The sequence below is a fragment of the Lithobates pipiens genome, unplaced genomic scaffold, assembly GCF_037356315.1.
Source record: "Lithobates pipiens isolate NorthernLeopardFrog02 unplaced genomic scaffold, aLitPip1_a1.2 Scaffold_19, whole genome shotgun sequence".
NCBI classification, from domain to species: Eukaryota; Metazoa; Chordata; class Amphibia; order Anura; family Ranidae; genus Lithobates; species Lithobates pipiens.
Window position 1 is genome coordinate 424469120 of NW_027507764.1, and position 144179 is coordinate 424613298.

At 42.6% G+C, this 144179-nt stretch overlaps 1 protein-coding gene across 4 annotated transcripts; it reads right to left on the reverse strand.

Annotated features, from left to right (window-relative positions):
• Positions 1–41296: 41296 nt before the first annotated feature.
• Positions 41297–118240, reverse strand: SS18 (SS18 subunit of BAF chromatin remodeling complex). 4 transcript variants are annotated; one of them, XM_077492595.1, is made up of 12 exons: positions 117922–118240; positions 107067–107143; positions 96281–96365; positions 84748–84901; positions 78653–78874; positions 76214–76381; positions 73224–73328; positions 64897–64989; positions 60883–61005; positions 52857–52990; positions 52666–52733; positions 41297–41811 (listed from the first exon to the last, which is right to left on the reverse strand). In XM_077492595.1, the coding sequence occupies exons 1-11, from the start codon at positions 117988–117990 to the stop codon at positions 52668–52670; spliced, it is 1296 nt and encodes a 431-aa protein (XP_077348721.1). In that variant the 5' UTR covers positions 117991–118240; the 3' UTR covers positions 41297–41811; positions 52666–52667. The 4 variants fall into 4 exon arrangements, with proteins under 4 accessions (XP_077348721.1, XP_077348722.1, XP_077348723.1 ...); XM_077492596.1 differs by lacking the exon at positions 52666–52733 and having other exon boundaries at positions 117922–118234; XM_077492597.1 differs by lacking the exon at positions 64897–64989 and having other exon boundaries at positions 117922–118223.
• Positions 118241–144179: the final 25939 nt, after the last annotated feature.

Consider the following 144179-nt stretch of genomic DNA (forward strand, 5'->3'; position numbering starts at 1 on the left):
GAAGCACAAATTTACATTCTGCAATAATATATAAAGATAATAGGAGAACAAAATGTTAAACGGTACCATTTGAAAGTATTCAGGCAAGCCCTTGTGCTACATGCTTTGGTGAATTCATACATAAATCTGACGACAAAAGAGGTAGGTATAGTGGTTTTGCAAAGTCAGCAGAGAGAGGATCGGTATCGGTGGACTTAGCGGTTGGGGGGAGAGAGGATTCCAAGCACTATGCATGAATTTATGGACAAAAATAACATATTTACCCATTTTAGGGGGTGTTTAGGGTAAAGCACTACAATGGAGCTGACAAAATACATTGTTAGTGACTAGGCAAGGTGTGTATGGGCCCAGGATAGCTTGCTGGGGAGGTTAGTGAAGGCGAATATACATGAAGGACAAAAAAGGAGCATTAAAATCTTCCAGCATGCATGAGGACAAAGAGGACATTCACAGCATATTACAATTATGGTAATTAGGGAATGATGAAATAAATCCAATACATTAGCAAACATTAAATACATAGAATGTGATGTTAAAGGATAGAACTTACCTTAATATAGTCCTTTTGCCAGACCTGTATGATAGCAGAACATATCTCTGGAATAATGATTCCCAGAGCCTGGGGGGGAGATGCCTGTCAAGAACTTGATTTCCTGCAGACTTCTCCCCATCATCAAGTACCGCAAGGTGGTGACTAGCCTTTGTTCCAGAGTGATGGCTTGCCGCATACAGGTGTCCTGCTTGGTAATATAGGGGGACAGCAAAGCCAACAGACGGTGAAAAACAGGGTCCGTCATCCGGAGATAATTCCTGAAATCATCAGGATTATTCTCCTGGATCTCCCACAATGAAGGCATGTATGTGCGAGAATTGGTCATGCTGGATCAACCAATTCTTGGTTCATGAACTCCTCCTCGCCCTGTTCATGGACTGGGCTGGGTCAAAGTAAGAACCCCCACACCAAGCCCCTGCATAGCACGAACTCTATGATGAGTACGTAAACGCAACATGGCTTCAAAATGGTTGGCTGGACAGAACGAACTAACAGAATGCACAGAAAATCAGAAAGTCCGGAGAAGAGCGAGCTGAAAATCAGAAACGAGCGGACAAGAATGCATTGAAAAAACAGATACGAACTGACTACACACACTGAAAAACAGATACGAACCCACAAGCACAAACTGAAGAGCAGTAACGAACTGAAAAGCACGAGGCTGAAAAGTGCGAATTGTCTCTCACCAAACTTCTCCTAACAAGAGATTAGCAGAAGGAGCTCAAAGGGTGGCACACTGGCTATTGAACTTCTTTTTTTTTTAGTGCCGTCATACGTGTTGTACGTCAGCACACTCTTGCCGATCTGAATTTCTGACAACATTTGTGTGACTGTGTATGCAAGACAAGTTTCAGCCAACATTCGTCTCAAAAAAATCCACGGTTTGGTTGTCAGGAATTCCGATCGTCTGTAAGCGGCATTAGAGTGGAGACTGCAAGCCAGGCCTTCTTATCCAACATCAATGCCTGACCTCACAAATGCGCTTCTGAAATAATGGTCAAACATTCCCATAGACACACTCCTAAACCTTGTGGACAGCTTTTCCAGAAGAGTTGAAGCTGTTATAGCTGCAAAGGGTGGGTCGACTTAAAGCGGGAGTCCCGCAAAAAAATTTTTTTTTTAAAGTCAGCAGCTACAAATACTGCAGCTGCTGACTTTTAAAATAAGGACACTCACCTGTCCCAGGGTCCATCGATGTCAGCACCCGAGGCCAAACCATCCCTCGGATGCTGCCACCACCATCTTCGGTAAGGTAGAAAACAAGATAAGGTCTGGTGTCACCGGTAACACACCTCCATCCCTGTAATATGCAACAAAAGAAAAGAGAATTTCGCCCTGCGACTTTAGATGAGGTGAGCACCACTAAGCCAATAAAAGTAACAAGAGTAAGTACAGTATACGTTTTTATTCAGTAAAGGTATTACAAGCATTATTTTCATCAAAGAAAGTCACTTAGTACAAGGTACATACAACTGGATTGAATAAAAATGGTAGTAGTGGTACAATTGTGTATGAACAGTCGCATAACATAACATACAAACATCAGGTGTACCCGACATGTTTCACGAGTCGCAGCTCACTTTTCAGGGGTAGATGTGTATGAATTGTACCTTGCCTTCAAACAGCGGCAGCAAGTGTATCGCCAGGGAGCTGAGGAGGCAGAGCCAGAAGAAACCCCACACAGGGCAGATTGGAGGGAAGGCATCGCATGGAAGGAAAATGTGTATCCCTATTGATCTCACTATGTCCATGGTAAGTATTTACTGTAAACATAAAGGTGTATGTCAGATAATCTGGAGTAATAGGTAAAATACAAGAGTAGTAACATGGACAATTCTATATATAATATATAAGACTAGAGCCATGAATGGCATGGGCAAAGGACTAAGGGAAATGTGGTGAAGAAACATCAGAGAATGGCATGAGTGGAAATAAAGAAGGTGAGCAAAAAGAAATAAAGTGCAAACTTCATTTCTTTTTCATTTCTTTTTGCTCACCTTCTTTATTTCCAATTTTTCTTCTGGCTTTGCCTCCTCAGCTACCTGGCGATACACTTGCTGCCACTGTTTGAAGGCTTCACATACGTTGGCTCGGCTATGTGTAGTGGTGAGTATGGGGCCTCTATTTATTAGGCCCCTCTTACCCTCTGCCTTAAAATACCAAGTATTTGCCATATACCAAACTGTATCCTTTCACCTTAGGTACAATTGATACACATCTACCCCTGAAGAGCGAGCTGGGATACGCAAAACATGTCTGGTACACCTGATGTTTGTATGTTATGTTATGCGACTGTTCATACACAATTGTACTACTACCATTTTTATTCAATCCAGTTATATGTACCTTGTACTAAGTGACTTTCTTTGATGACAATAATGCTTTTAATACTTTTACTGAATAAAAACGTATACTGTACTTACTCTTGTTACTTTTATTGGCTTAGTGGTGCTCACCTCATCTAAAGTCCCAGGGCGAAATTCTCTTTTCTTCGGTAAGGTAATCAGCAATTGAAGCCTTGCGGCTTCACTTCCCAGTTCCCTACTGCACATGCGCGAGTCAAGTAGTGCAATCCGAATGGTCCCTGCTGTCTCTGGGACCCGTGTTTGTCCCAGCAGACAGTGCAGCCAGACAGGAAGAGGCATAGACTCCCATGGGAAAGGTATCTGCACCCCCTCCCCCCTGAAAGGTGCCAAATGTGACACTGGAGGGGGGGGGGGGGTTCCGAAGAGGTTCAATTTTTGTGTGAACCTCCGCTTTAATATGCAACCCTATGGACTAAGACCAGGATACCATTAAAGTTCATGTGCATTTAACGGCAGGCTTACCAATACTTTTGACAATATGGTGTATATATATTTTTTTGCATCTTCAGTCCTAGTGATGTTGGTCACTGAAACATAACATCTCTCCAGTGGGGACACATGCAGAGAGTGTGAGGAAGGGTTGGAACCCATGTCATCTTTTGCTTTTTATGTTGTGACCCTTCATTTTTTTTTAAGACATAATGTATACAGTTATACTTTATGTTCCCTGGTCATTAGTGAACTGAGAATTTTACAGGAAATGGTGACTTGGTGTACTCAAGCAATGCCTAGTTAAACAGTAAAAGCCTTCGGTTGGTGGGACGCATTAAATATATGGATTTTTATCAACCTTGACTGCAATGTACCTTTGTTTCAATCTTCAACAGGCATTTGTGCAAGGCAGTGCATTTAGGGAAACAAATATGCCTCCTTGCTGTTCTTATTAATCATTGCTTTTTTGCAGTTTTTAAATACATACGCAGCTCATTTTGAACTGGTGACATATGCATAAAAATTTCATCATTATTTGAAATGATTGATAATAGCCTCAGAAAAGTTTATTTTCATGTAATTCATACAATCACTATTGAGTAAATGTTGATTGCTTGCCCTACATTATTGCATATGAGGAAGCTATGATTATTATTCTCTGTTCACTTCCATGAACACCCACTTAAACAGCTACAGTGAAGAATCTTTCTTAAGTGACACACATCTGGTTGTGTTAGCTGCCTCAGTCCCCGTTTGCACATCATGGTTCAATTAGACAAACTCCTGCATTCCTAATGGAACAGAGAACCATACGTCCGATACACCTAAAAGTATGTCAGGTGCTGAAGATTCAGTAACCAATGTAGCTCTACGAAAAGAGCTGCAGCATGGGTACTGAGACAGATAAGTATTAAAATGTTACTAAATACACAACAGTAAAATCTGTCTGTATATGCAGTAAAGCATGCTCGTTATACTCACTGTGGAACATAAAAGGCTGTCTTCTCTTATCCTCCCCTCATTACACAATCCCCAATCCATCTCCTGATAAGACAGAGCCTTTGGAGTTACTCTGCACATGCACAGTTTGGTGTGTATAGCTAGAGATATTTTTTTCTTGGGAGGGACCATGTGATCAGCATAGGGCCAATCAGCACTGTCCAGACAGCCTGATAGGACAGTCAGAGGATAATAAAAACTCCTCCTACAAGCTTTAACCAGACTGATAGAAGTCACAAGACTGCTGTATACTGTTGATGATAAAAGGTATTTAGCTGTTTATATTTACAAAAATAATTGCATTTCCATGTTCTGTGTACTGTGGGAGACCGGGTATAGTGAATGCAGAGTCCTGAGTTTAGTAACATTTTAACTCTTTTTTTATATTTTTCTTTGTAAGGAGACCTTTTTTCTAGTTAATAATTTAGTAACCGAGTCTCTTTAGCCTGTTAGAACATTATATGTGCCTGATTGCTAGCATGGTAGAATGAAACAGGGCACCATAAACAATTATATAAATCATTGTTTGTATGGGAATTAAGCTGAAAATAAGAAGGAAGAGGATGGGATAATCAGTGGAGGCCATTGTCTAGACTGTAGATCCCACCTGCTAAACTCAAACAGGGATCCCAAACAATCCCAACCACGACACTACCTGCCTGGAGTTTGCATGTTGTCCCGGTGCCTGTGTGGGTTTCCTCCGGGTACTCTGGTTTCCTCCCACACTCCAAAGACATGCAGGTAGGTTAATTGGCTTCTGTCCAAAATTGGCCCTAGTATATGAATGGGGACGTTGGATTTTGGGCTCCTTGAGGGTAGGGACCAATGTGAGTGTGCAATGTACAGGGATAGGGGTAGACACTCACTCAGGTTGAACTGGATGGACTGGTGTCTTTATTCAACCTTACTAACTATGAAACTAGGGATGTTGTATGACATGTCGAGAGTCAGAGGCAAAAACAGCACTTAGTCCGTTTGTCAATGTAACCTGGATTCCAAGCTTCATATAGTGTAGTACCAAATTAGAAAAATTAACAGAAGTTGTGGCATGAAAATCTTTTTGTCCACCATCTATTTTCCCACACAAAACTGCCACCACCACCACCAGGGGCGTATCATGAAATCAGTGGGCCTGTGTGCAAGATTATAAGTGGGCCCTAGGCATCAATAAATAAAAAAAATGTGGTGCATGTAGCGCACAGTAGTGAACAGAGGGCATGGTTTAAATCTTGCTAAATATTGGGAGTGATTTAGAGGGGTGTGGTTAAATAGAGTCTGAGATTACTTACATAGTGTAGAATGCCGTAATGTTAAATAGGAAAAGTACAGTGCAGAGTGTACGGTGGTGAGTAGTATGTTCAGGAGAGAGGTGTGGAGTGGATGGTGTCAGTCCTTTTTATTTGTATTATTTTATTTTTTTATTCATTTTTATCATTCTTTTTTTTTTTTTATATATATATAATTTTTTTTATTTTATTTTTTCTGAATACTGTGGGGAGGGGGGGTAAGTGGATGGGTGGTCAGTGTTTGTACTCTCCCTCCCTCCCCCCCCCCCCACTGCCCCCGATCATCCCCCACTGTCAACCAGGGACGGATCATCCATGGGTGCAGTCTGGGTCACAGTGGGTCCCCCTTGAGGTCTGTGTCAGTGGACACCCTGCACCTATGGATGGTACACCACTAACCACCACCACTTCCACAGAAAGCTGATTTTCAGTGGGTTATTCTTCAGCACAGTCACGTTCTGGAGTTTTAATTTCCTTTTAATTCATTAACTATAACTCACATAGATTTAGATACAGAGCTTTCCCATACAACAGTGGTATCACAGATAGTGAGTAGACCACAATGAAAGTAAACTTGGATGTAGAATAAGGGTGCTCTGATAGGAAGAGGTTGGGCAGTTATTCAAAGGCTTAGTAATGTATGACTGATAATTACTGATAATAATAACATGTCTACATCAAGAAACTAAAGGGTTTTTGATTGTTGGATTAATATCTATGCAAACGTCTATTACGTGGCTGTCTATTTTGAAGGAACCTGTGTCCATCACACTAAAATGTGAAACAAAGGTTATTCAGTCACGTTGCTTTAATTGAAATTAAAGTGGTTGTAAAGGCTCAAGGTTTTTAAGGTTTTATGCATGAAGGTAATAAACTGTGTGCAGCAGCCCTCCCAGCCCCTGTGTACATGAGAGCAGCGGCTCTCCCAGGTCTCTTCCTCCTCATTGGCTAAGACAGAAGTAGGAGCCATTGGCTCCCACTACTGTCAATCACAGCCAGTGAGCCAATGAAGAGAGAGCCGGGGCAGGGCTGAGCTGCGCTCTGTGTGTAACTAGACACACAGAGCAGTGGTTTGGGTGCGAGCCTGCTTGGTGCCCCCATAGCAAGCTGCTTGCTGTGGGGGCACTTGGCATGAGGGAGAGTCCAGAAGTGCCGATGGGAGACCAGAGAATCAGAGGATTGGGGCTGCTCTGTGCAAAACCACTGCCCAGAGCAGGCAAGTATAACATTTATGGGTTTTTTTTAAAGAAAAAAATTGCTTTTAATATCACTTTAAAACTACAAATAAAATGAACCCAGAATGACTGCAAAGTACTTGGAAAAATGAGTCTGCGTTGGACTACCCCATAAATCTTTAACTTGTACCAAATAAAAAAAAGTTACTTACCCATAATAATTTTAAAAAGAGATTTTATCATTTATCATGCAGTATATACATTTAGTATATGAAGTATGCAATGTACTGTATATAATACACAGAGTAAACAGTTAAACCAACTGCAAAGTAGAAATAAAATACTCATTGACAACTTTGTCAGTAACATGCTATTTTCCGGTGTTTGGGCACCAAGCTTCACATATTTGTGGGAGGACAATGATGATGACCATTAATTTGCTATGTCCGAGAATCCATACTCGAGAAAATTACAAAATAGAAAACAATTTTTATATTGCAAAACATAACCATGGAAAAAAAAATCAGTGACAGCTACAGGGTGTAAGTTAACAACGGGTTTGAAATGCTATTAACATAGCAGAAGGAAAAAATAGATGAAATGAACTGTGGAATGAAGCAAAAGATATCATCCTGAAAACAGCATGATGCACCTGGGACTAGGAAATGGCACGAAAAAGCAGGAATTATGACAAATAAGCTGTTGGACTTTATGAAAAAGGGCTGGGAAGCCGTATGACTGCTGCTGCAATACAATAACCTTGATTGAGGTACATAACAGTTGGTGAGATGACAAACCATTATGCAGATTCTCAGTTTTATAGACAAGAACAGAAAAAAAAAATCCAAGTTTAAAGAAGTACTCTGAACAAAACAAAAACTTTTTTTACAGTTTCCAAATCATTAGCTGTTTAGCCCAAATACAACCTGGATGTGGAAATATAAAGGAACTTAGGGGATGTGACTTTTCTTAAAGTAAACTTACACTCACCGGCCACTTTATTAGGTACACCTTGCTATTCAAGGGTTGGACTCCCTTTTGCCTTCAGAACTGCCTTAATTTTTTGTGGCACAGATTCAACAAGGTGTTAGAAACATTCCTCAGAGATTTTGGTCCATATTGACATGGTAGCATCATGCAGTTGCAGCAGATTTGTCGGCTGCATATCCACAATGCAAATCTCCTGTTCCACTTCATCCCAAAGGTGCTCAATTGGATGGAGATCTGGTGACTGTGGAGGCCATTGGAGTAAAGTGAACTCATGGTCATGTTCAAGAAACCAGTTTGAGATGATTTGAGCTTTGTGACATGGTGCATTACCCTGCTGGAAGTAGCCATTAGAAGATGGGTGCAATCTAGTCATAAAGGGATGGAAATGGTCAGCAACAATACTCTTCATTACATTTAAACAATGCTCAGTTGGTACTAAGGGGCCCAAAGAGTGTTAAGAAAATATATACCCCCCCCCCCCCCCCCCACACACACACACACACACACACACACCACCACCACCAGCCTGATACAAGGCAGGATGGATCCATGCTTTCATGTTGTTTATGCCAAATTCTGTGGGGAAATATTTGCTGAAAAGGTACCGGGCAAGGCTGTGTAGTGAACAGTGCTAAAAAGAGGAGGAAGGCAAGAATTCAGGACAACTGCACTGTGTTCATATAAAGTACACTGCTTCACATGTTAGGACAGCCTTGGATCATTCATGTGTCCTTCACCTCTCCCTGAGTCCTGATCCTCTCTATTTCCAAACCAGTTGTTGCCTATAATTTTCCTTTTACATTTTCCCACTTGTGTGCTTATGTAAAGATCTTCCATAGGCAGGTCCAACCTTCATTTGATATCAGAACAGTTACAAACTGCAGGGAAGATTTTGTAAGGCTGTCAAGAGAGCAAATATCCTCTTTGAACTGTTCCACACCAATTCATGATGGAAGTGCCATAGTTTGTCTGCACCATACTGGTAATAACAACAATCAAGAAAATTATTCCCATTATGGCACTTGATAAAGTACAGTTTGATTGTATTGTGTATGTTCCTGTAACCTGTTTAAGTTTGTGTCAATAAAGTAATGACTCTGAATCTCACTGGTGTCAGTAGTCTTCAGCTTAATTAGCTGGTAATTTATCTTCATCATTAAGACTGAATATCCACACAATTATACACATTATCAGTCATTATCATTTCTCCCCAAACAATCTGATATTTACCTAACCCACTGTTATTTTCTTAATTGCTGAAATAATTGTCAGTTACAGTCATGCATATCTTGTTTGCATGATACAAATCTAGTAGATATTTACTTCTAAATATTTGTGTACTGTATATATTTAAAGGCTTATACCTCGTACACACGATCCGAAAATTGGACGACAGATCGTCCAACGTTTTTCGCTTACTAGTCGCAAGTAGAAATTGAATAGGTTACTAAAGTCACGAACAATCTCGTACGACAGAAAAAAAAATCGTAAGTGATGTCATGTGTTGTAATGTACTTGTATTGTATTTTTAACAACTGTACTGACCAGACCAAAATAGTACGATCTGGTATCGTACGAGGAAAATTTGCATGCTTGTCCGAACTAATAATATCGGATGAATTGTCATGATCAGCTCTCAAAAGCTCTGTACTAACGATCCGATTATCGTACGATCGTGTAGAAAGTGTGTACGGGCCATTACTCAAACGTTGCAAGGAGCATAGCGCAGCAGGTCACATCAGAAAATCAACTATACTCCTTGTATTACTTTCTGAATACTGCCAAACCTTATATACTGTACATATAGCAGAAACATTAACGATGATTAAATAATTGCCTGATGGTGATATTTACTTTGAATTCATACCTTTTAATATATATATATATATATATATATATATATATATATAAAAGAGAAACCAAGAAAAACATATTTCGAAACAACCTTTAGACGTAGACAAATAAGAAGTTAAATGTAAATACCAACTTTTTCTGAGACTCTTCCTTGACCACACCCCTCCTGTCAGCCCATCACACTAATGCCTTGTACACACGGTCGGAAATTCCGATGGAAAAGGTCCAATCAGATTATATTGTCGGAAAATCCGATCGTGTGTGGGCTCTATTGGACTTTTTCCATCGGAAATTCCGATGGAAAAAATTTGAGAGCATGATCTCAAATTTTCCGACAAAAAAAATCCGATCTGATTTTTTAAGATCATTTGTAGAAAATTCTGATCGGACAAAGTGCCACGCATCCTCATATTAAATTACGACAAAGCTATTGGCTAGTAGCTTCAACGTAGTCCCGTTGTAACGAACGAACGATCAGATTTTCCGACAACTTTGTCCGAATGTGTGTATGCAACACCAGTTTAGGACAAAATCTGTCAGAAAAAAATCAGACTGATTTTGCTGTCGGAATGTCCGACCGTGTGTACAAGGCATTAGGGACCAACAAGAAAGGCTCAGGAGATGGTGGTAGTGGGAGAACTGAGCTGGATTTTTACAGTAAAATTCTAAACGATCAATATATCTCCAGCTGATTACATCTGTAGACCTACTGACCATTTTGATGTGCAGTTTTACTTAAGGTAATCCTAGCTTATGCATTTTTTATCATACGTTTTAATCATACCCCCAGGTTTGTTACAGTTTCTTAACAGGGTGTATCTCTATTTTACAGGAGAACATGGCAAAAATTATATTGTAAGACCATCAACCATATCCTTCCACTATGTCGTTCACAACTTTTTTGTACCCAAATAAAAATGTTCAAATTTCACTTCCTGACAAAGAAGTACTTTTATAGAGTTGTATGGAGTTGGCAAAATACTCATACAGGCACATGGGGGACATTGTACACTATTAAATATTTTTGTTGTTTTAACTAGGTGACATTATATTACTGATGTTATATTCCCTGTTTTGTTTGTTTGCTTTACCTTGTAATGACATGCTCTAATGTTGTGGCTGTAGGTGGCAAAGAACTGACCCGGGCGAGGATAGCTCTGGCTCCCTGGACAAGTAAGAGAGGGCACTCTTTATGCCTGGAGGAAAAGAGATTTAACTTACACATACAGAAAGGCTTCTTCACAGTAAGAGCTGTGAAAATGTGTAACAGACTCCCTCAAGAGCCGATCTGACCAGTTTAGTGGATTGTTTTAAAAAATGCACAAAATATAATTGCATATGAATATTTAGAGGTAATAACAGTAGTTGTTCCAGGGAAAATCCAATTGCTTCATGAAGGATCAGGAAGGATTGTTTTTCCCCCACTGGGATGAATTAGATAATGCTTAATTGTTTTTTTTTTCCCTTCATTTGGATCAACGGTGGGTATAGGATTGTGTATATGGACGTTTTCTAATTTTTTTAATTAATTGAACTAGATGGATTAGTGCCTTTCCTCAACCTATGTAACCATGTAACTGTGGTAACTGTCTTTTTATTAAAAAGTCAGCAGCTGCAGTATTATTATACAGGACTTATTTAGCGCCAACAGTTTACGCAGAGCTTTACAGTATAAAAGGGAGAAAATACAGTTACAATACAATAAAATATAAGAGGATTAAGAGGGCCCTGCTCAGAAGAAGTTACAATCTAATAGGGTGGGACAGGTCGTACAAAAGGTTGTAACTGTAGGGAATGAGCTAATGGAAGTGGTAAAAGATTAGTTGGAGGCGTGATAGGCTTCCATGAAGAGATGCGTTTTCAGGGATTGTCTGAAGGCAGCTAGAGTAGGATATAGCCAGACAGATTGAAGTAGAGAGTTCCAGGGGATGGGAGAGGCTCTGGAGAAATCCTGGAGACGAGCATGGGAGGAAGAGACAAGGGAGTAGGAAGTCTTGAGAGGAGCGTGAGGATGGTTTGGGTGATATTTGAAGACAAGATTGGTGATGTAGCTTGGGGCAGAGTTGTAAATGGCTTTGTATGTTGTATGTATGTGTGAATGGTTTGTATGTTGTGTGCAGTATGTGTAGCTGCCGACTTCTTTTTTTTAAACAGACAGAAGATCATTTTTAAACTAGATCTGTTCTTTAAGAAATATCTAGGACGCATTTGCTGATGTCTTTTTCTGAAAATTCTAGTTTTCTGATTGCTGTTCTGATCTAAAGGCCTCTAAATCACTGACCCAGAACAAGTTTGCAGATCAGGTGTTTTGACTATAGTCTGATTTTACTTGCTGCATCCTTGTTCCAAATCAGTGAGAGGGTCAGATGGAGCATTATCAGAAGGAGGTCAGCAATGGCTTCCCCTGAATTTCTCCCAGCACAGATATCCATTATAAAGACTGCATGAACATGAAAGAAAATATTTTATATAATATATATTTACAGATTTAAACTTATGCATCAAAGTTATACCTATGTAAGACAAAATAAAATAAAAATGTTCAAAATATAATATAATAAAAAAAGCCCAAGATACCCAAGGTTCCTTTTTTCTGCCACAAAGAGGAACATGCTTTATCTACAGCAGCTGAAAAAATATTGTGTGTTCTATTTTCACAAATGTGTGAACATTCACAACAAGCTTTTTGTGTATGTTTGAACTTTGGCAAAAAAAAAAAAGTCAGGCAGTATAACCCCTCCTACTCCCATCATGCTTTAGTTTTATGCAACAGCAATAGGGGGGATGATTATAAAATGTGGTGGGGTGTGTGTCCCCATATGGACTCCAATTAAAGGATTTAACAGTAAATCAAAAATCTTGTTTTCTTAATCATTCATTGATCAGCTCCGGACCACCCACCGCACTTACCGTATATACTCGAGTATAAGCCGAGATTTTCAGCCTCTTTTTTGAGGCTGAAAGTGCCCCCCTCGGCTTATACTCGAGTCATCGCCGTCTGACTGCTCGATCAGCGTATCGAGCAGACAGACGGCGGACATACTACAATTTGAAAGCCGCGCCTCCTTCTCCGCCTCCGCCTGTGATAGGCGGAACACTGAATTTCCCAGCAGCCTGTGTTCCGCCTATCACGGACATCGTCTCATCCTCGTCCGTAGTACGAGGATGAGACGATATCGGTGATAGGCGGAACACAGGCTGCTGGGAAATTCAGTGTTCCGCCTATCACAGGCGGAGGCGGAGGCGGGGCTTTTGAATTTTAGAATGGCCGCCGAGGCGATCCTGGCAAGGCACGGGACGGAGGCAAGGCAAGGCACGGCACGGGACGGGACGGAGGCAAGGCACGACACGACACGGGACGGAGGCAAGGAGGCAAGGCACGGCACGGGACGGAGGCAAGGAGGCAAGGCACGGCACGGGACGGAGGCAAGGAGGCAAGGCACGGGACGGAGGCTCGGGACACAGGTAGGCTGGACACACACACACACACACACACACACACACACGGACACACACACACAGGGATGGATGGATGGAGACACACACACACAGGGATGGATGGATGGATGGAGACACACACACACAGGGATGGATGGATGGAGACACACACACACAGGGATGGATGGATGGAGACACACACACACAGAGATGGATGGATGGATGGACACACACACACACAGGGATGGATGGACACACACACACACAGGGATGGATGGATGGATGGACACACACACACACAGGGATGGACGGACACACAGGGACGGACACACACACAGGGATGGACAGGCATATCTCACCCTCGGCTTATACACGAGTCAATAAGTTTGCCAGTTTTTTTGGGGGTAAATTGGGGGCCTCGGCTTATATTCGGGTCGGCCTATACTCGAGTATATACGGTATACTTCAGCAGGGCAGCCCTGCTGCGCTGGATCACATACATGTACTTGATGCTGCATTTCCACCCCAGTTGTGCTGTCATTCTTTACAAAGGTCAATGATTTTTGGCTTGGACCTGCTGATCAGCTGTACTGAGTTACAGATCAACCTGTGTCCATGTTTTGTAAACACAGACAGGGGAGCTTCTCCTTTTTGGTTCTAGAGAAAGAAATGAGCAGACCTGTGTGCACCAGTTGTATTACAAACACCTAATTAGGCACATTTAACACTTTGCTCACCCTACAGTTCACCCTTTCACTGCCTGTCACAGCATCATTAGTACAGTGCACAGATTTTTTTTTTTTACTGATCACTGTTTTAGTGTCACAGGCGACATCAGATAGCGCCAGTATCAGTTAGTGTCCCTTGCAGATAGCGCCAGATTTCCCACCACACTATCGCCATGCACATTTAACCCCAGTATCTTTGATTAGATCAGAACTATACTAGTGTCCCCAAAAATGCAGTGTTAAGAGGATCAGCCTTGTTCGCTACCAGCACTTGCATTTAGCCTCTCCACCAATAAATGCAGTGTCAGTATAATTTCTGATCACTGTCACATTTGATACATACACCAGACTGCAGTGTTAACAAAATCAGACCTGGTATCTGCTAGCACCAGCAGGTACATTTTATTTGTAGCAGTTAAAGTAGTCCCTGACAGCCGGGTGCTCTATTTTCCAAGAAACGCAATAGGTACTTGTAAATTTAGTGATCAAAATGTCCAAAGAAAGGTACACTAGTGAAGTGGCCTACAGGATTCTGAGTATGTCAGATGAGAGCAAAGGGGAGTCCTCACTGTCAGAATCAGGCTCAGAGTATAAACCTGTAAGACGCAGTGACACTCTGACAGGTAGGTCAGACAATGGAGAAGAGGTCCCTGCTAAAGTTTGCTGAGGTGCTAGAAATTCACAATTATTCTCACATGCAGCAGAGTACTAGTACCTTTTGGTGGACTGGCAGGCACCAGTGGCCTAGCACACCCTGAACTTTTAGACACCAGCACTTTATTATCTCATGGTGACATGGCGAGTCCCAGAAGTGCAGTCCAAGCTGGTGAGGTGCCTAGCAGTAGAATTCAAGCACCAGCCCATACAGCCTATAAGCTTGCAAATCCTGATTGGCAGCCCCCAGATTCAGCAGTACCCATTATTCCCTCATCCACAACCCTACCCAGAATTCAGGTGGAAATTTACCAACTGCCCTTGTTTTTTTTTTAGCTGTTTTTCACGGAAGGCTGGTATCAATTGATTGTGGACCAAAGCAATCTTTATGCACAACAATACATCACTGGCAACCCAATTTCAAATCTTGCCAGACCATTTGAGTAGAAATGTATTACAGTTTCCAAGTTACATTTACAGTGTGTTGCAGCTACTGTGAGGTACATGTAAAAAAAAGTGTGGAAAAACTATCCATTGGATGTCTGCAACTCATGAAAGGTGTCTCAGATGACAGCCTAAAAGCAACCACAAGGGGATAGTGGGGACACACAAGTCTTCACCACTTCAACAGGCATAAACCCAAGGGAGTCTTCAGGGACAGGCTTTTCTTTAGATGGCTATATTACAGCCTTGGACAGGTAAGGCGCTTTGTGGCTAACCAACTCCGTACACTTAGTGTCTAGAAATTAGGTGAAAGCAGGCAGACTTGGTGGTAGAGGACTAGTACAGGGCCACTTTTATACATAAATACATGCATACAAAGGAGGTTGGCATTAAAATGCCTGACTCAGCTTACCCCACTGAACTTAAATTGCTTAGTTTCCAAAATTGAATCTTCAGTGAGTTGAAAGTGGATGAAAAATATGCAATCATTAATTAAACAGAATAGATAGCAACTACAAACAATTATTCCTGTCTATATGAGTATTCTTGCCATATTAATACAGATCAATATATAATGCCATAACAAGACACATTTTTAGGTCATATGGGATATTATAATCCAGTCAATGACCTAAATCATATAAATATATGTGAGTTATAAATCTAATTTCAGATTTCCTCTAAAGAGACAGTCATTTGATTAAGCCAAGTTTTAATTGTCAGAACTTCAGTTACCTTAATAACAGCCCACACTTTCCACACCTTTATGCCAACTCATGCCAACAATCATCCCATCCCTGGCTCCTCCAGGTCCTTTCAACCCTTATGGGGTTAAGTTATTCTTCCGACTCTCCACCGCAGGAATAAGATCATTTTTGTCACCACCAATTAAAAACTTTTATGAATTAGAACTGTTATAAAACAATTAAGCCTCGTGAATGCAAGTGTCTCAGGGAGGGAAATCCTAGAGGAAATTCTTCTTATTAAAACTGTAATTTTAATTTCCATTAAATGGAGAGTAAGCCTTAAACAGACGATAGGTTGACAAATTATCCCTTAATGTCAGGTGAGCTTATTTGAAATGAGGTAATATATCTGCATCATTCTAGAACTGGTACATCCACATCTCATCCCACTAATTAATCTAATTCAGTCATCTTGATTACCACCTCATAGACTTCATTTTTCAGGGAAAAAAGTCTTTTGTAGCAGCCCACATGCCATGCTTATTACTGCGCGGTAAAGGCTAATTAGACGCTATATTAAAAGAACTCCAAAGAAAATACAAATTACTTCTTTGTACAGTTTGTAAATTATATATGGGAAGGTATTAGGGGAGGACTTGTCCCATTAATTTGTTCTGATGATCAACTATCTGTTTAAGTGATCTCATTACTGGTGTACTATGCTTATGAACACTTGTACTTGTCTACTGATATGCTCATTTGGTGTGTGTGTTCAGATAACACTGTGGAACTACTGTATATTGGACTAATACAGACCACAGGCAAAAAACTAAATAAATTGTTATTACAATGATGCACTCAATTACACATAAATAAAATTATATCCATTAAATTTATTTTTACAACAACCACTACTGTTCATATAATTTTTCATAAAGGTATGTAGACATTAAAGTGTTCCACAGAATTGACTCTTTTTGGCAGGAAAAAAGTTGACTGATCAATCAAATCAGGGACAGTTGTTATGTATGACTCTTCTTTCAGTTATATGTTTTTGTGAATATTATTCCAACACAGTGATGATCAAACACATTAGCTGCGTGAGTTTACATATTCTATATTACATATAATTCTGAACAAACTATTAACAAACATTTTAATTGTTCCATCATATTTTCTCTTTTTGTTTAGATAGCAGTGCTAAAATGACCCTTCTGAAGGAGCTTACCTGTAAATGCTCTCTATCTATAGATATCCTGTTTTCATGTGTGACAGGGCTGGATCACCAGCAAGGTTCTTAGAACCTCGTGGGCGTCCAGGGCCATGAAAAAACACCCAGCTTGCCTTCATAGCAAGCAATTGAGGTGGTTGTAAACCAGGAGTATTGAATAAAATTTTAATCAATTTTCCCAGCAGAATCCCCCCACCCCCCTTTTACATCACAGTCGCCCCTTTACAACATTGACCTCAGGCCCAGATCATATCACAGCCCCTCTTCAAATCACAGCCCCACCCCATCATCTCTCCTACTTTACATAAGTGTCATCACAGTCCTCCTTTTACATCAGCACCCTTAGACCCTTTCACATTACAACCCCTCTTTACTGGTTCTACCTTACACAGTATGGTAGCGGGCGTAAGACGGAGCAGGTCTGGATGAAAGGTGAGAGCAGCCCAATTTTTCTTGTTGACAAGCAGGTGATTGGTTGCTAGGACATGGGGCAGTGAAAGCAAGGGGGGGGGGGGGTTATGTGGTGGAGCTACATGGGAGGAGCAATAAGTGGAGAGAAATGCCCAGACTGCTGCATGGTGTGGTGGTTCAGATAGGACTATTACCATTTAGTGATGCCTGGTGTAAAGCCGCTGATCACTTCTTCCTGAAGGCAAAAAGCACTCCCTTTGCTGACACCAGCAGTTACCTGGCTTTTCTAAGAGCCCAGGAACACTGCATATGGGTTCAAGATGGATAGTGAGAGGTTACTGGTGAGCTCTTGTTCACTGATCCCCTAGTCTTAGGCTGTAACTCAGAAGTGCTATGCTGGGTTAACTGCAGAGAGGGGTCTTTCTGTTTTAAATCTGCATTGGCTGGAGGCAGAGATGGCATTAGAGATCTATTAGATCTTCATAAAGAACACCTGTCTCTATCTCAGTCCCTCAGAAGGAGTGCTCGCAGCATGGCCACGAGGCACGCTGTGGCTCGATCCTGTAATCATTCTGATCACAGGATCCAGCTGAGCAGAGATCGGGATATGGGGGCTGTGATTGGCCCTCCCAATCACCTGACGGTTGTGTCCAATCACAGCCGTCACAATGCAAACAGAGACGCATGTCTCTGTGACAGGTGCCCCTGCGGAGCTCATTGAGAGCTCAGTGCTGAGGGAAAGAGAGGGAATCTGCACATATGTGACAGCTCTCTATGTGAGGATGATTTCACACAAAGAGCTGTTACAGATCACCATACAAAAGTACACCAAGCACCACTTATATACCCCTGTCCCTATACACATTTATTGTCCCAATAAAAGAAACTGTCTGTCCTCCATCACTGCCAACACCAAATAAACACTGATTTGGGTTATTTTTACCAAAGGAATGTAGCAACATGATTTTTGGTCAAAATTTATCAAGAGAAATTACTTATTTGCAAAAATTTATAACAGAAATTTTTGGGAAAATTTTTGTTCTTTTTTTTTATTTGTAGCGTAAAAAATAAAAACCCCAGTGGTGATTAAATAACACCAAAAAAAAGCTCTATTTGTGTGAAAAAAAATGATAAAAATTTGTGCAGTCTTACATGACCGCGCAAATGTCATTCAAAGTGTGACAGAGCTGAAAGCTGAAAATTGGTCTGGGAAGGAAGGGGGTGAAAGTGCCCGGTATTGAAGTGGTTAATAGAGGTTGTCCAGCCAAATACAACAAAGTATGGGGCTGATGGTTGCAGGAGTCTAAAACTTGCACATGATGACAGCTAAACAACTTGAAATAAACATACAGAAGAGTGTCTGTTTGAATATCATTTATTAATGTTTGTACCCTTGAAATGCACTCACACAGTAAAGTGACTCATAGTATACAATGTACCCACAGGAACATAGAGACGTGTATGTATTAGTTACCAAACATATATGTTTGTAAACATAAAGTGTATGTACTAAATGATTAATAAAAACTTTTGCCTTTGGCACCAATTACAACCTTAAGTATTTTTGAGTATGATGCTACAAGCTTGGCACACCTATTTTTGGTCAGTTTCTCCTATTCTTCTTTGCAGGACCTCTCAAGCTCCATCAGCTTGGATGGGGAACATCGGTGCACAGCCATTTTGAGATCTCTCCAGATATGTTCTATTAAATTCAAGTCTGGGCTCTGGCTGGGCCACTCAAGTACATTCACAGAGTTGTCCCTGTCAGGGCTGGCTTAGCCCTTCCTCCTCTGGGCTGGCCGCTCAGCTGTCGGCTAATTGCCAGCTCTCTTCTCTTTCCACAATTACCAGCTGTTCCCGATGATGCTCATCTGATCTGCCTATTTAAAGCCTTCCAGCTCACTTTTTTCTTTGCCTTCGCGTTGGTCACATCACAAGGAACCATCTCCTGCTGTGTATTTCAAGACTGGCTTGCTGACATCCCTCCTGGCTTCTTATCCTGCTTGCAGTTGCTCTCCTTGGATCCCTGACTTCTGGCCTGGCTGATTACCCGATATGGTTAATGAACTTTGGACTGGCTGACTACCCGATCTGGCTACTGGACTCTGGATATGCTTGACTACGCTTTTTTCTATTTACCTTTTTATTTTTATTAATAAACAAGTGTGATTTGATTGTACTTCTGTCTCAGTCTGTTTCATGGTTTCTGACAGTCCCGTAGCCTCTACTTTGTTATCTTGGCTGTGTGCTTAGGGTCATTATCCTGTTGGAAGATGAACCTTCGTCCCAGTCTGAGGTCCTGAGCACTCTGTAGCAGGTTTCAAGGATGTCTCTGTACATTGCTGCATTCATCTTTCCCTTGATCCTGATTAGTCTCACAGTTTCTGCCTCTGAAAAACATCCACACAGCACCATGCTTCACTGCAGGGATAGCATTGGCCAGGTGATGAGCGGTGCCTGGTTTCCTCCAGACATGCGCTTAACATTCAGGCCAAAAAGTTCAATCTTTATTTCATAAAACCAGAGAATTTTGTTTCTCATGGTCTGAGAGTCCTTCAGATGCCTTTTGCAAAACTCCAGGTGGGCGGTCATGTGCCTTTTACTGAGGAGTGGCTTCTGTCTGGCCCCTTACCATACAGGCCTGATAGGTGGAGTGCTGCAGAGATGGTTGTTCTTCTGGAAGGTTCCCCTCTCTCCACAGAAAAACTCTGGAGCTCTGTCAGAGTGACCATTGGGTTATTGGTCACCTTTCTGACTAAGGCCCTTCTCCCCTGATCGGTCAGTTTGGTCAGACGGCCCACTCTAGGAAGAGTCCTGGTGGTTCCAAACTTCTTCCATTTAGGGATGATTGAGGCCACTGTACTCATTGGGACCGTCAATGCTGCAGACATTTTTCTGTACACTTCCCCAGATCTGTGTCTCCATACAATCCTGTCTCAGAGGTCTACAGACAATTCCTTGCACTTCATTGCTTGGTTTGTGCTTTGACATGCACTGTTAACTGTGGGACCTTATACAGACAGGTGTGTGCCTTTCTAAGTCATGTCCAATGAACTGAATTTACCACAAGTGGACTCCAATCAAATTGTAGAAACATCTCAAGGACTATCAGTGGAAACAGGGTGCACTTGAGTTCCATTTTGATCGTCATGGCAAAGGCTGTAAATACTTATGTACAGCGAGGCAAAAAAGTATTTGATCCCCTGTTGATTTTGTACATTTGCCCACTGACAAAGAAATGAACAGTCTATAATTTTAATGGTAGGTTTATTTTAACACAGAGTGACATAATAACAGCAAAAATATCCAGAAAAACGCATTTCAAAAAAGTTCTGAATTGATTTGCATTTTATTGAGTGAAATAAGTATTTGATTCCCTATCAATCAGCAAGATTTCTAGCTCCCGGGTATCTTCTATACAAGTAACAAGCTGAGATTAGGAGCACTCTGGTAAATTACCTAAGCTGGAATTGGGTTTTAGTGCTTGTTCACATTGGGGGGTGGGTGATAAAATCAGGTGGCTGAATAAGGGCATACAGCTGCTCAGGGCTTACACAATGCTTTGGTTGTAGCCCTGGCTGCGCTAAAACCATCCTACAACCGCATGCAATGCACAATGGTGCAGAATTATCAGAGTTAGAAACCAGCAATGAGGAGGCCACATATCCCTCTGACAGATGACATGCCTTCTGAAAAGTGATCCATTGTGAAACATTTTCAGTGGATTAGCTGTTAGCTTCAGGGCCCTAAAGTGGCCCTGTCTCAATGGATTTGAAATTAAACAAGGACAGCATGTAAAGCAAGTTGCTGTATACTTACCTTTACAGTGATTTAGGTGTTAAAATTTACACCATTTTGTTAATCCGCATCAGTTGTAGGTTTCCTGCAGCTGTGAGTTTTTTAAATACCTGCTCTCCTACCTTCTGCCAGCTTGTATGTTCCATAGGGATGTGCGATTCACTAGGAGAAACCACAGCACACAGTGAGGGGTGAAACTATTATTTTGACACTTCCAGAAGTGAAACTATAAATAGCATGATAACAATAACAGTGCCACACTATTTTTCCTACAACAGAAAATACGTTTGCAGCTGTTGACATTTTGCATGTTTTTTCTTTTTTTTAATTGCTTAGTAGGATTCATTTTTAATAGCGTAACAATCATATATAATCTTGCTCATATGGAAATGGCAATCACACAACTTTTTTAATCGCTTAGCTAACAATCACCCATGTGAGTCCAAGCCTTACTTTACAAAGTGAGCAGTTTCTATTTCTTTAGTAAATCAACCTCATAGAATCATATGTAATTAAGAAAATTAGGAAATCAGAGGCAAAATTGTTAATGGAAACTACAGCACCATGCAGGCCACTGGCCTCCTTTTATGCATTTCACTGATTAAAGCCAAAACCAAATCTATTGTCCAATGTTTCTAACATAAAACTAAATCCTGTGAGGGTATGAACCCCTAATGGATATGTTGGCAGGTGTTAGTGCACGTTAATCGTGGTACCTTCTGCAGTGATGTAATGGGTAGAGATAATGCCCCATTATTTGCCTTCTGCGGGTGAAGCCCAGGGCACTTAGGGTATGGAAGTAGGACATCCCTGATCTACAAGAGGTAATGTGAGGACGCCAAGGAAAGGAGCCCTCTGTGGGGCTGAACTGCCAGGGTGGTGAGTTAGTACACTTGGGTGCAGACAGAGAAATCTTGAGCCCCTCTAGATCCTCTCCTTGTGTGTTCCATGGTTTGGTTTAGAGCACCTCTGAGCCTATGGAAGATCTCCCTTTTGTGACAGGTCACAGGAAGGTACATCTGGTTGAGCAACACCTGTGGTAAGACACTGTAACATCTGAGGAAAATTGCTGTAACTGTTTTGTAAAACACTGAAAGTGCTGCATTTGTGGGACCACTGTATGGGAAATCATCAGAACGAGGGAAGTGTTCTGCACTGTGGACTGCCATCAGTGAGTCAATTGTGTTGCAGTGACATTGTGTTGGACGGACGGTATGCAGTAAAGCATCAAAAAGCCTTTTGGAGGTAAATTATTATATATATTTATTTTTATTATTTGTTTCCATCAAAAAATGCAATATAACAATATAATGAAGGGTTATATTCAAACAGTACAAATTTTACAATAGGACTTATATTAGAGGCCATAGCAATAGATATAAAAATGCTCTTACAGCGTATTGCAAAATATATAACCAATTCAGGGACTGTGTGTCGTAATACAAAAACAGAAAACCTGTAGGACCATATAATATTCAGAGACAGGGTGAAATAAAGAGGAGGAGAAAAGAATAAGTAAAGAATGAAAAAAGGCCTAAGGAGGCCTGAGAAGGGAGAGAAAGATAGAGCTTGAGCGCCCCCCAAGAACAGATAATAAAAATGTATCTCGTAAAGAGAATTTCTTTTTATAAAAAAATATAAAAAATATATAAATATAAAAATGATTTTGTTAGAATTTGAAAAAGAACGATAACAGACAGATCATATCAAATCTTTAAGTGTGGTAGAGGTGGAGAAGTCAAGCCAAACATACCATAAGACCTTGAATTTCTCGAAAGTATCATTATTCAGCACAAACAGACCCAAAGAGATAATGGAGGGGGCTTATCCGTTTTTCAAAACAGAGGAATCAGCTGTCATGTTGCAGAGAGGAAGACACATACCAGGCTACGTTTCTGGGACGCTACTGAACCCAGCAGCATGGACAGGAGTGCCATCTTTGGGGTAGGTGACAGCACTCCTGATACATTTTATTGTAGATGGTAAAAACCAAATCCCCCTGCACTCCCACCAAATATGCAAATAGTTCCCCTCCATCGTACCACATCTCCAACAAGTGGCCGGTACAGAAGGGAATATCCTATGCAATGAGAGGGGGTCCTTGTACCATTGGGAGAGGAGTTTATGATTCTTTTCTTGTGCATAACAAGAAATTGTGGATTTGTGAGTAAAATGAAATGAAGTCCGCCAATCAGCAGTCATAAGCTCCCTCCCCAAGGCCACAGAACATGCTATGTTATACGGAGGAAGTCCATTGTGCATCAACACATGAAGTAATTTATAAATTGAAGAGAGTAGATGTCTGGGCGTCTCAGAGAGGCAACACAGTCGTTCGTACTCAGTCAGGGAGTGGTGTATTTGAGTGGAAGCAATGTTCCATACAGAAGGTAGACAGGTGGTTGGCAGTGAGCCAGTCACTGCCACTCGGGGGGGAACAACTGGATGCCCAGTATTGGTATGAACAAAAGATTGCGCTACCGGCCAAGCCGATCGTGTCAACCCCCCCATCTTGAGAGTTCCCACTCCCTGAGGGAACATAGGGTTGTCAAATAATGATGTTAAAGGGGACGATTCTGAGGACAAGAGACCCTGAAGACCTTTTTTATACCACAAATATATGGCAGCAAGGGTCAGAGGGGGCGAGTATTGAAGCCTATGAAGGTCTCGCTTGTAACCCCAGAGAAGAGACCTAAGGTCAACAGAAGAAAGATCCTGTTCAACCATCATAGAGGCCTTGGAAAAGGGTTGGGGGAACCATTCCAAAACACGTGCCAGGAATGTAAATCTATGGTATAATTAAAAGTCCAGAAGTCATACCTCTGAAGCTTTGAGAAAGTGAGCAGTTTATAGCAAATAAGCCTCTATTCCAAATAAATAGTGTGGACAATGAACGCAAAGAGATAAAAAAAACTGTTTTGGTACTAGGATAGGGACTGTCTGGAAGAGGTAAAGCAGATTTGGGAGAGTGTTGAAAAGCCTATTGGACTGGACATTCCTTTATTCTGTAAAAACAATTTAGCAACCGGGGTAACTGGCGCTACCTATTTAGCACGAACAGGTGTTAATTCTCAATACTGAGGAAGATGTATTTTTAAAGGAAAAAGTCAGAAAAATGCCAGCAAGTCCAGTAAAACCGGCCTATTTCACACCTAATAGTTTTCATATATCGAATTACAACTAAATAAAGATAATTACTCCTTACGGAAGGCAATAAATCCTTTAGAACCCACTCATTTCAGTCCAAACCAAGAAAGAACACAAAAACAGCTTCTGCCAAAATCGTATGCAGTCGCACAGATTACCTAATGCGACTCAGATATAGCCGTGGTAAGTGTAATTGTTAATAACCTTATTTTGAAGACTCAATATAATCCCGAAAAAAAACCTACATATATCCTGTAGAACAAAAACTAAATAACAAAAGATAGTGCTTAGTGCGACTTTACCTTAAAGTCGCATCAGTGCTAAACGTGTAATTATACCAACATTCTATAAGATAATATTTGTGAAAATACAACTCAATTAATATATGTGAAAATGAGTCTGAAAATACAAATTCTATTAAAGGAATCTATATATATATATATATATATATATATAGAAGTGCATCAAAAAGTGCGAGTGGAAAAACAAAAAAGTATGTAAAGAAACACCAAATTAATAACACAGCTCGTACCCAAAATCACAAGGCCTAAACAATGTATATGTATATATAAATAAAAATATATAATATATAATAATGACCCTAAAAAAAAGGAATTAATAAAGAATACAGAAATAAAAATAAAAATAAAAATAACAATAAAAGTGAATTGGACACTATACCTTCACTTTTATTGTTATTTTTATTTCTGTATTCTTTATTAATTCCTTTTTTTAGGGTCATTATTATATATTATATATTTTTATTTATATATATATATAATGTTTTTTTTCACAGGTGATTTTTTAGTACATATACATTGTTTAGGCCTTGTGATTTTGGGTACGAGCTGTGTTATTAATTTGGTGTTTCTTTACATACTTTTTTGTTTTTCCACTTGCACTTTTTGATGCACTTCTATATATATATAGATTCCTTTAATAGAATTTGTATTTTCAGACTCATTTTCACATATATTAATTGAGTTGTATTTTCACAAATATTATCTTATAGAATGTTGGTATAATTACACGTTTAGCACTGATGCGACTTTAAGGTAAAGTCGCACTAAGCACTATCTTTCGTTATTTAGTTTTTGTTCTACAGGATATATGTAGGGTTTTTTTCGGGATTATATTGAGTCTTCAAAATAAGGTTATTAACAATTACACTTACCACGGCTATATCTGAGTCGCATTAGGTAATCTGTGCGACTGCATACGATTTTGGCAGAAGCTGTTTTTGTGTTCTTTCTTAGTTTGGACTGAAATGAGTGGGTTCTAAAGGATTTATTGCCTTCCGTAAGGAGTAATTATCTTTATTTAGTTGTAATTCGATATATGAAAACTATTAGGTGTGAAATAGGCCGGTTTTACTGGACTTGCTGGCATTTTTCTGACTTTTTCCTTTAAAAATACATCTTCCTCAGTATTGAGAATTAACATCTGTTCGTGCTAAATAGGTAGCGCCAGTTACCCCGGTTGCTAAAATTGTTTTTATTGTTGGAAGAAACCCCAATTGGGGATTTTCTTTTTGTGGGGGGGCTGCAACCTATAATTATATATAATTATATATATATATATATATATTTTTTTTTTTCCTGAGCCTACTGCCCCCTCTGTTTATCTATCCAACACCTAGGGTTGATTAGCGCGGTTTATTCTATTTTCAATAAAATTCCTTTATTCTGTGTTATACAATGGTCTCTATATCCGTACAGAGCTGTTCTTATTTACAAAATAAAATAGTGAAACAGTTCTAATAAACTTCTTCTTGGTGTCATGTGGTTTGTGTTCATCCTGTGCAGTTTCCTCCAGTTAAGTTGTGCTCTCACCTGGATTGACTAGGGCTGAAAAGTGTCAATGTGTGTGTATCCTTGATATTTGAAATAAAGTCCTTGATATTTGAAATAAAATTTTTATGAGTATGACATATCAAGTTACCAACTTTTCATTTGAAAACATGGCCCTACACAGGCGTACGGTATTGTACACCCCATGTAAACGAGACCTTAGAAATTGAGTTATACTGCCTCAATCAGAAGCTTTGGACACTGGCAAACAAAAAACATAAGGCCAGCCCTGTATAACCCTCAAATAGTGACTCGTGTAAAAAGATGTTGTGGTTAGTACAATAATCTTACTTTCCTTATCATACATTGAGGGACAAAGGAAGTTAGTAATTCTTAGACAACTGGGATGCCGAAAAGCAGTCCAACTGAGGGATGGGTAATAACCTACCGAAAGATTCAACATTCGTGAGAAAAATTCCACCAGGATGAGAAAAAGGATAAAGGGATAAATCTCACCAAGAGCAGATTCCAGCTAAGTTAGCAGAACTGACTGACCCAAAGAATCATTTTTTTATGTTGTTAAAATTCCATATTTTTCCACATAGAAGAACAGTATTTAAACAGTCCACAATTTCACATTTACATGAAGATGTGTAACCAACTGTGAGGAAAACAAGGACACAAATATCCAGGCACAAAGGTAGGCATATCCATAAGTGCCAAAAACGCAAAGAAAAGAAGGAACGCACTGCCTTAGTGCTACACCTTCTGACACATCAAAATGCAAAAAGCTTATTAAAATACTCATAACAGAAATAAAATCACAGGCATATCAGCATACCCAGGTACAAAGTCGCTTTGCATCTTCAGATTGGATATACGAATGAAGACCTCTCAAACACCTACAAAGAAATGTAGTAGGTGCAAATCTTCTGACTTGTTTAAAGGGCCAGGCCCTCTTCCTCAGACCTGCTTGCATGCTTGCTTGCCTGTAAATATCTTACAGCATCTCAAAAAAGTGAGTACACCCCTCACATTTTTGTAAATATTTTAATATATCTTTTCATGTGACAACACTGAAGAAATTACACACTTTGTGAGTGTACAACTTGTATAACGGTGTAAATTTGCTGTCCCCTCAAAATTACTCAACACAGCCATTAATGTCTAAACCACTGGCAACAAACGTGAGTAATGGGTAGTGATGGGAGTAAAAATGTCCAAATTGGGCCCAAATAGCCATTTTCCCTCCCCAGTGTCATGTAACTCATTAGTGTTACAAGGTCTCAAATGTGAATAGGGAACTGGTATGGCAAATTTGGTGTTATCCCTCTCACTCTCTCATACTGGTCACTGGAAGTTCAACATGGCACCTCATGGCAAATAACTCTCTAAGGATCTGAAAAAAAAAAATTGTTGCTCTACATAAAGATGGCCTAGTCTATAGGAAGATTGTCAAGACCCTGAAACTGAGCTGCAGCACAGTTTAACAGTGGTTTACCAGGATAGCTTCCACTCAGAACAGGCCTCGCCATGGTCGACCAAAGAAGTTGAGTGCACGTGCTCAGCGTCATATCCAGAGATAGTTTTTGGGAAATAGACATATGAGCGCTGCCTGCAATGCTGCAGAGGTTGAAGGGGAGGGGGGTCAGCTTGTCAGTGCTCCGAGCATACGCCGCACACTGCATCAAATTGGTCTGCATGGCTGTTGTCTCAGAAGCAAGCCTCTTCTAAAGGTGATTTACAAGAAAGCCCACAAAAATTTTCTGAAGACAAGCAGACTAAGGGCATGGATTACTGGAACCATGTCCTGTGGTCTGATGAGACCAAGATAAATGTATTTGGTTCAGATGGTGTCAAGTGTGTGTGGAGGAGTACAAAGTCAAGTGTGTCTTGCCTACAGTCAAGCATGGTGGTGGGGGGCGTGTGATGGTCTGGGGATGCATGAGTGCTGCAGGCACTGGGGAGCTACATAAATGCCAACATGTACTGTGATATACTGAACCAGAGCATGATCCCCTCCCTTAGTATAAGTACCCCAAACACATCTCCAAGATGACCACTGCCTTGCTAAAAAAGCTGAGGGTGAAGTTGATGGACTGGCCAAGCATGTCTCCAGACCTAAACCCCACTAAGCATCTGTGGGACATCCTCAAATGGAAGGTGGAGGAGCGCAAGGTCTCTAACATACACCAGCACTGTGATGTTGTCATGGAGGGGAGGAAGAGGACTCCAGTGGCAACCTGTGAAGCTCTGGTGAACTTCATACCCAAGAGGGTTAAGGCACTGTTATACAAGCTGTACACTCACTACTTTACATTGTAGCAAAGTGCCATTTTTTCAGTGTTGTCACATGAAAAGTTTTATTAAATATTTACAAAAATGTAAGGGGTGTACTTACTTTTGTGAGATACTATATGTAATATATATATATATGAAAATTAATCAATTCTGATCTACTGACGGTCTATCATTTCTTAAAGGGTTGGACAGTACAAATACCCTTAAATGACCACTTTTTTGGGAAGTAGATAGTCCAAAGTATTTGGCGAGTTTTTTTTGCGTAATTTTTTGTCAAATTTTCTGGAACAAGTGCAGTACAGCATCATACAAATAACTGGGTTGGCAGTGATCAGGGACACTGACAGGCGACAGTATGTAAAAAATAAAATGAAAATAATAATATATATATTTTTCTTTTTGTGTTTTAATACACTGTGATCAGAGCAATACAGTGTTACCATAGTAACATTGTACTTCTCTGGGGAAGTGATCAGGACCGGTTGTTTTTTTTCACATTATGATTGCTTATACCAGTAAATTTCACTGGTATAAGCAACCATTTTTACTGAATAAAACTGACTCATTCAGTCTGTATTGTTGTCATTAGCTGTGATTGGTCACAGTTAATCACAAGGTACAGATTGGCTGTGATTGCCCTGTCTATACCATGTGATCACTGTGACCAAAGCTAGCAACATAATTGTACACAATGAATGGCATGAATCAAAGCCATTCATTGTATACAATTGTCATGTGATCTGCTGTGATTGGTCACAGGGCTGGTACACCGATCAGTGACAGATCACGCCAAGGTGCGGCTCAGGAGGACATCACATTACATCCACCCCGAACGGAAAAGGTCCTGTCCAGCCATCATTTGACAATAGACTGGGCAGGAAAATGGTTAAGGATTATGTGAAGCCATTTATTATCACAGTTGTTTGACTCCTTTTTAAATCATGATAACAGAAATCACCTAAATGGCCATGATCAAAGGTTTACATACCCTGGAATATTTGGCCTTGGTACAGACACATAAGGTGACGCACAGATTAAAATGGCAATTAAAGTTTAATTTACCACATTTGTGGCTTTTTAAATTGCAGTTCATGTCTGTGTATAAACAATCAATGTGTTTGTTAGCTCTCACATGGATGCACTGAGCAGGCTAGATACTAAGCCGTTGGGAACAGAAAAGGACTGTCAAAAGACCTGCGTAATAAGGTATTGGAACTTTATAAAGATGGAAAAGGATATTAAAAAAAATATCCAAATCCTTGAATATGCCAGTACTGTTCAATAACTTGGAAGTGGAAAATTCGACGATCTCATGGTACCAAGGCAGGGTCAGGTAGACCAAGAAAGATTGTAGCCACAACTGCCAGAAGGATTGTTCGGAATACAAAGAAAAATCCACAGGTAAAATCATGAGACATAGGCTGCTCTGGAAAAAGACAGTGTGGTTGTTTCAAGGAGCAAAATATGAAAAAAAAAAAAATAAGCTGCATGGTCGAGTTGCTAGAAAGAAGCCTTTACTGTGCCAATTCCACAAAAAAGCCTGACAACAATATGCCTGACAACACCTTGACATTCCTCACAGGTTCTGGCACAAGGTAATTGTTTTTTCATTGTTTCATGTAAAATAAAACTGACAGTTTAAATATGGTTTTGTTACTTTGTACATGCCTAAAAAGTCCCACTTTGTGTACTTTACCAATATGTCATCTCTAAGGGATGTTGGCATGACACGACACATCACCTTTGAGTCCATGTAATGAATGCATCTGTCACCAACTATGAAAATTGCCCACAATTGTTCCATTCATATTACAATTACAAGCAACAGTTATGCCAGATAACTCAGACTGGAACTGAGGTAGAAAATACGGAAAAAACGGATAGCTGATACTCAAATCCCAAAAAGTAAAAACATCATCTGCTTGTTAGACAGTATGTTTGTTGATATGAATGACTGGAGTGTCTGCAGAAGGCTAAGGCCCTCTGTCATTCAATTTAATTTTATAACCCTGCAATCTTCAGTTCATCGGAGTTTGGATACGGGCTCCAAAGCTTTGCTGAGGATACGCCAGGCCCGCTAGCTGCGGTGTAGTGACTAGTCTGCTTCTTGATTGAAGTCACCTAAGAGAAAAACATTTATGGTGTAAAGAGCACCTTGAATGAATAAAATAAAATAGTAAAATATAGTTAGTATTTTCCTTAGCAGCACTGAGGAAAAGGCATCCGATCTTCTAGGATGCCAGCGAAAGTGAGGCATAAGTTAGAGGTGGGGTTATACAGCTGGCCTAATGTTTTTTGTTTGCCAGTGTCCAAACCTCCTGAACGTGGCACTATAACCCAAATAGCTAGGAATTACTATCATTATGTGTTGCTCAATGGGTAACAAAATATAGTTATCTGCATGGTTACATATGCTAACAATTCCACTTTATGTACTTAACAATATGTGGATTCTAAAGGATGTTGGCATGACACAGTACATCATCTCTGATACACCCCTTTTCATATTACAATTACAAGCGATAGACAGTTATATCGGGTTACTCAGACTGGAACTGAGGTAGATGACCTATCTGCTAGCTGATGGTAAAATACCAAAAAGCAAAAACTATCATCAGTAGCAGTCAGTATCAGATTGATTTACTAAAGCTGGAGAGTGCAAAATCTGGTGCAGCTCTGTATAGAAACCAACTTCCAGGTTTTTTTTTATTTTTTTGTCAAAGGCTAAAGTGATTGTAAAGCCTTGTTTTTTATTTATTTATTTATTTTTTAAATAACATCCATGTGATACTTACCTGTGCGGTTTTTCACAGAGCTGCCTGGATCCTCCTCTTTTCGGGTCCCTCGTTGCTGCTCCTTGCCCCTTTCCTGTCAAGTGCCCCCACAGCCAGCATTATGCTATAGTGGCATCCGAGCTGAGTAACAGCTATATCTGTCCATTCAGACATGGAGCCCCGGCCCTACCCCCTCTTCCCCGATTGGCTAACTGACTTTGATTGACAGCCGCAGGAGCCAATGGCCAATCAGGAGGAGTGTCCCGGACAGCTAAGACACTTGTGGACATCACTGAAGAGAGATGGGGCTCAGGTAAGTAATTAGGGGGTGCTGGGGAGGCTGCTACATACAGAAGTTTTTTTTATCTTACTGCATAGAATGCAGTAAGATTAAAAAAAAAACCTTCTGCCTTTACAACTCCTTTAACTGAACAAGTTGAAGTTATAGGCCGATTGGCTACCATGCAGAGCTGCACCAGATTTTGCACTCTCCAGTTTTAGTAACTCAACCCCTATGTTTGTTGATGTGAATGAATGGAGTGTCGACAGAGGGCTAAGACCCTCTGTCATTTACTTTAATTTCATATGGAAAAAGCTCCTTCACAAGGGCTTGGAGGAGACTACTGTTGGTGGATAGGAGCAGTGAAGGAGAGATGGTGCAGATCATCCTTGCAAAGACCCGGGAGAGGACTATCCACAAGCTTTGGAGACTTTGATGCTGAGAGACACAAAGTCAAATGTATCTGGTAAGTGACACTGAGCACAGAGCATTGCATGCAGCACTAAGAAGCCAGACCAGTTGCACTGAAACCCATTGTCTGTATTTGGAATACCTTAACGTGCTTTTTTGCAGCACTTTAGACACAAGTCACTTTGCAAGAAGCATTTTCTATGAAATTTGTTCAGGAAAACATTCATGCTCTTAAACGGACAGCACTTTGGGAAATTTAACCTTGCTGAGGATACACCAAGCATGATAGCTGCTATATAGAGACTAGCTCAAGCAGGTTTTCTTGATTGAATCACCTACGAAAAAAAAAATTATGGTTTACAGAGAACCTTAAACGAAATATAAAATCAAATAAAAATCCAACAAAAATGTCTAGTAAAAAATTGTTAGTATTTTCCTAACAATAAGGAATCCAATCTTCTAGGTCACGAGACATAAATTAGAGATGGGGTTATTTATACAGCGGGCCTACTGTTTGCCATAGTGCCTCCTGAAGGTGGCACTATAACCCAGATAAGGGGTAAATATAATCACCCTGGTTGCATAAATCGACATATGAATCACAGCGAAATAGACAAGAATATGGAACAGTAATAGAAAATTTCTGCTGCTTTAGCCAATTCCACTGGCACATGGTACATAAAGTAGATTTAAAGGGGAATTTCTCAGCTATAAATTAAGTCTTTCAAATCATAATTTATCAGATGTAGGCTCTGCACTGTCTGCAGTAAATCACCATGCAAAACAGCTGTGGAAGCTCACCTTTTCTATCAGTATTAGCAGACCATCTGATAGCCCACACCTCCTGTCTAATTTGTGCTTCCCAACCAAATGTCTTCTTCAAAGCACATCTGTTGGTGTTTTCATGTTGTGTTCCTACCTCTTAATTATTCTACTCCATACCTATCTTAAGGTATGTATATTGAAGCGTGTAGATACAATTATTTTTCTAGGCTGCAAACATTTCATTGATGTTTCCCTAAAACTACTTATTAAACAAAACTAAGGAAAGCACAAATAAGGTACAAATATGTATTCTTTTCATAATAAAGGATCTTTTCTAATCAAACAAATGATGCTTAAATAAGTATGAAGTCCTAAAAAATCATAATTACTATAATTTTACTTGAAAGCCAGCGAGTTCTCTAATCCAGTCCAAAAGGGTAAAACCTTATTTAAGAAAGAATGGACAAATGTCTCTCATTCAAAGACACTTTGTTGTCATCGCAACCACTGTTTCTGGGTTTTAATATCCCCTTCATTAGGGCTTTAGATGACCAGGGTCTGATCAGGACAGAAAGCCACTGAAAGCAAAACAAATCACAAAAATCAGAAATGTTTTAATACCTCCACAATTTACTAAAGAAAGCTTTTTATTGGTTGCGATTGGCAAAGCATTGCAGCTGCAGCAAGTATACAACCCTGGCTGCTCCCTCTGTGCTCCCCCCCGCCCCCCATGTGAGCAAGCTCTAATAGTGCAGCTAGTCACAGTTCTCTGGTCACCACCACACCATCTCCAGAATCAGTGTTCCTGATTACCACACCAGACCAGTGCAACAATCAACAGTCCCAATGTCACCAGAGCAGTGAATGCTAGCAACATTATATCTTATCAACACCACACCAGTGTAAGTCAGCAATGGTGTCCCCAATTGTCACTACACCAGTCCCAATGTCACCAGACCAGTGTAAGCCAGCAAGTTTTCTGATCGCCCCTAACAAGTCCCACTGTCACCAGAACAGTGCAGCCAGCAATCATGTTTCTGATAGCAAAGGTTTTCCCCTGACTGGTGCCTGTACTAAACCTTGCCTGTTTATTGACCACAATTCTGTCTGCAGCCTGGACCTACCTATTTGTCTATTTGTTGACCATGTCTCTGCTGCCTGAACTGCATGGGACTCGTATAGGTGACGTTTAACTAAGCTACAGCGCCTTGAAAAAATATTCATACCACTTGAAATTTTCCACATTTTGTCATGTTACAACCAAAAATGTATTCGTTTATTTTTTTTGATAGACCAACACAAAGAGGCACATAAATTGTGAAGTGGAAGGAAAATGATAAATGCTTTTCAATTTTTTTTTTACTAATATATGAAAAGTGTGGTGTGCATTTGTATTCAGCCGCCTTTACTCTGATATCCCTAACTAAAATCTAGTGGAACCAATTGCCTTCAGAAGTCACCTAATTGGTAAATTGAGTTCACCTGTGTGCAATTTAATCTCAGTATAAATACAGCTGTTCTGTGAGGCCCTCAGATGTTTGTTAGAGAACCTTGGTGAACAAAGAGCATCATGAAGGCCAAGGAACACACCAGGTGGTCAGGGATAAAGTTTTAAGCAGGGTTAGGTTAAAAAAAAAAAAAAAGCCCAAGCTTTGAACATCTCACAGAGCACTGTTCAATCCATCATCCGAAAATGGATAGAGTATAGCACAAGGGCAAACCTACCAAAGACATGGCTGTCCACTGACAGGCCGGGCAAGGAGAGCATTAATCAGAAAGCAGCCAAGAGGTCCATGGTAACTGGGAGGAGTTATAGAGATCCAAAGCTCAGGTGGGAGAATCTGTCCACAGGACAACTGTAATGCCGCGTACACACGACCAGACTTTCTGGCAGACTAGGTCCAACAGTCTTCCCGACTGACTTTCCAAACGAACGGCCACACACAATCACACCAAAGTTCGACAGATTCGACCGTGATGACATACGACTGGACTAGAATAAGGAAGTTCATAGCTAGTAGCCAATAGCTGCCCTAGTGTTGGTTTTCGTCCGTCGGACTAGCATACAGACAAACTGATTTTTCGACCACACTCGAGTCCATCAGAAAAAAAATTCTAAATCTAAAGTCCATCTGATTTTTCAACAGCAAAGGTCCGATGAAGCCCACACATAATCGGATTGTCTGCCGGATTCGTTCCATCGGACCTTTGCTGTCAAAAAGTCTGGCCGTGTGTACACGGCATTAGTCATGCACTCCACAAATCTGGACTTTATGGAAGAGTAGCAAGAAGAAAGCCATAAGTCATGTGGGGGACGCAATAAACATGAGGAAGAAGGTGCTCTGGGGAGGCGAGACCAAAATGTAGCTTTTTGGCCTAAAAGAAAAACCCTATGTGTGCCGGAAAACTAACACTGCATATCACCCAGAGCACACCATCCCCACCGTGAAACATTGTGGTGGCAGCATCATGTTATCGTGATCCCTTTCTTCAACAGGGACAGGAAAGCTAGTTAGAGTTGGTGGGAAGGTGGATGGAGCCAAATACAGGACAATCGTTTTTCTGACGCATCTTCATGGCAGCACACATTGGGTTGTGACTCCACCCCCCACAACCTGACAGGAGAGACACCCTGCTTCATTATTTTTTTATCCTCACCTGACAAGATTAGATGGATACCACACCTCTTAACACATTCGCCCCACCAGGTTAAGCCTTTCCTGGATGGAAGTCTCTCCTGTACAGTCTCTAAAGGAGCTATATGGAGAGAACCCCAATTTGGTGGTCTCGGGGGGGGGGGGGGGGGTCATATTTTCTAGCATTTATAAGCTTTAATACTTTGTTTGCAGTGGCTTCCTATCTTTCTTCCCAGCACAAGGAGTTAATTACCTATTTTTTCCTATCTTTTTTTTTTTTCTTTTGGTCATTCTGGCCTCTGTAGTCTCTCTGGCATCCAGATCTCAAGCCAAGATGGCAGCCACATCTCTTGCTGTGTTCTGCGCATGCACAGGAGTGAGGTAGCCAGGTAGTCTTCCTGCCCTTTTCCAAGATGCCGAGGGCGGACTGCTTCTGTGCATTCGCAATGACGTCACTCTCGCAGCTGGCGGCAGCGGATTTAAAAGGCTCAGTATTTCAGTCAGTGTAGCACTGGCTGATTTATGGACATTGCTGCAGCACAGGATTTGTTGCAATTCCTCTTAGGTAACGCGCTCCTTCCCATTCTTGCCTTACGTTCTGGTATTTTTCTAGATATCATATAATGGGGTATTTTTTTTCCAGGCTACTCGATTGCTGGTGCTATTCTGTTTCACTGCTCATGGAGTCCACTGCCCAAGCAGACCACCCTCAGCATATAAGGTAAGTTCTGGAAGGAGTTTGTCCTCCATTTAGTGGTAAGCATTGAAGAGAAAAAAAAAAGAGCATCACCTACCAGGTCAAGATCAGCAAACTCCAGGCGTAGAGGTCGCTCAGGCCATGCCTCAAGCCATAGAAGATCTAGGAGAAGCCACTCAAGATCCTCATCATCTCACATCATAGCCACTCACCGTCACCCCATTGCAACAGGCATTATAACACCCACCCTGCAGCAAATGCTTGCAGTGCTCTGGCTTTGCCAGAAAAGATGCAATAAATATTTATAATAATTAAAAAAAAAAAACTAAAATTCTGAAAAGCAAAACCCAACCTACAGTCTGCTATAAAAACATATCCAATAAAAAGTAAAAAAAATAAAATAAAAAAATCGAATGTCTCCATGAATTTAGGCCAAATGTATTCTGCTACGTCTTGGGTAAAAAAAAAAAAAAAATCCCAATAAGTGTATATTATTTGGTTTGCGTAAAAGTTGTAGCATCAACAAATTATGGTATATATACTGGAATTATTACTTTTATACAAGTAATGGCTGCAATCAGCGACTTATAGTGGGATTGCAATAGTGTGGTGGGCAACCTGACACGGGCTGGGAGCACACTAACATCAATAAAGACACTAATACAGTGATCAATGCTAATGCTATACACTGGTGACTGTACTGACACTGGCTGGGAAGGGGTCAACATCTAGCGGCGATCAAAGGGGTTAAATGCATTCCTAAGTGGAAGCACCCATCACCATGCCCAGTATCTGGAGGAGGAAATCACCCTGAAAGGAGAAATAGTTATGCTCCAAACAAATGTGTCCCTTCCATAATGAAATGCCTGTGCAGGACTTAGATGGGATTCCTTAGTGAAGAAATAGCAGAGGACAGTGGGACCAACCTCATAAGGGGTGAAGATATAAAACGACTAGACATCACGAGACAACCAAAAAGATAGGTGGGGCCCCAGTGATAGGTTGAGAATGTCTAGTAGCTGTAAGGATTCTTTGACTTTCAAAAAGGTAAAGATTGTACAATGGGATGTAAAAAGAAATCAATATACTGAGAAAGCCTGCTGGTGATGCTGGCTACAATGGATCTTCCTGGTGGGTGTAAGGGATTCTTATGCATGTTAGATGATAAAAATATTATTTTATAAGTACTCTAATGATCTTTCCAGCCAAGGAAGAGCCATAAGAGATTCAAGTTACAAATGAAAACCAGGCAGATTGGCCTGGTGAAGCCTGAAGAAGGTGGAGTCATCTAAAAAGTAGACTAGTGGCTTCAGCCAAGTAGTTTTATTCTGGAGGATTATATCACCCCCTTGGTGGGCATGCGTTCCAGAGGACCTAGGAGTACACATGTGGACAACACAGCTTGATTCCCCCTACCGGGACTTTACTGCTCATCGGATTATACCAGAACTTTGGGGCGGCAGAGTGGTGGAGTGGGTAGCACTTTCGCCTAGCAGTAAGGGTCAGTTCGAAACCCAACCATGACACCACCTGCCTGGAGCTTGCATGTTCTCCCTGTGCCTGCGTGGGTTTCCTCCGGGTACTCCGGTTTCCTCCCACACTCCAAAAGACATGCTGGTAGGTTAATTGGATCCTGTCTAAATTGCCCTTAGTATGTATGAATGTGAGTTAGGGACCTTAGATTGTAAGCTCCTTGAGGGTAGGGACTGATGTGAAATGAACAATGTATATGTAAAGCGCTGCGTAAATTGATGGCGCTATATAAGTAACTGAAATAAATAATTAGGCATATGTGAGGGATTAGCATTAAAACACATAAACTTGCCCTGTGGAAGTAAAAAAAAAAAAAAGAAGTGAAACACTTATGTACCACAGCCCTACCATATGAAATAGACTCACACAGCCACCGGGAATGGCATGGGGAAAAGCATAAAGCACTATTACAGATTGGGGATTTTAGATGTCCATTGGAGAGAACACCCCCTGGGCCCTTACCATCAATCCAGCATATCATGTAAGCTAGACATGTTTGGTAGGCTCTGAAGAAGAGGAACTTCACAAAATGAGTTAGCATATGCCTCTGCGAAATAGTTCCATGTAATGGGGACAGCTTCACATGGACCCATATAGAGCCATATGGAGCAATGGAATGATAAGCTTTTATTTGTAAGTAGCATACCTATTTCTGTTTAGTTTAGCCATAATTGGCCATAATGCACTAGGCCCACTCGTTCTTGTAGTGGTAGTGCATTGTATGACTTGTAGGCAATGAAAATTGAGAGCTGGCACATTGTTCCATTAGTGAAATCTTTCCACTTACCACCATAAGGTCAGCCTTACACACCAGGAAAAATTAATAAAAAGAGGTCCCATTTCAGTCTACTCCCGTAGTTTTAATCACAAATGTATAAAACAAAAAAGAAAAAAAAAAAAAAAAAAAAACAAGGATGCAGCCTTCAAGCACTCGAGGTCCAGTCTGTAATACCCCTCGGGTGAGCACATTGCTGAGTTCTGGGACAGGTGTATGTTTATTAAAAGTCAGCAGCTACAGATTTTATAGCTATTGACTTATTAAATCACAAAAACTACTGGAGCTCCTTTAACATGCATTTCGTTAGGGAAGCCCATTCATAGGGCTGCCAACACACAGGGACAGACCCAAAAGTGGAAATGTTTGATTAAGCAGTGTGACAATGGATGGTAGTGCCATGCACTGTGATGAGCTGCAAAGCATGTGTCAGAGCTGTATTGCCTTAGTGCATTGGGGCTCCATTCAATATGACTGGCACAGCAATATGCCAACACAGATATTAATGCAACCCACCTAATTGCAAAGGTGTATTTCAGCCCTAAACACAGACTTTGGTCAGGAGAAAGGAGGTGCTTCTGCCTACTGGGTCTACTACAAGCAGAAGAGACTCTAGCATGAAGAGAAAAAGAGCAGAGAAGGTGCCTCTAAGTGTAGAGGCCAGCAATGTTTATTGGGTAGCAGTTAACACTTACAGGGCATAAGCATAAAGGTAGGCTCATCAACATCAGGTTCCTGGCAGGGCTCTGTCACTGTATATCTGTCTCCCTGCGCCAACCAGCAGCTGGAGGGTGGGCAAAATGACCAGTAAAGTCAGCCACTGCTCTTCCAGGACCGTTTTGGAATGCAAGCTGTGTGTTTGAAACGCATGCGCCAGAAGGGACATCCGGAAAAGGGCATTGACATGTTTGAGCATGCGTACTAAGCTCCTTCTTCAAAACCTTTGAAGGAGCTTAGTATGCATGCTCCAAAACGTGTCACCATCCCTTTCGTGTCTGGCATGTGCATTACCGGAAGAGCAGTGGCCATATTTACTGGTCATCTTACCCACCCTCCAGCTGCCGGTCAGCACAGGGAGATGGGTATACAGCGAGAGAGCCCCGCCAGGAACATGATGTGAATGATGAGCCTATCGTACACCGACGTCCTTTAAGTGTTACCAAATAAACATTGCTGGCTTTCTACACTTGGGAGGTGTCTTTTCTGCTCCTATACTCTTTGGCCAGTCAAAACACACTCTTTTCAGAATAGACAACTCATAAAAAATTTTGGGATTCGTTTTATAATGATTTTATAGTGTGCGTTACCATTGTGGGGACTCTCTCCCCCCCCCCGACATAGGACATTGTAAGCTGAGCTTGTCATTTTACTTCTCTAAAAACACATTCCACATATATTGTTTTTTTTTCCCCCTGTGGATATCTTTCAAGTTCTTTCAAGCTTGCATGCCCACTTACCATCTCAATTTGAATTTGTATTAGTAAATCGGTTAGAAAGTTGTGTCTGGAACCATCGGCTGGTGGCATCAGGAAATATGCAATCAGCTTATAACACACAGGACAGAGTGTTATAAGCTTGAAGGGCTCGTAAATACAGTGCTTATTTCTTTAATACATCTTACGATTCTAAAAGTTGTAAACATATGCTCCAAAAAACACACAAGCATACACACCTTGTATATTTTTTTTTTTTTAAACAAAACCAGTATTAAAATTAAAATAAAATAATAAAAAATAAAAAAAAAAGTGTGGGTCACAAATAATTTATTCTTGTAAAAGTACAAGTTTGGCAAAGACAGCAAAAAATTGATGGCAGTAACTGCCCATACTAGGTTAGTTTGCATTTCTTGTGTATTTTATTAGGTTTTAAAACAGGAAAAAAATATTCCTCTGCAAAATAACATACAATCTCATAACATTTATTTTTTCAGATACGAATAAAAAGATGTGATGCATTTTTACCGTATACCAAAAAATGCCCTGGAACTGTATTGCATAAAGGGTGCCTAGAAATGGAGAAAAGCGTATATTGCAACTTGTCTCTATATTACGTAAAACTGTGTGCTGGTTTGATAGATATGTAACTACATCACATACCCAACATGGAAAGAATTAACTGTTACCTAAAAACCTATCTGCAAAAAAATAAAAAATAAACTTGGTCTTTGATTATTTGCCACATACAATTCTTCCACCATGCATCCTACTGGTTATATTGCCATGTCAAAGCTTCCTAGTTACAAAAGAAAAAAAAAAAAGAAAAAAATAAAAAAAAAAAGAAATGAAAAGTCTAAGATTTCACTTGCAGCACCACCTGCTGGTGAAACTGCAGTACAGCAGCCTTATCCCATTTCGTTTACAAGCAAAATAAGCAAAAGGACCCTCAATTGTTTTAGGACTGAAATATTTAGATCAGGTCCCCAAAATATGGACATCTTCAAAAAGAAGAATGCCACAAAAATACTGGATGAATGAGCATAACATGGAAACAATGGATGCTTACTTTTGTCATGACATGCAGTTCCTAAAGCCTTGCATTGGGGGTTATTTACTAAAGGCAAATCCACTTTGCACTGCAAGTGCTCTTGGAAGTAAAGTTGCTGTAGATCCGAGGGGGACATGCAAGAAAAATAAACAGCATTTTAGCTTGCACATGATTGGATGATAAAATCAGGAGAGCTTCCACTCATTTCAGATCTACCCCTTAGATTTAGAGTGACTGCACTTCCAAGTGCACTTGCAGTGCAAAGTGGATTTGCCTTTTGTAAATAACCCCCATAGACTTGTGTTGGCAAGACTGTCATCTTGAAAAGATGTAGGATGGTTTTCCATTTTTTTTTTTTTTTTTTTTTTTTTTTAAGCCTCCGCTCCACATACATCTCTTAAATGGAGATCTCCTTTAAGGAGGTACCAGAAAAATATTCTGGCAAGGACAATGAAAAATAATTGAGTGAGGCTAAATTTATTAAAACCATAGAAAAAGAATGCACAACAGTTTAGCCAACAGCAATCAATCTAGTTTTTATTAAAATGCAACAAATTCTAATTGATTGCTATAGGCAATGTCTCCATTTTTGTGCAGATTTTCTTTTCTCTAATTTTATTGAAATGACAATAGCAAGAAAAAAAACATTCAAAGTACTCAATTTATAGAAAACAATTATTCACTTATTTATTTAAAGATAACACATTTAATGTTCCATGATTACATTTAAATACACTGGTCTCTGCCGTATTATTCTGGTTTACACATTACACTGTGATAAAATTCACAGAACAAATTGAATTCTATCACAAAGAGGGAAAAAAAAAAGTTTTCCTAAAACTTTACAATTTAAAAGGTCTGCTTTCCATGCGACACATGGAGATCTTGAAATCTGTGATGCAACATCACCACCTAGAGTACACAACGTGAATTAGGCTGGGCATGTGAATTACTATAGTCTTCCATGGTTAACACGTAAAGACAAAAAAAAAAAAAAAAAAAAAAAAAATTTTGAAGCAGCCATCAATTCACGTAGTTTTCCCCAAGTGTAAGAGATAAAGTTAATGAGCTCTTCAAAAGGAAGATGACCACAGTTCTGAGGAAAAAGTACAAGAGCTACAAGGACTGGCTACAGGAACCTGGGAGTTTCTACTGTTGGTAGTTTCCATATTGACCCTAAAATAAAAAGAACATACATTACAATAAGACAGAGATAATTCCAAAATCATCAATATAAAATTATCTAGAAGCATAAAATGTTGATACAGTAAGCTCAAATGATAGTATTGAAAATAAAGTCTTTTTGATGCAATGAAAAAATGTAAGGCGTACATTTTTCTCGTAATTCTCTGGCAAAAGAAGGCAGCCTGTAAACAGCAGGAACCGGATACTTCAAAAAGTTGTTCCTGTACAATTTAGGGATGCCTTTCTTGTGAGAGAGTCAGATTTTTTTTTAGTATCCAGGATCCTTGCAACCATGACTTTGCCTAAATAAAGTGTCTGGAAGCGGTGGAGTTCCGATTAATACTGCAGCTGCTTACTTTTAATAAATCGGACACTTACCTGTCCCAGGGTCCAGTGATGAGGGAGAACAAAGCCCCCGCTGGTCTCCCCCTCCTCTCTGTGGCGCCGGCATTGTCACTGTGGGCGTCTGGCTGTGGCTTCACAGCCAGGCACTCACTGCGACTGGATGGACAATCATCTGGGACCTGTGACATGTCCCAAATGATTGCCAAGAGGGAGGAGAGAGAGGGGAACTTACTTCCGGCACCACGGCGCCGAGAGGAAGTGGGAGCTGGAACCCTCTAAAAAGAGGGTTTCCGCTCCCTCCCCCAAAAAATTACAAGCCAAATCTGGTATGTCAGGGGGTCACCTTCTCTTAAAGCGGAAGTTCCATTTTTGGGTGGACTCTGCATTAAGATGACAATTTTTATTTCAGACTTTTTTTTTTCCTTCGTGTTTCACAGTTCCAGTTATCAAGAGTCCTCCACTTTTAGTCATTTACATAAGTGGTCAGCAACCCTGTCCTCAAGGCCCACTAACAGGCCAGGTTTGCAAGATAACTGAATACATCACAGGTGATATAATTTGCTGCTCAGTGATTGCAGTATTCTAGTCTGCATCTCCCCAAGGTAATACATAAAAACATGGCCTGTTAGTGGGCCCCCCGTGGACAGGGTTGATGACCACTGATTTACATAATGGCAACACTTTTTCTGCATTACTTCACAGAATACTGCATCACTGACTCCCCTTCCAGTTTACCCTACTGTTCTTACCATAGGCATGAGTAAGTGCTCACACACTGCAGGACCAATCTTTGTGAAAGTTTGGTAACCCACCGCTAGGTTTGGATATGTATACAAACATGGAAAGAAAAGAGAAAATTTTTACTTGCCTGTAAATCAGTGGTCATCAACCCTGTCCTCAGGGCCCACTAACAGGCCAGGTTTTATTTAGTACTTTGGGGAGAGGCAAACTAGAATACTGCAATCACTGAGCAGCAAATGAGATCACCTGTGATGGATTTCAGTTATCTTGCAAACCTGGCCTGTTAGTGGGCCCTGAGGACAGGGTTGAGGACCACTGCTGTAAATTACATATCTTGGGAGTACAGTGCAGGACACAGACAGCTTATTCATACACAATGGGTTATAGGTGTGTTGTGTGGACACCGGCAAAGCTTTATAGGACATACACCCTGGGCATCTCCCATATAATTCTATCCCACAAGTCCTCTGTTTTGCAGCAAATAATGCAGAGTAAACCAAGGAATAAAAAGGGAGGGTGGCCCATGTGCTGTACACCAAGATATAGAATTTACAGGTAAGTCAACATTTCTCATATTATAATCATACAGTACTGGGCACAGGCGGATTATTCATATACCATGCAACGTCTTCAAGCAATTTATAAGAAGGGTAGGCAACCCCAACTGTGCCAGGCACAAACAACAAGAGTCAGACACAGCTCAGAGTGCCACTGCAAGAACCTTGCAGGATAAACCTGCACTAGCAGAAGACTGTACATCTACCAGGAACTCTGAAAAAAAAAAAAAAAAAAAAAAAAAAAATTCTGAACAGAAAGCCAGGTGGCGGCCTTACACAACTGGGATATAGTGGCTTGGGGGTCAAATGCCCAGGAAACTCTCACCGATTCGGTGGAATGGGCATCTAAAAGAGCAGGAGGTGGTTTATTTTTGAGAATGTAAGCTCCTACAATCAGATTCCATATCCATCGTGCAACGGTTGACTTTAAAGCAGATTGTCCCTTGAGAGGTCCCAAGGACAGGGCCAAACAGGAAAGGGAATCCATCTGATTGAAGCAGTAGTCTACAATATACGCTAATGGCTCGGACTACTTCCAGAAAATGCAGAGAGGTTTATTTGAATGCTTAGCGAGCAGGGAATAAGGATGGTAAGACAATGACCTCGTTAAGGAATACTGAAACCTCCTTTGGGGGAAAAGATGGCCTTATTTTGAAGTATGGGGAAAGACCTACAGGAAAGGATGGCAAGTTCAGAAAACACACCTGTCAGACGTGATGGTGACCAAAAAAAAAGGCTACTTTGCAAGAGAGATCCTCTAGGGGGAATATTCCTGATAAATTCAAAGGGTGGTTCCTGCAGGGCAGAATAAAGCAAAAAGGGGATCCCAGGGAAGCAGATAGAGTGCTGCAAAGGGGGCTTAGTAAAAGATACACCTTGAAGAACGGTTCTTACAAGAGAGTGAAACCAGAAGCCTTTGAAAAATAAAAGACATAAGGCTGAGATTTGACCTTTGAGAGTGCTTAAAGTGGTTGTAAACCCTGCACAACCACTTTTACCTACAGGTAAGCCTTAGGCACTGGAATTTACCATATACGCACTAAAGAAAGGCCATGATTGTGCCATTTCTATAGGGCCCGTGCCGTGACTGTTGGCTCCCGCTCACATGCATGATTTCACATGACTCCGGCCAGTCAGACCGTGGACCCGGAAGGAAGAGGGGTAAAGATGGACGCTTCCACACAGCAGGGATAACGGTGACATTGCTGGCTTCTTTTGCAGGTAATGGCAACATAATGGGCTATTATGTGATGCATACTAGCCCACTATGCTTTTATTTTGCAGAGGAAAAAAAGAGGAAGACCCATCAGGGTTTACTTTCTCTTTAAGGCCAAGTTCTTGTCAAGGCCCACCTGTAGGAAGGCTAAAATGTGAGGCACATAGAAATCTGAGGTTGAAGTGCCTGTGATAACCAGACAAAAAAGGATTTCCAGTTGCAGAATAGGCATTTCTTTCTTTTAGTAAGGTAGGAGTCACAGACTCAGAAACTCCTCTAAGGGGTTGCCTGATAGAAATATATGTAAAAAAAAAAAAAAAAAAAAAAAAAGTAAAAATTTGGTGCAATAAGGATCATTTTTCCCTTGCTCTATTTCTTGAGAGTACGAGGTAGGATTCACAAATGGAGGAAAGGCAATAATCAGCCCGAGGGAAGACCAAGGGCTTATCTAAGAATCTGAGGCTAGAGCTAGAATATTCCATTTTCCTGATGTCCACTCATGGCATGTGGACTGCGTAGATCACTGGGCAGTAATCTTCTGTCCACAAGATTGTTTTTCTTTCTTCAAGGCAGACTTCTGGTGCCCCCTTGATGGTTTATGTAGACCACAGCTGTGGTATTGTCCAACTGTACCACTGTACCTTGATTAGTTGTACCTTTAGAAGGTGGGGGGGGGGGGGGGTCCAGTATTGCAGGGTTAACAACACTGCTTCAAGAAGTTGATGGGACACTTGGTTTCCTCCAGGGCCCATGTTCCTGGAACAGTCAGGGTTTGAAACAATTGTTCCTAACCCGAGAGGCTTTCATCTATTGTGATAACCTTCCAGTGATCTGGAAGGAAGGGACTTCCCCACTGTTAGGGTTGGGGTAGTGAGCCACCAAAAAAGTGAATTCATTGCCTAGCTATATAGTAACATGGGCAAATTGAGAAAAGGAGCCTGCTTTTTATAAGTCAACAGGATACTGTATTTAGCAGGAGTTATTGAATGGAATTGGGCAAATGGTAATACCATGAAGCAGGCTACCATTAGTCCTAGAAATCTCAAAGAGAATTTCAATGATTTCAATGTTTCTCTCAATTATCTCTCATCTTTGATCATGTGAGACAACTTTATTTTCCGGAAGACAGACTTGCTTGAAATGACCCAAGTATAGCAAGCAAAAGGAAAGGCTGGAGAACAGATTTGTTGAAATTGATAACCATTTTCTGATAGCTGGAAGGGAAAGAAGTAGTTCAAGAGAAGGTCATCGAGAGCCCATGAACAGGATGCCCCAAGTTCTTAGAAGGGCAAGGAGAGGTGCTAAAACCTTTTTGAACACTCTGGAAGCAGAAGATAGGCAGAAGTGCAGTGTGACAGTAATTGTCTGCCATTGCAAATTGTAGAAAAAGGGTTGATGAAGTGGGTAATGAGAGCATGCAGCTTGGCATTTTAAATGTCCATTGATATTCCCCGTTTCTCAGTGAGGGAACTATTGACCTTGCAAATTCCATGATGAATTTTGGAAGTTGAAGACATCTTGAGGGATTTTAAGTCCAGAATATGACTAATAACCTCAGTTGGGCTTTGGTACTGTAAACAGGTGTAAGTAGAATCCTTTGAACTAGTCTTGTGGTGGTAATGGCACAACTGCTTCCTGGGACAAGAGATGGTTAAGAGCATTCTGAAAATCTAACTTCTTGAGCAATTTTTGTTTGATTTAATAGAGTTAAAATCTCTCTCTCTCTCTCTCTCTCTCTCAAATAGTACATTGACATTAGTCCCTGCCCTCAAGGAGCTTACAATTTAAGGTCCCAAACTTGCATTTATACATACACACCACACAATAGAGCCAATTTAGAGAAGAGTCAATTAACCTACCAGCATTTCTTTGGAGTGTGGGAGTAAACCAGAGTACTGTTACCAATAGAAAAAATATACTCTGTATTGAAGATCTACAGTGCCTTGCAAAAGTATTCACCACCCTTGGCTTTATCGGTTTTGTTACATTACAGCATTTAGCTCAATGTCTTTTTTATCTGAATTATATGTGATGATCAGAACACAATAGACTAAGTTGGTGAAGTAAAATTAGAAAAGAATATACATAAAACTATTTTTCATAAATAAAAAACTGATAGTTGGCATGCGCATATGTATTTACCCACTTTGTTATGAAGGCCATAAAAATCTCTACAATAAGCTGTACGCGTCATAGTGTTGGGCTTTATGGCAGAGTGGCCAGAAGAAAGCCATTACTTTCAACAAAAAACAAAATGGCACGTTTTGAGTTTGTGAAAAGGCATGTGGGAGACTCCCAAAATGTATGGAGGAAGGTGCTCTGGTCTAATGAGACTAAAAGTGAACTTTTTGGCCATCAAGGAAATCGCAATGCCAGGCTCAGAGCTGAGGGAAAGATGAATGGTGTTAAATACAGGGATATTCTTGAGCAAAAACTGTACCACTCTGTGATTTGAAGCCAGGGCTGAGGTTCACCTTCCAGCAAGACAATGACCCCAAACACACTGCTAAAGCAACACTTGAGTGTTTTAAGGGGAAACATGTAAATGTGTTGGAATGGCCTAGTCAAAGCCCAGACCTCAATCCAATACAAAATCTATGGTCAGACTTAAAGATTGTTGTTCACAAGCGGAAACCATCCAACTTGAAGGAGCTGAAGCAGTTTTGCAAAGAGGAATGAGAAAAAAAAAAAAAAAAAAAAAACAGTGATAAGATTTGGCAAGTGCAGAGACTTATCCAAAGCGACTTGGAGCTGCAATAGCCGCAAAAGGTGACTCTACAAAGTATTGACTTTAGGGGGGTGAATAGTTATGCACACTGACTTTTTCTGTTATTTTGTCCTATTTGTTGTTTGCTTCGCAATAAACAAAAAAATAAAAACATTCAAAGTTGTGGGGCAACAAAACACGTAAAATGCCAAGGGGGGTGAATACTTTTGCAAGGCACTTTAAGTATAACTAGGAGCTACAGGCCTGGAGCTGCTGCCTATAACAACTAGGTGACCTCTATCATGAGATCTTAGCCCAATGTGTCTTCCCTTGTCCCTGGGAAGCCCCCAGCCTCCCCTGGCGTGACACGTCCCTCCACAGAGAACACAGAGCTATGTATTTAATGCCTTGGAGCCTTTCTTCGTGGCCTCCTGAGCATTTTCCACCTGGAAGAGATGTCCACCCAGGAAGAAGGCAGTGATAGCTCAGTCACAGCTCATTCCTACACAGGGTCAGACTGCTCACCAAACCGAAAGCTGCTCCTTAAAACAGCTCACTAATCTCCTATCCACTGAACTAACTTACGCCTCCAGTATAGCATAGAGCAAGCCTTACCAACCTTGCTACGCTACCCAAATGGCACAACCAAATTCTGCCCTTGGGAACCTATGCTTTCCTGAGTCCTAGCAACCAGCAAGTATGGGTAGCTGCTCCTCCTGCCTTCTGTCCAGAGCCAAGCTGCCTCCTGCCTCCGCTGTTCACTGATGACAGCGGCAGAGGAGGCTGGCAGAGGCTTGTGAGAGTGGGACCCATAGTAGGGCCGGCCCCAAAAGGTGGGCCAGGTAAATGATCCTTGTGGGCCATAGTTTGAGGACCCCTGCTATGGATCATGCATTTTGTGCTGCACTGCTACCGCAAGGGCCCTCTGGAAGGGACTGCACTTAAGGCCCTCTATGATTTTCAAGTTGACCACTACTAATTTAATACTTATACACAAGAGAGGTAGACAACTTCTTCGATGAACGCTATGCAGTGGAATAGAGTTAGAAAGTACTTTCACTCCCCCCAAAATCTTTTCAGAGTGATCAAAAGTTGTCATATACTGCAGATTCTATCCACCCATGAACCCGAGAAGGATTTGAAGATCTCTTTGTACCTATAGGGTCTTGGTGAGACTAAGGAAAGTCGGGATGCACAATATCAAGCCTTTGGGGGACACAGGAAGTTAGCTTTTCAACGTTAGCAAGCACACTGCATGAAGCTCCTGCTTCAAAAGCGGTGACAATATGAGAAAGAGACATCTTTAGCTTCCTTTTGAAACTGTCTCAATGGCCTCTTCAATCCTTTTTGTCCTCTAGGAACAGCATAGCGGGAGCAGAGTCAGATTGAGAAATGGCAGTGGGGGGAGAGGTGTGGTGTTTTTTGGCCCTGGACAAAGACAGCTGTATTAGGAGCATAATGTGTCTTAAGAAATGTTACAGATGCAGAGAATTCTGCATTAGTCAATTAGACTGCTGATCGAAGTAGAGCTAGAATAAGATGATGATAGTGGTGCTCGAGCATAAGTCTGAGGATGAGTGTTGAGTGGGATGTGGCAGAGCAAAAGTTTGGCTCCAATTTTGGATGGACCCCTTTAGCCTGTTCCTAAATGTAGGTGTTCCCCTGTGGGGTACTCATGGAATAGCTTTCGATACTATCAGGCCGGATCTTTTGGGCGAGAAGTTAGCAGCAATACATGTTGAAGTTTCCCTTGTGTCATGGATGGTAGACTGACAGAAAGACTGCAGTATGTGCGTTTGCAAGACTGTGTCAGATAGGGTCATCAGCATTATTGCGGTTCCACAGGGGACAGGTCTCTTCTTTACGGTCTACACCACTGATTTCAGCTACCAGAGTCTTGCCATCTTCAGACATTTTCCGATGACTCTGTGGTAGTGGGATATATCAGGGAAGGGGAAGAGACTGAGTATAGGACTGTGGTGGAGAGCTTTGTCACATGGTGTGAGGTTAGTCATCTGTATCTAAATGCGACAGACAAAAGGAGCTGGTTGTGGATTTCAGAAAGAGGAAGCAACCAGTGATCCTAATCTCCGAGGAATGGATGTGGAGGTAGTAGAGTGTTACAAGTATCTGGGGGTGGGGCACATAGATAATAAGCTGGACTGGAGCAAGAACACCGAGGTCCTTTAACATCTGTCAGATGATGCTGAAGATGTTTTATGAGTCTGTGGTGGCCAGCGCTCTCCTGTATACAGTGGAATGCTGGGGAAGCAGGAATGGGGGGGGGGGGGGGTGGGTGGGGTGACACCAACAGATTCAACAAACTGATTCACGAGGCCAATGATGTTGTTGGATTGCAATTGGAGTCTTTTAGAAGAGCTTGAGAGGAGAATGTTCAAGTTATGTTCAATCTTGGACAATTCCTCCCACCCACTCCACAATATGCTGGTCAGTCTGTGGAGTACCATCAGTGACAGATTGTTATGCCCACAATGCACCACAGAGGGACACAGGAAACCATTTTTGCCTGTTGCGATCAAGATATACAATTCTTTTCTGGAGGTGAAGGTTTAATTCTGGTTTATGATCAGGATTTTGTGTTTTTAACTGTATTTTGTTATTGCGTTGGTTATTTGGGGTGGTGTTCGAGAAAGTGGCGTATTATTTTTATTTGGTAGCTTGTCTGTTATTTTAATCTGTGTTATCTATTCTATGTTGTATTTTAATTGTATGGATTTTTTTTGTAGTGTAGTTTTCATTTTATTTATTTGGTGCTAATGGCTGTTATTGGCAATTTTGTTGTGATTTTGGATCTTGTTCAGTTTATCGTTGTGAAGTTGTGTGGTCTTTGTTAAGCCTGTGTCGTAATAATTTCCCAATTTACCTTTGGGATTAATAGAGTATTCTGTAGGCTATGGAGTATAGGATAAACAGGTCTGTAAAGAGTATGCGGTAACCCAGGTGTAATCCGTCATTAATTGAATCCTCATGGTGGAAGAAAGTGCATGAGTACCCTTATAAGGGCTCCAAGCAGAAAAAGTGTTAAAACAGTGTGGTGTAACACTTGGTCATTTACCAGAGCCTGAGCTATAAAGTAGCTGAGTTTAAGTGCCAAGTTTGAAAAGTTTACACATACGTTTCAAGCATAGCTTTGTTTATACAGTAACAGTCAGAGCTACAGGGTGACTCTGTCCTATTTGTCCATGCTGCTGGACTATATAAAGTCTAGGCTTCATCCAACACATTGGGCATATCACAGAAAAGGTCTTCAGAGAGCGTGTTCCACAGCAACTGACTATGGCCCTGGACTTGTAAAGCACCCTGTGGCTAATTCAACACATTGCGCCAAATACCAACGTAAATGTGTGTGAGCCTCCATTGCCTGAAGCAACATTACAAGTCGTTCCCACAGCATAGGGTGCAAGTATGACTCCCAAGTTTTTATCAATGTTGCATCGATCCGGATAAAATGTTTCTATGTTGTATGAGAAGACAGTGAGGGTTGATTGAACATGTAATAAGCTGTTAAAGCTGAGTGGGCAAAAAAAAAAAATCATAGGGAAGGCTTCCAGAGGGGGCATCTTCAAAAGCTTTGCCAGTCTCCAATCATTTGAAGGTACACGCCTAAAACCCATGGTGTATGAATAATCTTCCTGTGTTTTGTACTGTAGGATTAGGATATTTTAAAAAGCTATTTGAATGGGAACAACAGAGGTGATTGCTGTGGCAGCAACCCAGATCAAAGCATAACTAAGATGACTGGATAGATAGATAGATAGATAGATAGATACATAGATAGACGTTGGATTCTATTATTTATTTTTTTCAGACATGTCCGCACTCTGAGCTAGGTAGGAACTCTTCTGCTTTGACCAGTACTGTCAGTCAATTAAATTGAAACTTTAGTCAGAAAATTAAGTCCTGATAGAATACTTCATGCTGGCCCCTTTTGCAGGAATAGCTATGCAAAACATTAAAAATAAGTAGCTATACTGGTAAATCCAGTAAGGCTCTTCAAAGCCTAATTTGTTCCATATTAGTGGTACTGTGCCGAAAATCAGAGCCACTAGAGACCGATCTGCTGATGGCCTCAAGATTTACTGCTGCAGAGTGGGGGAAGAAACAGGAATGACACAGACTGTGCCAAAAGAACAGAGATTAGGGAGGGAGAAAAGCAAAGCAGGAGAGGTGACAGGACAAACTCTGTTGCCAGAGACACGCAAAAGAGGGAATTATCTCCCTGAAATCCTCTCCTTTCTACCTCGGTAGCAGCAGCCTGTGAACATCAGCACTGTACAGCTTCTGTCAGATGTACTCTGAGGGAAAACATACAATCAAGGCTGGTAATGCACACTTTTTATTATTTACATAAAGTGGCATATAGTTTTTGAGACCAAGGAGAGGGAGAGAGTTTCCAATAAGATGTGACTACTCACTGGGCTTCAACAAAATCCAGCAAGAAGAAACAGGAGCAATACTATAGGCAACGAATAGAACACACTAATTTTAGCAGAATCATTAACGCGGAATGTATGTTCTTTTGTTAAAGAACATTTTTATTAAATTGTTTCGCGGGTAATGTTCCCCTTTAAACACTTGCCTACAGAATGGAGGTTGCCAACCTGGATCACAAGACTGGCAAAACACAATGTTATTTTTTTTATTTAGCCATTTTCCTGAAATAAAGCTCCAAGTTCAATGTATTTTCAAAATTGGCATTAGAACATGGATCTTTCCTGGTATCAGCTTTGTGTAGTTCCCTGCACAGTGCTCAGACCATGAGAGACAGGGTCAGCATAAGCCTGTGAACATGCTTACACAAGGGGGAACAAAAAGACATCTTAAATGTGTTACTGCTCCATCACTGTCAAAAAATAGGCTAGGGGTGGGTCCTGAAAGAGACTATTATTGAACTGTACATTGTAGTCTGCGGGACTTAGCTGTGCTCTCTGGCAGGTTTAGCTGGATTTCTGAGCAGCATTAGCAAGTCTTTTTGCAGGTAAAACCGTTCACAAATATATAATTTAACTGCATATTTAACTATCTGCTAGGAATTCAGCTTTAAAATGAGCTGTGCACGTATAAATGATCTAAAAGTCTAAAAACAAACACTTAAAGTCGGAATGAGAAATGATAAGTTACAAGAGCCCTAGTGGTTTTGAACGGTCACATGATTTTTAGTTTTATAGGTCTTGCCATGGTATTTCATACAAATTTACAGAAAGCCTTTCATAAAAAGAATACATCACCTTCACCTTGTACTGCAAATGCATACTTACTTTTACTCATGCTTTTGAACTATTTGTATTTGTTGCAACATACAGCGTTGATTCACATGAAGACTTTCCTTAACCAAAAATGCACACACATATTAAGTGCAAGAATACCAAGCTATACAGACATTTAACTTGTTATTGCAAACTTCTATTTTTGATGCCTAATCAATAGAAGGTGATATTCTAGCATTTACCTGATCATATCCATAAGGTCTTTGCTGTTGTGCCTGTGGGGGTCCTGGCTGTGAAGGTCTGTATTGCACATACTGTTGACCCTGCCCCTGAGGATAGTTAGGGTACTGAGGACCTGGTCCACTTTGTGAAGGACCTATGGAAACGTACAAGAGAATCTATGTATTATATAAACAACTTTTATAAAATAAAAAAAAAAAAATAAAAAAAAAAGTTACCCTATACAGAGATCATTTCATGTCATATTAGGGCTCCAATAGCAGTAAAAATGAAAAATGTCAGGGCATCACTTTGTTTTGTTTTTTTGCAACAGAATAAAATCAGGCCGGAGAAGCTACTGACATTTCTCATAGCAGCCCAAATGTTACAGCAAGTTACATTTGTGATATGTTGCAATGCAAATAGCATTCTGGATGTTCATATTTATGGAGCCAGTCATCACATAATTTTGTTTCATCTCTACACAAAGCCTAAAGCTCCTGAACCCTTGACAAATTTCCATTCTGCTTGTAAGCTCAGTGGCTCAGTTTTGATGGGCTTAAACTCTTGCTGACCGTATAGCTTACATATACAATGGCTGAGCAACCTCCCTGCGCTGGATCACGTACATAGTAGATCCATGCGCTGTGGTGGGGGGGGGGGGGGTGTACACTTACTGGGGCTGTTATTCGCCCCAGCACATGCCAGCTACCGGTGGTCATTCACTGGCTTCAACGAACACAGCTCTGTGAATGTAAACACCACAAGAGCTGTGTTCAGGGACATGGGATCTCGTTTGTTCATTCAGGTAATGAAAGCAACTAGATCCCCAGTAAATGCAGCACGCAGTACACACAAACACTTGTTAGACACACATTTAACCCCTTCCTGGCCATTGTTATTAGTAAAGTGACAGTGCATATTAGCACTGATCACTGCAATAACGTCACTGGTAATGTCAGTGGCAGTTAGTATAAGAGAAATAAAGTTAATAAAAAGTCATTATATATATATATATATATATATATATATATATATATATATATAATACATATACACACACATACACACACACAGCTTGAACGCTATAACCTTTCACACAAACCAATCGATATACACTTATTGTGATTTTTTTTTCTACCAAAGACATGTAGCAGAATTAATTTTGGACAAAATTTATTAAAGGGCTTTAATTTTTTTTTTTTTTTTCAAAAAATTGTCAGGCTTTTTCCATTTATATATTAAAATAAAAAAACACAGGAGGTGATCAAAAACCACCAAAAGAAAGCTCTATTTGCGTAAAAAAAAAAAAAAGGGGGGAGATATAAAATTGAGTTTGGGTTGAGCATTGCATGACCTCGCAATTGTCAGTTAAAGAAGCCTAGCGCCGCACAGCAAAAAACTGCCTGGTCATGAAGGGAGTAAAATGTTCCGGAGATGAAGAGGTCAAAGTCCTACCATTAGCCTAAAGCCCCATACACACTATCAGATTGTCTGCTGATTTTTTCCTTCAGGTTTACCAAAACCATGTAGTACAAGGGCCTGCCTGATTGCATACACATTGAAACCCCTAAGGTTTGACCTCATATTATATGGTTTTGGTAAATCTGATGGAAAAATTTTGAGGAGACAATCTGATAGTGTGTATGGGGCTTTAATGTACACGGGATGCTGAGGCAACCTCCTCTGAACAAATTTTTTGACAGCTTCAAACTGGCATCTAACCACTTAAGGACTAGCCTCGTTTTGAGATTTTGCCGTTTACAAGTTTAAAACAGTTTTTTTTTTTTTTTTTTTTAGCTAAAAAAATGACTTAGAACTCCCAAACCATATATATTGTTTTTTTTCCTAACACCCTAAAGAATAAAATGGCAGTCATTGCAATACTTTTTTTCACACCGTATTTGCGCAGCGGTCTTACGAGCACACTTTTTTTGGGAAAAAAAAATCACTTTTTTTTTTAATAAAAAAACACAACAGTAAATTTAGCCCAACGTTTTTTTTTTTTTATAATGTGAAAGCTAATGTTACACCAAGTAAATTGATACCCAACATGTCACGCTTCAAAATTGTGCTGGCTTGTGGAATAGCGTCAAACTTTTACCCTTAAAAATCTTCATAGGCGACATTTAAAACATTCTACAGGTTGTATGTTTTGAGTTACAGAGGAGGCTCGAACGATCACGGTGATAACTCACATGTGTGGTTTGACCACTCTTTTCATATGTGGGCTCTACTGACGTATGCGTTCGCTTCTGCGCGCAAGCTTGTTGGAACGGTGAGGGTTAACCACTTCCGGACCACCGCACTCCAATGTACGTCCCTACATTATCTCAGTGCCATTTTGTATATGTCTATCAGCTAAAAGTACATTGTTTGTGGAATAAAAGTACATATTTAACCCAGCCGGGCCAATAGGTTTAGGTAGCCAGGAACGACTCCACAAGCCCAGCTACAGATACCACATTCACCCGGTTCCGATGAACTGGCGAATCAGGACACAAATGTCTGGAGGTGGCATCGTCTCCAGGTGGTGGGAGACGGCAAATAGCCCTCTAATCCCCAATGTTCTCTGCTGGGCCATAGTCTGTGGGTAGGAGGTGAGCCCACAGCCCCCTCCAAAAAAATACACAGTGACAGTGGGTTCTGACACACCCGTGTTCGGCCGTTGGTCCAGTACACGATAAAAGTGGTCTCTGCGGAGGATTCGCCACAAGATCACTTTTATCGGCGGCGGTGGGGGGGGGGGGGTTCCGGTGCCCTCCGCCACTTACCACGCCGCCGCGATTTGTTTTGTTTTTTTCATTTTAGTGTAAATATGAGATCTGAGGTCTTTTGGACTCCAGATCTCATATTTAAAGGTCTTGTCATGCTTTTTTTTTCCCATTACAGGGGATGTTTACATTTCTTATAATAGGAATAAAAGTGACAATTATTTTTTTTTTTTAAACAGTGTAAAAATAAAAATAAAAGTTTTTAAACGTGCCCCGTCCCGCCAAGCTCACGTGCAGAAGTGAATATGTGAGAAGCGCTGGCATATGAAAATGGTGTTCAAACCACAAGTGTGAGGTATTGCCGCGATCGATGGAGCAAGGGCAATAATTCTAGCCCTAGACCTCCTCTGTAGCTCAAAAACTAAAACCTGTAGAATTTTTTAAATGTCGCCTATGGAGATTAAGGGTAGAAATTTGTCGTCATTCCATGAGCAGGCGCAATTTTTAAGCTAATTGGGTATCAATCAGCAAACTTTTAAATTGATTGGGTATCAATTTACTGGGTGTAACATAATATTTCACAAAATATTGTCTTATTTTTTAATTTTTAAAAAAGTGTATTTTTTTTTTTTTTAAAGTGTGCTTGTAAGAACACTGCGCAAATACGGTTTGACAAACAGGTATTGCAATTTTATTCTCTAGGGTGGTAGAAAAAAAAAAAATGTATAATGTTTGCGGGTTCCAAGTAATTTTCTAGCAAAAAAAAAAAAATGTTTTTAACTTGTAAACACATCTAAAAAAAAAAAAAAGAGGACCGGTCTTAAAGTAGTTACATTTTTTTACCCTTATTTTACTTGATTTTATTTATTTTTTTCACCGTTTAAAAAAAATAAAAAATAAATGGATCACTTTTATTCCTATAAACATCCCTTGTAATAAAAAAAAGCATGACAGGTCCTCTTAAATGAGATCTGGGGTCAAAGTCCTCAGATCTCAAAGAAAAAAAAATTGGAAATTGAAAAAAATGGCCCTTTAAGACGTATGGGCGGAAGTGACGTTATGACATTGCTTCCGCCCAGCTATGGTATGGAGATGGGCCATGTTTCCCTCACTCGTGTCCATACCTGGCCACGGACAGGCTCAGATCGCCTCCGCCGACGGCTCCGGTAAGTGGCAGAGGGCGCGGGAGAGCATTGGGCCCCTCTTCTGCCGCCAATAACAGTGATCTCATGGTGAATCTGCCACAGAGACCACAATTATCGTAAACATGACCGCCCCCTGAAGAGATGGATACCTCCGTTGTGGCAGCAGCTGTTGCCGTTACCGAAATATTCATCTTCAAAGTGCCGACATACATGTACAGGAGCCGGTCAGCAAGTGGTTAAAAACACCAGTTTTGCCACGTTTGCATCTAGGAGCGTTTATTTAAGAGAACATCATAGGACCCTCCCAAAGCCCAAAAACAGTATTATTTAAAGTGGTTGTAAACCCTCCCCCACAACTTTGTCCCATGTAAATCAGCATAAAAACCCTAACGAACACTGCTTGTAGATATCTCCTTACTTGCTTAGTATTGTTGTAATCTTTTTTTCTGTAGAATGAATGAAGTCACTGCGCATGCACAGATCTCCCCTGATTCATGGCACACTCTCTATGTGCTTATCTATCTGTTATCAGGACTTCCTACTGCACACCACTGAACTCCCAGGAGGCTGCTAATCACTCAAGAGCTTCCTCCTACACACCATGTGACCTCACATACAGTCTAAACGTAGCCAATACTGCAGTCTTATCAGCTGAAGCATTAGACATCGGCACAAGTAAATACTATAAAATAAACAAGTAAGCTATGAACAGGGAAGCAGGGTTGCCATAGAAACGTTGGATTGAGAGGGAGGCTTGGTTAACAGTACAGGAAGTCCTCAATTTAAGGGCGGACATACACTCCACCGTGGACTCAGAAAACAATACTTAAGATGGCACTGCCTAACCCCTGGAAACAAGTTTTTTTTTTAAAGTTTCTTTAAACTCTAAGTAATATGCAATTTGGGCTGGATTACAGTGGCTATAGTCTGATAATTACTTATTATAATGGACTAAATGAAAAGCAGCATCAGAGTGGGAGAGTTTACTTCCTCTATTTCAGCCATTGTGTGAGACCAGAGTGAGTAGCAGCAGTTGAGAGAGGAGCGGTGTACTTGTATCTACCTCAATTTCGGTGCTTTTACTATGGATTCCATAATGAGCACATGTGAGGGGAAAAAAAAAATGTTATTTATTCTTTTTTCATATATTTCATTTCTAAATTGCAATTGATTAGTATATTTTTTGTTATAAGCTGTATATGTAATTTCAGCAGTGATCAGATGTTTATTTGGAGTTTTTTTATTTTTTAAGCACTAAGAGCACATGCTTCACTATTTGTATATGTACCTCGGATATGATCCTTCCCTTTAATGATTACAGTAAGCACTTTGATTTTGGAAGAGTGTAATGTGGCACAATTTTCTTATATGCATTTTGTAGTATTTGATATCAGCATACTGTGGTGGCGATTTCCCACTTATAAATCATTACCTGATCATGGATTTATTCCCTTTAGATATAAAACCACAAATGGAGGCTAGGTTCATATTAGTGCAGCTGCAATTTGATCTGCTTTTCAGTGCACTTCTATAGCGAGACCTGGTTGCATTTTAATGGGTTTTTGATACTACTGTGTTTTTTGGTAGGGGGCGATTGGATGCTGCATGTTAAGCAACTGGTAGGAATGTCCCACCATAGTCCACAGCAGGCCTAAAGGGCTTGGTATAAATTTGGGGAGGGGTGCTCCCCCAACATTTTTGGGGGGTTTTCGTTGCATGGGATCCCACCTAAAATCCGTATTAGACTTGAAAAGGTGTGTATCGATTTTTGGGGAGGTGGGTCCCATGGCGTGTTTTATTTTTATTTTTTACTGACAGTCTGCTGTCAGAAGTTACTTGTTAAGATGTCGGCTCCTTAACCTACAAAAACAAGTCAAAAAAATGCATGCATGTGAGTTTCTATTGAAGGCTATAGGGCCAAAATCGCACCAAAGTAGCACTAGACCAAAAATGTGGTGTGCTGTGCTACATTGATAACATACCTGAAAAATCGCACTAGTGTGAACGAGGCTTGATACAACTCAGTATGTATTAATAAATCAATTTTTTTTAAAGAATTACCTAGATTTGGTTTAACCCCTTCAGATCAACGCTATAGCCAAAAGACAGCTACAGCACAGATCTGTCACATTTTCTATGTACGTTTTTAGATGTGCTACCATTAGATCAGTATGAAGGCGAGGTGGTATGCAGGAGTTTGATGCAATTTCATGAAAACATTTACTTTTACTCTGCCATGGCATGCTGGGAGTTGCAGTGCTACCTTAAACATGTTGCTCCTCTTCCAGTCAGGGCATGCCCAAGACCTGTAGCCCCCTCCACCATCACCTCTCCAGGCAGCCCTCAAGGTCCCAGATCTGGAGTTTGTAGAACTCCTTTTTCCCCTCGGAGACGGGCTCCCCTCTGGTCCTCTCCTCTGCTGCCCCCTTCTTCCCGCCCATGCTCTTTTTTCCCCTCCTCCTTGGATGCTGTCACGCCATAGTACCTTCACCCTCCACTTCACCGACTACAGCGTCCCATTGCTAGGCAACCACGAGGGAGGCGCCGCAGCCGGGCACAGATACTAGGATGGTAGATTGGGCTGAGGACATGGTTTTTCTGAGCAGGGAGGGAAGCTGGCATTCCTATGATGAAGCAGGAGACGGTCAGCCCGCCCCTGGGTGGGTGTGCCCACACTAGTGCCCCTGCTAACACAAGGAAAGCAGGAGGGAGGGACACTCCCACAATGGGCGGCACTGGGGCAGACCACTCCCCCTTTTCGGTATTGGCTGAGTTTTCGGCAGCCAAAATTTCGGTGCACCACTAGAGAAAAGGTGATCCACCTGGTTGTGCTCTGTCACAGGGCTGTGTAAATCCCAGAAACTGAAAAAACACAAATCAATTGGCAGGCAGAACAGCTCCCATAGTGTGTATTTAATCTGTATATTTTGCCGTTTGCCAGGAGTTAAGCTATATTTATTTTTTATTTAAAGCAAAATGATAGTGAAAAATTAACCTTTATGCCCTATACACTAAGGCTGCATAAAATAACGTTTGACGTGCCTGTAAAATTTCTTATTTTGGAATACAGCACAGGACTCGTATTCATAGACTACGTTATATGCTACCTTCAGGAAATTGTGCAATGACAAAAAAAAAAAAACACACACACAGCAAAAAAAAAATCACCCCTAATTAAGACTCATAGAACCCCACCAACTCCATGTGACTTTACTATTTTTTTTTAATTTTTTTTTTTTTTAGCAAACAATAAGGAAACAGAAAGGAAGATTCTGAGTTTTGTACTGTACACCAAGATAAGGAATTAACATTGATCAAAGAATCAAGATCGCGATTCTACATTCAGCGCATAGATTCAGCGCATAGAGTTCTCTGCTGAAGGCTATCAAAAAAAATAAAAACACAAAAAAGGTAGCCTGCCAAGTTTATCACAACATGGCAGGAGAAATAAAGAGAAACATTGTAACACTTTCTTTTAGAGCAAAGGAATGAACTTCAGTCTGTAAACTAGGACAGTTTAACCACTTAAAGACTAAACCTTCTTCTGACCCTTGTTGCTTACAAGTTAAAATTAGTATTTATTTTCTAGAAAAATTACTACAGCTCACGAAACATTGGATCTGATCAGAGAGCTGTAGATAGAACCACAATTATAGAAATTGCTTTAAAAATAATAGAATAAATATTAGAACTCACCTGACACAGACATAGTGTGAACAGGGCACATAGAAATCAATAGTTTATTTTTCTTTATGTTCTTGCAGGGACCTACGTTAGAACAAGCCCAAAATATTCTAAGTCTGCATTCAGTGCCGTTATACACTGGATGTCACCTCCTGTTCCGTCTCTCCCCTCCCCGCAGTCTGCATTCACCCCTTTTGTACACATGATTTGACCTCCCGATCCTGCTGGCCGGTACTGCTGCCCAGTCCTGCTGTGGGTCTCCTTGGTGGATGGTACAGTTGGTGGGTATCCCTGGCAGGTACTGCTAGCACTGTTGGTTAAGCTCTTCCAATTCCTATTTTTCATATCCGTGCAGCCCACATTAGTATACAGTCACACACATTAGCATATACTCAGTGGTAAATTACATTAAATGGACGCTGTTTTGATAGGCCATTTACATTAAATAAAAACAGCCTACGAGATTTAAATCTATGACAGGTGATCGCAAATGGGCTAATACTTACCATATCCTTGTTGCTGGGGTTGATAACCTTGCTGGCCAGGGTACTGCTGCTGCTGAGATGGGTATCCCTGCTGCTGTGGTGGACCTTGATAGGTTTCCTGCTGTTGTCCATATTGAGCATTACCTAAGATGATTTAGGAAAAGGAAGAAAAATGAATGTTTGCTTTTATTTCAAGTTTTTACAACAAACACCAAAAAACGGGGGGAAAAAAATAAAATAAAATGCAAAACCAAACCAATATAAAAAATGCCAAAACACCAAAACATAAAAAATAAATAAATCAAAAAACATAAGGAAATCAGCCCACAAACTTAAAGCTAGTTTTACAAGTTTGGACTGCAGCATTGTTTTTGGAGCATCCTTGGCAAATGAGCAATAAAGTTAAAGTATCACAGTCTTGGGACCATGATAGCAAGAGTAAAAAAGTAAAACATTGAGACAGCTGAAGGAGCACAGACTAGCTAGACAAGATCAGAAAGCTGGTTCCTAAAAGACAAAATTGTGTGCATGTAGAAAGATAGCTTGGAGAAAGATCTAATGGATTGCTTTTCTGGAAAACTTGAGAAAATTAACATGTTTTAGTTACTGTCAGTGTGTGTTTGTGAAAACTGCTGTGTTTGAGACCTAGCTTTGTAGTGAAGTAAAAAATGAAACCAGCATTTAGAGCTCTGTTACATACAGTGCCTTGCAAAAGTATTCACCTCCTTTACATTACAGCCTTTAGGTCAATGTTTTATTAATCTGAATTATATGTGATGGATCACATCACAATAGTCTAAGTTGGTGAAGTAAAATTAAAAAACATTTTTTTATATATAAAACTCTTTCAGAAAAAAAAAAAAAAAAAACTGATAATTGCCATGTGCGTATGTATTCACCCACTTTATTAGGAATCCCATAAAAAGCTCTTGTGCAACCAATTACCTTCAGAAGTCACATAATTAGTGAAATGATGTCCACCTGTGTGCAATCTAAGTGTCACCTGATCTGTCATTGCATATATACACACACACACACACACACACACACACACACACCTTTTTGAAAGGCCCCAGAGGCTGCAACACCTAAGCAAGAGGCACCACTAACCAAACACTGCCATGAAAATCAAGGAACTCTCCAAACAAGTAAGGGAAAATGTTGTTGAGAAGTACAAGTCAGGGTTAAGTTATAAAAAAAAATATCCAAATCTTTGATCCCTAGGAGCACCATCAAATCTATCATAACCAGGGCTCGAGTCCTGCGGGAACGCATGGGAACGGCGTTCCCATACTATTCCCACAGCGGGAACGCAGTTCCCATTAGCTGCCTGAGGGCTGAGGCTATGCAGCGCGTAGTTCGCCGCCGCTCCTCAGCCGCCGAGTGACTGGTTGCTAGGCAGGGGCCGCTCCGCATCTAGCAACCGGTCACATGACTTCGGCCGTGCACGTGGGCACGCACTGGCGCGAGTCAGTGGGCAGGCTGACACACGCTGCGCGCCTGCTTGGATCCGGAGTTCAGGACTGTCCCCCCCCCTCCTCCCCTCTACCCAGTGCCAGTCAGTCCTGGCCTCCTGGGGCCACACGCTGCACTTTTCCAGTTTACTTCTCCTTCTCTACCAGGTTAGTCACTAGTATGTAAGTTGCACTCTGCGATACCCTGCCGATACCCTGCCGATACCCTGCCGATACCCTGCCGATACCCTGCCGATACCCTGCCGATACCCTGCCGATACCCTGCCGATACCCTGCCGATACCCTGCCGATACCCTGCCGATACCCTGCCGATACCCTGCCAATACCCTGCCAATACCCTGCCAATACCCTGCCAATACTCTGCCATACCCTGCCAATACTCTGCCATACCCTGCCAATACTCTGCCATACCCTGCCAATACTCTGCCATACCCTGCCAATACTCTGCAATACCCTGCCAATACTCTGCAATACCCTGCCAATACTCTGCAATACCCTGCCAATACTCTGCAATACCCTGCCAATACTCTGCAATACCCTGCCAATACTCTGCAATACCCTGCCAATACTCTGCAATACCCTGCCAATACTCTGCAATACCCTGCCAATACTCTGCAATACCCTGCCAATACTCTGCAATACCCTGCCAATACTCTGCAATACCCTGCCAATACTCTGCAATACCCTGCCAATACTCTGCAATACCCTGCCAATACTCTGCAATACCCTGCCAATACTCTGCAATACCCTGCCAATACTCTGCAATACCCTGCCAATACTCTGCAATACCCTGCAATACCCTATCAATACTCTACAATACATACCCTATCAATACTCTGCAATACCCTGCCAATACTCTGCAATACATACCCTGCCAATACTCTGCAATACCCTATCAATACTCTGCAATACCTTGCCAATACATACCCTGCCGATGCTCTGCAATACTCTGCCAATACTCTTCAATACATACCCTGCCAATACTCTGCCAATACTCTTCAATACATACCCTGCCAATACTCTGCAATACTCTGCCAATACTTATTCCTGTTTGTGGGATATTTTCTAATGGGCTGTGTAACAGAATTTGGAACAGGGTGTATTTGTGGTAGAAATTCCCTGCGAGGGAAAGATCATCCCCCATTGTGTTGATTGTTTTGTTTGACACGTTATTTTGTTTTTGTAAACTGGCACTTTACAATAAATGTTGTACTGTATTTTCTGTGAAGTATATATGCATATGAGCGTACCTTTTTTTTTTTTTTTTTTGGTGGGGGAATGGATCTTGGGTGGGAGTTCCCACACTTTTTTTCCCAGGACTTGACCCCTGATCATAACCAAATGGAAAGAACATGGCACAACAGAAAACCTGCCAAGAGAGAGCTGCACACCAAAACTCACGGACCGGGAAAGGAGGGCATTAATCAGAGAGGCAGTACAGAGACCTAAGGCAACCCTGGAGGAGCTGCAGCATTCTACAGCAAAAACTGGAGTATCTGAACATAGGACAACAATAAACTGTACGCTCCATAGAGTTGGGCTTTATGGCAGAGTGGCCAGAAGAAAGCCATTACTTTCAGCAAAAAACCCAAAATGGCACGTTTTGAGCTTGTGAAAAGGCATGCGAGAGACTCCGTATGGAGGAAAGTGCTCTGGTCTGAGGAAACTAAAATTGAACTTTTTGGCCAAAGAAAACGCCATGTCTGGCACAAACCCAACACATCACCCAAAGAACAATCCTCACAGTGAAACATGGTGGCGGCGGCATGCTGTGGAGATGTTTTTCAGGAGTCGGGACTGGGAAACTGGTCAGAGTTGAAGGAAAGATGGATGGTGCCAAATACAGAGATATTTTTGAGCAAAACCTGTACCAATCTGTGGGATTTGAGGCTAGGACGGAGGTTCACCTTCCAGCAGGACAATGACCCCAAATACACTGCTAAAGCAACACTTGAGTGGTTTAAGTGTAAATGTGTTGGAATGGCTTAGTCAAAGCCCAGACCTCAATCCAATAAAAAATCTGTGGTCAGGCTTAAAGATTGCTGTTCACAAGCGCAGGAGCAGTTTTGCAAGGAGGAATGGGCAAAAATCCCAGTGGTAAGATGTGGCAAGCTCATAGAGAGACTTCTCCAAAGCGACTTGGAGCTGCGATAGCCGCAAAAGGTGGCTCTAAAAAGTACTGACGTTAGGGTGTGAATAGTTATGCACATTGACTTCTTAATTTGTCCCATTTGTTGTTTGCTTCACAATAAAAAAAAAAAAAAAAAAAAAAAAAAAAATCACAATCTTCAAAGTTGTGGGCATGTTCTGTAAATTAAATGATGCAAATCCTCAAACAAATCCATGTTAATTCCAGGTTGTGAGGCAACAAATCACGAAAAATGCCAAGGGGAGTGAATACTTTTGCAAGGCACTGTAGCTTAATATGGACATGTTCTGTGAAAGATCTCTCATTCCAGGGGAGTTACAAATGAAAATAGATATATATGTGTGTGTGTGTGAGAGTGTGTGAGGGTGTGTGTGTGTGTGTGAGTGTGTGAGTGTGAAGGTATATAGATACCTCCTTCGTAGTAATGTTGTGAGGAATCCTCGTAAGGCCTATCGTAGCCTTGTTCAGGATACGACGGTTGCTGATAACCGTAATCATTATGACCTACATCAATTCGACAAGAAACAGGAAGAAACGTTAATGGCCTTTTGCTGGAGATGCATATAATTAGTCTTACTTGCTCACGAATGCTAAGAATATTTTCACATTAAAAGACTTAGCGAAAGTTATTAAGCAATTTGAAGCACAATAATGGCTGGAAATGCTTTTCTAACAACCTCAATTAAAAGTAGTAATATAAAACTGTAAAGATCTGCTTATCAATTAAAGGGCTTAACTGATTTAACAGACTGAAAATATAAAAAAGTTATTGTAGTAAAGAACAGTAAAAAAAGTGTATCAAAGAAACTAAAATTTCTACAGAAGAGAAAAAAAAAAAAACACACACAAAAAAAAAAAAAAAAAAAAAAAAACACGTAGGTCCAATATGAACATTTAAATACTTAAAACACAAGTAGATAGATTTAAGTTCTAAAAAAAAATTAAAAGGAGAAGGTTTGTGGCAGTCTTGCATGCAGAATAGCAATAAGAATGACTAAGGGAAACACATTTATGCAGATCTATAGCTGCTATAGCTGTGATACCGATTGCTATACCCAAAGATTCTGTAAGAAGAAAAATCTCTGCTAACCAAAACATTGCACTAAGCATAAGCTTATACATCTGGAAATAGGTTTATCACATGCAATCCATTGATTACACACCAACAGTACATGGTCAAACCAAGACTTATAATTTTTACAGGCAAAAAAAAAGGGATGCTAGCGTGGCAGTACTACACACAGTAGTAAGTGGCAAGCGTGTCCTATTACTAATAGGTGGCGCAGATGCCGCGGGCCAGTCCAAAGACTGTTAATCAAGATGGCAGACAACAATGTTAGTGCGTGCATGGAACAGTGTGTAGTGATGAAGTGTTTATTGAGAGAAGGCGTAAAACCAGCGTCTATCTACAGAAGACTTCAAGCACAGTACGGTGATGAAACACTCAGCCACAGTCAAGACATTTAAACAGTGTAAACAATTCTAAGATGGCCGTATGTTTGTCAGTGACAATTCCGGCCATGGTGGTTCCCAGACCACAGCAGCCATTCCTGAGTACATTAGGGTGTGGAATGCCTGATCCTGGATAATCGACGCATAAGAAGTCATGAAACTGAATAAGAGAAATCTTTTTGTGGGGCACCGATGACGCAGGCTGTCCTAGGATGGTTCAGGCGTACTGACAAATCTTTCTATGCCAAAGCTTTCCAAGAATTAAATGCTGGGATTCATTTATAAAAAGGTAGCAGGGAAGTATGTAAAATAAATGCAGTTGCCATGCCTTGAAATATGTTCTTTTAGCATATAAACTAAAAAGTCCAGATTTGACTTGAACGCCCCTCGTGGTTCCGTTTTTGCTGTTAAAAAAGTTCTTCAGTAAATTCCTATGGCACAGATCCTGGAAGAACGATACAGTTGCATCAAAGGTTTATAAACCTTTATTAAAACAATACCGGACTTACTTTCCTACTAAACATTGGCAACAAGTCCCATATTTATTGGTCAGGTGGAAACCTTAGTTGCATCACCAGAAAAAGAATAGTTTGCAGTTGTTTTCACTTGCTAGTTGGGACATGCAAGGGGATATTCCTCCCCAGCACAAATGGAAACCCTAACTGGTCAGTAATGAAGTGAGGGCACCAGTGCTCACAAATGAAAAATTATGAGAATTACCATGTGTATTTCAACACACAAGAATTATTAAGGTTGATGTCTGAGTTTAACTGCTTCCAGCCCACCTCCTGCACATATACTGCAGCAGGGCGGCCCTTCAGTGCATTTTTGTTTGCAATTGGACAAAAACGGGAGCCAATCAGCAGGTCCTGTGGACTCAATGTCCGCTGGGACCTGCCGATCATTCCTGAGGCAGACAGAATGGTGCTCTGTCAGAGGGGAAGAAGGAGATCTTGCGTTTCTGCTAAGCAGGAACATGAATCTGTCTTCCGTCAGTCAAAGCAACCCCTGGGAACACAGTTAACCCTTCGATTGCCCCTGATGTTAACCCCTTCCCTGCCAGTGTCATTAGCAAGTTGACAGTGCATTTTTTATTACCGATTATTGTATTGGTGTCAATGTGCCCCAAAAAGTGTCACCTAGTCTTATATTTGCCTGCTGCAATGTCGCAGTCCCACAAAAAATAAAAAATAAAATAAAAAATAATAATAAAAAAACGCTGATCGCCACCATTTCTAGTAAAAAAAAAAATCCCTAAAGCTAGCTCATAGTTTGTAGACGCTATAAAAACCGCAGAGGTGAACAAATATCACCAAAAGAAAGCTCTATTTGTGGGGGGGGGGGGAAAGGGACATCAATTTTATTTGGGTACAGCGTCACATGATGTCACTTAAAATAACCCAGTGCTGCATCGCAAAAAAATGACCTGGTCATGAAGGGGAGTAAACCTTCCTGAGATGAAGTGGTTAAAGAAAAAAAGAGCGGTAGTGCATGTGGAAATACACAAGCCTAAATCAAGTGCAAAGCAGACAGAAATCTGTGTGATTTAACGCTCCTTACTATCCAGAACAATGGCAGGGTAGGAAAAAAATAGTTTAACAGTATTTCTGAAGAAGTAGCCACATACCAATTTCATCATTGATGAAGATATCGCAAAAGTATTAGAACAGAAAACAGGTCATCTCTAAAAACTCCTTTAGATATTTTGGCGTTTTACTTAAAGTATAACTAAAGGCATTTTTTAAGTTTTGGATAGAGGGATTAGAGCACCTGTCAGGTTTTTATTGCAGACTGGCCCCTCCAATCATAAGGGAGTTTCACCCAGTTTGTCCTGTTTATCATCACCAAGTTAAAGGCAAAGGACTTCCAAACTTTTGGGTTGTACCCAGGACAGTAATAGAGGGGAAATCTTCATAGTGGGGACACCATCTCCGATGACCCTGGTGACCACCAGAGATTTCCTCACTTTTTGGATGCATTTCTTCTCATATCCGGTTTTGTCCATGGGACAGGAAGTGAAAGGAATGTCCAAATTCGGACACAGTTGGCAAAAAATGCCATCAGGGTCTATGCCCTTCTCTTACTCTACCCAAATGAAAAAAGTTGTATCATCTTTAGTTCTACTTTAAACACTGAAATTGTTAGCTGAACAGATATACCACTCATGTTCTTCTATAGTTTCGCTCCTACTGAAAAACTACCACTATATGTGCACAAGTGTGTACAGCATGGTAACTAGTAAGAAAGAAATTGGGGGTATTGCGCAGAATGCACAACCACTGCACACAAGAGATCAGTGGTGAAGATAATATTTGGCATTTACCATACTTTATTCAATATGAAATGATTTGTATTTACTGCCCAAATCCGAACTCTGGAGTCATTGAGACAAGCAGCAATCTGGTCCTTCGGTTTAAAAATGGCATCTCTAGCCTACACTCTTACCAAGTAGAGCGTAGCGCTGCAGAAACTTACAGCCAGATTAAAAAAATAAAAAAAAATTACCCAGCATGCAGGAAAATACATGTAAATTGTCTTTCTTACTGCGTTTTAACTAAACTTCTTAATATTAAAGGGGTTGTAAAGGTAAATATTTTTTCACCTTAATGCATTCTATGCATTAAGGTGAAACAACATCTGACAGTGCCGGCTCCCCAGCCACCCCGTTTTACTTACCTGACCCCTCGAAAGTCCCGCGCTCGTCCCCGACATACTCTTTGCCACTCAGCCTGGCCACCGATTGGCTAGAGTGGATGGATTGAAGGCAGTGCAGCCATTGGCTTGTGCTGCTGTCAATCACATCCAATGACACAGCGCGTCGGGGGCGGGGCCGAGTGATACAGTGAGCGGCTATAGCCGCCGGCTGCATCACGGGAGCGCGCCCACAAGTGCTTCTCACCATGCGAGGGAGCTCGCATGAACGTGAGAAGTACTTGCAGGGGGAAGCCGAGACAGCTCCTGATGGACCCAAGAAGACCAGGTTCGGGGCCACTCTGTGCAAAATGAGCTGCACAGTGGAGGCAAGTAAAACATGTTTGTTATTTAAAAAAAAAAAAAAAAATTAAATGAAAAAAACTTTACAACCCCTTTAACTTTGTATACAAATGGATGTGCTGTGCTCACATTTGTTATTCAACTAGAATTCATTTAGCATTAAAAACAGTAACAGCTCCATACCTTATTGCAATCCACCAGGCTCAGTGTGCTCTTTTGAATGCTTTTTTTTTTTTTTTTTTTTTTTTTTTTAACTCATGCTTGTGTGCTCACCAGTTTCCAAGGGCCATTTCCCTACCAAAGCAGATCTTTATTTAGAACCCAGCAATTTCATATCTGTGCTTCTCAATGCAATGCAGGTAGAGCATGGCTCATTGGTGGGGCCAATAGTGTTCTCTACATATCTTCCTAAAAACATCACAGCATTCCGCCTAAGTTTTCCTCTTAAAAGCCCTATGCCCTGATGCGAGCAGTGGGTTGCCTCCAGGGAGGAGTTGTGCAAATACTAAAAATGCCTTGATGGGTAGGAGTTAATCTGGAGAAACCAGATTTACTATGAGCTTAATTTGCCTGATCCACCTGGCAATGGTGGAGTGAGGGCCAGGATGCTCCTTTCAAAGACCTGAAGGACGGACAAAAAGGGAGTCTGTTGAGCAGAAGCAGCATCTCCCAGGTAGACTGAAAGCCCTGACAACATCTAGGCAGCGTAACGTAATTTCCTTGGTGCGTTTTGGCTGCAGGATACAGAGAAGAGACAATATGCCTCCTTGAAGTGAAAGAAAGACAACTTTGGGTAGAAAAGAAGGTCTAGGTTGCAAGACCACTTTGCCCTTGTGCAATACAAGAAAAGGTTCCTTACAAGAAAGGGCTACTAACATGCCTACACTGACTTAATGGCTTTCAAGAAGGCTACCCGACATGTGTGAACATCCAAAAAAGACATCTCTCTAACGGACTCATGAGCTATTTGAAGACAGTGAAGCAAGGGATTTCTGGAAAAGGATGTGCGGGGCAAAAACCTGTCCCTTAAGGGTGATCAAGGCCACTTTAAACAAAGCACTGGAAGAGCAGATTGAAGAAAGGCCAGATATAAGCAGAGTATTATCTGGAACTCAGATGAGAAGGTGACCTTCCATGTGCGCTAGATTTTCTTGCTTGGAGCTGGAGGTCATGACCTAAAGTCATTCCAGGAAGTAAAGCAAAAGTAATCGCGAACAACGTGTTTAAACAGCTATGAAGAGAGGCAAGCCTGTGTAGAATTAATGGAAAGCAGTTTTATTTTTGCAAAAGTAGATTAATGCTATATTGGTATATAGGGGAGCTGGAATTTTAGAAGAAAAAGGAGGAACAAAAAAGGTGAACTTTTCTAGTAATATAGAAAAAGTATACACAAATCGTATTTAGTATTCAACTTAATATACCCTTCAAAGTGAATGAGAATTCCATTGTTTGCATGATATACAGTAGGCTACTCAAAACAGAGAATACTGGACATATGTCAAGCTAAACTTCATGATTAATACAATATAAGCATTGCAAATAATTAAGAATCATGTTAATACATATATAAAACAGTTTACATACAGTTGTGCTAAAAAGTTTACATACCCTGGCAGAAATTGTGAAATTTTGGCATTAATATTAAAAATATCCAGCTCCCACTTCCTCCCGGCACACCACGGTACTGGAAGGGAGATCATCTCTCCCCCTCCCTGCCCGGCCAGTCACAGCGCACGGCTCGCACATGCACAGTGGATGCTTGGCTGTGAAGCCACAGCTGGGCGCCCACACTTAAAATGCCGGCACTGCAGAGAGGAGGAGGGAGGAGGAACGACAAGTGGGGCTTCGTTCCCCCGCATCGGTGGACCCTGGGACAGGTAAGTGTCCGATTAAAAGTCAGTAGCTGCAGTATTTGTAGCGGCTGACTTTTAATTTTTTTTTTTAACCAGAACTCCGCTTTAAGGCTAACAATCACATGAAGCCATTTATTATCACACAGTTTTTGGATCCTTTGTAAATTATAATGGTAAAAGAAATCACTCAAATGGCTCTGATAAAAAGTTGACACACCCTGGAATGTTTAGTCTTGGTACAGACACAGAAGGTGGCACACAAAGGGTAAAATGGCAATTAAAAGGTATTTGTGGCTTTTTAAATCACAATTAGTGTCTTGTATAAATAGTCAATGAGTTTGTTAGCTCTCACGTGGATGCACTAATCGGGCTAGACACTAAGCCATGAGGAGGTAGAAAAGAACATTTAAAAGACCTGCGTAACAAGGTAATTAAACTTTACAAAGATGGAAAAGCCTTGAATATGCCAGTCAGCACTGTTTAATCACTTAAGTGGAAATTAGGGGCTCTTTTGATACCAAGCCATGGTCAGGTAAACCAAGAAAGATTACAGTCACAACTGGTTAATTGCTCAAGATACAAAGAAAAACCCACAGGTAACCTCAGAAGAAATACAGGGTGCCTTCCAAAAAGATGGTGTGGTTATTTTTAAGGAGCACAATCCAAAAAAAAAAAAAAAAGCTGCATGGTTGAGCTGCCAGAAGGAAGCCTTTACTGCCCCAATGCAACAAAAAAGCCAATGAGGCATGTCAAGGTGTTGGGCATATTGTAACCAGGATTTTTTTGCGGAACTTGTACAGTAAAGTGTTCTTTCTGGTAACTTGAACAGTTTCTGGGGCTGAAATCTTTCTTGATCTACCTGACTTTGGCTTGGTATCAAGCGATCCCCACATTTTCCACCACTTAAGTGATTGAACAGTACTGACTGGCATATTCAAGGTTTTGGATAACTTTTTTATATCCTTTTCCATCTTTGTAACGTTTCATTACCTTGTTACGCAGGTCTTTTGACTGTTCTTTTCTACCTCCTCATGGCTCAGTGTCTAGCCCGATTAGTGCATCCATGTGAGCTAACAAACTCATTGACTATTTATACATGGACACCAATTGTGATTTAAAAAGCCACAAAAGTGGAAAATGAACTTTTAATTGCCATTTTAACCTGTGAGTGCACCAAGGCCAAACATTCCAGGGTATGTAAGCCTCATCAGGGCCATTTGGGTGAGTTCTGTTATTATTGATGCAAAAATAAATAAATGGCTTCACGTGATTGCTATCCTTAAATAAAAGACAGTTTTTTGGCCTGATCAGTCATATTTGTAATATTAATGCCAAAATGTCACCTTCTGACAGGGTATGCAAACTTTTGAGCATGACTGTATATTTACCAAAACTATAAGAAAGTGTATAAATAATTTAAATATTTTGAAATAAAGAATCTGGTCCAAATCAGAAATCACTGTGCACAGAATAGGCAAACTTAAAGTTTAAAATTAAAAATCTATGCGCAGGCAGGCTCTTTATTGCAGAAGAAGCATGCAATGCAAGAAAATAAACCTACCTAAATCGCATCTTCTGTAGAATGTACACTGAACTACAAATCCGCAGCTCAGTTTACATTCCAGCATAGTGGCTGTGTTCCCGACTGACTGAACTCCTGTGCATGCGCAGGAGTGATGTCATCCCACACCAGCCAATTAAGACAGCCAAAACCATGTACTCGGGAAGAAGCCGGGGAGAAGATGCTGGTGCAGGACCTTGTGGGTGTCAGATCATTGAAGCAGAGATAAGTAATGCAGACTTTAGCTTCACTTTAAAAAGGTGTATGTATAGCCAAAATGTACAGTATTTATTAGGTTTTAGATGGAGTGGCAAAGGATTTAGTTCCCTGTGTAGTTTTTATTGCTGCCTGTCCCTGCTAGATAGATTCATTCACTATATTCATCCTGGTTACTGTTTATTAACTAAGAAAGTGATGAGAGACTCCAAATTTTACAGTTTTCACCTGGAGGTGAGTGGAAACATTCTAAAAAGGGACATCATTTCCGATATCTAAATGTTAAAAAATTTCCTCTCACTTCCCATTACATCCGAGTCAAGAAGTGAAGGAAAAAGCACAGGGAACCACAAGCAACAATTTGTGTGACGTTATGGTTTTTCATATAATGGGACCACGTACAAGAAAATTGTACGTTATAAATATAAATACTAAATTTGCTATATTACCATTTAAAATGCAAAGACAAACACATTGCAACAATGTTTGACTACTCAAAAACCAAAAAAACAGAAACAAGTCTTACTTCGGGGGGGGGGGGGGGGGGGGGGGGGTGGAGACCAAGTACGCAGAGACATGAAATGCCCTACTCGTTCTCTATGTTTTGAGAGCTACAGAACAACGTACACTTATGTAAACATAAATATAATATACATAATTACCATCTGGATAGTATTGCTGATTTATGCCTTCAGGAGTTCCTTGCCCACCATGACTATACTGTTCACCATAATAATCTTCTTGGCCTGAGTACTGCTGAGGTGGACCTAAAATTACACACACATTTTCAATAATTGGATATAAAATTTAAGAAAGCTTAGTTTCCAATGGCATTTAAATCAGGACATTGGGCACATGCCTTTTTATGGGTAGTAACTAAACCTGTTTTAGTGGCACCATTGCCAAAACTGGCACAGAAGACAAAGTATGTCCATTGTATAATAGTGATGGATGAACATCGGGGGGTCAAAAATTATATATATATATTTTTTTTTTTGTCAAAAGTTTGGGTATTTTCATTCTTTTTGGGTGCATTTGCTTTATTTTGAGTAGGATACTCATTCACATTGGGGGCGGTATCTGAGGGCCCCCTTATTGTTAAAGGAGCTTCCAGATTCGGATAAGACCCAGTCCACAGACCCTCACAAGCACTGGGTTGGAGTTGTGGGAAACAGGCCCTTGTCATCAATATGGCAAAAAGGTGCTTTGCCAGGGTGGGTCTCTGCCTGGTATTTTTTTTTTTTTTTTTTTTTTTTTAGGGACGAGTGGCAGTGATTTTTACTATTGTGACTTGTGTAATGAATTAAGCTCATCTTCCCCCTGGTGAAGTGAATGGTCATGAACGCGACCCTGCTGCCAAAGAAGAGCACCGACATGCACCCAAATATAGATTGGTCTCCTTCCTAGCAGCATTGTTAGAAAGCAGTGGAGGGAGGGCAAATATCCAACCACACTGCTCAGCAACCACAGGATAGATAGGACAGAGAGCAACAGCATGTAGCATTTGATATAGGAGAGGATACATCTTTGGATTACTTATACTAGCTATATTTTGTTAAAGCGGAACTAAAGGGATCAGTATCTATCTTTCCTCCAAAAGGTCCATGTTTTTCTCACTGGGGTCAGCATCTTCTTCTGTGTGCCAGCTTTCAGCCATTTTTTTTTTGCAAGCATAGGATGACGTCATTCTTGTACATGTGCAGGAGTCAGTAATGCCAGCATCAGGCTAGTGCTGCAAGCTGAGATGGGAACTTGCTGCTTAGTTTAGAAGCCAGCGACTGCTGAGAGCAGGCATATAAAAATATTTTAATTGCATAAGTGACACTGCATGTCTCTAGTGCAATAAATAGGCTGCCTGCTTGCAACGACTTTAGTTATGCTTTAAAGTGTAAGCGAGAACCGTTTCACACCACATCACCCATAGTGTCGGTGGTAAAACGGTGCTATTTTTAGCGGCGTTTTACCGCTGGATTTGCGGCGCATGACGGCCGCTAGCAGGGCGCTTTCACCCCCCGCTAGCGGCCGAGAAAGGGTTAAAACCGCCAGCAATACGCCCCAGGTATTACAGCTCTGCCCCATTGATTTCAATGGGGAGCAGTGGTGGAGGAGCGGTAAACACACCGCTCCTAAGAAGCTGCTGGCAGGACTTTTCCCTGATGTCCTGCTAGCGCACTGCCTATAACTGCCTATAGTGCAGCTTTAGAGATAGGAGTTAAATACATCTTCTTAGCTTACCTTGATATAACCTTGCCTCAAAGCCGCTTTTAATCACTGCCCACCCAGCGTACATATATAAACCTCCTCCTGGGCAGCAAGTTGTTATACCAAAACTGCAGCTGCAACCATGATCCTTTTACAGTTTTCTAGAGCTGCTGATCTGTGTTTGACCAGCTGCCCTGGAGGGCAGGGGAGACACAGACCCCTGATTTCTCCATAAAAAGTACTTCTCACAGCCCAAACATATCACAGGCAGGGTGATGTAAGAGGAATAAAGTTAAATGAAGAAAAAAAAAAAAAAAAAAAAAAAAAAAAAAAAAAAAAAAAAAGAAATGTCGACACTCTCCCACCCACTCAAATGCTACCGCACAAGTACGTTCAGAACGCATATGTAAACAATAATTGCACAACACAGGGGGTATTGCTGCTAACATCGGAGCAATAATTTTAGTGTCACAGCTGACATTTAACACTAAACTCATAACCTATAAAAAGCAATTTAAAGAATTACCTATAGACAAGTTTAGGTACCATAGTTGGTTGCCATGTCACGGGCAGATGCAAATGTAACAAAATGGACAAGAGCCTCAAGGGCAAAGAGCCGATAAGTTCACAAAGCTTACAGTCTCACCAGGAATATGGCAAGCAGGGGTGGACGCACAGGGGTCGCCATCGTGACCGGGCCTAATGCGCCCCCCCCCCTGTGTGGCTGGATACATGTGCATGCATCCGTGTGTGTGTGTGTGTGTGTGTGTGTGTGTGTGTGTGTGTGCACGCAAATTACTTTTAACCCTAACCCTCAGTTCCTCTGAAAAGTTATCCATGCTCAGGTCGCTTTTTCTGAGGCATTTGACAGCCAGGAAAAAGGCCATGACTGGATAAAAAGATTGAGAAACACTGGCATAGAGGAACTGATCTCTCAATCTTCCTCCTGCAGCTGCTTAATGCATGCAGGACAGAGAGGAGAAAATTTAAAGATTGGTTCCTTTATATGCAGCTAACCCCTCCGCTCCTCATAGCCAGCTTTCTGCTGCCCCTCTGTGTGCTCTCCAGCCCCCCCCCCCCCCCCCTTTATTTTTACCCCTGATATTTCACCAAAGCCCCCATCTGGACATGTTTGGTATTCATTTACTTAATGAAACATCATCTTTAATATTTTACCAAAAAAATGGGTATTATGTTGCGTTTGTGTGAACTAAATGCATTTGTGTAATTTTTTTCTTGAAAGTCTGCATTTGATAAATGGCTGTGCAAATATTCAGCAATATGAAAAAAATGACAACAGCCACCACTTTATTTTCCAGGACTTCTGCTTTCAGAAAATACAGAATAATGTTTGGGGTTCTAAGTAATCTTCTAGAAAAACAAAATTGACTGATTTTAACAGCATGATGCTCTTCTAGCATCAGTGTTAGACAAATACTGCTAACAGTACCTTGCTGTGGAGGTCTGTATGGAGGAATTTGCCTTTGACCCATCATGTGATTTCCTTGGTTAACTTGACCCATCATACCCATAGGTGGCTGCTGCCCTTGGTAATGCTGTCCACCACCCTGAGGCAAGTTATACTGCTGTGAGGGAGACTGCTGGTGTATCATGGGACCTGCAAAGCAAAATAAAAAATAGTATAAGGTCTGCACATTTACATTTAAACTATATAGCACTGCATGGTAATACAAAGCCACTGACTACAGCAACTGTGCTGGTGAGATTTTAATTTCTGCAGATTTATTTGTAAACCTGTAATAAATATTCCAGGGGCCATCCTAATTGTATGCAAAATATTTGCCTACATAGTCCTTTGTATATCCTGCAAGAACAAAACTAAGTCTTTATAATCCTGACAGAAAGTCTGCCCACCTACCTATCCTCCAGATGTTTCATGACAATGAATAATTTTAAATCAGCTAACAAGAAACCGTAGAGCTAAAACCTGTGCTTACATACTGATTAGACTGAGAAGTGTGTGCCTAGCACATTATTAGCAGGAGGAAGCACAAAAAAAGGTTTTTCTCAAGCCCTGCAGAGATTTAAATATGCCATCATTGCTGATGCACAAATATGTGGGACTCTGGAAATGTTAGTCTCAGAAACCAATCAAATTGCAGTTACTACAGTTCCAATGCAAGTTAAAAATACATTAAAAAAAGTATCAAGTATAACCAAAACTTTTTTTTTTTTTTTTTTTTTTAAACAAAAATCTTTTGTGGGTAAGTGAAGTGGAAGTTGCCATTCCACAATGCTAGTTTCCTGGATGTAATTCTGACCCTTTTGTCCTCAAAACTAAAGGCGAAGCCCCACAACAAGCACGCAGATAAGGAATTCAGATGTCGCACCGATTGTCTAAGGGTTGTCACTTGCCCTGGGTCAGTGATTTAGAATGTATTAGAGTCAGCACAGTAGCCAGGCTAATAGCATTTTAGTAAAGAGGTCATAACAGCCCCCATGCTTCACTCAGGAAAGATTCAGGTTAAAGAGGAACGCTAATCAAACTGCATAGAATGGCAAACATACATGCATAATTTCATAAATACAAATTCAGCCACCCAAGGATTTGCAGATTTGAACTTAAGAGTGTACCCGGACTAGAGACATTATTTCTCAATTATCATCAATTAGTAAAATCTTTAATCAAGCTATCCCTGACCTCTATAGCTGCTTGTACTGTGAAGTAATTCCCCCTCAAAGACATCTGTAGTGGGTCCACCCCTTGCCCATAATTTCCCCTAGCATGTACTAAACATTATGTTTAGCAATGTTAGGGGCCACAGTTAAGCCCCCCTAATATTCCGTAAGTGGGCAATCACTGGCTTAGAAGCATGCACCTCTTGTATACATTGGAGGGCTAGCTGACTGCCATCATTCAAATATGAATGAAAGCAATAATTAAAAAAATAAAAATAAATAGTGGAGATTTCTGTGCTTCAGTTGTCAAATTTTAAAATTAAAAATAAAATTTCTCCAGAACACCTAAACCAGGGGTGCCCAACCCCACTGATGTAGCGTGCGACCAGAAACGCATGTCCATGCTCTGGGATGGTGGGTCAGCAAGCCCAGATTGTGATCAACAGGTTACTGATCTGCCATCCCAAATCATCAGAGTGCATGGAGGCGGGAATAGACGGCTGCGGAGAGAGCAGGAGCCGCATAACCCGATGCTTCCTCTGTAGCACTGGCTCTTCCCAGGCAGAGTGATACAAAGCGCATTCAGGCTGGCACATTTTTAGCAGCCTGGAGAGTGATGCCAGCTGGAAGAGGAAAAAAGGCCAGTGTATTAAACATCACATATACACCACTTTTGCAATGAGCAGATTAGCACTTCTAAAGAAGGGTCATTAGGCTGCTTTCACACTGATCTGTGGGTGCAGAGCAGTGCACTTGCAGCTTTGCTGCACTGAGCCATGGACTTCTATTATATTCTGCGGGTTTGGTGGGCTTTTTAAAAACACACCAATAGTTCTGAATGCAGGAGTTTTGGTGTGCTTTCAGAAACTGCAGCACACCTACAAAATGTCATAGAATTCAATGGCTCAGTGCAGCAACCCTGCAGGAAAGTGCACTGCATTGCACGCATGGTGTGGGTAAATCGCTCAGTATATTAAGGGCTCAATTATACTTGCGGTTTGCGGGGGTGTGTAAAACCCCATAAGCTCGCTGTGGCCTGATTTTACCATTCCAGAATATGTAAACACATTAGCGTGCATAGTCCTGCTGTTGGCAACAGTAGTGCAGTCAGTCATTTTAAGATATAAATATTCAATAGTTTTCATCAATATATTGTAGTTATTCAGTTACTGTGTTTTCACTCACTGTAGCTTACTCGGTGGCTTTTACTTCAACTCCTAAAAGCCCAGCTCTAATATAATGTCATTACCTTGATTTGGCTGCATATTCATGCTCGGTCTGGGACCGTAGTTTCCCATTGACTGGCCTTGAGACAAGCTCATCTGATTCTGGACTGGCATATTTTGTGAAGATGGCACAGAATGATTATATCCTCCCATGGAACCATGATTATTTGAAGGCATAGTCATTGAACTATTTGACATGTTGTGTTGGTTTGGTCCTGGTCCTTGCATAGGCATATGGTTGGGTCCTGAATAAAGAAAACAATACTTGTGTTCAAGTGTGCGTTACAGTGAAAATACCGCAGTAAACAAATGAAATGTGCACATATATGCAGACAAGTAAAAAAAAAAAAAAAATAAATAAGAAACACACAGAACTGTGCAACTCTGCCTTTGACAGTATTCTGTATTAGAAATACATGGTCAGATTTTTATTTCACACACAAAAAGTCAGTGGGTGATTGACACCTCTGCCTGGAAACAATACCCATCAGTAGTAACAGATCCCTTTGCAAAGCCTGGCTGAGAAACTTTGTAAATACACTTTCCACTTAACTCTTACCCTGTCTAGCACAGGACACAGAGCGTGAAGGGGGCTGAGAAACCCCAAGAGTAGACCCCATGAGTAGCTTGGTGTTGCTGATAATAATGAGCAGCTTTAAAGACTGATAGATAAACCAGGGCATGGACAGAAAAGAAACAGATTTTTAAAGGGAAATGTACTGTGGGCGATTATTATACATTGGGCAATTTAAGGTTGAAATTCCACTTTAACGAATTTGGTTTTAGCTAGCACTTTGTGTTTCTTTATAGCAGTTATTTTCTCTTTTATTCATAATCATTTACTAAATAGTACACAACATAAAAACAATAGGATAACAATATTGAAAGAAAGATACATTACAGGTGGATTTATATAGGGCCCCTTTCACACCATCCGACTGATCTGGTCCACCTGTGTTTTTCAGGAGGACCCAATCAGATCACCCATTGTTCTCTGCTGTCACCCACCAGCATCCGACCCTGCAGTCTGTTTCTATCCAACCACCCCATAGAGAACAGCAGGCTGTCTCCATGTCTGCTTTGCACAGCAGACCTGTCATCCGTCTATTCAGCAGGGATCAGAGGAGATCCCGTGTGAAAGGGTCCTAGAAGAGGAAACATTTTCAAAGGTTTCATAAAATGTAATCAAATCTGAATGCAGCTAATAGGATCCTTGTAGGAAGAAGCTTTCGATACCACTTTTGAATTTTATATGGACTCTACCTTAACTTTAAGTAGTCCATACATAAACATAAAAGGATGTGGGACCTTTAACCACTTCAATACCGGGCACTTAAACACCTTCCTGCCCAGACCAATTTTGAGCTTTCAGCGCTGTCGCACTTTGAATGGCAATTGCATGGTCATGCTACACTGTACCCAAATTAAATTTTTATCATTTTTTTCCCCACAAATAGAGCTCTCTTTTGGTGGCATTTGATCACCTCTACGTTTTTTATTTTTTGCGCTACAAATAAAAAAATACCGAAAATTTTGAAAAAAAAAATTTTTTTTTGTTTCAGTTTCAAAACTTTGTAAATAAGTACGTTTTCTCCTTCACTGATGGGCACCAATGAAGTGGCACTGATGGACACTGATATGTGGCACAGGTGGGCACTCATAGGCGGCATTGGTGTTATACTGACTGGCATCCCTGGTGGTCTAGGGAGGATTACCTTTTCCCTGGTGGCGTCCCTGGTGGTCCAGTGTGGGCATCCTCGGGGGGGGGGGCTGTGCTGATAATCGATCAGCACAGACCCCCCCCTGTCAGAGGAGCAGCCGATCGGCTCTCCTCTACTCGCGTCTGACAGACGCGAGTGAGGAAAAGCCGATCACCGGCTTTTCCTATTTACACTGATCAGCCGTGATTGGACACGGCTGATCACGTGGTAAAGAGTCTCCGTCGAAGACTCTTTACCGAGATCGTAGTTGCCGGGTGTCAGACTAACACCCCGCAACAACGATCGCCGCGATGCGCGCCCCCGGGGGCGGCAGCGGCTTATAATCCTGATCACGTCATATGACGTCCGATCAGGATTATGAAACCACTTTGCCACCGTCAATTGTCTATAGGGCGGGCAGCAAGTGGTTAAAGAGGAAGTAAAGCGTGGTGGGTTTTATTTCCTCTTTTTTTCCCATGCAAAGTAAAAGCATAATGGGCTAGTATGCGTCACCATCAGTCACAGCACGGAGGGCTGTTTCTTCACAGCACATGTGCTGATGACATAATCGGTGCACTACAAAGGTAAGTATCTCCTAAATAGCGCACGTTTAGGAGATATTTACAGTACCTTAAAAGGAAGCCTGATTATAGGCTTACCTATAGGTACAAGTTGCACAGAGGGGTTTACAACCACTTTAAGAGTGTTCTAGACCTTGTGATCAACCTCAATGTGTGAAGGTGGGTATCACCACCAAATATACGTTTATTGCAGCAGTAACAAAAAGGTATGGAACAAGACACCACTAAGAGTCCATTCACACAGGGGCAACACGACTTGCAGCGCGACTTTGGGAGGCAACTTGGACACAACTTGAGTATGAATCACAGCGCGACTTGGGGAGACTTACAAGACTTCAAGTCGTCCCCAGGCCAGAATAATCAGCTCTCGAGGGAGGAACTCCATGCCAAATATTAAATAAAAATACCGGCATGTGTTCCCCTCCAAGAGCATACCAGGCCCTTAGGTCTGGTATGGATTTTAAGGGGAACCCCCTACGCCCAAAAAAAAGGCACGGGAGTCCCCCCAAAATTCATACCAGACCCTTATCCGAGCACCCAGCCCGGCCAGGAAAGGGGGTGGGGACAAGCGAGCGACCCCCCCCCCCCCGAACTGTACCAGGCCGCATGCCCTCAATGTTGGGGGGGGGTGCTCCCTTCGGCCTCTTCTCCTGGCTCCTCCGCTATCTTCTTCCAGCTCTATTGCTAGAGGTGGCCCGGTCTTCTGCATCGACTTCTTCCCTCTTCTCTTCCTCCGAAGTTGACACGCTGCTTACTCCCACTGTAATGCCGTGTGAGCGGTGTGCAAAAACTTATATAGGCATGGGGTTTGGTCACCAGGTGATGTCACCCGGTGACCCCGCCCCTTATGACATCACCTGGTGACCATGCCCCATGCCTATCTAAGTCGTTGCACACCAATCACACGGTGTTACAACGGGAGAGTCAACATTGGAGGAAGAGAAGAGGGAAGAAGGCGAAGGAAGAGAAGAGGGAAGACTGGGCCACCATTAGCAAAAGAGCTGGAAGATGATAGCAGAGGAGCAGGCATAAGAACCGGATAGCGGGAGAAGAGGCCGAAGAGAGCGGTAAAGTCGGAAGAAGACCACCGGAGCTGCCTAATAAAATTACTTTAAAAACCTGTGTAGTGTTTTTTTATTGACACTTTTTTCCCCCTCAGGTGAATGGGTAGGGGGACGCTCCCGGATTCCAATAAGGCCCCCCCTTGCCCGCAGACCCCGACAACCAATGGCCAGCGTTGACGGGAAGAGACCCATGTCTGTTTTTATTATTAGAGAAGCGACGTTTCCTGTAAAGTTGATTCAATATAGATGGCAATCCAACTTGGAGGAGACTTCCATTGAATTCTACGGGTACCAGTTGCCTAGAAGACGGATTGAAGTAGTACAGGAATCCTTTCTGAAGTCGGAGCAACTGCAGTAGTGTGCATTAAGACGGATCCATTCACTTACATTGATTTTTTTCATGTAGCGCGACTTGAAGTCGGATCCAAAGTTGCCTCTGTGTGAATGGACTCTTAGCCCTTGTACACACGGTCGGAGATTCCGACGGAATGTGTCCTATCGGACCGTTTTGTCGGATAATGTGACTGTGTGTGGTCTCCATCGGACTGTTTCCGTCTGAGTATCCGACGGACCAAGTTTTCCAACTTGTCCGTAAAATTTTCTGACAAAATGCTCCGATCATGTGTAGCCTACTGCGACGAAAAAAGTGCCACGCATGCTCAGATCAAAATTCCTAGACCAGAGCCATTGGTTTCCGATGCAATCAGTCACAGCCAGTGAGCGAATGAAGAGAGGAGGGGGTGGGGCAGGGCCAAGACACAGCTGTGTGTGTGTGTGAATGGACACACAGCAGCGGCTCGGGAGCGAACCTGCTTGGGTGCCCCCATTGCAAGCTGCTTCCGGGAGACCCGGGAAGAGAAGGATTAGGGCTACTCTGTGCAACGTCATTACAGAGCAGGTAAGTATGACATGTTTGTTATTTTTATTGCCGTTAAAAAGAGGACAAAGGCCATGTGCATAGCATATCCATAGAGCAATCTGTTTCTGAAAATAAGCTTTACAGTATATACAGAAAATAATTTCTTGGAATACTTTAGCAAAATTTTAAGTTGACTTCTGCTACATCCCTCTGCTGGTGATATCATAGCTTTTTCATTCCCCCCAAAGGCTGGGATCTCCAACAGACTTGTGGCGTTTCATAAGCCTGCTTGCTAGAGAGGACCATTTTGTAAATTCTCTCGGACTAGATCAAGGGACTAACAGCTGAAGCATACCCATGGACTACAACGTCCAAAGAAGGCAGCACTGTGAAACTGACCAAAGAAACATGCCTTGAGGCTTTGCTTACAACAGGGATTTCGATTTCACTTCTGAGTATCTCATAACATACTGACCCGTTGCTAGTGGTTCAAAGTTTACTTTGAAAAAAAAGGGGAAAAGGCCTGAATTCCCTATTCTGTTAGCCAAGTCTGTTAATCCAAATTTAGATTTACACAAAATCGTTGTGTTTAACACACTATGACATTTATTTGAGATGCCCCTTAAAGCGGTTCTTCACCCTAAAGGGGAAGTTCCGCTATTCTGATCCCTCCCCCCCTCCGGTGCCACAATCGGCACCTTTCAGGGGGGAGGGGGTGCAGTTACCTGGATAATCCAGGTAACTGCACACACTTCCGGCCAGACCGCCGCAGAACCCCCGCAGATGCCCCGCCCCCAGTTGTGTTCTGGGAAACACACAGTTCCCAGAGACACAGCGGGGGACCATAAGAGACGCGCAGCGCGACTCACGCATGCGCAGTAGGGAACCGGGCAGTGAAGCCGTCATGCTTCACTTCCCGATTCCCTGACAGAGGATGGTAGCGGTGGCAGCAGCGAGACGAGCGATCGCTCGTCATCTGCCGCCGACATCGCTGGAACCTGGGACAGGTAAGTGTGATTTTATTAAAAGTCAGCAGCTGCAATATTAGTAGCTGCTGGCTTTTAATTTTTTTTTTTTTTTTTTTTTTTTTTTTTAGGTGCAGCTCCTCTTTAATTCATAACATAAGCATCTTATGAAAGGGTATTAGGCCAGGTTCACACCGGTACACTGACAGTATCCACATTTTAGGTGCCCTCCCAATTACTTCTGTTAGAGCATGTTTTCTGAAAGTGCATCAAAGATGCAGCATGTAGTTTTGTGATGTGCTTTCATGGACTTCTAACAGAAGTCATTGGAAGCGCAGCTAAAAGTGTAAAATTATTATATTTTTAGTACACGCACAAATTACATATTTGATAAAAGGTATTCTTTATACCCAATTTGAAGCATCTTTTCCCCCCCCCCATTTCTCATTAGAATATTTTTAGAGAATGCCACAAAACAGACCAGACAAAGATATAAAGGCTGATGCGTGATAAAAAATAAATAAATAAAAAAAGGGAAGAAGATTAGCAAACCATAATGAGCCGACAGTAAAGAGTGACAAGCAAAACAAAATATAACGTGTAAAACACGCCTCCACTGTCAAAAGGGGATTTTTTAAAGCCGATGGACAATCTCTCCACAAAAAAATCTTTTCAGAGCCAGCTGTACTGTGTGGTTTCACACAGACTAAATTTAGACAGTTCTGTTCATCACAGCAATGCTGTGTGTCAGCCACATCAAAGCCCAAGGGCAGAAAGATAAACAGTGAATACAGGTCACGTAGCTCTGTAGCTAACAAACTGTAAGAGAGCTTGCACTTCAGGGTATTCAAGGCAGTTTTGTCATCAGCAATCTAGTATCCCCTGAGCCTGCACGTCCATTGGTTGCCTAGCAACCATGGTGTTAATACCTAGGGGGAGAGAATCTTACCAGGCATCTGGCCGTTCATCTGGTTCTGCATGTGTGGTGCAGGCGGGCCCCCTCCTACCATTCCTTCTGAAGGCATGTTGTGTGAACGTGGTGGCTGTGGAGTGCCACTCTGATTCATTCCTGCCGGACCCATAGGCATGTTCGGTGTAGGTAGCTAAAAGATTTAAAAATATAAATTCATTGCAAGGGTACAAATTAAATTCCACGCACTGCCACACAGGCTCGTTTAAAGAGGAAAATATTCCTACTGATGTCAGTGTACTGCATCTTACAAAAACGGCTCTGTGGCTATATAGCAGACTTCTCAGAGCAATTATATGATCTCTCATAATACAATAACACAGTACTTTTCATTCAAAACAGTAGCACTATTACAGCTTACAATATGGCAAAATAAATAACACCTGCAAAACAATATTTGTGTACTTCTAGTATAATGGACTCCATTAAGGGACACGTGAAGTCTTTCATGATAGATAGATAGATAGATAGATAGAGATAGATATTAAATAATACCACAATACACAACCTGCAGGCCAGTTACCAATAATCCTTTCTACCAGCATGCCTCAGGTTTGTAGCAAAGCAGTACCAAGACCATGATAATAAACTCAGGGGGTTGGACGTGTCCCTCAATGGTTTCCAAGAAGAAAAAAAAAGCGTGTGTTACAGCGAGTACAAAAATCCTATTTTCTTTGTCTGAGGGGGGCATTAGAAAACTTCACAGCTCCCAAAAGCAGTCAAACTTAAGCGGAGGCAACAAAAACTTTAAACAAATACAGGGACCCAGGGACAAGCTGCAGCATAAAGAGCCATCTTAGGGAATGTGCATCAGATGAGGCAGCAACACGCCCCCCCCCCATCCTACCAGTAGAACATGAATGGAAGACCAGGTGACAGCTGGCAAAACAGTTGTTTGATTCCTGAAAGCCCAAGACACTGATCTAGTGGTGAAAGCCTTGATAGCAAAGGGTGGAACCTGATCCTGGAGACCACAAGCTGGAGAATGGTCTACCTGAGCCAACTTGAGATAGTAGAAGAAATTGGTGTACCCCTGCAGAGTTTTTCTAGGATAACAAATAGGAATGTTGCTCTCGCCGCTGTCTCCCTCCTTACTGGGCAGATTGATAGCAACAGGAGTCGTTGGCTCCCACTCCCATCAATCAGCTCCAATGACGCGGCAGGGTCTAGTCCCCTTGTCTGTGCCAAGTGAGCATGCACAAGTGCCCCAAACGGGAAGCTGCTTCCCTTAGGGAAGATGGACAGAGAAGGGGAGACAGGAGCGCCGGCATGTAACCCGGGAAAAGGAGCTTCAGGGCCGTTCTGCGATTCCATTGCACAGAGCAGGTAAGTACAGAGAGGTTGTTTTTTTTTTTTTTTACTTTACAAAATCGCTTTAACTAGAATAAAAGGGATGGGAGGACAAAGTTCTCATTCAGATTAAAAGCAGAACCTATCAGGGCCTAAACATTAAAGTCACTAGTTCAGTCAGTCAATCGCCTTGTAGAGGTGACCACCATCTTGTGGATGAGAGCAGAGAGAAAAAGGGCTTGAATGTGTTCAAACAGCAACTTCTGAAGTGCAGCAAGAATCAGTTTCACATTCCAAAGAGGCACAGTGGGCGCTACATAGGAAAATCCCTGAACAAAAGGTCAAAAAGAAAAAATGGCAAGCGTCCCTACTAACAAGAGAAAAAAAAAAAAAGGCAGAACCCTGGTCCTCAATACTGATGAAAGCCAAACCATGGTGCCGACAGAGCTGCAGGAAGGAGAGGATTTGTCTCATGTAGAAACTCCTAAAGTGAAAGTTTAAAGACTCACTGCAAATGAAGTATGCCTTCTATGTTCATAGACCTTGGGGGAAGTAGCCTTCCTAGCATTTAGCATTGTAGAAATAAAAGATTCAGAGATGTCCCTGTCTCTAAAATCCTGGGATTCAGCCAAAGATTAGTACAGTGTAGAAAATCTGTCCTTGAAAGCCCACGAAAAGTCTCTGGGAGCTTTAACGTGTCAGTGTACTAGATCTCAGGAAGACACAAACCCACTACTCAACCCAAACAGCTTGCCTTGGGTGTAAGGCCCCTTTCACACGGGACGGATGAGCGATGATCCGCTTGATCAGTGGGGATCGCTCCGTTGTCCCCGCTGAGCCGGCGGCGGACAGGGCGGTCTCTGCACACTGTGCGGGGACTGCCCTGTCAGCTCTCCGCTCTCCTCTATGGGGGATCAGATGAGCACGGACTGTCTGTCCGTGTTCATCCGATCCGCTCTGCAGACGGATATAAAAATAGGATTTTCCTCCGTCTGCAGAATCGGACAGTAGCGGAGGCGGACGATAGCGGGTGTCTGCGGATGTTTATCCGCAGACACCCGCTATCCCATAGGAATGCATGTATGTCCGTATTTCATCCGCAAACGGATGGATGAAATACGGACATAATGTCCGCATGTGTGAAAGGGGCCTAAGTGGTGGTGCACAGAGGCTCCTGTCAGCAAAGACTTCAGTGTAAACACGTGGTACAGGCACCAGTTTCTGGAGTTAAATGCAATGCTTTATTAGAACAGGATAAATACAATATATATTTCCTCCACTCTCACGTTTCTGCCCTATATGGGCCCACATAGGGCAGAAACGTGTCAGTGTGGAAGACAATATGTATTGTTTTCATCCAGTATGTATTGTTCCCCCCCTCCCTCCCCCCCATCATGATCCTGCAAAGCAGACGAGAAAGGAGCTCCAGGGTTTACTGATCCCATAGAGCCACAAGAACATCTACTGCTTCCTCTAGGGAATACCTGCACATGGAAACAAACATGTCCAGTTTGCTGCTGAACCCGTAGGCCAGAAAGTCCAAAATCTGGCATTGCCCACCTGTGACACAGGTCCTGAAACATCTCTGGGTGTAAGATTACAGCGCTGGGTTCAAGTGCTGTGGGCTGAGAAAGTCTGCCTGTCAATTGTCTACACAGCAGACAAAGCAGGAACATGAAAGTGGAATTAAACCCAAAATCAAAACATATTGCAGCCTACTATTGCTTTTTTTAGTCTTTATGTAGTACACAAAGCCAATTGTGCTACACAACTGCAGCAGACTTGAATGACAAAGTAGTTGCATGCCATTTCTGAAATAGTTGAGCTCAATGCATTGATCTCTGACACAAGCATCAGTACCCCAGAACAATAGGTGATGTATATGCCAAGACTAAACACAAGTGGATTAATCATTAAGTAGGTAAATGAATCCATGGGCCACAGTTTATCAGAAAATGTATTTACCTTGCAACATATTCCATAGTACAAAGACTCATTTATTTTATCTTTTAAGGGAATGTACAATATTATATCCTGTACCAAAAAAAAAAAAAAAAAAAAAAAAAAAGAAGGTTTTTTGTCACTTACCTGTATATTTTTTTTTTTTTTTTTTGAGTACATCATGGGACACAGAGTTAAGCTAATATTCATTACCTACTGGGTTATACTTCATGTCCAGGTGAACAAACACTGGTAGACCAAAGGTCTTCAGACAGGAAGTGATCCCCTATATAACCTCTCCCATACAGGAAGTACTTCAATTTTGTAGCAAGCACTGAATCCTCAAAAAGAGGGGAGGGACCTCTGTGTCCCATGATGTACTCAAAGAAAAAGGATTTTACAGGAAAGTATGACAAAAAAAATCCCATTTTCTTTTTCATACATCATGGGACACAGAGTTAGGCCAATATTCATTATCTATTGGGATGTCCCAGAGCAATAGCCTTGAGGGGAGGGAGACACCCTGCCAAACAAAAGCTATCAGACCTTATAAAGGCAGCCTGCAGTACACTAGGGTCGAAAGCCGAATCCTTGGCTGCTCGAACATCCATTGATAAAATTTTGTGAACTTATGCACTGAAGACCAGGTAGCAGCCTTACAAATCAGAGCCACAGATACCTGATGGTGAAAAGCTCAGGAGGTTCTTACACCCCTGGTAGAATGAGCTCTCTTGCTAAAGAAATTATGGTGAACCTCGGCACCCCAGATGTTTTGGAACTACATTTCCCATGATGCTAAACTACACTGCAGAGTGCATGAGCATCATGGGAAATTTAGTTCCAAAACATCTGGGGTGCCAAGGTTCGCCATCACTGGCCTAAAAAGGGAGGAGCCTTACATTTCAGGCCGTAGGCCTGAATGACCAATTAATGGACGAAATAGGCAATGAGTTTTGGAAGCTGCCTGCCCTTCTTTGGTGCTTTTGGTAAAACAAAAAAGGAGTCTGATCCTTGGCGCTCCACAGATCTAGACAAATAAACCTTGAGTGTCCGTCCAAAGAATGCAGTCGTCTCTCTTCCGCCGAACGAGGCAAAACAATGTCCCGATTTAAAAGAAAGCCCGACACCACTTTTGGCAAAAGGGATGGAACAGGTTGTAACACGACCCTGTCGTGGTGAAGGGTCAAGTATGGTTCTATACATGAAAGGGCCACCAACTCCGACACCCTTCTAGCCAAGCTGATGGACATCAGAAAGGCTAGCTTGCATGACAGCAAGTCTAAGGGCTCCTTCAAACTGACGTGTCCATGTACGGAGCCTGCTTTGCTCAGCGGGGGATCGCTCCGTCAATCCCCGCTGAGAAGGCAGATGACAGGTCCGGCTCTGCACACTGTGCAGGGGCAGACATGTCAGAGTGCCACTTTCCCCTATGGGGCAATCGGATGAAGATGGACTGTAGAGTCCATCGTCACCCGATTCGATGTCGGATGGAAAAATAGGTTTTTCCTCCGTCACATTTTTTCGGATCAGAGCAGGTCGGATGTCAGCGGACATGTCACTGCTGACAACCATCCTTCCATAGACCTCTTTGGAGTGTCCGTTAAGGACCGCCTAAAAAAAAAAATAAAAAAAAAAAAAAATAAAAACTGACAGGCGGACCTGAACGGATCATCCGTGTGAAAGGGGCCTAAAGGGATTTTTTTTTGATAGGCCCAAATGGTTGTTTCTATAAACACAGACAGCACCAAGTTCAAGTCCCAAGGACACATAGGTGATTTAATGGGGGGGAGCAAACAAGTTGCCCCCTGCATTAAGGTTCAGACCAGCGAATGGGAGGCTATAGGCCTTTGAGTACAATCGGAGGTCAGATTTTCAGCCCTGTCAGTACTCTTTCAAAGCCAATCTGATTTCCACAGCTGACTGTAGAAAAAAAATAATTCTCCCAATCACATATTTCAAGTCTTCTGACCACTTTTCTAGCATTTACTAGGGTAGACACCACTTGCCCCAAGATACCGCTGTCCTTTAAGACCTTCTGGCTTCAATAGCCACCCCGTCAGATTTAGAAACTGTAAATTGGGGTGGAATATAGGACCTTGAGACAGTAGATTGGGGCAATCTGGAAGTGTTCATGGCCCGTCTATTGTCAGTCTCACAATCTCTGGGAACTAGGGCTTTCTGGGCCAGGCTGGTGCCACCAGAATGACTGGAACCCCCTCTCTCTGAATTCTACACAACAAATGTGGGAGGAGAGGGATCAGAGGGAAAGCATAAACCAGGGGGTACTGGCATCTGCTCCGATTGCCAGAGGATCTCTTGTTTGGGACACAAACTGCTGTAGCTTGTTGTTGAACCTGGATGCCAGTAGGTCGACCTCTGGCCCTCCCCACGCTGGCAAATTTCCTGGAACACCCCTGGATGTAGGGACCATTCCCTCAGGTAGATCTGCTGACAGCTGAGATAATCTGCCTTCCAGTTCTCTACTCCCGGGATATGGACTGCCGAAATATAAATCGGCACATGGCTAGTATGTGGTTCATAAAGGGTATGCATTTGCAAATGTGTGCAGACGTAACCCCTGCTTTTAACGCATAATGTTCAACAGGTTTACTTGGTTGTTTGCGGGCTGGTCGGTAAGTTAAGCTTAGTTTTTTCTGCCCTTGTTTATAATAGTATGTGGTTCACCTCCTTCAGAGCTGAACGACTCCTGGTATTGCCTTGGTAGTTTATATAGGCCACTGCAGTGGCATTGCTGGACTGAACCCTGATAGGGCAGTCCTGAAGTTCCCCTGTTCAGGACCGTAGGGCCAGATGTACTGCCCATAATTCCAGGACATTGATGGGCAGGATCTGTTCTGTCCTTGACCATTTGCCCTGTGAACCTCTCTAGGGTTGCTCCCCATCCTGAGAGATTGGCATCTGTACTCAGTACTTTCCAAGTTACCAGGAGGAAGGATTTTCCCTTACACAGGTTCTGATCCTGTAACCAGTTTAGGCTTAAGCATGCCCGAGGAGAGAAGAACGATGGATAATCCAGGGCTTGTCCTCTTCTGTTCCAAGTCAACAAGATGTCTTGTTGTAAATGCCTGAAATGGAGTTGGGCATAGGGCACTGCTCGGAAAACACCATCCTCCCTAGAAGACTCATACAGAGCTGAATGAAGGGTTGTCTGGTGCCTCTTATCTGATGCACCTGATCCTTCAGGACAAATCCTAAACGGGTGGCAAAAATACCCTTGCTTGGACTGTATCTAGGATCAGACCTAAATACTTTAGACTTTGAGCTGGTCTCAGGGTTGACTTTTTGGTTTTTATGATCCAGCCTAAGCTTTCCCTGTGCATGCTATGCTCTGTTCTGCTCAGAGATCACTCACTACAGGCTCTAGGAGGTCGTCCAGATACCCGATCACCAAGATCCCTTGGGCCCAAAAAAGACCCAGTTCTGGTGCTAGGACCTTTTTGTGAGCACCCAGGGAGCTGTAGCAAGCCCGAAGGGTAGAGCCACAAATAGAAAATTACGTTCCTCTACTGCAAATCACAGGAACCTCTGATGAGGCTGAAAGATAGGTACATGTAAATACGCATCTTTTATAGGGAGGCTAGAAAGTCTCCCATCTGGAGTGAGACTACTTCTAAGCAGACAGACTCCATCCAAAAGTACTGAATCAGTAGATACTGGTTCAGGGATCTTAGGTCCAAAATGGGCCTTGTGTCCCCATTTGGTTTTTGAACCATAAACAGGTTAGAGTAAAACCCTATGCCCCTTAAGGGTACATGAACCTCTACAATCACTCCTTGATGCACTAAATGATGTAGTGCTTGAAACAATATGTCTCTTTTTGGAGGATCTGAGGGAACACCAATATAAACCTCTGAGGGGGAACCACCCTTGCAACTCCAGCTTGTAACCATGGGATATAGTTGAGATGACCCACTCATCCAGAAATATTGTTCTCCAAACGTCTGCAAAGTGCAGCAGCCTTCCCCCCAACCAATAGAGTGGGGGTGTCCCCTCAAAAAGGAGGATTTGGTGTTGGGTTCAGAAGAGTTTCGGGCCCTGGCCTTGCGGCTTGTCCCTGGCTCCAGGGCCCTGTTGGCGGCGGAACTGCTTTGGCGCTGGGACACTTGAGGAAGCAGTCCCTGAGGTTTTAAACAAGGGACGCCTGGTGCTTTTCTTCACAGGAAGTAGAGAACTCTTCCCCCTGGAAATCTTTTGGATATATTTGTCTAAGTAATCACCAAATAAACTTTCCCCATGAAAGGGGAAACCTGCCAATAACTTTTTACAAGGAAGCTTGGCTGATCAGTTCTTAAGCCACAAAAGTCTGTGCATATATACAGACAAGAGCCAAAAATTAGATACCTGCTGTATTGAATCCTTTAAAAGGCGTCAACAGCAAAACACAGCGCTCGAGGAATATCTGACTTATTTTCAGCCAGATCATTCTCCTGGTTAGGCCTGTCATCTACTACGGACTGGCAGATACCAATTGCGGCAACAGCTGACCGAATAACTGAACTGACCAAAGAAAAGGGAAGCTTTTAATAAGGACGCCAATTTCTTGCCAAGGGGTCTTTCAAGCCCTGTGCATCATAAACCGGATAAGTTAAATTCTTGTTTAACCACTTGCTTACTGGGCACTTAAACCCCCCTCCTGCCCAGACCAATTTTCAGCTTTCAGCACTGATGCACTTTGAATGGACAATTGTGCAGTCATACAACACCGTACCCAAATAAAATTTTTATCATTTTTTTCCCACAAATAGAGCTATCTTTTGGTGGTATTTAATTCCAGCTGGGAGTTTTATTTCTTGCTAAACAAAAAAGATGCAAAAAAGAAGCAAAAATAAATAAATAATCATGTTTAATAGTTGGTTATAAAATTTTGCAAACAGGTAATTTTTCTCCTTCATTGAATTGCGCTGATGAGGCGGCGCTGGTGGGCACTGATAGGCACAGATAAGGCGGCACGGATGGGTACCACTGATAGATGGGACTGATGGGCACGGATATGTGGCACTGAGGTTCAGCACTGTTTTTGTGGCAGATTGTGGGCACTGATGGGTGTCACTGTGGGCACCAATGGGTGTCACTGGTAAGCTGGCCGTGATCGGCTCTTTTTTTATAGCCGATTACCGACTCTGTTTTGTCACATGATCAGCTGTCATTTGGCTGACAGCTGATCACGTGGTAAGGGGTCGGGATCGACCCCTTGCTCGGATCCATGATCAGGCGAGTCTCATAGACTCGCCGATCGCACCCCTCAGGGGGCGCGCAGGCCGCTTGTGCACGGGACGACATCAATAGACGTTGTCCCGGCAAAGCAGGTCCGCGCTGTAGCCGTCATTCGGCTATAGCGCGGATCTCTAGAGGTTAAGGACTCGGCCCTCTAGCTGTTTTGAAACTACAAATCCAATGAGACAATGCAAGCCCCCAACAATCACAGGTATGGCTCCTAGAGGCAAAGGTATGATGGGATTTGTAGTTTCAAAAGAGCTGGAGGGCCAATGTTGCCTACCCCTGCTTTAAAGCATGTTAAGCCGCACAGTGCTTCTGTGGTGTCATTCTTCCCAGTCTATGTTGTAATAAACCTGGTTGATCCTGCCTGTTCCTGTGCCCCCCCCACTTTAGTGTGCTGACCACGGTAATCATTGCTGCCGATACATGATACTGTGGTCAGTTTACAGGCCTCCATCATCCCGCTGCTCCCCTTCTCCTTGTCAGCTCGGGAGTCTGTAGTGAGCCGTCTCCTCCGCCCGTTCCCCCCTCCGCTGCAATTTAGTCTGGAAAAAGTAAGCAATTCCATTTCCTGCCAGCCCTTCTGCAGGAACAAGATGTACTACACTGTGTGCTTTTTTTAAATTCTGCAGCTAAATGTCTTTGTTCACATCGCCAATGTGCAGTGACTTGACTGCCTAGCTGAAGTCCGAGGTGAAACTCAGCCACTCCAACTGTAGTCCTTAGATCAGGGAAGGAGAGTGGCAGGCGGTCATGCAACCCCCACATTGGCAATATAAAAAAAGGAAAAAATAAAATAAAAAAAACACACACACACACACACACACACACACACACACACACACACACCATATTGAACATCTTGTTATTGCAGAAGTGACAGGCAGGAATTTGAATAACTGACCACTGAAAGTGGTTATAAACCCACAGAAAAATAAATAAAAAACCCTGCAAGACAAAAAGGCAAGACAAAGGCATAACGAGCTAGAATACATAGGATACTAGCTCATTATGAAATACTTAGCTTAGATCAAAGCCCCCGCAGAGGTCCCGACATGCCATTGTGGCCGGCGACAAGTCTCCCATAAAATTATTTTTGGGCTCCAGTGCTGTGATTGGCCAGAGCTGCAATGATGTCACTCCCATGCACACTCGTGGGAGCCACCGGTAACGGCACAGCATCTGAAGGAATGGAACGAGCGAGACATTTCTTCAGTGTACATGTGCAGATGACGGCGGCACATGCTGATACAGTGAAGATCTCCTAAACGGTGCAAGTTTACGAGATATTCACGGTACCTACATGTAAGCCTTATTATAGGCTTATCTGTCAGTAAAATTGGTAAGGGTTTACAACCGATTTAAAGAGGAAGTAAACTTCCTCTGCGTACATTTACCTATAGGTAAGCCTATTATAAGGCTTACCTATAGGTAGTGAAAATATCTCCTAAAAACGTGTACCGTTTAGGAGATATTTACATTACATGCAGCCAATGACATCACTGGCGAATACGCTCTGAAGGAACAGCCACAGGTACGGTTCCTTCTGAGCCCCATGCCATGAATAATAGTATGCCATGCATACTAGCTCATTATGCCTTAGTCTTACAGGGTTTTTTTTTCCTCCATGAGGAGAAGAAGAAGAAGAAGAAGGAGAAGAAGAAGAAGAAGGAGAAGAAGAAGAAGAAGAAGAAGGAGAAGAAGAAGAAGAAGGAGAAGGAGAAGAAGAAGAAGGAGAAGAAGGAGAAGAAGAAGGAGAAGAAGAAGGAGAAGAAGGAGAAGGAGAAGAAGGAGAAGAAGAACTTAAAATTCCTAAAAAAAAAAAAAAAAAAAATTGGAGGAAAATAAAAATAATTTAACTCACCTCTAAAAGCCTGTTGCTAGGGGGTCCCTCGTAGTCTGCCTCCTTCAGTGCCCAGCACCTGACGTCACTTCCCCTAGGCACAGGAAGGACTCAGCTCCGCCCCCTCCCTCCTGTCAGTCATCTGGGACACGTGACAGGTCCCAGATGACTGCACGGCCAATCAAGGCGCCGCTTGCGCATGCACAGTGGGTGCCCGGCTGTGAAGCCAAAGTCGGGTGCCCACAGTTGCAATGCCGGTGCTGCCAAGAGGAGGGTGACACGAGCTTCGTTCCCCCGCATCGCTGGACCCTGGGACAGGCAAGTGTCCGATTATTAAAAGTCAGCAGCTGCAGTATTTATAGCTGCTGACTTTTAATTTTTTTTTCTGAAGGGAAACTCCTCATTAAGTACACATTAACATAAAGGTACTCCTACATTTTTGTTGTCTATACGTTTAAAATAAAAATTATTAATAAAACTTCAAATTTAAACAAAAAGCCCCATATCTTGATTAAAATTGAACTTGAATTTTTTTTTGTTTCCCTATAAAAAAGAACCTCTTCTCTCTCTTAATTGCGGTCTCTCATTAGGGAGCTTTCCCTAGGGAAAGGGGCAAGAGAGATAAATATATATATTATACACACACACACACACACACACACACACACACACACACACACACACACACAATTACTATAGGTAAACTCTCCCTACGGGGGACAAACATTGAGCATCTAACATTTTCCCATCCTATACAAAAGCTAGAATTCCACTATAAAGAGATTCTTCTTTTTTCTCTGTCTGGATAATTTTCAGATTACCTTTAAAACATTTTCATGCAGTAAAACTGCATTTTTCAGTTCTTTTCTCCACTGCTCTATGGTGATTGAACATACCAGGAGGAGGCGTGTCGGACCATGTCAGTTAAGAGCAGTAGGTGCAGTAGAGATAGGCAGCTTTAGAACAACTGTTTGCAGCTAGGAGAGGGATATCATAGTCAACCAATCAGTGAGCATTTTCTGCCTACTGACAGTGGCCAAGAGACCATTCAGCTTCAGCTACATTCTAGCAGCTGCAGTCACAAAGTCTCAACAGTATTCATCTGTAAAATTTATCAGGATAAAATGTTAGAGCTATATGTGGCATTTAGAAGAGACAACTTGTGTGTTTATTAATATCATCTCACAGTACATAACTTACTGCTGGTAATAAAGGTTGCATATTTTGATTGGAGTCTGCAATGGTGGCCAAGTAAACCAAATTTGTGTGCAACATTTGCTGATACCTAGGAAAAAAAAAAAAAAAAAAAAAGAGATCAGAATAAAAATAAATAAAAAATGTCATAATTACTTTTCTACTTCTACACTCTAAGTCAATGGTTCTCAACTTGACCCCTTGATAAAATTTCCCAAGTTGTGGGGACCCGACAGTAAAAAAAAAAAATTTTTTTTATTAATTTGCGTTCCTAACCCATGGACATTTAGCATTCCCAAGTACCTTCCACTTGTACAGTATTAAAACCCCTTATGGTAAATTTTAGGATGTAGCACTCTATTTGTTCTCCTTTCTTTCCCCTTTTATCTCCATCCTAATTTCTTGTTTTTTTCCCCCCCATCCCTCTCTCTCTAGCCATCTTTCTTGTTCTCTTATTCTCGCTCCCTTTATCTTAGTTCCTCCCCCTTCCATGTATTCTCTATTTTTATTCCTTCTCTTACTCCTTGGTGGGCGGGCGTTCTTAGCCAACTTAGGTGCTCTTGATCAAGGTCTGCTGATCCGAGAACTGTAGTGTGGACTTTTAATGGCAACTCTAATCACAGGTAGTGTTACTCACTGCGTCTCCAGCTCTGTGGTGTCTCGCAGCAGTGACACCTATGCCGAAATCGGGTCTCCTCCAGCCCCTCTCACTTCACATTCCTCACCAGTCAGCTGACCTCTAGTCTCTGCCCCCCAGCCATGCCATGAACTAAACTCAACTTGGCAGCTGTGGGCTCCAGGAACAGCACAGCTGGGCGGCTGAGAAAAGGCTGGGAGAGTGGTGCGGGCTTCAGGAACAGCCTAGGATTCGGTGACCCATGGCAAATCGTCATTTGAACACAAGGGGGTCCCGACCCTTAGGTTGAGAACCAATGCCCTAAGTGTACCTATTATGGTAAAAGAAATAAAACCATGTTACCGCAGCATTAACATTGCTAAGGGATGTTTTCAAAACTTTCTAAAGCGAAACTAAACCCTTCTATACTTTACAGCTGAGGAAGAGACCATCTTGGTCTCTGATCCGTTCTGGTGCTGCACATGTGATCAGCAATGACAACAGCTGTGTTATAGCTTGACAGTCTGTTTGAGAGAACGAGCAGCTGTGAGTTATCATTCACGGCATATCTTAACCACTTGCCTACTGGGCACTTAAACACCCCTCCTGCCCAGACCAATTTTCAGCTTTCGGTGCTCTCACACTTTGAATGACAATTACTCAGTCATACAACACTGTACCCAAACAAATTTTTTGTCCTCTTTTTCCCACAAATAGAGCTCTCTTTTGGTATTTGATCACCTCTGGGGTTTTTATTTTTTGCGCTATAAATGGAAAAAAAAAAAAAAAAAAGACAGAAAATTTAGGGGAAAAAAAATAAACGCATATTTGTTTGTGACAAAATTATGCAAATTATTAATTTTTCTTCATAAATTTTGGCCACAATTTATACTGCTACATATCTTTGGTAAAAATAACCCAAATTAGTGGATATTATTTGGTCTTTGTGAAAGTTAGAGAGTCTACAAGCTGTGGTGCGAATCATACAAAATTGATCACATCTCATTTCTTGTGACCCGAACAAGCCAGGAAAGTACAAATACCCCCCAAATGACCCCTTTTTGGAAAGTAAACATTCCAAGGTATTTAGTAAGAGGTATGGTGAGGTTTTTGATGTTGTAATTTTTTCCCCACAATTCTTTGCAAAAGATTTTTTTTTTCCCCCCACAAAATTGTCATTGTAAATAGGTTATTTCTCTCACATGGCATGTGTATACCACAAATGACACCCCCAAAAAAATTCTGCTACTCCTGAGTATTACAATACCACATGTGTGGGACTTTTTCACAGCCTGGCCACATACAGAGGCCCAACATGCAGGGAGCGCCATCATGTGTTCTAGGAGCATAAATTACACTTCTAACTTGTTGACTACCTATTACACTTTTGAAGGCCCTGGAGCACCAGGACACTGACACGTGACACCGATGACAGATGGCACCGATACGTGGCACTAACAAGTGGCACTGGCGAGGATGACACTTTTTTTTTTCTTTTTTTTTTTTAAACTTACGGGCGCTGCAGCCATTCATCTCTCCCTTCTCACACGCTGTGTGTGAGGAGGGAGAGCGGCGTTGAGAGATTATCTCATATGTTTTACATATGAGATCATCTCTCATTGGACATGCAGATCACGCTGTAAACGGCCGCTGTGATTGGCCGTTTACAGCGATCTGTGACTGGCTGTGTCAGAGGGACACAGCCAGCACAGAACTTCCCCGATGTGCGCCCACGGCGGCGCGCAGAGGGGAAGTAAAAAGGAGGACGTCCAGGCAGTTAGCGTCCGCTCTGTAGCCGTCTTTCGGCTATAGGGAGGGCGCAAAGTGGTCAAATGCAACCATTTTGGGAAACCATAAACAAAACAAAACAAAACAAAACAAAAACAAAACAAAAAAAAAAGGGTTTAGTGTTCGATGGAGTATTTTTAAAGTGGAAGAAACCCCCCCCCCCTTTTTTATTTTTACAGTTGTATCTACACGTAAGCCTAAAAAAAAAAAAAAAAAAAAAAAAAAAAAATATAATAAAAAAAAAATAAAAGGCTTACCTGTAGATACTGTGCGAATACCTCCTAAATTTGAACTGTTTAAGAGAGATTTACACTGCATGCAGCCGGTGAAGTCACATACCCTTCAGCACTCCATGCCGTGGTCCTTGACTCCCACACACAAGTGGAAAGGGACGTCATTGTGGAGCGTCCAGACAACACATGCTAGCATGCGATGCACATTATGCAACTGTCTTACAGGGTTTAAAAAAAAAAAAAAAAATATATAGATATAGATAGTGTATGGTTTACTACAGCTTTAAAAAAAAAAAAAAAAAAAAAAAAAAAAAAAAATCCAGAGAGAGAGAGATCCAGGCGCAAAAAAAAAAAAAAAAAAAAAAAAAAGTTGGGAAACCCAGGAAGCCTTAAAAAGTACCAAACCCTGGCTGCTGCACCGACCCAATAGACGAGATGAGAATAAGCAAATAAAAACAACTAAGGTAGCGCTGATCCAGAGTGGTGAATTATAAAGGGTAACAACCGTGTTCATAATCATGGTTTATTGGCCAATATAAAAAGTATGTTGCAAATCAAACAGAAGGTGGAGCCGTGTAGGCAAGAAAGTTAATCAGCCAAACAATGTGTCATAAAATAAATGCCCTGTGGACACCTGCACTCACAGTGGCTGTGACACTCACTTGGGAGCCTGTAGGATGGATGGCTGGCTGGCTGGCCCACCTCCAAGAAATATGATTCTGCAGGCACCCCAGGGGTCCGGAAGTACCTGTGGACATCTATCCAGATGTAAAGGCCCAGGATCCTGACTTCAGTTTTACTCATGTTGTGGACCCTGATTGTTTTGTTTTCCTGGATCTGGAACGGTTTCATGATGCAGATTACATTCACACCAGGAACCAGTCCAAGCAGATTGCGGGTAACTGATCTTCATTTTGATAGTTGCCACCACCCGGCTTGGCAAAATAATATACCCAAAAGGTAGAATTTGTTAGGTTAAAAAGGGAACTGTTCCAAACCTGGAGGATTATATCCTTCAGAGTCAGATTATGACTGAGAACTTTAGGAAACATGGTATCCTCAGGATCTCCTTATAGAGCCTTCACAATCTTGTCTGAAATAATTCCCTGACAAAAAAAAAAAACACACACACACACAATAAATACTTAATCTAAATAGGCTGTTAGATTTATTACAGGGTTCTTCAATAATATCTTCAGAAGAATTGCCAAGGTTATCAAAACACTGGTATATCTGCTCCCAGAGGCACCCCAAGTGGTTTTTAGAAGGGCCCGCAAGAAAGAAAGAAAAAAATAAAATAAAGAAAAACCCACACACACACACCCCACATGGTTGCCCCCAGTATCTCCAAACCTTTGTCTGACGGACAGATATTAGAGGTTATTTTGATAATCGTGTTGCCACCTTCAACGCAGAAAGAGGCTGTCTCACTCGTCAATCCATTCCCCATGATCATCCTTCGATTACAGACTTGGCTGGCAAGGTTTATGTTATACGACAGGTCATTACGTGTTTAACCCAATTTGTAGTTTGTGTTCTGAAATGTCGGTGAAATTTATATGTGGGTCAGACCATAAGCAAGCTACGTACTAGAGTTGGGGAACACAAAAGATTTATCCAAAAAGGCATCAAAACAGTGTTCCGCGTAACTTTTCCCAGTGCCATGGAAGAGATCCCAAAGCTTTGACAGTATTGGCCTGGTGTGTTCAACGGCCAATAAGGATGAGCTCCGGCATGTTTGCACAGCCCATGTGCAGAGCCTGCCAGGAAGTCAGCACTGTGCTGCGCTAATCACAGGCAATGGGATCCCGATCTCTGCAGCCGTACATTGGGACAATGTCTCGCTGCCTGTGATTAGCGCAGCGCTGAATTCCTGGCGGGCCCTGCACGTGGGCTGTGTGAACATGCCTGAGCTCATCCTTATTGGCCGTTGAACACACCCTCAAGGAGTCACTTACTGATAATGAAAGATTCTCATTACCATCTAAAAAGGGAAACCATTTGAACCTACAAGTTCAATTAGTTCTGCCCATGGGTTGAACGGAAGAACTGGACACCCACACTCTTGATTCATGAGCTTTACTCCCTGTCTGGTGTTCAGTTCCCATCCTTATTACCTTCATTATGTATGGTTCCTTTGCCCATGTTTCTTAGTGTCTTATATTAATCGCTTTTATTTTTTATTACCACAATTTTTTTTATTATTCTCTTAGTATTAATCATGTTAAATATTTTAAATGACTATGGGCTATTGGAGGTGGATGCATTGGCTGCCCCGCCCCCATATATATTACTATTATCTAGTTTCCTGCTGGCTCCTGAACGTGTGATCTGAAGAAAGGGTTAATCCCTGAAACCTGCAGTCCTACACTGTTCAAACTCCAGCATTTTTTAGACGTCTCCTTAGTTTCCTTTTCTCTCCTCCCCCTGTTCCTGTGTCACATCACTAGTCGGTTGGAGCCCGCCCATTTCTGTGTTGTTGGACACGGCTGGTGAGGAGCTCTGTTGTCCAGAGACCCGGGAATCACGGTGTTGTCGGTGCCCCCGGTTTCACACTGGCAATGCACCAAACCTCAGATCATCTGGGAACGGAGCTGGCATCTTCTTCCTGGGCTGTGATCCGGAGATCCCGGGGCTCATGCTTTGTCCCCTGGATATCTGGCCATGATCCTGGGCTTTTACATCTGGATGGATGTCCACAGGCACCTCCGAACCCCTGGGGTGCCCACAGCATCCTATTCCTTGCATCGGTGGAGGTGGTACAGCCATCCATCCATCCTATAGGCTCCTGAATGAAGGTCACAGCCCCTGTGAGTGCAGGTGTCCACAGGGCATTTATTTATTACACATTGTTTGGCTGACTAACTTTCTTGCCTACACGGCTCCATCTTCTGTTTGACTTACCACATACTTTTTACATTGGCCAATAAACCATGATTATGAACACGGTTGTTACCCTTTATAATTCACCACTCTGGATCAGCGCTACCTTAGTGGTTTTTATTTGCTTGCGCTTTAAACCTAACCTGCAACAGACCTCAACATTAAATGAGGTGAACATGACTTGCTATACAGAGCACATTGATCAAAGTTTATTTATAAAGTGTGTCTCATCAGCTTGCATTTATTGTAGAGCCAGGGACCAGAGGAGAGGAAAAGTATGGTAATGTGTCTATCAGAGGAACGGAAGGCAAGCATTGGCTGGAAATGTGTTGGGTGGTGCCACTTGCGTGAAGTCACATGCGAGTGACAAGTGATTTTTTTTTTTAAACAATATAAAAAAAAAAATAATAACTTTAGATGCTCTGATATTGTATCATGTATTAATAAACAATATTATACTATGATACAGTTTTTTTCCCCTATTTAACTGGTATCATGTTGCGCCGAGAGCGGCTGAGTGTCTCCCAACATCTGTATACTGCAAGTCCTGGATTAAGTGAACACTGGAGACACTGGTGCAATTCATCCAATTAGCCTGGTTGTGCTGATTGGGCCACTTTTCGTGTGTTTTTACACTCCCTTGGGTGAGTTTGCATTGCATGTGGCGGAAGATGGAGTGATGCACTGATTCAATACTGTGTCACCATCATGGGTGTACCTTCTTTTTGGGTTAAGGGTATATAATTTACTACACTAGGAGTTCTTTTTTGCAGATTATGGAATGATGTGGAGAAGGTGTTAACATCTAGTACCAAGAGTGGGCTCCCTTTGAAGAATCATATTGGCACTTGTGGTCCCCAAAATGAGTGAGCTGTTCTCTTAGTTGAGACAGTATTCCTCTTTGGTGAGTGGCCATTTCTTCCATTTTCATACACATGAAGGGATATTGCACATTGTTTATGGACCATTTCTACTCATTGTGGGTCTTCACTAACGTTTTGACTGTCCATAGCAGGAATATTGTTCCTAAATCATTTGTTGACCACACCACTATTAGCACTGCAATTTTTTTTTTTTTTTTTTTTTTAGTTTATTTGAAGTGTGTGTTTTTCCTCTATTGCAAGTGGCTAGAATTTGTCTAGCGCTGATCTTTTTATTCCCCCCTTTACATTTTTCTACATTTACATTACATTTTGTCTAGCAAAGGAAACATTTCCATGTCTGTGGGAAACTGAAATATAACCAACCCCTTTGCGACTGCCCAACACACATGGTGGCAAAAGAATGGCAGCGGGAGTCCGCCGGGACTCCGCGTTTTTTTTTTTTTTAAAGTCAGCAGCTACAAATACTGCAGCTGCTGACTTTTAAAATAGTGACACTTACCTGTCCAGCACGCCCGCGATGTCGGCACCCGAAGCCGATCTCTAGATCGACACTCGAGTGCTGCCGCCGCCATCTTGGGTATGGGAATCAGGAAATTGAGCCTTTCGGCTTCATTTCCCGGTTCCCTACTGCGCATGCGCGAGCCGCGCTGCGCAATGAGGACGGTCCCCGCTGCCTCTGGGATCTGTGTGTTTGCCAGCAGGCAGCGGGGCACTCGCGGAAGGGGGCGGGCACTTGCGGAAAGGGGCGTAATGTACGCCCCTTTCCGCAGAGAGCTAGCCCGGAAGTGGGTGCAGTTACCTGGATTATCCAGGTAACTGCACCCCCCACCCCCCTCCCCCCTGAAAGGTGCCAATTGTGGCGCCGGAGGGGGGGAGGAATCCGATGAGCGGAAGGTCCATTTTAGGGTGGACCTCCGCTTTAATGATGTGCCACTGGGTGGCCGTTGTTTATGCACTCAAAGCACAAAGCACTGTTCCAGATAGCTCTCAGTCCAGGCTATAGATTGGTGGGACTGGCTTCCAATAAGACCAATGTATCAGTGCATTCATCTCTCCATGGTGCAGTAGCAGACATCGGTGGCGTAGTTGTTAGAACTTCCACCTTGCAGCTCTGCATTCCTTACTTTGAATCCCAATGAGGACAATACATCTACACATTTCAGATGGCGAGCTAAAAGCTGGGTTCTGGATGTGAAGATATTACATCATTCATGGCCTGCCAAAGTGGAAGGCCTTCAGGAAGACCCAAGAAAATAGAAGAGTTGAAGGGGAGCAGAAACTGCATTGTTGAGAGGGGACTCTAGGAGGTATGTGCGTTTCATATTGGTTCATGTGCATACCTGCAGATTATGGTAAGAATTTACCAAACAAAATAAAAAATAAAAATAAAAACCCAAATGTACTCCCTGTAAAAACAAATGTGTTTACCTTTGGATTATACTACCTCCTAAAGAAGGATTAGACAAGGATAACCCAATCCCTCTTACTACCAGCATGCCTGTGTTTTGTAGAAAAACTGATAGCATAATCGTAAAAACAGAGGGATGGGACCCCCCCAAATCTAAATGGACTCCAAGAAAAGGATTTTATGTTAAGTACAAAAATGTATTTTCTTTCTCAATTACTGAGACACAAAGTCTTCACATTCAGGTAGTCCAAAGGGTGTAAGGTCAACTGCCCAGGTCCAGGCGCTGTAGGCTGAGGAAGTCTGCCTTCCAATTGTTTATGCCTGGGGTGTACATGGCGAACAAGGCAGGAACATGAGATTCTGCCCAGGAGAAGATTCAATCTACCTCTCCTTCCTTGCTGCAGCGAGATTTGAGGTTCCTCAATTATGACTGATGTACTTCCCCACGGTGGTGGAGTCCAACAATCTGGGTCAATAACCTACCAACAGAATGGCTCAGCACTGCAAAAAAAGCAGACAGATCATCTGATGCTGAAGAGTTGATCAAAAGACGAGATTCCTCCAATGACCAAGTCTTCTAAACTGAGAGGGTGACTCCCCAGCCTCCATTACCTCCCCAAGACTCCTCTCCGGCCCAACAGGTTGGCATCTGTTGCAAAGGATCTTCCAGATGATGGTAACGAAAGACTTCCCCAATTCCAGAATTAGATTTCCTAGCCACCAGACCAAGGACAATCTGATCCTCTGTTCCAAACAAATTGGTGCTTCCATGGACTTGACCAACTTGGCCCAGGATGAAAGAATGTTGCATTGTAGAACTTGAAGGGAAACTGGGCAATTAACTGCCTTGAAGGAGGCCAAAATCAGGCCCAAGACTTTCATGCAAAAGAGGAGAATCACATGACTCTTGGACTGGAGAGAGTTTGAATCTGAAGTATGAACTTCCTCCTGTAGAAGAAATGCTCTAGCATGAGCTGTGTCAAGGACTAGTCCTAGATACTACAAATGAGCTCCTGAAGATTCAGGAACCATCCACGTGAATGTAGTATCTGGACAGTCAAAGTCACATACAGAGCCCACTCCGACTGATCCATCAGCAGTTGGTCATCTAATGCTGGCCATACAAATATAGAAACTAGTTAGAAAATGTTTGTTTTAAGAAAATTTTTCAAATTTCTAATCACTGGAGGAGGTAAAAATCAACATTCATATTCAACCAGAGTCATGAAAAAATGCAAAGGAACGGAATGGAAAGTTTTTCCTCTAACAAATTTTCAAACAGCGTATGTGGTTTTATCCCATAAATGAAACCAGTCATTCATGATTTGGGACAGTAAAGTCACAGCTAAAATGGGCTTAAGAGCCAGGTATAACAGGACTTAGAAAGAGCCTACGACTGCTTATCACTTTGGCCCTTAAACATAGGTGCATCCTCTAATGAAAGGTAGTCTCTTTGTCAAGACTCAACACGGATAGATCCAAAGTGGGCGCAGACCACTTTTGTACAAAATCCTGTCCAAACAAAACTAAAAAAGTGCCTGGGGGGGGGGAAGCAGCGTAGAGAAAGAGCTGAAACAATGGGTGCAATGGGAAAATTTTTGCGGCCTTAGGGGCTCCAATGCCGCGTACACACGATCGGAATTCTCGTCGGAAAAAGCTCTGATGGTTTTCCCGACGGAATTCAGCTCAAGCCGTCTTGCCTACACACGGTCACATCAAATTCCAATCATTTATAAAACGCGGTGATGTACAACACATACGACGTGACTAGAAAAAGGAAGTTCAATAGCCAGTAGCCAATAGCTTCTGTCTCGTAGTTGATTCTGAGCATGCGTGATTTTTGGCGTGTCGGAATTGCACACACACACGATCGAAATTACCGATAGAAAGTTTTTCCGTCTGGAAAATTGAGAACATGCTATCAATTTTTGGCTGGCGGAAATTCGGACAGCTAAAATGGAGCATACACGCGGTCGCATTTTCCGATGAAAAGCTCTCATCTGTCTTTTTCCGGCCAGAATTCCAATCGTGTACGCGGCATAAAGGAACCAAGACTGGAAACCGGACTGGTAGAAACAAGCTGATCTCGTTTCAGACTGGTGTGCATTGTATTGATAAAAACTGAAAGTTTCTTAACTTGGGAGTGAACTGCAACTCCTCAGGGAGAAGCTGATCACTCAAAGACTGGAGACACTCAGAATCAGACAGTGTCCCAACGGCTGATGGCTCTAAAGATGTGGGTTAGCTGGCAGCATATGTGGGTCAGAGTGTCGGAGGTGACCGAAGTCATTATAGGTAGGCAGCAAAAACAGACTGAAGATCCACATGGTCTTTTGCAAGCAGGGTTTGCACCGGGAAGACTGTTCCTTGATTCTATGAAATGGGACACATTTCACTGCTCTACACTGGGAAACAGGACTTTTAAAATGCACCCAGCAACCTATGCAGTTTAGGCAATTCCTGGTGCTTGGTCCTACTAGCCTATTCACTGAGTCTACAGGCAAGAACTGAAACAAAGCACGCTGAATTGGACCCTGTGCTGACAGACAACTATCAAAACAAAGTCTTGAAAATCGCCCTATGTTGAACCCAGTGACTGATGATTGCTTACAGGCTATCCCTGCAACAACCAGCCCAGCTAGGTCTGGATGCAGCATGTCAAAAACCAGCCTGAAGATGGCCATGGACGCAATGGAAAATAAATAACCATAGCAATGTAGAGAACAGTTAAGAAAAAAAAAAAAAAATCTTAAAAAAGAGTTAACAAAAAACAGTTCTCCCAGCAATACTCACCCACTGTGTTAAGAAACCATGGCTTATACCTGCCCTGAGATAAGAAAATGCTGCAGAGTAGCATTGCATCATTACATGCTTTCCTCTTACCACCAGAAGAAGCAATGGGCACAGGGTGCTACAAAAGGATTGATAGGCAGAAAAACATTACTGTTATGAAGCAGGAAGATTGTTTCATTTTACTTACTGTGAACATTCAGAAGTTTTTCCTTTGTTCTGATAGTCCATAATACACTGAATTAGGTGATTATTTTCATCCAACATCTGTAAAGCAAAACTGTAAAGTTAACATCTGGAAACATACATGAAAAAGAACAAAAACTATAACCTATGAAATACCATTTGCAAATACTGTGCTACAGGACACTGACACGTTAGGGCACTTTCACACTGGGGCGTAGGGGGTAAAAACGCTACGATTTTTAGCTGCGGTTTTCGGGCCCTAGTGGGTCGATTTTAGCCTCCCGCTAGTGTTCGATGAAGGGGTTAATAGCACCCACAAAGCACAGGTACACTTTTCAGGCGCTGCCCACTGATTTCAATGGTCAGTGAGTTTTAGGAGTGGCATATACACCACTCCTAAAGCGCCCAAAAGATGCAGCTTGCAGGACTTTTTTTTAATGTCCCACAAGCACACCATTCCAGTGTGAAAGCACTTGGGCTTTCACACTGGAGTGACAGGAGAGGTACTTTACAGGTGATATTTTTAGCGCTAAAACACTAGTTAAGCGCCTCAGTGTGAAAGTGGCCTACATATGCATTAAATCAAGACAGTCCCATTCATTTGCCATTATACCAAAGATCATTCAAAAACGTACACAAGCAAATTTTTTCAATGCTGCGCATCGTCATAAGTTGTGGTACGGTGTAGCGTGGGTACACTGCTATATTCAATATAGACACGCAAAACAGCGTGCATGTTACACCAACATACAAGTTTAAATAGGCCCATAATTTGAGCAGACAGAGCATGCAGCACACTTTTACTGGATAAACCACTAATTTGGGCATAATTTTTTTTTTTTTTCTAAAAACACACACACACACACACACACACACACACACACACACACACACAATGGCGTACCCCCAATGCTGTCACTACACATACTCCAGAAGGTTGTCGAACTTCATACTCAAATTAACATTTAATGGAAGTTAGAACTTGGGCAAGCCTATCCAACAATCCAAAGCTAATCCACAATTTAACAATACATACTTTTTTGGGAGATAGAGGCACTGCACTGCGAAATCCAAAAAGTAGAAGAAGAAGTGGGGGTGCATTTTAAGATCCCTCACTTGCCAACCAGCTCCTGTACATATACGGCACAAATTGCTGTATATGTACGGTGGCTTCTTTAAGAGACATAGCAGGCGAGCACGCTGCACGCCAGGGAACCTGATGCATGTTGCCGGCAGGCGCGATCGCCACCCACGATCACGAGAGCCAGAACAGGGATTTGTGTGAGTTTTCAATCCAATCTGAGAAAGCTTGAGCTATTTTGCAGAGAAGAATGGGCAAAAAGGTCACTCTCTAGATGTGCAATGCTGGTAGAGACATCCCCAAAAAGATTTGGAGCTGTAATTGCAACTAAAGGTGGTTCTGCAAAGTACTGACTTATTAGAAAGACTAGCAAGATGTTAGCTAGAGTAGGATCACTGCCTAAATCACTTTCGTCCTAAAAGGCTTGATCTTGACTAGATAGGAGGTTGATCTCACAGTGCTTCACTAAATCCTACTATCCTTTACAGACAAGGAAGCTGCCATGTTAGTCTGTTTGATTTAGAGAAACTGTTAAATTTGATGGGTTTAGTTCCGTTTTAAGTATATTCCATTTAGGAACCCGGCTGCCAGTTGCAACTCCTGAAAATGATGTAGGAATTGCTGCTGTGACAAGAAATCCCTCCCGTTTAGAACTTCGATCGTTCCTGAGAACCAGGACAGCCCTCCTTAGCCATTGGTGAGCAAGCAGGTCAAATCTGCATTTTTCCATATTGAATGACTTTCTTGATCACCTTTCTTAGAAGGGCTGTCAAAAGGAAAGCATGAGCTAGTGCAAATTCCCGCTTGTGCATCCAACCTCAGGTGTTCCCTTGGATGGAGATAGGTACATATGTAGGCAATCCATGAATACCTCTAGACAAAGGCGATTCTTCATGGCGCTGCACATGCCCCATATTGTGAATCTTATGTACTTCACCCCTTGTTTTAACTTCATTAAAGTGGTTGAAAAGGCAGTAGGTTTTTTTAAATTAATACTAACTCCAACATGACTGCATGGCAGTGAACAAAGCAAGGCCAATAAAGACATGGATAAGCAAGTTTGGGGTGGAGGAACTTGACTGGCCTGCACAGAGTCCTGACCTCAACCCGATAGTAGACCTTTGGGATGAATTAGAACGGAGACTGCGAGCCTGGCCTTCTCATCCAGCATCAGTGCTTGACCTCGCAAATGTGCTTCCAGAAGAATGGTCAAACACACCTAAACCTTGTGGACAGCCTTCTCAGAAGAGTTGAAGCTGTTATAGCTGCAAAGGGTGAGCCAACTCAATATTCAACGCTACAGACTAAGACGCCATTAAAGTGGTTGTAAACCCTTACAACACACTTTGACCTACAGGTAAGCCTAGATTAAGGCTTACCTGTAGGTCCAAGAAATACATCTCCTAAACCTACACGGTTTAGGAGATATTTGCCGAAAAACAGGCACCGCTGTCTACGCGCGTGGCGGCTCCTGTGCTCATGCGGTGGAGCAGCGAGACCCACCGAGAAGATGGATGCGCCGGACTACAGGGGACAGCAGTGACTTCGCTGGCTCCTGTGTCAGGTAAGTGACACATAAATGCATAGTAGTCCATTATGCTTTACCTTTGCAGGGAATGAAAGAGGAAGTAAACTCATCAGGGTTTACTTCCTCTTTAAATTTCATGTGCGTGTAAAGGCAGGTGTCCCAATACTTCTGACAATATAGTGTATTTTCTGAAAGCAGACACCCTATAGAATAAAAATAGTGGTAGTTTCAATTTTTTGCATTTCACAAGATATTACTGCAAAGATGCAGGAAACACAAAATCCAGAAAAAAAAAATTAATATATATTCACATTTTCAGCTTTCATCACTGTCACACCTTGAATGACAATTGTGTGGTCATGCTACACTGTAACCAAAATTATTTTTTATCATTTTTTTTTCTCGCACAAATAGAGCTTTCTTTTGGTGGTATTTAATCACCACTGGGGTTTTAATTTTTTTGCTAAAACAAACACAGAGACCAAATATAAAAATATATATATATAAAATTTTGCAAACAACTAATTTTTCTCCTTCATTGATGTGCACTGATGAGGCAGCACTGATGGTGAGGCAATAATGGGCACGGATAAGGCGGCCGGTCTCCGCGTTCGGAAACCCATGTCCCTCTGACAGAAGCTGGTGACCTGGGCTTATTTTCTCCTCACACTGTCGGCCCCTTACTCCAATCTATGATCAGCTGAGTCTCATTAACTCCCCGAACCCAGGGTAGGTCACAGGTACACAGCGGGGGGTGCGCAGGCAGCTCATGCACGGGAGGATGTATATGGACTCCCTCCCAGCAATTAAGGCCTGTGCTGTAACAGTCTTGGCTATAGCAGGGGCGTGAAGGGGTTAAAGAAACAACTAGGTAATTTTGAAATGTATGGCAGTAACAACTCAAAAAAGTTGGAACTGAACCAGGTTTACAAGGTTGTAGCATCCCCTCTTCTTTTACCAACACTCTGTAAAATGTCTGGGAACTGAGGAGACCCCTTTGTTGAAGTTTTTAGAGAGGAATGTTGTCCAATTCTTGTGTGATATAGGAAGGAATTTAACTGCTCGACAGTCCAGAGTCTTTGAAAATATTGGGTACATCTTGAATTTTTTATTTTTTATTTATTTTTTTTAACAATCAGGAGTGCTTTATTGGGAAAAAAATATATATACAGTACAACGATAATGAATAGAGGGCAAAAGTACATTAATGTTGTGAATTAGGTATAATACAACACTTCGGGTCCTTTCACACAGGGCGGATCAGTTCTGATCCGCCCCGTGGATATCCGTTTGCTCAGCGGGGATCACTCCGTCGATCCCCGCTGAGCAGGGAAATGACAGGTCCGTCTCTGCACACTGCGCAGGGACAGACCTGTCACAGCGCCGCTCTCCCCTATGGGAGATCGGATGACGACGGACCGCAGTGCCCGTCGTCACCCGATCCGATCCGCAGACGGATGGAAAAATATCGGAGATCGGAGCGGGTCGGATGTCAGCGGACATGTCACCGCTGACATCCGACACTCCATAGAGCTCTATGGAGCATCCGTTCAGGTCCCCCTGAAAAACTGACAGGTGGGCCTGAACGGAACATCAGTGTGAAAGGGGCCTTAAGGTGTTTACACATTTGGCATTTCAACTAGCATACAGTGGAAATTAGCACTATTAAGTCATACATCATGTCATTAATACAGGAGGAAGTAAGGAATGTTTCGTATTGCTCATAAACTGATAGTCAGTAAGGAAATTAAGTACGGATAGGGGAAGGGAGAAGGGGGAGGAAGAAAGGGGGCTGGAAAAAGGGGGGGAAAAGGACCCATTTCAGTTAGAGGTCCATACTTTATCGAATTTCTATGGACAGCCATGACTAAGGTATGTTAGCTTATAGAGTGGCAAGATAGCATTGACACCTTTTTCCCACAAAACCGCACTGGGAGGGGCAGAGGAGGTCCATCTGTATAGCATTTCCTTTTTGGCGTAGAAAATGAGGTATGAAACCAACAATTTGTTATGGCGAGATCTTTGTTCGTTTTCGTGGATACCCAGCAGGGCCAACTCAGGGGTCTTGGGAACGGACAGCCCAAGCCGGATGTTTAGTTGTTCAAAAATATCAGACCAGAATTGAGACAGCCGAGGGCCTTCCCAAAACATATGCATATATGTTCCCAAATGTGATTTGCAGTGGGGATCTCTGTTGGGGTAGATTTTGGGCAGACGCACCGGAGTGTGATAGACTATGCAGAAATTTTGTTTGGATGAGCTTGTCACCCTGCTCTAGACAATCCTCCCACTCCAGTGCTGGGATATCAGCCTTCCACCTATTCCAAAATGTGCCCATCTTGAGAGAATGGTACTGTACAGGGCAGACAAGGGCTTTTTAAGACCCCCACCCGTGAAGAGATCTTCCAACGGGTCTAGCTGCAGGGTCGGGGGTTGGGGAACTGGGCCCTAGCAGCATGTCTTAGTTGGGCGTAACGAAAATATATCCATCCAGGCAATGCATGGGTATGGGTCAGCTGGTGAAGTGACAATAAAGTGCCCGTCGGCATAATGTCCCTCAGCGTCTCTTTATACCGAATCGCACCCACACCTGTGGGTCCAGGATTGTTCCAAAGTGCGGCAGATTGAGGTTACCCCAGAGGGGCTGGGCTAGCCCGAAATTTTCATATTTTGAATTAAAGGTCTTGACTGCAGGTAGGCCTGTTGAGGACTCGGACTCAAACAGCCATGCTTTTATCATAGATGCAGTTTAGCATTGTCCTGCAGAAACATGCAAGGCCTCTCTTGAAAATGACATTGTTTGGATGGGAGCATATGCTGCTCTAAAATCTACATATATCTTTTAGAATTGATGGTGCCTTTCCAGATGTGCAAGCTGCTCATTCCATACACACTAATGTACCCCTATACCAGTGATGGAGAACCTTGGCACCCCAAAAGTTTTGGAACTGCATTTCCCCATGATGCACTCTGCAGTGTAGTTGAGCATCATGGGAAATGTAGTTTCAAAACAGCTGGGGTGCCAAGGTTCGCCATCACTGCCCTATACCATCAGAGATGCAGGCTTTTGAAATGAGCATTGATAAGACAGAAAGCCCCTCTCCCTAGGCTCTGTTGAAACCTGAGCAATGCGAATCGCGGGCGGATAAATCATACCGTGTGATGCCGTTGCTCAAAAAAAAAAAAAAACTCCCGTACCATGATTTATCACGTGGCAAAACACTGCCGAGATTGAGGTGCCATTAAGAAGTAACGGTATCGCACAAGCATCTCGCTATTTGGAGCGAGTTCAAATTGCGATTCCACTCGCGTTTCGGTTAGGTGTGAATGGAGCCATATTCTTTGAGAAAAGAACGCCAAACATTGATTGTTCTGACCACAGTTTTCCACAGACCATTTTAGATTAGATTTGGCCGAGAAAAGATGGCAACGTTTCGGGATCATGTTCAGATATGGCTTCTTCTTTGCATGATAGAGCTTTAGCTTTCACTTTTAGGTGGCATGGCGAAGGGTGTTCGAGGATAGCGATTTTTGGAAGTATTAATCAGCAGCTCTGCTATTGCACTCTCACTGGAGCAGCTGTCTTTGCGGCTCACTGAGAGACTGCGACTGCCATCAGTGCAGGCACCTGGCAGATCCAGACTTCTGAAGCCACAATGATGCGGTGCCTGGACTGAACTTGGTGATGTCAGCAGAGAATGGACTTCAGACCTCTCTCTGCTGAAAACGGATCACAGGAGTGCAAAAACTAATTGCACTCCTGTGACCCTTAGAAGAAGCCCAGGCTGGACTTCTTTAAAGCGGGAGTCTGCCGTTTTTTTTTTTTTTTTTTTTAAGCCAGCAACTACAAATACTGCAGCTGCTGACTTAAAATAATGACACTTACCCGCCCAGCGTGCTCGCGATGTCAGCACCCAAAGCCGATCTCTCGAGTGCTGCCGCCGACATCTTTGGTATGGGAATCAGGAAGTGGAGCCTTGCGGCTTCATTTCCCGGTTCCCTACTGCGCATGCGCGAGTCGCGCTGCGCAATAAGGATGGTCCCCGCTGTCTCCGGGATCCGTGTGTTTCCCAGAAGGCAGCGGGGGACCTTCGAAAAGGGGCATAGCTTCTGCAGAATCTACGCCGGAAGTGGGTGCAGATACCTGTACTGTACAGATACCTGGAGGGTTCCAATGAGCGGAAGCTCCACTTTAGGGTGGACCTCCGCTTTAATGCAATGCCGTGAGGGCCCGAAGACCATAAGCAGCCAATAATGCGTTTTGGCCTTGCGCACAGAGATTTCTCCAAATCTTTTGATATTATGTACTGTAGTCTTTGCAATTTTACATTGAGTAACATACTCAGGGGTGTGGATATATATTTTTTTTAATTATTTGTCCAAGGGACTAAATCAGTGTTGGTTCTGATACAGAGGATACTGCAGAAGCTAAGGGGGGGGCGGCATATGCCAAGCGGAAGTCCCAAACTTGGGCGAGAGAGCGTGCCTCTTCGATCTTTTTGCCTGCAGACATTGTATGCCCCCCTTTACATGTACTGCTGAGATAGAGGGGACTCCAGGAGTTCCAGAGCTAGAAGAGAGCAAGAACTGGTGCCTCCCTGATGATTCAGAAAGGCCACCGTGGTTGCGTTGTCAGAAAGGATCTGAACTGCCTTGCCATTTATTCTTTCCCCAAAGGCCTCTCTGACCCGAGGAGTTTCCAGAAGTTGGAGAAAGCGCACTGGGCTTGGCTCCAGGAGCCCTAGGCTCGTAGTTCCTCCAAGTGGGCCCCCCCCCCCAAAAAGCACCTGCAGTTGCCCTCAAGGGTTGGAGTTGGCCCCAAAAGGGGCCCCCCCCACCCCTCTGAGCCACCACTGCAGAGACTTCTTCACCCTTCCTAGAAGGGGAACCCCGTTGTCCAGCATTCCTCCTTTCCCGTCCCAGGAGAATAGGAGGAATTGCTGGAGAGTCCTGGAAGGGAACTGAGCCCGTGGGATACAGGATGTCATCAACCCGAGAATTCTCATGACCCTTCTGTAAGAGACCTCTTCTAATTCTAGAAGGGATGCTACTGCCACAATGAGGCCCTTTACCTTTCCCTGGGGCAAAACAAGCTTCTGTGCTATTGAATCCTAGATAGACCTTGGTCTGGGCAGGAACCAGCAAGGACTTTTCCTGGCTGAAAATCCACCTCAGGGACTCCAAGGTACTCACTACTTTGGCCAGGTCGGAGAGATTCTGCTTGCCTTTACTGACCCCCCCAGTGCCTGGTAACTGTACCTTCCTTTTTATCTCTAAACCGGTTTTTAGCATGAGGGCCCTCGAAGAAGAAGAAAATAAATAAATAAAAATTCCCCCTCTCCTGCTTATGTTTTATGGGAAACTTCTTGCCCCTCAGTAGACCTAGAAAGGGCCTGATCCAAACCAGTGCGGAAGAGCAGGGACCCTCGAATGGAAGACCACACAGCTGAGTCTTAGAAGTTGTTGTTCCCATCGCAGGTCTTGACCGACAAAGCTCTCCTTATGAAATTCAAAAGGGCACCGGTTTTGGTGGTCGTACACAGTTTTGACTGCTGCATCTGCCAGGTAGGCTACTGCCTTACCAATCACCTCTAAAAAGTCCAAGACTTGTTTGGACTGAGGTTCACGACACAGGTTCCTTCAACGCCCTCAGAATGATATCCTTAAAGTGGTTGTAAACCCTTACAAACCACTATCACCTACAGGTAAGCCTAGATTAAGGCTGTAGGTCCAAGTAATATTTCCAAAACCTACATGGTTTAGGAGATATTTACTAAAAGACAGGCACTGCTGTCTACAGCGCATGCGCACTATCACCGTTAGCAGCATGCCGCTGCCAACTGCGATATGCTGTTAGTGGCAGCTCCCGTGCGCATGCGCGGGAGTGACATCATTGCTGCTCCAGCGCTGTGAGTGGCCCGAGCAGCCATACCCGGAAGAAGATGGACACACCGTACTACAGGGGACAACTGGCCAATGTGTCAGGTAAGCGACACATAATGGGCTACTATGCGATGCATAGTTATGCTTTACCTTTCCAGGGAGGCAAATAAGAAGTAAACCCATCAGGGTTTACTTCCTCTAAGGGCCTGGTGGATCGGGAGGACTGGATTGGATTGGGGCTTAACCAAACCTCTATGCATCTCATCTTGTGCAGACACCTGTGCTGCAGGTTCCTGAATCTTTTCTGACGTATACACTGCCCTAAGAAGGCCTTCCATATCATCAGATGTTTGCCTGGTCTAGAGTCCTCCTCTGCCTTCTCCTGACTGTCCTTAATGCCCTCATCAGAACCACTCTGATCGGGGGATTCAGCCTCCTCCGAGTCCTGAGTTGGGAGAGGTCTCAGGGGTTTCCGGACAACTATGTCTGCTCTGTTAGAGGAGAAGCCCCCCTGGGAAGAAGAACCCTCTCTGCTAGTGTGGGGTTCAGGGTCCCTAGCCTTGAGGGTTGCTTGGAAAGCTTTAAGGGTTGTCAGCAACTCCGACTGAACGGAGAGAAAGTCTTCCATAACCAAAGATGTTCCCCCCCCCCGCTAGCTTGTGGATACACTTGCAACAAAAATGTGTGATACTGTGGTAATTTATCACAATATCCGCATCTAGAGCGGGAAGGGGCTTTAGAATGGCTGGCGACCACCTGGGCGGTACCGTCCTCCCCTATAAAAAGACACTTATGCTAGTTAGAAAACAATGCCCTTGCTATGCCCCGCAGGAGTAAGAGTCAGGTGATAATGAGGTAAGGGCAGGATGTGGACACCTGCTCCACCGTCGGTGAGAACTCTGCTCCCAGCTCAGAACGCCGCTGCCATTTTTCTGAAGCCCCAGACCTGGAGTAACCCGGGGAGGCATGGCGACGTCATTACTCTTCCTGTATCTGGCAAGGTGACACTGAATCCTCTCAGCCCAGCCGAACTGCGTCATCCCTCACTGCTAGCCATCCCCACAACCCTCTGCAGGAGTCAAGGGTATGCCGCAACCAGCCCCCCCGAGGGAGACCTGACCACTAGCTCCTTATGGTGGCTCTTCCCAAATCTGCCGAAAATGGGGAGACCCCCCTGGAAGGGCAAGCCCTACCGGACCCAAAAGCTTCACAAGCCCGGCTCCCAGGGGGAGAACATCAGCCCACAGCTTCGGGTCTTTTAATTTCGCTGTGGGGAAACACAATCAAGAACCCAGGAGCACAGGGAGGGTAGGGGGTTTTAACTTCGTTGCTGATTGTGTTTCCTGTCAGGTGGGACCACTCAACTTTCAGGGTGCCATCCTGAAATAGGACTTGAGAAATTAGCCTGGTCATTGAGCAGCCAAATCTTCCAGGGCCAAAGTAGTCAATGCTAGAGTTAGGTTTGGTCAGGGTTTCCAGCAAGTATGAAGAAGGCTGTGGAGAACAGGATCAGGGGTACACAACCCTAGGGGCTGGGACCCTTCTGTACCCCTGTCTATGGAGGGAAAGGCTGCTCTGAGATGTCAGTGTGGAGTCCTCCTGTACACCTGTCTGTCTATGCAGAGAAAGGCTGCTGTGGGATGTCAGTGTGGGGTCCTCTTGCACCCCTGTCTATGGAGAGAAAGGCTGCTGAGATGTCAGTGTGGGGTCCTCTTGCACCCCTGTCTATGGAGAGAAAGGCTGCTGAGATGTCAGTGTGGGGTCCTCTTGCACCCCTGTCTATGCAAAGAAAGGCTGCTGTGGGATGTCAGTGTGGGGTCCTCTTGCACCCCTGTCTATGGAGAGAAAGGCTGCTGAGATGTCAGTGTGGGGTCCTCCTGTACCCCTGTCTTGCTATGGAGGTAAAGGCTGCTCTGAGATGTCAGTGTGGGGTCCTCCTGTACCCCTGTCTTGCTATGGAGGTAAAGGCTGCTCTGAGATGTCAGTGTGGGGTCCTCCTGTACCCCTGTCTTGCTATGGAGGTAAAGGCTGCTCTGAGAGGTCAGTGTGGGGTCCTCTTGCACCCCAGTCTATGGAGAGAAAGGCTGCTCTGAGATGTCAGTGTGGGGTCCTCTTGCACCCCAGTCTATGGAGAGAAAGGCTGCTCTGAGATGTCAGTGTGGGGTCCTCCTGTACCCCTGTCTTGCTATGGAGGGAAAGGCTGCTCTGAGATGTCTTTATTCTGCAGATATAAATAAAGTTGGGATCTCCACTCACAGGATAAACCTACACGCTCAGCTGAGCCCATCCCCCCTCTATCCTCATGTCCCATAGGTAGTGTGTGTGACCAGACCCCCCGATAACAATCGTCCCTCCTTTGTGTCTCACCTTCTGGATGGCAGCCGGGGTTATCTCCCCCTTCCCCCGCTGCCGGGGAGCTGCAAAGGCCACCGACATGTCACCACAGAGGCCGATCACCGCACACACTGAGCGGACACCACACCGGAGGAAGAAAGCTGGAGCTAAGCACCGTCCCCGCGCCGAGATACTGCCAGACCCCCGGACTCTACCACCTTCAACAATGACGGGGGAGGAGGATTACACTTCTAGCTTCCGCCTAATTTATTCATAACTCGCCTAGGGGAATTCACTAACCCTTATTTAGAGCACAGGAATACGAGCGGCCCAGGGAGTCACATAGGTGACAGTTTAATATAAGAGTTACTAAATCCTTAAATACAAATTCGTACACCCCTCTGACGTCACTTGGGTCAGGTCCGGTCATCCCAGAATCCATCGAGGCATGAGTAACGCGCACTTGGTACAGTCCTGAGGAGGGGGGTGCGGGTATAATTCAATCAATGTGTCGTTTCTTCTCCTCGTATTTGAACGACGCGCTGCGATAGAGAAATGTACAGCGTTGTTATGTAGCCGTGATTGGCTTTATTTGTCCCCATTCGGGATGAAGAAGGCAATGTGATCTGATAGCGGGATTGGGATGTGCTCTGTGGTGTTCTATAGAACAATTCCGGGCTGATAAATGGGAACGGGTGACCTCAACTCACTCCAATATCTATGACCGTGGTGACTATTGTGTGCCGGGCACACCCCCGTATGGGTAATGGTCTATCCCAAATGTAATCGCCAACATTTGTCTTCACATTACGGGAGGAAAGTGTCTCCGGAAAAATGGCTGCCGCTGTATAAAAAAAATGCTGATAAGGGAAACGGCGACATTTTATGGAAGACTATCTGTAGAGGACACTTTATGGTCTAATCTGTGATACTCGAATCGTCTTCACGTGATCTGAGCACCACATGGTTAGGAGTTTGTGTGCTGGAGCGTGCACTGCGTGTGTCTGCTGTGCAGGGATTCTATTCTATTTACAATGAAATACAGGGAATATTCCTGGCCAGTGTTCCATCAGATTACCACTACCCATCAGATTGTGCAATGGAAGTGACGATCTGACCAATAAATACTTAAAGTGGAGGGCCACTATAATAATAAAAAATAAAAAAATTGGAGGACATTTTTTTTTTTAATTCACCAGAAATGCCTGTTGCTAGGCAGATCGTCCTAATCTGCCTCTTCCTATTCCACGGTGATCTTCAGTCTTCTCCTCTTCACGTCGTCTTCTAGTGAATGGGGCGCAGTGTGTTGTGGGAACTGTGTGTGTGTCCCAGAACACAGCGCACCCCATTCACAAAGCGCTGTGCAGTAGTAAATGGGCAGTGAAGCCGCAAGGCTCCACTGCCTGTTTCCCTTAGTTGGAATGGCAGCGCTGGGACCCAAGATCCGAGGGATGGTCGGCCTTGGGCGCCCGACATTGCGGGCACCCGGGACAGGTAAGTGTGCTTATTATAAGTCAGCAGCTAGTGTTTGAAGCTACCTGCTTTTACTTTTTTTTTCCCAGCTGGCCCTCCCCTTTAATGTCCACAGGCTACCTCCCAACTTTTTGAGATGGGAATGAGGGACACCCATCAGCAAAAGTATGCAGGCCTAGGACACATCCCTTGCCACGCCCCATTAAAGGAGAATTGTACAAAAAAAAATAACTGGTTAAACCCACAAGTGCTTTTTTTTGTTATCATACAGGATTTACATAGCGCCGACAGTTTACGCAGTGCTTTACAACATCAGGGCAGACAGTACACTTACAATACAATACGGGGGAATCAGAGAGCCCTGCTCGTCAGAGCTTACAATCTAGGAGGGAAGGTCAAGTTATACAAAAGGGTAATAGCTGTGGGGGACGATCTAATGGAGAAAATAGTGCAGTTGTTAGATGGAGGCAGGATAGGCTTCTCTGAAGAGAGAAGTTTTCAGGGATCGCCTAAAAGTGGCTACATTTGGAGACAGTCTGACAGATTGGGATAGGGAATTCCAGAGGATAGGCGAGGCTCGGGAGAAGTCCCGGGGGCGGATATGGGAGGAGGTAATGAGCTAGAGAGCAAGAGGTCTTGGGAGGAACGAAGAGGGTGATTAGGTTGGTATTTTGAGACTAGGCTAGTGATGTAGGTGGGGGCAGAGTTGTGGATGGCTTTTTAACTATTTTTCAGGTGCTGCATCCCTAAAATTAGCACCTGAAAAAAAGCGGCTCCTTTTACACTGGAGCAGTGCACTGGCAGGGCATCACAAAAAGTCCTGGCAGCAGCTTCTTTGGAGCGATGCACACTGCTCCTCCACAGCTGCTCCCCATCAAATGGGGCAGCTCTGAGATTCTGGCAACGTTTTGCAGGTGGATTTAACCCCCTTTTATCCGCTAACAGGGGTTAAAACTGCCCCACTAGTGGCTGAATAACGCAGCTAAAACAATGAAGGCTAAGCACTTTACTGCCGACGCCCCCGCGGCTTAGTGTGAAAGGACTCTTATTGTTAGTATTTTGAATTTAATTAATTGAGCGAGTGGTAGCCAATGGAGGAATTGGCAGAGAGTGGTAGCAGACACTGTGCAGTTTGTAAGGTGGATGAGTCTGGCAGCCGCATTCATGATGGATTGAAGGGGGGATAGTCTATTTAACAGCTTCCCGACCGCTTCACGCAGATATACTGCAGCAGAAGGGCACGTGTAGGCAGAATAATGTACCTGTACATTGCCCTTCAAGAGGTTGGTTGTGGGCGCACACGCCCATCGGGAGCGTGATCGCGGGTCCCACAGACTCGATGTCCATGGGGGATACCTGCGATCATCTCCTGGAAAGGAAGAATGGGGAAATGCTAATGTAAACAAACATTTCTCTGTTCTGCCTAGTGACACTGTCACTGATCACCTTTCCCTGTAACCGGTGATCAGTGTTGTATCACACACAGCCCCTCACCCCAACAGTTAGAATCACTCCCTAGGACACACTTAACCCCTACAGCGCCACCTAGTGGTTAACCTCTTCACTGTCAGTCACATTTACACAGTAATCAATGCGTTTTTAATTGCACTGATCGCTGTATAAATGTGAATGGTCCCAAAATCAAGCCAAAACTGTCCGCCATAATGTCACAATCACGATAAAAATCGCTGATCGCCGACACCAACGCTGACTTGAATCCGGACTGATGGAGTTTCATTAGTGACTAGGGGAAGAGTTCTAAGTGGTGTGCTATTCATGTAACCTTGGGTCATTCTTTACGTGGGCAATAGGGGATTGGTAGGTGAAGGGTGATGTATGCATATTTTATCCTGGGTCTGAGTGTGGACTGTGGTGGAGCATGGGCGAATTAAGTAACTGTCCTGAGTAATGTGCAGTGGTGCTGGAGCGTACAGGGGGAGGGGGGGTTTTTCTTTTTTCTGTTGGATGCACACGCAGGTGGCGGTGTATCGGGTGGGGGGAGGGGGAGGGTTCATTGGTTGTTCCCTGATTGTTTGACTCAGGGGGGGTTTTGTAATAATCAGCCTGGGTATGCCCAATAGGCTGTAGGTTGTTTTATTGTTTTACTTGCAAATTAATAAAAATAATTTTCAAAAAAAAAAAAAAATCGCTGATCGCCGCCATTCCTACAAAAAAAGAAATAAATAATAATAATAAAAATGCCATAAAACTATTCCCTATTTTGTAAACGTTATAACTTTTGTGCAAAGCAATCAATAAACGCTTATTGCTATTTTTGTTTTACCAAAAATATGTAGAATACGTATCGGCCTAAATTGAGGTAAAAAATGTTTTTTTATATATCTTTTGGGGATATTTATTATAGCAAAAAAAAATAGTTTTTTTCAAAATTGTCCCTTGTGATGGATCCGATCCCACACTCCGATTGAGTGCTTCTGTCAGTATATCCAACTTCCTCCAATCTGACTATCAGAGAGATATATTCTCATAGCTGCATTGAATACAAGTCTAGCCAAAAATAGCTTGTAGAATCTTGAATGCTTTATTGGACAGAATACAGCCTTTTTATACACTTTTAACACAAGGGGTTAGATAATGAGGTAGTGCTTCTCATGGATACTCCCCCCTCCCCTATAGCAACAACTTAAAATACAATTACATAATTAACATGTTAATTAACACAGCACTTAAGGCAGCCTAGGTGACCAGACAGTCCGTCTCCGGAGGTCAATGTAATCAGCTCTTTCAAGGATTGTGTATTGTTCAGAATTAACAACCTAAGAATAGTATTTACATATATCCTGGGAGATACTGTGGATAAATATGACTTACTTACATTTTAAGTAATCCAAGATATATTTTCTCACTCATCCTGTACCAGTATGGCACAGGGTGACTTAGACATAAGAGTTGCATGGGGAGCTGAAACATGGGTTTCCCAACCTTTCTAAGGGATTCTGGGTTCCATGTGCCCTCCCATCACATCGTTATTTTTTTGTTTATTGCACAAAAGATTAAAACCGCAGAGGTGATCAAATAGGACCAAAAGAAAGCTTTATTTGTGGGGAAAAAAATATGTCAATTTTGTTTGGGAGCCACGTCGCACGACCGTGCAATTGTCAGTTAAAGCGACGCAGTACCGAATCATAAAAAGTACTTTGGTCTTTGGCCAGCCAAATGGTCCGGGGCTTAAGTGGTTAAAGGTAAGCCAATGAGGAGGGAGTTGCAGTAGTCAAGGCGAGAGATAACCAGGGAGTGAATAAGTAGCTTTGTGATTTCATTGGTTAGAAAGGGATGTCGTTTGGAGATGTTGCGGAGGTTGAGGTGGCAAGCTTTGGAAAGCAATTGGATGTGGGGCCGAAAGGAGAGTTCAGAGTCCAGGATACCGCTTAGCACGCTGACATGGGGATGGGTGGATGGTTGTACCATTGTTCTTGACAGATAAGTCGGGAAAGAGGCATGTGGGGGAGGAAATATTATAAGCTTGGTTTTGGACAAGTTGAGTTTGAGGAAGTGGTGTGACATCCATACAGATATGGATGTTAGTAAGTTAGTGATGCATGAGGAGACTGATGGAGTGAGTTGAGGGGTGGAGAGATAGCTGTGCGTCGTCAACGTAGAAATTATATTGAAAGCCGCAAGAGGCTATCCACTGACCCAGGGAAGAGGTGTAGATTGAAAATAAGAGGTCCAACAGAACCTTGGGGGACCCCGACAGAGAAGGGAAGAGGAGTGGAGGAAGTAGAATTGTAAGTGACACTGAAGGTGCATTGGGATAGGTAGGATGAGAGCCACTGAAGAGCACAGTCACGGAGACCAAGGGTGTAAAGTTTTTTTTTTGAGGAGGGGTGGTCAACCATGTCAATGGGAGCTGAAAGGTCCAGAAGCAGAAGTACAGAATAGTGTCTCTTGTTTTTTGCAGTTAGTATGTCATGTGTGAGTTTTAAAAGAGCAGTTTCTGTGGAGTGTTGAGGGCGAAATCCAGATTGAAGGGGATCAAGAAGGTTATTCTTAATGAGGTGGTCACTCAGTTGATTGTAAACCAGGCGTTCAAGGGTGACCAGTGTATGTTTTAGAGCATTGGGGAAAATGCCAGAGGCGAGGGAGAGATTGAAGATGTGGGTTAGAGAGTGTAGGATAGAGTCAGAGGGCGACCATAGTATTTGAGAGGGAATAGGGTCCAGGGAGCAGGTGGTTAGGTGGGCGTTAGAAAGGAGTTTGCCAACTTCGTCTGTAGTAGCAGATTTGAATAAGGGGAGTGTCAATTGCACCTGTTGACATGGGGTCTTAACTGGAGGAGATACCTGTAGAGTGGAGATTTCATCACAGATTGCTAATCACTTCAAAAACAGGATTGATACAATCTCCTGGGCAGTGGGTGAGTCAGTGGGTGGAGGACGAAGTAGAGAGTTGAAGGTAGAGAAGAGTTTACGGGGACTGGATGAGAAGATATTAATATGAGTTGTAAAATAGGTCTGCTTGGCAGCGTGGAGGAGAGAATAGTATTTTTGGAGGGAAGACTTGTATTGGTTCAAGTCTTTGAGAGACTTAGTCATGTGCCACAAACAGTCAAGAATGCGACTACGTTTTTTGAGAATTTTAGTGTCATCTGTTTGTCAGGGTTGTAGGAGGTCGAGGCCTGATTCTGCGCGTAGTGAGGGGAGCGAGCTTGTCCAGGGTGGAGGACAGGGATTTATTGTAGATGGAAGTGGCTTGGTTAAGGCAGGACAGGGGAGAGATTTTGTCATAGAGGTGGTCAATAGCAGAATAGAGGAGTGAAGAGTTGAAGTTGTGAACGCTTCTATGGGTGATGGTTAGGCGATTGGAGGGAAAGGTAGTGGAAGACAGGGAGAGAGAGAAACGAATAAGGTGATGGTCGGACATTGGAAAGGGATTGTTTGAGAAGTTGCATGGAGTGCATAGGTAGGAAAATACAAGGTCAAGGGTGTTGCCAGAGTGAGTAGAAGCCTGTACCCATTGCTTTAGGTCAAATGAAGAGGTTAGACTAACAAGTTTAGAAGTAGCAGGAGCGTATTAGCAGGGATGTTGAAATCACAGGGAAGGATCGTGGGAATTTCCGAAGAGAGAAAGTAGGGTAGCCAGGCAGAAAACTCATCAAGGAAAGTCATTAATGGTCCAGGGGGGCCGGTAAATCACAGCAATTCTTAGGGAAGTTTGAGAGAATAGACATATACAGTGAGCTTCAAATGATGAGAGGGAGGGAAGTGAATAACCTTAAAGTGGTTTGGTACCTAAAAATGAAAGTTCATGTTATTAAAATCAACAGATAGCATACTTACCTAAACGAACCCTGGAAAAAAAAAATATTATTTACTTACCTTTTATTTCTGATGTTTCAGCTGACTTCCGGGTTGTCCTCCCGTGGGAGTAGGCGTGGCTATCGTCCTCGCAATGGTCCCTGGGAAATTTCCCAAGAATCCATGGGGGACAATGAAAGTTTTTCTTTCCTTGTCACTGCTCTCACTGAGCATGTGCAAGATGGAGCGGAGCATGCTGGGAGCTAGACGTCATCATATACCAGGAAGTAAATGCCTGTGGGCTTCAGACGCCCACAGTTAAAATGGAAAATGCCAGAGCAGGTTTTTATAAGTCATCCTGAGGAAAAGATTTGTCGCGCCGGGGGTCAAATAAACGCCGGACGTGGATGCCAATCGAAGGTAGCACTCGCCCACCAGTGAGACAGGTAAGAAAAAAATAAAAAAAGAGCGGAATCCCGCTTTAAAAGGGGCTTTGGGGGGATAGGAGGAATCCCACTCCACCTCCCTTGCGTCCATTAGGCCTAGGGGAATGAGTTCAGTGAAGGCCACCCTGGGAGAGGGAAGCAGGAGAAGGGGTGACAGCAAGTAGATTAAAGGAATTAGTGAGAAAGAGGTCATGAACAGCGGTGAGTTTTTTGCAGACAGAGCGGGCATTCCAGAGGGCACAGCAGAAGGGGAGGCTGGCATTGGGAGAAAGAGGAATGGAGACTAAATCGCGTAGATTGCGACTACTGCCAGAGGGTGTGGCGTGATGGTTATAGGTGTGTTGGGCACAGTTAAATAAGGGAGGCCCGGGGTTTGGGGAAATATCTCCAGTGGTTAGAAGCAGTGAGGTAATATGAGAATACAATTTGTACGAGAGGACATGCTTCAGTATCCTGGGGGGTTTGTTAGCAAGTGGGCTTAGCGTTAGAAAGAGGTGATAAGTGCAGTAATGGGGGAGGGAGAAGTGAGGGTGATATGTACAGATTGTGGGGTGGAGAAGAGGGATGAAGAAAAGAGTTTGGGGACAGAGGCTGCAATTGTGAAAAGGAGAAGAGGCAAAGAGGGCATGTTTCAGAGAGGAAGGTGAGATAATTTGGAAATGAAGTCAGCTGCAGTCTGCTGTGGTTTGCTTTGTGCAAATCGCTGAAGTGCAAGAGCAGAAGGGCCCCTTATTTAAAGAACCCCACTTCTTTGGAAGAACCCCCTGCATGTGTTCCCCCATAGGTTTTTATACTGTGTTGGGTGTGGATTGAATCTGGCAATTAATCAATCAGGAGGTAATATTAGGCACACAGCTAGCAAAGCAAAACTTTTCACACCACAATCAAACTGCAAGAGGACCAAAAGGCAAAAATTGTAAAGATAAGGGAACTCATAATTTAGGTAAGACTTAATAGCTAAATAAACATCAAAATAATGTGAGCATGGCTACAGATAGCATTGAAACAATGGTGACAAACAGATTTACCAAATATGCATTTGAGTAGTCAGTCAATGTTCGGTTTAAGACAGATGAGAGTAGAAATGCAGATCTACCAAATATGCATTTGAGCAGTCAGTAAATTTTTATTCCTTTATATTGGCTTTTGGAATTTACAAAATGCAGCAATGTAGAAATCAGATGAAAGGTTTAGCCCCGAAAACACTTTTTGATAGATAAAAAGTGCATTTTATATACATCTATATACAGTGGGACAAAAAAGTATTTAGTCAGCCACCAATTGTGCAACTTCTCCCACTAAGCCCTTGTACACACGATCTGAGATTCCGACGGAATGTGTCCGATCGGAGCGTTTTGTCGGATATTCCGACTGTGTGTGGTATGCATCGGACTGTTTCCGTCGGAATATCCGTCGGACCAAATTTTCCAACTTGCCGGAAATATTTTCCGACAAAATGCTCAGATCGGACATACTCCGATCATGTGTAGAGAATTCCGATCGGACAAAGTGCCATGCATACTCAGATTAAATTCCTACATCAAAGCTATTGGCTACTAGCCTGAACATAGTCCCGCTCTAACGAAATAACGTCATCACATCGGATTTTCAGACAACTTCGTCCTACCGTGTGTATACAACTGTTTCGGACAAAATCCGTCGGACTCTCCGACCGTGTGTACAAGGGCTTAAAAAGATGAGAGAGGCCTGTAATTGTCATCATAGGTATACCTCAACTATGAGAGACAAAATGTGGAAACCAATCCAGACAATCACATTGTCTGATTTTTGAAAGGATTTATTTTCAAACAAGCAAGATTTCTGGCTCTCCCAGACCTGTATCTTGTTCTTTAGGAGGCTCCTCTGTCCTCCACTCATTACCTGTATTATTGGCACCTGTTTGAACTTGTTATCAGTATAAAAGACACCTGTCCACAATCTCAAACAGTCACACTCCAAACTCCACTATGATGCAGACCAAAGAGCCGTCGAAGAAGGACACCAGAAACAAAATTGTAGACCTGCACCAGGCTGGGAAGACTGAATCTGGAATAGGCAAGCAGCTTGGTGTGAAGAAATCAACTGTGGGAGCAATAATTAGAAAATGGAAGACATACAAGACCACTGATAATCTCCCTTTATCTGGGGCTCCACACAAGATCTCACCCGGTGGGGTCAAAATGATCACAAGAATGGTAAGCAAAAATCCCAGAACCACACGGGGGGACCTAGTGAATGACCTGCAGAGAGCTGGGACCAACATAACAAAGGCTAACATCAGTAAAACACTACGCCAACAGGGACTGAGATCCTGCAGTGCCAGATGTGTCCCCCTGCTTAAGTTAGTACATATTCGGGCCCGTCTGAGGTTTGCTAGAGAGCATTTGGATGATCCAGAAGAGGATTGGGAGAATGTCATATGGTCAGATGAAACCAAAGTAGAACTGTTTGGTAGAAACACAACTCATCATTTTTGGAGGAGAGAGAATGCTGAGTTGCAACTAAAGAACACCATACCTACTGTGAAGCATGGGGGTGGCAACATCATGCTTTGGGGCTATTTCTCTGCAAAGGGAACAGGACGACTGATCCGTGTACATGAAAGAATGAATGGGGCCATGTATCGTGAAATTTTGAGTGCACACCTCCTCCTGATGGGCAGCAAGGGCATTGAAGATGAAACATGGCAGGGTGGGGTGCTCTGTCCACTTCGGGGGGCTCCCAGGTACACCCTTCGTGGTCGCCACTATGATCCTTTCTCGTTGATTATAATACTTATTCGCCATGCAATCTCTTAACTTGATATCGTGGAATGTGAGAGGCCTCAATTCCAGGATTAAACGTGCCTTAGTGTTCAAATATATCCAAAAACGTAACCCAAGTATAATTTTTCTCCAAGAAACACAGTTGACAGGATCAAAGACATTGGCCCTTCATAGGGCATTTGTGGGCAGAGCATTCCACTCTACGTACTCCAACTATGCCAGGGGGGTGTCGGTCTTGGTCTGCAAGTCGTTACTGTGCCATACCAAGATGGTCAAGACTGACCCTATGGGTAGGTTTGTGGTTCTAGTATTGGAAATAGACAACAGATTGTATACTTTTGTAGCTGTGTACATCCCCCCCCCCCCCCCACATTTACTATAGAAGTGTGGGGAACAATTATGGATGCTGTCCTCTGGGTCGCAGAGGGCCCCATTGTTCTTGCAGGCGAAATGAATGTGGTGCTCTTGCCTGGCACGGACAGATTTTGGTATGACACCTAGAAATAGTTCCCCATTGGCACAGTGTATTAGATCATATAACCTAGTGGAGGCCTGGAGGTGGAAAAACCCACATGTCAGAGCTTATTCCTGTCACTCCACCACGTTCAATACCCTTTCCAGGATAAACTTGTGCTTTGTGTCCAGTGAGTTATTGCCGAGATTGCTGGAAGCCCAATACCTACCTAGTGCTGTCTCAAACCACTCCCCACTCTTGATCACTATTGACATGGAGAGGCCGAGAGGGTACAATGTGTGGATATTGAGCCCATTGTGGCTCAAGGAGGAAAGTTCCGAGAGGTCTACGAAGACATCTATATGAGACTTTTGGCTTGAGAACAGACCTGAGGCCCCCGTCGGAGTAACATGGGACGCGTTTAAGGCCACACTTAGAGGCTCCGTTGCTGGGGTTATTAAACAACTTAGATCAGATAGGCAGTGGAAACTTTTAGATGCAGAAAGGAAAGCGACAGATGCAGAGGTAGACTATATTGAAAACCCCAATTCAAATACATATAAAATCTGGAGGGAGGGGGTGCGACACTTAGATTTAGTACTGGTGGAAAAAACTTCTATATCAAGCGCAATGCATATTTGGATTCGGCAATAAGAACAGTAGATTTATGGCATACCTGGCCCACTCACAGCAGACCTCAGCTTCTATGCCACGTATATATATTATATTATTGTTTATTGTATTATTATTATATATAACAAACAGAGGACCCTGTGTACCACACAAACAGAAATAGTGAATGCTTTTGTGCAATTTTATTCTGAATTGTATTCTTCTAGGGTGGATTATGGGGAAGAGGAGGTTCAAAGGTACCTGGCCCCCATCCCGCTCTTAGAATTGGGTGAGGAGGCAGTGAAGGACCTGGAACTTCCCATTAAAATAGAGGAAATACTCTCTGCAATACGTGCCCTCAGCCTGAATAAGACGCCAGGCTTGGATGGCTTCCCGGCAGAGTGGTATGACACATATGTAGACAGTCTGGCCCCAAAATTGTTGGACATGTATATAGGAGCCCGGGAGCAGGGTGTGCTTCCCGAATCGCTGAGGGAGACGCTTATTGTGTTAATACCGAAACCGCACAAGGACCATGAGCTATGCGAGTCTTACAGGCCCATATCATTGATTAATGTTGATGCCAAAGTACTAGCTAAAATTCTTGCTCTAAGACTCAACAAGGTTATAGCATCCGTTATTCATCCGGATCAAACAGGCTTTATACCCGGGAGATCAACAGCAATAAATCTTAGACGTCTTTTCGCCAGTCTCCAATCAGAAGGCCAAGATCAGGACACACGAGTAGTAGTATCCTTAGACATGCATAAAGCCTTTGATTCAATAGAGTGGCCATATTTGCTTGCGGTCCTTGGGCGGTTGGGCTTCGGCCCTAGATTTGTGGCATGGGTGAAACTGCTGTACACTAGGCCAACGGCGAGACTCAAAGTGAATAATATTATCACGGACTCATTTGAGATTACAAGAGGCACTCGGCAGGGGTGCCCGTTGTCGCCCCTGCTGTTTGCCCTAGCTATTGAGCCACTGGCAGCGGGCTTAAGGTCAGACTCCGGAATCAAGGGGTGTAAAATCAATGATAGAGAAGAAAAAACCTCACTATATGCTGATGATATGCTCCTTTACTTAGCAGATGCAGAAGACTCACTGAGGAAGGCACTTGATCAGATCTCTAGGTTTGGTGCATACTCCGGATTCAGAGTAAACTGGACTAAATCCATGCTCCTCCCGCTCTGCCCTGGGTATGATCCTAGATTGCCGTCAGAGGTGCCCTTAAAAAAGGTTTCCCAGTTCCGTTATTTGGGGGGTTGAGGTGCAGCTGCCATTGAGTAATTATACTAAGAACAATATATCCCCCCTAGTGATGAGATTGAAAGAAAATCTACAGACGTGGTGTACACTGCCCCTCAACCTTCTGGGTAAAATAAATATATACAAGATGATATACCTACCTAGATTTTTATACCTGTTGTGGCACGCACCGATATATATCCCCAAAAAAGTATTTCAGGGAATAAGATACTAATGTCCTTTCTGTGGGGAGCCAAACCAGCCAGAGTGTCATTGGACACGTTGCACCTACCGATTCGTTCGGGAGGTCTAGCACTGCCAGATTTACAGTGTTATTATCTGGCCTCCCAATTAACACATGTGCACTGGTGGGGCTTCCCAACATTAGATATTGTCTCAGTGGCTACTCAGGCGGCCCAGGTCCACTCCTATGAAACATTAATTAACGTATTGTACAGAAATTGCCCTTATCCTGCACATGGAGCTGATAAACTGAAGCTATCCCATAAAATATTCCACATATGCAATGTTAAAATAAAGGGAGCCAGCCTCTCTGAGTCACCCAATGCCCCTCTGTGGCATAATCCCCAGCTGGCAGAAATCTTTAAAATACCAGATGGGGAATGTTGGGCAACGTATGGGATTAAGTATGCACACCAACTTTTCCAAGAGGGAATATTCAGAACATTTACAGATTTAAAAATAGAATACAAGCTGCCTAATACATTCTTCTATAGATATCTGCAGCTGAGGCATGCTGTACAAGCACAATACGGTAGACAGGAAGTGATACTAACCCCATCGAAATTAGAACAGCTTATAGCGGATGAGGACCACACAAAGCTCATATCTTGGTATTACTTTACTTTACTGACATCTTCTTCTGCCAGGATGGAAAGGGTGTCTGCACAGTGGAAGTCGGACATCCTGTCCATCAGAGGAATCCTGGGATGAGGTCTTGGAGACAGCACTACCTTCATTGATCTTGGAAAGGGACAAGCTGTTACAGTTTCACTATCTCCATAGAATTTACTACACCCCCACAGTGGCTCCACAAAATGGGAAGAATGGATTCACCTGAAGGTCATAGATGTAGTGGGAGACTTTTTCCACATGGTCTGGCAATGCCCAGAAATAGCAAAATTTTGGAGAGCAATCCTCTTATATTTAGAAGATGCTTTAGCCCTACCCAATATCTATTCTCCTGCCAGGTGCTTAGTGGGTGTTTTGAAGGAGGAAAGTATATCCACATCTCAGAAGACTCTACTTAGAATACTTTTCTGCTATGCTAAAAAAGCAATTGCTCTCAGATGGAAAGAAGCAACCCCACCATCTGTACAAACCTGGATAGGATTAGTAAATAGCTCACTACCAATGTATAAACTCACGTATACAGCCAGAGGGAGTACTAAAAAATTTGACAAAGTATGGGCAGGTTGGTTGAAATGTGCCCCGTGTGATGGAATATCTACTTAGGATGGGGGGAAGAGACACAGACAATACTTACTAAAGTAGGAATAGGAAATGATCATGATCCTGAACACGAAAGATGTACTACTGTATTCAAACTATGTAGATATTGGCGAAAAATTTGAATGGAACATAATTACACCCACATAGAGCAATATGATGAAAATATTTGTATTATTTAGGCATTGCGAGTAATGCCGCGTACACACAATCAGACTATCCGCCGGACAATCCGGCCATGTGTGTGCTAGTCTGCTGTACTTTTGAAATGAACGGACTTTCCCGCACACGGAGGAAAGTCCGTTCATTTTGAACGCAGCTCCAGGTAGCCGGGACTAGCGAAGGAAGTCAATGTTGCTGCCTACGGCGGCGAGATTGACACGTCGCTGGCCCCGTCACCTGGTATGGACTTAAAGGGGAAGCCCTACGCTGAAAAAATGGTGTGGGGGTCCCCCTAAAGTCCATATCAGACCCTTATCCGAGCACGCAGCCCGGCCGGTCAGGAAAGGGGGTGGGGGCGAGCGAGCGCCCCCCCGAGCCGTACCAGGCCGCTTGCCCTCAACATGGGTGGGTGCTTTGTGGAAGGGGGCATGCCACCTTCTCACCATACTCTCTGCCTATCTCAGGGAACATATTTGCTGCTAGGGAGAGGCCTGGACTTGCCCTTTTCCTTGTAGTCCTTTCAGCCGCTGAGAAGACAGGGTGACTGGGCTCACTCCGTCATGCTGTTGGGGATCTGGGCTGACTGCCCAGCATCCCTGGGGTATACAGGAGGGGACTGAAGCCCCATCCACCATTACAGGAAATTTGTCCTCTGTTAGTTGAGGGCAGAGGCCAGCAGCACTCTGCCCTGTTGCCAGCCCTTCTGCTGGAAACCCCACACCATATGCTCTGGCTAACTGTTGGGGAGGGAGGCCGACTGCCCCGGCTCCCTGGAACTCTGTAGTTGTTGCCGGTGCTGGGCAGATGTTGGTAGCACTCTGACCGGTTGACAGTGTATCAGCTGGGTTGGTGTCATCATTCTGGGGCGCTGTCTGCTGTTGGGACTCCCTTTCACTGCTATTGTCTCCCAGGTGCAAGAACCCTTGTTGGGGAGGGAAAATGGCTGCTTCTCCTACCTGCGTCTCTGAAATTCACTGGGAGAGAAGAACCATCACCTTCTCACTTCGGGCCTCCGAAACTGCCATGGGTGTAGAGCAGGGGTCTGCAGTACTCTCTACATTCTGTAATCTGGGGCTGGAGAGATGAGCTGACTGGCCCAGCTTCCTGGAACTCCACAATTGTTGCCATTGCTGGGCAGAGTTTAGTAGCACTCTGCCCTGTTGCCAGCACTTCTGCTGGAGACTCCACATCATCCGCTCCGGCTAACCGTTGGGGCAGGAGGCTGAATTCCTCCCCTCCCAAACTGTGCAGCTGCCATTGGGGAGGTGAGCTGGCTGCTTCCTTTTCCATTACCTCATCTGGCTGCTGGGAAGTGATTTCCACCTTCTCACCATGAGCCTCCAGAACTGCCACAGGTGTGGGGCAGAGGTCTAGGACCCTCAGTTCGGTGACCAGCGCCTCAGCTGGGGAAGTTCCTTGCAACTCCACAGATACTGCTGTTAGTGCTGGGCAGAGTACACTGAAGTTTGGCCCTGATACCAGCTCTTTTGCTGGAGGCTCATCAGGTTGTTCTTCCTCAGCATAAAAGTCTATCAAATCCCCTGTCTCTGCAACTGGTGTCTGGGGATAGAGGTTCACCATCTCCTGCCCATGGAACCCAGAAGATGCTATCAGTGCTGGGCAGAGGTTAGCAGAACTCTGCCCTGTTGTCAGCACTTTAGCTTTGGGGATGGCTTTGGGGGTGGCAGTCTCCAGATTTTCCACTGCCGATTCTTCAGCCAAGATTTTGGAGTTGTCAACTGGTATTTCCTGATAGTCCCAGGCAAAGGGAGCCCCACCCTGCTGCTGAGCCGCATCTAGCTGTCTGTAGGCGATCTCCAGCTCCCATTCCTGAATGGCCAGAAATTCCAAATCTTCCTGTGCCCAGTGTCCTTCCGAGACATTCAGTCTTTGCTCTCTGTGCTCCATTATTTCCTCCAAACGCCATTCCCGATAACTCCCAAAGTCAGGGTCCCTGGACAGCCTCCAATACAACAATCCCAAACCATCATAGTCAAAGCCTTCTGTGGGGCTGTCATCCGCTGACCACAGGCACTCTTGGGCTACATGCCACCGGAGGGCTCTGTAGCTCTCGTCCAACCGCATATCTTCATGGATCAGCCTGCTTAACACAGCTGTCCACTCCTGCATTGGTTGTTCCCCCAATAACAGCATTTGTACTTCATACTGTGACCAGTACCTTACATGGATGGAGGGGAGAAATTTTCCCTGGTGTTGCTGCTCGAGAGCTAGTGTTACCGGATTCAAAATGTGAATTAAGAGAGCCGATGATTGTAGACGCGATGAGATAAGGTGATCAGCTTGGCGTGGACTGCAAAGAATCACACAAACAGCATGAGATATGACCACTGACTTTATGGCTGGAAGTATTTTAATTTTTACATAACAATACATCTTTTACATTTTTTATAGTCACATGTTTATAACCATTAACAATATATACAATACCGATTTTAACTAAAGTATTTTAAAACGTAGTTATAACAATGAACATTACTATATTTTAATAACATATATATCCCTGTTATTCAGTGTTATAGATAATTATCTTTATCTCTCTGGTACACTTTAAGTGTGCAATAATCATACTAGCAATGCATTGCTTTAATACAAATATTTTCATGGTAGTACTCTTTTTTAACCACTAGATGGTGCACATTGCATGTCTGTATGATGCAATACATAAGCTTTACATACAATAGGTTTTTTCTATATTAAATAACAGAAAACATGTGCTTCTATAAATCTGTGCAATTTCCAATAAATCAGGTTTAAATATACCTATTTAGAAAGGTTTAGTGTTTATCATAGACATTTGTTCTGACTAATGCAGTATTTTCATGTTCTTATGCACTTTTCACTTGTTTCTCACACATGCTGTTCTAAACTTCTAATTACAGCAAAACTATAGCATAAAATCTGCTGAGACTTTTTCTGCATCTGCTCAAGATATTTAGGAATCTTTCTATCACAGGTTAATACAGATTAGGAACAATTTAGAGTACATACCTGCAAAGAATCACACAAACAGCATGAGATATGACCACTGACTTTATGGCTGGAAGTAGTTTAATTTCCAGTCACATGGTGTGTGGCCTTATATAGACTCTGTTTGTGTACCTTCTCTACTGGTTATTAATAGAATAGAAGGGAGATGTTTAGAACTAAAATAAAATAAAATGAATATGTACTTTGCTTTGGGGTGTCTGTTTTGTGACCATATAAACCCCAGTCCGTCACACTCTCCCCTCCTTCAGTTAATGGCTCCCGACATTAAACTCAATTGGTATCTGAACACTATTTAGTGATTTAAGTAACCCAAATAGGTACTTGTTGCCACCAAGGAGCTACGTTAACTACCTGGCATGTCATGGGAGTAGCTAGCATTGTAGGAGTTTGTATGGTGTGAATCTGACTTGGTATGTATCTTGGCTGACCTAGTGTGTTATATGTAAAGATCTCTTTAGGCTTAACTTGTCTGGTAGATCTTCTGACAGGAGTTGAGTCTTCTCCATCAACATCATTTTCCATTTGCATATCTTGGTTCACAGGTAAGTCTTGACTTAATGAGGGTAATTCTGCAGTGTCTAGTCCCACCATGTCTGTAGCCCAGAGTTGGTCGCCAACTACTGTTCCATCATTTTGTTCTTGTTCAAGATTGGGTGTGGTAGTTGTAGGATAGAACTCTTCAGCAGAAACTCTTAATGGGATTTTCTGTACGTTTTGAGAGTTTTGTTGAGACACAACACAATCATGACTTTCTGTAGTCTCTGGTATATAAGGATAATACCATCTTTCTTCATCTGAACATTCCTCCTCCTGGTCCACATCCATTCTGGTATCCTTTCTGTTACTTGATTGTCTTTGTTTCATCGGTACTCTTGGAATGTGTCCTTCAATTGGTAGGTCATTTACTGGTAGTAAAAGATTTCTGTGCAGTACTCGAATAGTCTTTTTACCACTTTCAGGCTGAATTTTGTACACAGGCCCATCTTTGATTCTTTCTACCACTTTGTGTACTGATTCTTCCCAGTATGAACGAAGTTTACCAGGTCCTCCTCTTTCAGAGAGATTTCGTACTAAGACCCGATCACCCCTTGAAGAGGTGCTCCTTTTATCTTTTTGTCATAGTACTGCTTTCCTTTAGCAGATGATTTTTTGCTATTTTCTGATGCGATTTTGTAAGCTTCTTGCATTCTAGATGCCCATTTCTAAGTAAATATTGGTTGACTTTCTGATTCCTTTTCCAAATTTAGGTTGAGCATTAGGTCGATTGGCAAACGAGGAGATCTTCCATACAATAGAAAGAATAGCGAGTATCCTGTGGCTTCATGCCTGGTGCAATTGTATGCATGAACCATATGTGGAAGATGTTCTTTCCAATCTGACTTTTTCTCTTCCTCTAAGGTGCGAAGCATCTGTAACAAAGTACGGTTCAGTCTCTCCACTGGGTTACCCTGTGGATGGTATGGAGTAGTTCTTGAATGAGAAATCCCTGCCAATCGTTGCAATGTCTGAAATAAGTTGTTTTCAAATTCTCTTCCTTGGTCATGGTGGAGTTTCTCTGGATAGCCAAAACGTGGTATGAAATCTTGAAAGATCTTTTCTGCCGCCGTTTTTCCAGATTTGTTCTTAGTTGGATACGCTTGTGCAAAGCGTGTGAAATGGTCAACTATTACAAGTATATACTCATATCCTCCTTTGCTTTTCTCCAAGTGAAGATAATCAATGGATACTAACTCCAAAGGTGAACTGGTAGTAATCGAACCCATAGGTGCTCTTTCGGTGATATTTGGACGCTTTTGTTTGATGCAGCTGCACTTCTTCAGCACATATTCATCAATGTCTTTTTGCATAAATGGCCAGTAAAATCGTTCACGTGCTAGGTGGGTTACCTTCTCAGTACCAATGTGACCCATGTCATCATGAAGATTTCTTAAGACCAATGGTTTTAACTTTTATGGTAGAACTAGCTGTTTTCGGGTTCCAGAGTGTCGGTAGAGGATTCCTTCATCGACTCTGAGTTTATTCCATTCATGTATCAAACGTCTTGTTTTGCTGGTCATACTCTCCTTTTCTTTGTGGTTTGGAATCCAGTCGTTCTCCTTAAGCCAGACCACTTCTCTAATGTTGGTATCGTCTTGTTGTAATGCTCTGATATTCATTGGGCAGATTGTCTGTCCTTTCAGCAATTCTTCGGCCACATCACTTTCTGAGTGAAGAGTCAATGAAGCCACCCACAATGCCTCTTCTTCGTCAACAGCTTTGCTCCCTTGCCACATAGCTGACACAACCTCAGATGGTACAAGCTCTGTGTACTCACTCAGATTCTTCGTGAGTTCCACCGGAAATCGTGACAGTGTATCTGCGTCTGCATTCTGTTTACCTGGCCTGTACTTGATATCGAAGTGGAAATCAGCCAACTCGCCAACCCAGCGATGACCCACAGCATTCAGTCTGGCAGTACTTAATACATATGTCAATGGGTTGTTGTCTGTGTAAACGGTGAGTGTTGGAGCGCAGTACAAGTAATCTCTGAATTTGTCACAGACTGCCCACTTGAGAGCTAAAAACTCAAGTTTACCAGAGTGAAGATGGTAATTGCGCTCTGCTGGAGTCAATGTTCTGGAGCCAAACCCAATAACACGAAGTTTTTCTCCTTGTCGTTGGTATAGTACAGCACCTAGGCCTTCATTGGAAGCATCAGTGTGTAAGACGAAGGGTGAGTCAAAATCAGGGTATGCTAGAATTGGTGGATTGGTTAGCATGTCCACCAGTCTGGATACTACAGCTTGATGTTTGGGTGTCCATTGAATCAGTGTTTTAGATGGCACTTGTGCTTTGTTCCCGTTTTTCTTTGTAGATTCCCTCTGATTGTTTTTGGGGATGGATGTAGCAGATTCTTTCTCAGTGTTCTGCAAAAGTTCATACAGTGGTTTAGCAAGTCGAGAGAAATCTTGAATGAAGGACCTGTAGTAGCTCAGGAATCCTAACAAAGATCTGACTCCTCCCACTGTTTTTGGTTCTTTCCTTTTCAAATGTAATACCGCTTCAAGATCTTTTGGGTCAATTTTTATGCCTTCTTCTGACACCATTCGTCCAAGATATCGAATCTGTCATTTAAAGAGTTCACACTTCTTCGGTCTAAGTTTGATACCATGCTCACGCATTCGACTAAGCACTTGCCTAATATCATTGACATGCTCCTGAAAAGTATTGGAGTAGCAAAGTACGTCATCCAAGTATGGAGAACAACATTTGTCTCTGATGCCCTCTAATACATTCTCCATGCATCTCTGAAAAGCTGCTGGGGCATTCGTTAATCCAAATGGAATACGGTTCCACTCCAGGAGTCCCCAGGGGGTGCTGAAAGCCGTCAGATGTCTGGAGTCTTCATGCACAAAGCCTTGATGATACGCACTACCCTGGTCCAGGATTGAGAACCACGTAAATCCTCCTAAGCTATCCAGCAGATCTTGTATTCTGGGTAGTGGATGTCTATCTGGGATAGTCTTTCGGTTTAACTCCCTAAAGTCAACACATAGTCGTAGGCTACTGTCCTTCTTTCGAACACAAACAACTGGTGATGAGTATGCGGAAGAAGATTTTGTTACCCAACCTCGGTCAAGAAGGTTTTGGATATATTCTTTCACTTCTTTGTATAGGGGTTTCAGTATCGAATTGTAGCGTTTCTGGACAGGAGTTTCATCTTTCAGATTTATCCTCAGTTTCAGGTTAGGGATGCATCCTATGTCTCCCTCATCTCGAGCAAAGACATCTGATTCATCATATAACATTTGTCTCGCTATCTCCTGTTCTTCTTCTGAGAGATCTTCCAAATTGACAGGTGGGTGCCACTTAACAGATTTGTTAGTGGGTAGCTGATTTCCAGTGTCCACTTGATTCAACTGGTTTACATGAAACACCCTTTTCTTCTGGTCAATTCGCTTTCCATCGTCTTTGTTTGGAGACAATGGTAGAATCTCAGCTGCTGGAGAAATGGTACCCAATACTGTTCTGGGTGGAAGGTAGATGTCATGTTGAACACAGTTCAGTATAGGTATTTTCACCAGTTTAGAGAACCCATTTGGCACATCTACCACTGAAGGAAATAGTTCAAGTCTTTCCTCGACTGGATATTCGGGAAGTGGTTCAAATGGCATGATTCCTCCTTTCGGCCACGCTCTAATTCTGCATTTGACTTCACAGAGCTTGCCTCCTTTAATCTGGAGTCCCTTCTTCCCCACTTTGACCATACGACTATCGAATATTTCTCCTGGGTCAGTTGCTTGACTGACAGCATTGACAATGTTATTCGCTACACTCTGTCTTACTTTCATAGCTTCACTCAGCAAGATAGTCAGGTTTTGGGTGCTGTTTGGTTGGTCACGGTTTTCTCTGATCAATTCTTCGATAACATTAAACCCAAGAATTGGATTGTCATTACAGCAGTCACTCACCAGCATTGGCACATAAATGGCTGAGTTTCCATGTCCACTACTTTCGAATTCTAGGCAGACTTCAATCCACCCTATGAATGGAATGATAGAACCATTTGCAGCTGTAATGGATAAGTTGTCGTCACAAAGTAAATCTTGTATGTGCCTAATGGAGACGCTGGGTAGAAAATTTTCTAACCATGCCTTCCCGACAATGCTGACCTGAGCTCCTGTATCCATCAACATGTCAACCGGTACACCATTCATCCGACATGACAGTAGGCATTTTCCTCCAATTAATTGTGCTACGTGTTGTTTGGAGAATCCATTCTCTTTTGGGAGTGTTCTAGTTGACCGGTGGGTGAATACCCTGTTTACCTTAGCATGGGACAGATCATTTGAGGTGGTCACTGGTTGTCCCTTTCCCAGTGACCGTCTGTCGTTTCCCGACTGCCTTCTTTTCTTCAAGCAATCAACCGCTCTGTGTCCTGTCCAACCACAGTAGAAACAATGGTAGCAGTTCTGACTCTCTTGTTTAATGCAATCATCACACCTGGGCTTGCAGTGAGTTGTATCTGGAACTTGAACATTGGTTAGTGGCTTAGTCATTTGATTTCCAACAAGAGGAGTTTGCTTCATCATCTTTTCCAGGTTCTTTGTGAGAGCAGAGACCTGTGTTGTTAGTTCCATTAATGCAGTGTGATTTGCTCTAGCATCTCCCTCAACTCCCTTTTGGAAGGTGTCTTTTTCGCTATTCCCTGGTGTCTGGGATGAATGAACAGTAATAGGTTTATGTTTAGGAGCACTGTTTAAGCGTCTCTGCCTTTCTGTTTCCTCATCAACTGATCTGGTGACTTGCTCTATGATAAAGTCATCCGTTACTGTCAAATCAGACACGTAAGGCTTGATATCTCGTCTAACATTAGAATTTTTCTCATTTAGTCCCTGATACAGTGTATGAAGGAATATGCCTTGCACCAGTTTTTTGTCATAGTTAAGCTCTCGCCTATCATGTTGTGATGTAGACAGAACTTTTTGTTTTAACCCCACTAGCCTGTAAACAAATTGTTGTGCTGTTTCTCTTTTTTTCTGGGTAGCATTGCTAAGGTCCTGAAATAACACATTACCACTTCGTTCTCTCATATGTGACTTCAAAAACCTTTTCAATTCAGCAACAGTAAGATCATCTTTGTCAGTCAACATATCTTTAAAATTACCAGGTTTGATTATTCTCAACACTGTGCGTATAATTTCAGATTCAGGGAATTTTTCTGTTAGACCCTCGTCAATTTGTCTGCACACGCTACTGTAACTCATGTCCGAACCATGATCTGAAATTACACCACCATGCATTTTAAATTCTCTGTGTGGCAATAAAGCAACAACATCAGTTAATCTCACCACCTCCGATGCCTGTTCAGTCCTTGCAGTTCCACTACTTATTTTTTTTGCAGCGGTTGCAATGTCCACAGTTGGTGTACTTTCCTTGTTAAGTTTTAGTTCATTGATCTTGTCTTGGATGATGAGTAGGTAAGACATACCTTGATCTTCCAACTTTTCCAGCTGATCACTTCTCAAGTAGGCTTCAATAAATTCAACAAGTTCCATTTCGTTGGTACCAGTCACTGATGGAACGTCCACGTCTCTTTCATCTTCCAGCGTAATAGCGAGGCTATGCAGCTGTTCTTCATTAAGCAGATGAATTTGTTTCCGGATATCCCACATCAGCGCATGACGAGGAGACGCCATCCCTGTTGCAATCTGAAGACTTGCACTCACGAGGCAGACGACTCTCACGACTCTCCTTGTAGCTCTGTAGCAGGCTCACGCTTGTCTTGCGCTTCCTTCTCACTGGTAACACAACGAATCCCGGCACACGAGCCCCCAAAATGTTACCGGACTCAAAATGTGAATTAAGAGAGCCGATGATTGTAGACGCGATGAGATAAGGTGATCAGCTTGGCGTGGACTGCAAAGAATCACACAAACAGCATGAGATATGACTACTGACTTTATGGCTGGAAGTAGTTTCATTTTTACATAACAATACATCTTTTACATTTTTATAGTCACATGTTTATAACCATTAACAATATATACAATACCGATTTTAACTAAAGTATTTTAAAACGTAGTTATAACAATGAACATTACTATATTTTAATAACATATATATCCCTGTTATTCAGTGTTATAGATAATTATCTTTATCTCTCTGGTACACTTTAAGTGTGCAATAATCATACTAGCAATGCATTGCTTTAATACAAATATTTTCATGGTAGTACTCTTTTTTAACCACTAGATGGTGCACATTGCATGTCTGTATGATGCAATACATAAGCTTTACATACAATAGTTTTTTTTCTATATTAAATAACAGAAAACATGTGCTTCTATAAATCTGTGCAATTTCCAATAAATCAGGTTTAAATATACCTATTTAGAAAGGTTTAGTGTTTATCATAGACATTTGTTCTGACTAATGCAGTATTTTCATGTTCTTATGCACTTTTCACTTGTTTCTCACACATGCTGTTCTAAACTTCTAATTACAGCAAAACTATAGCATAAAATCTGCTGAGACTTTTTCTGCATCTGCTCAAGATATTTAGGAATCTTTCTATCACAGGTTAATACAGATTAGGAACAATTTAGAGTACATACCTGCAAAGAATCACACAAACAGCATGAGATATGACCACTGACTTTATGGCTGGAAGTAGTTTAATTTCCAGTCACATGGTGTGTGGCCTTATATAGACTCTGTTTGTGTACCTTCTCTGCCATCTACTGGTTATTAATAGAATAGAAGGGAGATGTTTAGAACTAAAATAAAAAAAAATGAATATGTACTTTGCTTTGGGGTGTCTGTTTTGTGACCATATAAACCCCAGTCCGTCACACTAGCGCTTTCTTCCAGAGTTCGCAGCGGATAGAATCAGACCATCTCAGCAGGACCTGCTCTGATACAAGTCCACTATGCTGTATCTGCATCTCTCACAACCTCCTTCTGAATTCCTCTTCCATGGTGGCTGGTATCTGTACCTCTCCTCTCCTTTCAGTTGGTGCTGCTGTGATTTCTGCTGTTGCAGCACCTCTTTGCTGTAGCCAATTTGCCTCCACAGCCGCTATAACTAGGTCTATGATCTCCGCTGTAGGGTTAGGACCATAATGTGCCAGTCTTATGTTAACAGCCCGATCAAAACTTGCCTCTTAGGGTGTCCTGTCTGTTATGCTGGCCCTTCTGGTTATGTTGGGTCTTTCAGTTCTATCCATTTCCACTGGTTCTGTGATAATGTTCCTCTTCTTACGGTTGTTGGCCAGTCAGCCCCGGTTCACCAGTAAGTCCTTGAGGGTAGAGCTCTTTAGCTGTTCATATTGTGCTTCCATTGGCCTGTGTCCTTTTGTAGCTGTCCTTCTGGGCTGTGGGAATGATCCCACCGCTGCCAACAGTTGTAACGACACCCCAAGTATGAAAGGGGTTAAAGACGTTTAGGACATTCCATTTCCGAACACCAAGGCAGCTACCAACCACTCCGATCTGCCGAACAAGAAACCCATACAAATAATTCTTCACCCCCCACCCCCGTACGAGACAAGGCTCTGTCTTGAGGGTCAAACAGTAATGAACTTTTATTTTGAGATCTCACACAAATATATACAGCAGGATGTAAATACAATCTGTAAGTAGACACCTAATTAACATGAGCTAATTATCTAATCATTTACCCAGACTAGGTGACTCAGAGACATGACCTTTAGGACAGACTTGTGGTCACCAAGCTTCACACATTAGTATAAATACAGGACAGCTTCTCACAATAGTAGGAGCTAATTACAATTAACAATACAAACAATGATCCCCCCCTCGGCCTAGTAGGCAACAAACTATAGTAAGAGTAGACTGTCCAGCTCCTACTCAGTTCCAGAATCCAATGTGATCAGCTCTCTCAATTAACATGTCGAGTAGAGAATTAAACAAAGCAAGAATAGTCTTTACATATATCATGCAAGATATTGTGGATACATTTTACTGTCCCATTTTAAGTAATCCAAGATATATTTGCTCACTCACCCTGTGCCAGGATGACACAGGGTGACTTAGACATAAGAGGTGCATGGGGAGCTGAAACATGGGTTTCCCATACTTTCCAGGTTCCATGGGCCCTCCTGTCACATTACCCAACACCAGGACTGTCACAATTTTTATAATTTTAAATAGTTTGTTTTTGCTTATTGTTTTGTTTTTTGAGCTCTGCTTAAGCTAGAAAGAACCTACTCTCTTGGAACTTTTTTTCCTTCTTTTTAAGTGTATATGTATATGGGTTCTAAGTAATTTTTTAGTAAAAAATATGGATTTTACCTTGTAAGCAACAAATGTCAGAAATAGACTGAGGGATGAAAGGGTTAAGCCGTCACTGTTACACTTTGAATGACGATTACTTAGGCATGCAACACTGTACCCAAATGAAATCTGTATCTTTCTTTGCGATAGACAAAGCTTTTTTTTTTGGAGATATTTAACCACTTAAGCCCCAGACCGATTTGCAGCCAAAGGACCAAGCCCCTTTTTTCGATTCGGCACTGCTTCGCTTTAACTGACAATTGCGACGTGGCTCCCAAACAAAATTGGCGTCCTTTTTTTCCCACAAATAGAGCTTTCTTTTGGTGGTATTTGATCAACTCTGCGGTTTTTATTTTTTGCGCTATAAACAAAAATAGATTGACAATTTAAAAAAAAATTCAAGATTTTTTACTTTTTGCTGTAATAAATATCCCCCAAAAATATATAAAAAAACTTTTTTTTCCCTCAGTTTAGGCCGATACATATTCTTCTACATATTTCTGGTAAAAAAAAAGGCAATTAGCTAATATTGATTGGTTTGCGCAAAAGTTATAGTATTTACAAAATAGGGGATAGTTTTATAGCATTTTTATTAATATTTTTTATTTTTTACTAG

What these genes read in the sequence shown, in the direction of transcription:
- SS18 (XM_077492595.1), bottom strand. Translation starts at nt 117,990, where the DNA reads ATGTCGGTGGCCTTTGCAGCTCCCCGGCAGCGGGGGAAGGGGGAGATA. An exon ending in GATGAACGGCCAGATGCCTG is followed by an intron (nt 78,875 to 84,747) that starts GTAAGATTCTCT and finishes TTCTTTATTCAG; the next exon opens with GACCCAACCATATGCCTATG. An exon ending in TCAGCAATACTATCCAGATG is followed by an intron (nt 64,990 to 73,223) that starts GTAATTATGTAT and finishes GAATTGATGTAG; the next exon opens with GTCATAATGATTACGGTTAT.